At 40.6% G+C, this 135,360-nt stretch overlaps 2 protein-coding genes and 1 non-coding gene across 3 annotated transcripts; 1 reads left to right on the top strand and 2 right to left on the bottom strand.

Moving 5' to 3' along the window:
• The first annotated feature begins 17,842 nt into the window (after positions 1-17,842).
• On the top strand, positions 17,843-32,142 carry LOC110561765 (zinc finger protein 280B). Its single transcript, XM_021658279.2, has 3 exons — positions 17,843-17,954; positions 18,320-18,433; positions 27,705-32,142. Exon 3 carries the CDS (start codon positions 27,768-27,770, stop codon positions 29,316-29,318), a length of 1,551 nt encoding a protein of 516 aa, XP_021513954.2. The 5' UTR covers positions 17,843-17,954; positions 18,320-18,433; positions 27,705-27,767; the 3' UTR covers positions 29,319-32,142.
• Positions 32,143-44,985: 12,843 nt separating this feature from the next.
• Positions 44,986-122,352, bottom strand: LOC110561761 (solute carrier family 5 member 4-like). The gene is made up of 15 exons (XM_060369345.1): positions 122,189-122,352; positions 121,501-121,572; positions 118,562-118,666; positions 117,286-117,345; positions 105,633-105,737; positions 98,144-98,249; positions 96,867-96,947; positions 71,747-71,967; positions 59,430-59,565; positions 57,533-57,640; positions 55,677-55,827; positions 52,838-53,006; positions 50,352-50,567; positions 47,080-47,179; positions 44,986-45,918 (listed from the first exon to the last, which is right to left on the bottom strand). The coding sequence occupies exons 1-15, from the start codon at positions 122,321-122,323 to the stop codon at positions 45,704-45,706; spliced, it is 1,980 nt and encodes a 659-aa protein (XP_060225328.1). The 5' UTR covers positions 122,324-122,352; the 3' UTR covers positions 44,986-45,703.
• Positions 83,963-84,035, bottom strand: Trnas-uga (transfer RNA serine (anticodon UGA)). Its single transcript has one exon. It is a non-coding gene; the product is annotated as a tRNA-Ser (tRNA).
• Positions 122,353-135,360: the final 13,008 nt, after the last annotated feature.

Below are 135,360 nucleotides of genomic sequence, written 5' to 3'. Positions count from 1 at the left end.
AGCCCTCAGCAAAGATGGACTATTCTGGCCATACCAAATCTATAGGCCAGAAAGAAACAGCATCACATCATTTATATAGGAACTGGCAACCAGGCACATATTTCATATAATGGTTAACAATGACTTGAACATAACCCTGTATAACCCTGGGCTAACATGGTTAGCCTGCAGTCCTCTTCCCCCTTTAAGGAGCATAAGCAAACATTTTGCATTGAAGAATCACCAGCCTTTTAAATGAAGAACAACGTATTTTACAGTTCTTTCTCAAATCATTTGATGTATGAGAAACCAAAGCAAATACAGTTTATATGCCCTCAGGCTTTCTCTGACCTTCCATAACATTCTATATACCTTCAGGTTAGGTTTTTCCTAGCTCCGTTCTTCTGGTTTAACTAGCCATTTTTACTTTAGACAAATTACTCTCTTCTTTTCTTTACTATCTCAGTCTCTTGCTTTCTCTCTTGTTGCTTTTCAGACAACATGAAAATTTCCATCAAAATTCTTTTCTTTACTAAATCATTTACTAAATTTCTTTACTAAATCATTCCATGGGTTTTTACCATCTTCATATGATACACTGCAAGAACTGCAGTTTTCTTAATTGGCTCAAAAGTCTGGCTTGGTTTCATTTGGTAAAATTAATAAAATAAATACCAGGGGCTTTTGACCTCCCCCAAAGGGTTGAGAAACTGTTCCAAGTTCTTTGTTAGACTGCCCAAAGTCATTATTTTAAAATATCTGATAAATTTTAAAATGTTTTATAGCCTTAAACATTTAAACATTCTCCAAAACCTGTTTTTGCAGTATTAAAATGCTCAGAGTGAAATCATAGAGCATAACCATAATTTTTAGAAGTGAAAACCAAATTTTATCAGTCTAAACAATTCAGTGCCTCTAAAATCAATACCAAGTGTATTATTTTAATGTTATAAACTTTGGCTGCCAGCTGGAAAAGTTCTTGTATACAAACACATGGAGGTGCAGCTTTAATATCTCATATAAACAGAGTTTCAAACCTTATTTTTTTATAAACTTGGTTTTTAAGACAGGACAGAAATTATGTAAAATCTTAACATACCTAATAACCAATAATCTGTAACCAAGACATACAAAACACAGTAAACTTATATATTCAAAACATACAGACAAAACTTATTTTTACTTCTTTTAGCTGTAATTTCAAGGGAGGAACATCCAATTCTCATGACCATAGAGGCCTGTAGCTTTGCGACCTGAGAAGCTTCTGTTGCCCCTTTAAGAACTGCCTGCCAGCACAAAAGCCTCTCCATGGGTGGGCTGCATTCCCAAGCAACCCAACTCCACCAGAGACCTGCCAGACTAGAGTCTCCCTGGTCTGAGTTAAGTCTAGGGAGTTAAGACTAGGGAGTCAGAAGCAGTCTGTCCCATAGTGATTGTCATAGTCCAATACAAACAAAGACACATAAACACAAGGAACAAAACAGAAAGGTAACACGAACAAAGTAGTCACTCCATGACTGAAAACAGAAGTGAATCCAAAAACTCAGTCTTTCAGACTCCTTCAGAGGAAACCAAAAGCAGCACAGAGAGGAGAGTAATTAACAGTGGGATTCCACATTCACCAAAAATCTCTCCAACCAATGATGGGATTCCTTGTCCACCAAAACTGACTGGTGGGATTCCTCATCTACCTCAGGGCCAGGGAGATCTCCCTGGCCCTCACTGCTGTGACTGTCCATTGTGTCATCTCTTAGCCATGTCTTGCTGCTTATACAGACACCTCAAGGCTTTTCAGAACCAAGACTAAACAGAAACACAGACATTGCACAGAGACACTTACATACTTACTGGCCAGCACAAGACCGATTGGAGTCTTGGAGGTCTGGGGGATCCCAGACGAGCCCCCAAAAGTTATGCCTAGATCATGAGACCCCCCCCCAAGAAGCCACCAGGAACACGAGTCCAATGCAAAACACAAAAGGGTCTTTATTCAAGCTCGAGCTTGTGTTGCAATCCTTTCTGACACAGCAGGTTGGGAGAATGACAGCCAGCTCTAAGGGAACAGGATTTTTAAAGGGAAAAACTGCAAGCAGGGGCTTCCAAACCTTAGCGTTACGTGATTGGACAAAGGGTAAAGGAATGAAATACACTTGGACCTAGTTGGTTAACAGCACCTGGCCATACCAGAGAGAGGAAACAGCTTGCCAAGAGGACCACTATGACCCTGGGAACAACTTATGTTTTCTTAACTGACCTCATCTTTATTGGTCTGCCTCAGTTGCTTGTCTAGCTGCAAGCTGCTGAGAACATTCTGTGTTTTGTTTTGTTTTGTTTTCTCAGAACTTAAGGTACTCCAGGGACAAGCTAACCTGAGATGGAGTCTGAGAAACAACACAGAGTTAGTTCTGTTAATTTAACCCTTTCATAACAAAGTATATATTGTTTGAGAAATGAAACCATAGAGGCATAATCAAAATGGAGATTTGGAGGCAAAATGGAGTCTTATATGTTAAAGGCTACGGCAAGTGTTAACGGAGGAGCCACAGTTACGCTAAGAACCAAAGTAAGTTAAGCAGGTTACAACAATCTGAGTAGCTACCAGATTTTGGGGGCCAATATTTAGCATTTGAATACACAGCACCACCAGGCCAATCTCTAATAGTTTGTTTGTTTAAAATTGTGAGTTAAGACCCACCAAATTGCCTGTGGTGGGCATTTAATTTTTCACTTCAACAGGCCTGAATTTTTAATCCTCTTACCTCAACCTCCTGAGCAGCTTGTGTTTTTAAGGGTGTTTTACAGAATTTCTTGCCTTCTGCCCACTGGTTGACTAGTGTGGCAAACGACAAGATAATCAAAATTGCCTCCAGACATTTCTAATGTCTCCCTGACCGCACCTCCCCTCCTCTTGGGAGGGCAAAATTGAGACCAATAAGACAAATTTCAGACTCAGTCCCATTCATGGTCTCATTTGTTCTGAATGAAAATGCTGAGAAACATAAAAGTCCCTGAGAGCAGAGTTTTGTTAGCTTAATGCGGTTTGAGTCCAGTAAGCCATGCGACAGGAGTAGTGGATCTGAGGCAAGAGTAAGGTGGAGATGTGTCCAAACCCCAAAAATCTTGTCCTGACTCCAGCAGGAGTAGAACTGCCTCCTTCGCGCTCTGGGCCTGCATGTCCCAGTGCACATAGGCTTTACAAACCCCACCCCTGCCGCCCTTGGGGTAGTCACACAGCCTGCTGGCCAGACTTCAGGTTAAATTTCCTCTCTCCTTATAAGGGCATGTTCAGCCGGCATCTGGAATTCCTCTCCTGCAAGTCAAGCATTCCCAGCACCTCAGTCCCAGCCAGGGATGCACACTCTCCCCCCAACCCCCAATAAAGAGCTGTTTCACTGAAACCTGCCTCTGGAAAAGGCTGTTTCTCCTGCACTCAATACCTACTGAGATCCTGCCTAACCCACTACCAGCTAAGTTTTGTTCCCTCCAGTCCAGCCCAGGGCACAACAGTGCTTTGGATTCGCCAAAGGGAAAAGCAGACCCACGGCGGCAATGCGGCTCACTCTTTTGAATTCCTCTGAGACAGATGCCCAAAATGAGGTGGATTCCTGATTCCAGTACCCTTTTCAAATCGTCGCATTGCTTAGTGCCCCTGGAATATGGTTTAATCTGTGCCACACACTGTACAAAGATCCTGAAAACAATAAAAGGAAAGAGTTTCTCCTGTCAAAGGCTGGTGGGAGCCTGGGCTGTTCCAGGATGTGATTGGCAGTTGCCGGGTGAGAAATGAAAGTGAATGACCGGGGAGGAGGTGCAGAGGGGGGAGAGGATGAAGTTCCGGAGTCAAAGGAGGTCAGGGGTCCAGAACACAAGCCACGGGGCACCAACGGCCCAGCTTGACTTGAGCTCATCAGTGGCTGCTTCATGACCATTGGGTAATGGAGGTTCGCTTGGAGCTCTGAGACTGAGAGAGGCAGAGGTGGGAGCCCGGTTTTGTCCAAAATGGCTGCTTTGAGAACAGTCATCCCCCTGCTGCTGCAGATGGCCAGTGTGATGGGCAGAGCGCTACTAGAGACGTGCCAGTGAATGGCGGAAATTTGGAAACTCTCAGCAGCCAGCAGCCAAGCCCCAGGGATCCAGCAATGAGTTCTTTGGGGGAACCTGGGAGCCCTTCCTTCCCCAGAGTAAGTGATGAATCTCAGCCAGCCGTGGTGAAATAGCTGATGCTGGCCCTCTTTATTTCCTGTGAAACAGAGATTTATAAACCTTGGGCAGTGGGAGGGGTTTTGAGGGTGAATGTGTTTGATTTGCTAGAGGCTAGAGGCACCAGGGATACTTCATCCACATACAGCAAAACAGTCCAACTGTAAGAGGGGGAACACAGTAGTTAGTTATCCTATGGGTCAAGGAAGAACTCCAGGTAAGGTTAAAGGTCACTGAGCGCTAAGACACTAAGACATCTCATTAGCACAGGGTGGGTTTTACTGGAATCCCCAGGTGCTTGCTTGAATAGATTTCATCTCAGGAAAAGATCAGGCCTGTACTCTTCCCTGAGGGTCATGTGACTCTTCTTAGAGGATCTGGGGTTTCCCCAGATCAGGCAGAGAGGGAAGCGGCTGAGAAAGGGAGTCTGTCATCATATACCGAGCTCAGAGGCTATCTGGATTGATCCTTAATAGCAGGGTCCTACAGGAACCATCACCTTAACCACTAGACCATTATTAGGTGGAAGACATACTGTCATTTAGAATGTGTAAAGATGGAGTGAACTGGCTACTGGTGTCTCTGAAACTCCCAGGGTAATTTTAAAGTACAGCAGGACCAGAGCCACAGTCTAAAACCTGTTATATTAGAGGTTTTCCAAATACATTCTACAAAAATCACAAGCAGTTATCTTTGCTGGAACTGCAGGGAATCAGCTTTAGGTGTTCCTTGAGGACCTCAGAATCTGTTGATGCTTAAGTATCTTCTATAAAGTTACACAGTATTTGAATTCAATTCAACCCACATAATTCTTTAATATGTCTCGGGTTTCGCTAGATTACTTATGTCTAATTTATATTTCTTTGAAAATATTTCCTCTTATTTTGTACATGCCTGGTGCCCGAGGAAGCCCAAAGAAGGTGTCAGCCATCCTTGAACTAGAGTTACAGATGTTTTATAAGCCTCCATCCTGGGTACTCTTTAAGACAAACAAGCGTCTTGAAATGACTAAGCCGTCTTTCCAGCCCCCTCATTTAGATTTCTAGTTGCAAATGCACGTATTGAATGTGCAGAGATGTCTTCTTCACTGCCTTTATTCTCTAAACAGTGCATCACAACAACTACAGCATTTTCGTTGCATTGAGTACTGTAGACAGAGGAACCTGAGAAGCTTACTGGTCAGCGAGGTAGTCTCACTAGCTGGTGATAGGCCTTGTCTCAAAAAGTAAGGTTGAGGAATTGTTGCTTTTAAACAAAATCCCAAACATTCCATTTTACCAATACAGACTCAGGAGCCAGATACAGGGTTGAAAGCCTGCCAGCTCAAAGAGGCAGAGAAAGCACCCAGCTGACCTTCCTCCTCAGCCGACATTGTAACATTCTTCTCCTTGCTGTCTTAAAAACCCTTCAAACCAAATGTTCCTCCTTTCTACTTCCTGAGTGCCTGTCTGTCTTCTGGACTTCCTCTCACTCCCTATTGTTCACTCCCTGTCAACTGGTTGCTTGCTCTGATTCTTGACTTATGCTTAACGTTATTTAGCTCTTGTTTACAGAAAGCTCTTGGGTTAGAAGTATATGCTACGGCTGAGCCACACCACCACAAAAAACAGGTTTTTCCATTTCACAATCTCAGGGTTCATAATGTGATAAAAAATCCTGCAACAAGAAGCTGGTTATCCAATAGCAAATGGTTAGCTCTGACAACACACATATACAGACTGAGCTAGTTATATTTAGGAATATGTGTGTGTGTGAAATAGGTAAGAAGAGTTAATGGGGGAAAAGCCATGAATTAGAAAAACAGCAAGGAGGTGTGTGGAAAAGTTTAGAGGAGGAAAGGGAGAGGGAAATGTTTTAATTATATTATAATCTCAAAAATAAAATAAAAGAAAAAAACAAAAAAATAAAGAGGGCTGTTGATGATAAATCAAATTTATTATTGATTTATCTTTTAATGAAACAGTGGTTATTCCTAAACCAGCTATATACCCAAATTACCAAACATAGACTAGGATTTATTTAATGAACCTAGAGCACAATGCTGGGCAATAATTACTCCATCCTAAACTTCCAAGCCCACATAACTTCCTCCTATTCAGATTTCTCACATTATACTTGCTTTTTGGTCATATCTTAGGTCCAGTTCATCTCTCCTGGTGTTTCCAGGTCTTCTCCCTGATCTCTCCTCTCAACCCTCACCTACTCACTTCTTTCTCCTCCTCTCTGGAACAGGATGTCCCACCCTAGTCTCTCCATTGCTCAGCATTGGCTGGTTGTTTTACTGAAAATACAGAGAACAAATGGTGGCACGTTTACACAAACTTGAGACAGGTGATGCTTGGAATAAACACCACAATGCAAAGTCTGGATTGAAACCAGATAGTGGCATAGAGGTATCATTTGAATGAACAAGGGTAAATTGTATACATTCTACAAGAACATTATAGCAACATTTCCCCCTTTAAGTCCAATAAAAGGCTCCTTTTCTTTCAATACAATACTAATTATAAAACAGTTCATGTGCATTTGGCAACTTAGGAGAAAGTATTTGATCATCCTATCTTGACAAGTTTAGAGTTCTCTACCTAAATTAACTTTTATCCTTATGGTATTACCTATTTGAAAACATTTTCTTAAATTCTAAACAACTTAAGCTTGATTGTGGAACTATAACTATTTGGTCATCAATCCCATTAGAGACTTGAGAAGGAATAAATTTAGTTACTGGAGTAAATAGGAAGTGCATGCTAGCAGCTTCCAAAAAATAAAATTGACAAGAGACAGTTTGCTGCCTGAACAATCACCCGAAACTGTATAATGTTGGAGCATCATCTTCAGTCTTCTGGCTCAGTATATTTGACAGACATAAATGTGAAGCAGGAACCATTTAGAATTTGCTTACCCTGTCTTGGCAGAGTTCAGCAGTCAACTTGGCCTGCATGTAAGCTTGCCAATTTTAGGCAATGAGGACTTTTCCTTTTTGCCCAGGTGGCTCGTTTGCTATATTTGAAACCATCTCCATATGGAGTTTCTTTGATGCTCATCATCTTCTTTGAGGTAGGCTGGGTGCTGCCAGATGACCTGTCTCATTGTCAAAGAATCTTTAAAATAATGAAGACATTATTTTAAAATGCCATATTCTGTAGGTCTCTTAGGTTTTTGAAAACTTACCTATCTTTATATAATCAACCAGTCTACAGAATCATGTCTATTTGTTAAACCTACGATGTATAGTCCTGTGAAAAATTAGACTAGTGTCTGACATGATTATGAGTTGATTAACTAACAATTAACTTTCATTACTTAATATCCTAATCTTATTTTCTTTCTGAATGAGATTATTAACAACTTATAACCATCTCTCAATGACAATAAACATTCATAGTCCCAGAAAACAATCAAAAACCTACCCAATCCCCTTTAAAAGAAATTGGATGTCATTCTCATGAATTTTTTTATTTTTAGCTGATTTTTTTTTTTGGACATGCAGAAATCCTGATAGGGGGCCAAAAGAAATAGGGAGAAAATGGTTAATTAAGCAAGCATTAATATTTGTGGTCCAGTATTTGAATGTTGAGAACTTTGAGGCTAAATCAAAGTCCTGTTTGGAACAGTCTAAAATGCTGGACCAGTTGAGATTAGTAGCTTTCTTCAAAGCTCTTTTGGGAGCAGGCTTTGATGAGAAACAGCAATTGAAGCAGCTGAGGCAGGAACAAGCAGAATTCTGGAACATGCAAGATGCTGGAACAGATGTGTCAATGTCTGAGCATGCTGAAAGGATGAATTCTGTCAGGTTTGAGCCAGTGTCTCTAGTGTCCAGTCCTTTTGTTCTGCAAACATATAATTTTTCACAAGTATTATACAGTTCTAAAATTATAAATGTATGAGATGTGCAGGATGAAACTAAACTGTAAACCAATTTTATCAGTGCCAATTAAAAATGTGAAGTTATTATAGCCAAGGATTTATTAGCCCTGTATTGTTGAAGTTCTGGCTGGAGACATATTTTATGTCTCAGTCAGTTTCAGAGTTGTTCCCATGTGAAGGGATCATCAATTTATGTTACCTGTTTTGTTTCGTCTTCTTGATGTTTCTCTTTTTGTGTGTGGCCAAGGTCTTCAGGTGGTCTTCCTCTGTCATATCTGATTTTTATTAGTTTTGATGGAACCCATAATCTCTCTTCTCTTGTATGAACATATGCAAAACTTCTTCCCCAGTCTAACACATTCCCTGCTTTCCACTGTGAAGTTAGGGAATCTTTGAAATATATAGGCAGAATAATTCAGCAGTTTTTTTAGCAGTGTTTCTCCACAGCTGTTGTTATTTGTTCATTAATATTTAAGAAACTTAAGGTCAATAAAACATTATGTAATCTATCTCTGGGGGTCTTTGATATCTTTCTCTGTTTGTTAAGCATGTCCCTTATTGTATAATTGGATCTTTCAATGACTGCTTGACCAGTAGGATTGTGCAATATACCTGTGATATGTTTTATCTTATAATATGTAAAAAAATCATTCCATTTTATTAGAGACATACTCTGTAGTGTTATCAGCCTTAATTTCTTTAGATACACCCATAACTGCCATCACTTCTAATAAGTGCGTGAGAACTGAATCAACCTTTTCAGAACTTAAAGGCTGTTTCCCATTGAAACATTGTCCCATTGTCTATAGTATGGTGCACATATTTCAGTTTACCAAACTCTGTGAAATAAAACAAGTCCATTTGCCAAATTTCATTTCTTTGGTTACCTTTAGGGTTACTTCCTACAGGTAGTGAGTGGGGTTTGGTTATATAAAGAACAAGTGGGACATTTTCTCACAATTTCTTTGGCTTGTTGCCAAGTGATAGAAAACTCTCTTTTTAAACCTTTGCTGTTAACATAGTGTTTTTAAGGAAATTCTGAGGCCTCTAACACACTTCCTATTAATAGTTGATCAATTTCATCACTGCCTTGTGCTAGAGGGCCTGGTAGACCCAAACGAGATCTGATATGTGTTATATACAATGGATTATTTCTATTTCTGATTACTTGTAATTGAAGAAACAGTGAAGTTAAGTCTAAATTATCCTGAATTAGATGAGCAGTTTCTATATGCACAACTCTTTCTGCATATTGAGAGCCAGTGACTATATGAAGAGACTCTTGAAAATCTGATAACACCACGAGAATTGCATATAATTCTGATTTTTGAACTGAATTATAAGGACTCTTCACCACTTTACTCACATTTTCTGACTTATATCCACCCTTTTTGATTTATTGGTATCTGTATAAAATGTGGGAGCTCCAGAAGTTGGAGTTTCTTTTATTATACGAGGGAGAATCCAGTTGTTTCTTTTTTTTATTGTTTTTTTTAACATATTTTTTATTTTAATTTTTAGTAATTACACTTTATTCACTTTGTATCCCCCCATAAGCCCCTCCCTCATCCCGTCCCAATCCCACCTTCCCTCTTCCTTCTCTACGCATGCCCCTTCCCAAGTCCACCGATAGGGGAGGTCTTCCTCTCCTTCCTTCTGATCCTAGTCTATCAGGTCTCATCAGGAGTTGCTGCATTGTCTTCCTCTGTGGCCTGGTAAGGCTGCTCCCCCATCAGGGGGAGGTGATCAAAGAGCAGGCCAATCAGTTCATGTCAGAGGCAGTCCCTGTTCCCATTACTATGGAACTCACTTAGACACTGAACTGCCATGGGCTACATATGTGCAGGGGTTCTAGGTTATCTCCATGCATGGTACTTGGTTGGAGTATGAGTCTCAGGAAAGACCCCTGTGCTCAGATTTTTTTGGTTCTGTTGCTCTCCTTGTGGAGCTCCTGTCCTTTCCTGATCGTACTATTTCCCACTTCTTACATAAGATTCCATGCGCTCTGCCCAACAGTTGGCCATAAGTCTCAGCATCTGCTTTGATAGTCTACAGGGCAGAGCCTTTCAGAGGCCCTCTGTGTCAGGCTCCTAACTTGTTTCCTCAGTTGGTTCTTTTCATAAACTGAAGTTGCTTGCTTTTTGGATATCTGTTGTTGATTTCTCCCAAAATTTTACAGCAAGCTCTTTTTCTCCCAAAAATTTACAGGCAAGTATTCCTTGCCTGCCCATAATGATGCAATCTCAGTATTGGTAAAAGACACCATAATTTCAGCTAATTTATGAAGTTTCATTTTTCCTTTTAGGGTCAATTCAGAAAGCTTTTCTATATAGGTTTTCAGTTTTTAATTTTGTGTGCCAAAAACATCCATTCTAAGACATAATCTCCCCTCTGCATAAGAATTCCTATGGGATTAGGAGTGGAAGGCAAGATAACCAAAATACAGGCCATCTTTGGATCAATACAATCTATATATGCATCTTGTAATTTCCTTTCTACCATAGCCAATTCCTTTTCAGCTTCAGTTGATAACATTCTTGGACTATTTTAAGTCCTTATCACCTTGTAAGGTTTGAAATAAATTACTTAGCTCTTTGGTTATCTAAACCAATGGTAGGCCGTAGCCACTTAATTATCTCCTGGCAAATTTTGAAAATCATTAAGAGTTCTTAATTGGTTTCTTCTAATTTGTACCTTTTGTGGTCGAATTTTCTGTAGACCTATTTTGTGTCCTAGGTCATTAATAGAATGTCCTCTTTGTATTTTTTTGGGAGCAATTTGTAATCCCCAACAGGGCAATGTTCTATTTATTTTATCAAAATTTTTTTTAATGTTTTAGTATCTGAGTCAGCCAATATGAAATCACCCATATAGAGGTAAATTATTAATTGAGGAAATTGCTTACAAATTGTCTCCAATGGCTGTTGTACAAAATATTGGCACAAAGTAGGACTGTTTAACATCCTGTGTTAAGACCCTCCAGTGATATCTCTTTATTGGACAGCTTCTCTTCAAGGTGGGTACTGAGAAAGCAAACCTTTCCCTATCGTGTTCGTGTAAAGAATTATGAAAAAGCAATCCTTTAAATTAATCACAAAATAGGCCATTCTTTAGGTAACAAGGAAGGCAATGGGATTCTGGATTGTAATGATCCCATTGACTGAATAATTTTGTTAATTGCTCTGAGATCTACTAGCATCCTCCATTTGCCAGATTTCTTTTGATGACAAATACAGGAGAATTCCAAGGGCTGTTGGACTCTTCTATATGTTGAGCCTCCAGAAGTTCCAGCACTAGCTGTTCTAGTGCCAGTAATTTTTCTTTACTCATAGACTATTGTTCAATCCAAATAGGTTGGTCAGCCAACCACCTTAGTAGTAAGGCTGTGGGGGTTTTATTAGCAGTGGCTTCCCAACATGAAGTTGAAAAGACAGGCTCTGCTGTATTTTGTTTATGGACGGCCTGGACAATCTGTAACTGTTTTTGATGGAATTTTAAAGCAATTTTAACTTCTTTATCAGGAGTATTACCTGTTTTTTTGCTTGCCTCTGAAAATGGGGGGATGTTAATCTGGGTTTTCCATTGTACAAAATATTGGCACAAAGGATGTTAAGACCTGTGGTAAAACCTTTGTGGTAAGATCTGTGGTAGCAGATCTCTTCCCCATAAGTTTATGGCTATCTTAGCCACGGATGGCCTTGATTTTCCTATTTGACCTTCTGGTCTTGTACATTTAAGCCACCTGACAGTTTGTGTTACTTTAGATAAAAAGTTCCGACTCCTTGAAATTGGATATCCACCTCTAGAAGTGGCCAATCTGTGGGCCAGGATTTAGGAGGATAATTGTGACATCAGCCCCCGTATCTACCATGCCTTTAATTTCAATATTATTTAAAATTATCTTTAACTTTGGCCCTTGATTACTTATAGAGGTTTGCCAATGTGTTTGTTTTTTGTTCCCCTTTTAAAAAATTTTTATTTATTTATAGAATGTGCTCTGGCCTTACTGTCTAATTTTTTTAATGTTCATTCCCAGGCAGTGGTGTTTAATTTTCTTGTAAAGGAGTATCCCTGTCCTGTATTGGGGTCTGTGAGAGACCCCCTTGGGTGTTTTTTTGATAAAGGATTACCCCATTTATCTGTGACTGTTCTACCTTCACTAGGCCAATGTTGAACAAAGCATAGGCTCCCTTTTAAAAATTATTTTGGTTTTCCTTGTAACTCCCTTTGTAGCAACCTTGTCCATCACAATTAAGACATTTTTCAAGGTCTTTAGGGGTAGTGTCTCTTATCAAGGTCATACTGGGTAAATGAGGTCTGATGTCAATATTTCTTTTTTGTTAAATTTTTATTTATATTAATTAATTACAGTTTATTCACTTTGTATCCCATCTGTATCCCCCTTCCTCATTCCCTCCCAATACCACCCTCCCTCCCTCATCTCCTCCCAGCCCCTCTCCAAGTCCACTTATAGGGGAGGTCCTTCTCCCCTTCCATTTGACCCTAGATTATCAGGTCTCATCAGGACTGGCTGCATTGTCCTCCTCTGTGGCCTGGCAAGGGCTGCTCCCCTGCTCAGAGGGAGGTGATCAAAGAGCCACCACTGAGTTCATGTCAGAGACAGCCCCTGTTCCCCTTACTAGGTTGGACTATCAATCTCAGGAAAGACCCCTGTGCCCAGATATTTTGGTTCTGTTCCTCTCCTTGTAGAGCTCCTGTTCTCTCCAGGTCTTACTATCTTCCCCTTCTTTCATAAGACTCCCTGCACTCTGCCCAAATTTTGGTTATGACTCTCAGCATCTGCTTTGATACACTGTTGGGTAAAGTCTTTTAGAGGCCCTCTGTGGTAGGTTCCTGTCCTGTTTCCTCCTTCTTCCAATGTCCACCCCATCAATCATATTTCTAATCCATTCATCTATTGGTGCAGATCTTCCTCTTAATGGCCTTATTGCCCCTTTGTATTCAGTATTAGCATTATCAAAAGCTAAAGATTCTATTAGTGCTTTCTTGCTAGAGGATCTGATATACTTCTCTCCACAGCTGAGGTCAATCTTTGCAAAAAGTTAGTGAATGTTTCACTTGGACCTTGTATGACCTGAGAGAATGGCTCTAGCCTTTTTCCTGATTCCTCAACCTTGTTGCAGGCATTTAAGACTGCTAGGCAATATAATGCAAAGGTTTCTTCATCATATACAGCTTGTAAATCTGTGTCAGAATATTGGCCATCACCAAGCAGCTGTTCCTTAGAAACACCAACATCTTTGGCTCTATTTTTTGGTGCTATCTCTCTAACCTCTTCTCTCCACTATGAAAGCCATTGTAAATATGGCCCAGATTATAATATTATAATATTGCCTTTGCATATCCTCCCAGTCTTTTGGGATTACTCCACTTCTGATTGGCCAGGAAGTCAGCATCTGTTTTACAAACAGATGTGTTCCAAAATTAGTGACACTTTCCTTAAATCTCCTCAGATCTAGCACTTCCATAGGGCTCCATTCAGCTTCGTGATAATCCTGTGGAGGATCATCTGCTGGTCTCTGCTGTATACTGACTAGATAAGCCAACGTTTGTTTTCTAATCACCTTTGGTTGGTTTTCTGTATTTTTATCTTTCACCTCTGCCTGAGTATTTTCTTTACTTAGTATTCTAAACTCTCTCTTAAGGGCTGTACCCCACATTTGACACCTATCTCTCTGTTGTTTGTTTTGTTCAATACTCTCTTGAATCTCTTGTTTTATGCCTCACTTCCAACTTTTAATTTTTCCTTTATATTGTTCTAGTTGTTCTTTGTGCTGTTCTAGAATCTTTTCTAAAACCTCTGCTGTATCTTCCTGTTGTTTATCCTGTTCTGTAAGTTTTTGTATCTCTTGTTTTATTTACTGTTTCCAACCTTCATTTTTTCCTTTATATTGTTCTACTTGTTCTTTGTGTTTTTCCAGTATCTTTTCTAAACCCTCTGCCTTTGAGAAGACATAAACGGCTTATCCAATAATAATAATAATTGAGGACTATGAATGTAACCATAGTCATAATTTCTAAATTTTTCTTTATTTCTGTCTTAAAACCCTAGAAGAGATTATTAGCCAAGCTCCAAGAAGTCTGTTTTTATGGTCTCTCTCATCCTGTCTGCTTTGTTTACTTAAAATTTGTGTATAACATAAAAGTGTAATTATTAAACAATTTACCTGATCATAAGTTCTGTGCTCTTTTGTGCTGTGATGTGTTTCATAACACTGTTTATCAGCTCACAGAAAAGAGGCGTGGTTTTGCCTCCCACCTGTAACTTAGAATTACCGGATCCCTGCTCCTCCCCCAATTGGTTGAGTGCCTGTTTGACTTGGAAAAACACTTAGTTTGGACCTATTAAACTGGCCTTTTTCCTTTATGTTAAGTTTTTGTCCTGAGAAAGCAGTTTAAATAGCCTCCCAGCTTTTCTTCTAGACCTTAAGGATTCAGATGCTTAAGGCTTCTCTGTTTCTGTCTCCTGCTTCCAGGGAGAGGTGTTTTTTCTGCCTCTATCACTGAATTCTAACTCCTGCCTCACTCTGGAAAGTTATTGGGTCCACAAATGTTTCTTCCTCAGACCGGCAAGAACCCCTTCTCAAAGGGATTTTGCTTCCTGCCTTTTGAGAAACTTCCTCGTTAAAGAGCCACCTTTTGTCCTCTACCTTAAGACATTGCCTCTCTAGGGTTTGTATGTATCAATTTTTGTTTTTCTGCAGCCTGTTGGAGGCCTTGATGCTCTGCAAGGGCTCTGCCTAATCAGGAATCTGTGAATTCCTAGTTTAGGAACTGCCATTGTTTTGTTTTTAAGGAACAGAACTAAAAACTGCTCTCTAGTTTTACTTTCTAAGTAAGTTCTTGCTAGATTACTGTAAAATCTGCCACACATTGGTACGCCATTTTTTGTTGAAGGTTAAAGTTTAGTATTGATTTATCTTTTATTTAAACTGCGGTTATTCCTAAACCAGCTGTATACCCAAATCTGTATACCAAATATACATAGAGACTAGGATGTATTTAGCTAATCTAGAGCCCGATGCTGGGCAATGATTACTCCATCCTAAACCTCCAAGCCCGCATAGCTTCTTACCATTCAGATTTCACACTTTACACTTGCTTTTAATAATATCTTAGGTCCAGTTCATCTCTCCTTGTGGTTTCAAGTCCTCTCCTGCCAATCTCTTTTCTCCAACTTCCCCGCTTGCTTCCTTCTCCTCCCCTGGGGACCACAATATCCTCAGCAATGGCTGGTTGTTTTACTGAAAATACAGAGAACAAATGGTGGCATGTTTACACAAACTCGATAGAGGTGATGCTTAGAATAAACATCACAACGCAATGTCCGGATTGAAACCAGACAGTGTGGGTAATCAGCATTTGAATGAACAAGGGTAAATTGTATACATTCCACAAGAATACTATACCAACAATTATACTTGCTTTTTAGTCATATTGTTAGGCTTAAATCATGAGTCTGATACTGGAGAGGCAGTTGAAGAAAACCCAGAGGTGAACTGTTGCAACAGCAAGAGGTTTATTTTTTGGCCACCGCGCGATGGGGCCACCCTATAAATCAGCAAAGAGTGGCCCAAAGAAACAAAAGCCTTGGGTTTTCATAGGAAAAAATGCTGGGAAGCTCATGGGTTTTAGTCTTGGCAACTTGGGATTGGATGAAGAAGCTATAAGGTACCTGACTTCTAAGATAACTGGTTAGTATTAGGTGCTCAAATTTCAGTCCAGCTAAGAGTGAATGTGGCGGGCGGCAAGTAAAGATGGGGGTGGGGGATGATTAGCTCATCCTTGAAGATCGGGGCTTCGAGCTTTTGACCAGAGGTCAGGGGCTACTCAGAAGAAGGTGTGAGGCCATCTGGGTTGGTTGCTAAGAAACACTATCTCCCAGACAAGTCTGGTCATTCTTTTTGCTGGGCGAAGGTCGTTGCTTACTTGCTTTCTTATCTCTGTCCTCACAGATGGCCAGGGTCACATTCCTCTGTTCTCTGGAGAAGTACTAAGAGGCTTTAGCTTAACCTGGGCCTATAGATTTTAGAAGACATATAGGTTACAAAGTTAGTCTGATCCTTTCAACATCTTAGGTCTGGTTCATCTCTCTCAGGTCTGCACATACATGCATCTGTGCACACAGGTACAAACATGGATTCACATGCATTCCATACACAACACACACACATTAAAAGCTGCAAATAAACTGAGAGTGGGCAAATGTCTTAGGGTTTCTATTGTTGTGCGGACACACCATGAACATGGCAACTCTTATAAAGGAAACCATTTAATTGGGGCTGGGTTACAGGTTGAGAGGTTTAGCCCATCATCATCATGGCAGTAAGCCCGGCAGCACGCAAACAGACAAGGTGCTAGAGGAGGAGCTGAGAGTTCCACATCTAAATTCACAGGCAGAAGTGAAGACTGAGACCCTGGCCATACCTGAGCTTGTAAGACCTTAAAGGTCTCCCCCGGGACACAAAAAGGCCACACCTCCTAATAAGGCAAGCATTTCAACTCACGGGTCTATGGGGGTCATTTCTATTCAAATCAGCATAGCAAACTTTTTTTTTTGTAAAAAAAAAAAAACTTTACATATTATGGTATGTATTGTGTGCGTGTGTTCATGAATGCATGCATGTGTGGAGGTGAGAGAAAAATTTTTTCTCTTTTATTAAAACAATTTTTTTTTTTTGGCCAGGCATGATGATGCATGCCTTTGATCCCAGCACTTGGGAGGCAGAGGCAGATAGATTTCTGTAAGTTTGAGGCCAGCCTGATGTCTCACTGTGTAGCCTTGGCTGGCCTGGAGCTCTCTATGAAGAGCAGGCTGCCCTTGAACCTAGAGATCTGCCTGCTGTAGCCTCCTGAGTGCACCAGCACACCTGGCGGAGGACAAGTTTTCAGAGCTGGTTTCTGTTTCTGCTGTAAGATCGAGGGATAGAACTCAGGTCCTAGGACAATGTGCTTTTACCTACTGAGCCATCTCCGGCCCAACCTTTCAAAGGGCCACACAGTAAAAAGGTCTCTGGTAATTAATAATTTTTCTGTTGTAGTAAGAAAACAAGCCTAGGCAAGAAAAGAATGGACAAGTTATGTTCCAAAATTGAATAATGAAATATGAATTTCATACAACTTTTGCATGCTACAAAAAGACATTCATCTTTTGATTTTTTTTCCAGATCAGTTTAAAACAAAAACAAAACAGAACCAAAACCAAAAAAGCCGGGACGTTTGTTCTGAGTTTGCTTCCAGTTGGATAAAAACAGTGGGCGGATTGGTCCCCCGAGGCAGCTGTAGGCGGATGCCTTTCAAGGTGGGCAGCTTGGTCACTCTAAGTGTGCGAGCCGGCTGGCGTGTTTGAGCAGAAGGCACCCAGCTGAGGAGCTGCAGGTGGCCAAACTATTTCCCAAAGAGCCCCAGCTCTGGACCTAGCGAGCGGAGCTACAGTCTTGATGTCTTCATCCATCCTCCCCACCCCCCTTTCTATTTTAGGACAGGCTCTCACTGGGCAGCCGCGTCTAAGTCGCAATCCTCCTGCCTCAGCCCCCTGAGTGCCGCAAGGAAAGAAAGGCCCGGGCTGGGTCTCCAAACCTTCAGGGCCCAGACCTCAGGGTGCATCACCCGCCGCCCTGTCCATCCCCGCTTGGCCCCTCCGCCCGCCGCAGCCGCTAGGGGAGCCAGAGCGGGAGGACGCTCCCCGGGGCCTGGCGACCAATCGGGTCGGCGCTGCGCCCGGGGCCGAGCAGCTGACCGCGTCCGCCGCGGCAGCCAATCACAGGTGGCCGTGGGCCGGCGCGTGGCGGCCGGGGCTTTGCCGTTGGGGCGGCGGGGCCCGGGAGGCCGTGGTGCGGGGCTTCCCGCGCAGCGCCTCGCGGGCCGCGGAGGCCGGGGAGTCGCAGGTAGCGGCGGGAGGTGAGGGCTGGGGCGTGGCGCCGGGGACCTCTGAGCGGGCGGCCGGGCGGGGAGGGCCGTGGGCGCGGGCGGCCGGGCGGGGAGGGCCGTGGGCGTGGGCGGGCGAGCGCGGGCCCCGTCCTGGCCCGGGCCTGCTCCCCGCGATGCCGTCCCCTTCGCGGAGGCCCCTGGCGGCGCTCGGTGGCGCGGGCCTGCGATCCCTGCCCCTGGGGAGGAGGCGCCCGGCACCCGGTGAGGCTCGGGAACCAGCTCGGTCAACGCGCTGCGAGCCCGTGTGTAAGCTGGGAGTCCGCAGGCCCTTGGAGGCCTTTAAAGCATTTAAAAGCCGTTTATTTGCCTCTTTCCCGCACAGCAGCGTCGTGTTGGTGTGTTCGGGCGACTGTGTGCTTCCTCGATCACCCGTGCAGCTCTCCGGGCTCCTGAGACAGTCTCCTCGCTGGCTGGTTCTGGTTCGAGCAGCGCTCGGGTGAGTTTTGTGGTTTTGTTGGCCGAGGTATGTTGGACGGGAGCAAGTCAGACGGTGGGAATAACCCTCAGAGTTGTGGGAATAACCTGGTTGGAGGAGTGCTCGCCCCCGACTCTTTCCCAGGACTTCACACCGGATGTGATGGCCTCATACCCAGTTCCTGTCCGTGGAGACAGGAGGAGCAAACAGGTTTTGCATCAAAGCAAAGGAAACAAAAGAAGTCGGTAAATAACTGGTAGGGAGCGAAGTAAAATAACATGAACAGTGTAACGAAATCTTAGGGCTTCTCTCTCTCTCTCTCTCTCTCTCTCTCTCTCTCTCTCTCTCTCTCTCTCTCTCTCTGTTTACCGCGGATTTTTGTGAGTTCGAGGCCAGTCTGGTCTACAGAGTAAGTTCCAGACAGCCAAGGCTACACAGAGAAACCCTGTCTCCAAAAGCAAAACAAACAAACAAACAAAAAAAAAAAAAAAAAAAAAAAAAGAAAAAGACAAACAAAACTTCTGTTTGGCATTTCTTTTCTGAATGGCTCTGATCAATTCAGGCCAAGTATTGCTGTAATTCTGGAACCTTCCAAGTTGCTTCCTCAAGTGGTGGTTAAACCCTTCACCTGAAATCATGGAAAGAGAGAGGAAACAGTATGGCTGCTCTGTAAAGGTACTTCTCTGTTTTCTTTTATCAGTAGGAGGCACAGATGAGTTGATGCATACAGCCTGAGAACCAGCTACTGCAGTAAAATGTTAAGTTGGAGAAGTCCTCACCCCATTTGTTGAGGAAGGGTCTTGAATAGCCCCGGGTAGTTCATGTAGCTGAGAGTGACCTTGAACTCCTGATTGGACAACATTCCCTCCCAGGTGCTTTGGTTTCAGCCTGATTGCACAAGCCGGATTTCTGGCTTTTTGACCCCAAGAATTCTAAGGCGTTATTAATAGTACCTTAGGGTCAGCTTGATACATCAGGAAACAACAGTAGGGAGCAGTGTTCACCTTTAACTTTTGTGCAGTGTTTTAAAGGTTTTTTTTTTGTTGGTTTGTTTGTTTTTAATTACAATATAATTGTGTGGTTTCCTCTTTTCCTCGTCCTCCCCTGCTCTCTTACATAAATCGGACCTGCTAATTCTGTGTAATCTTGCTTGTGTATGTTTTCAGGTCTGACCAGTTGGTGTTCTTCCTGGGGTAGGGTTAAGGACTGAGGAGCTTTTCCTCTTCCACATTAGCATACTGTTGGTGTTGTCCTGGTTGAGATCATGTTGAGTTGGTGAGGGATCCATACTGGTGAGGCTTCATGGGTGTTTGAGTAATACTAGTGTTAATTCTTTGAAAGTCTGGAAGAATTCTGTGCTGAATCCATCTGGGCCTGGACTTTTTTGGTTGGGAGACTTTTAGTTTCTCGTTCTTAGCCATTTTTATTTTCTTCAAAATTCTCTGTTCAGGTCTGAAGTCCTTTTCTTGAATGGCGTTTTTATTTTTTAATTTTAATTTTAATTTTAATTTTGGATTTGATGTTTCCTTGAGTTCTGCATATATTCTAGAAATGAATCTTCTGTCAGATGAATAGCTGGCATAGATCATTGTGTGGGCTTTCTCTTCTTAATGGTTTCTTTATCAGTTTTAAGTCCCACTTGTCAGTTGTTGGCTTCATTCTTGGGAAAATGAGTCCTACTCAGAAGGTATTTTCCTACACCTAGACCATGCAGGGTACTGCCTGTTTTCTTGTGGTTGCAGTGTTTCACAGTTAGATCTTTGTACATTGGGAGTAAACTGGTGTTAGTTTTTATGAAAGGTTTAGATATTGGTCTAATTTCATTTTATGCTTATGGACATCCAGTTTTCCCAGCACCATGTGTTGAAAACCCTTTTTTTCTTCCGTTTTTGTTGGCATTTTTGTCAAATACTAAGTGGCTGAAGTTACATGTCCTCATGTTTGGATCTTTGATTTTGTTTCAATGGTCTGTGTCTGTTTTTGTGCCAGTACTGTTTTGTTTTCATTACGATGGCTTTTTGTTTTACTTTTTTAAGTTTTTTGTTTTGTTTTGTTTTGAGACAAGGTCTCTATCTATTCTTGCTTCTCTTGGAAGTCACCTCATAGACTAGAATGGGTTCACAGACCCTCTGCCTCCCACATGTTGGGATTAAAGGTGTGTGCTGATGTAAATATACCCTAAGATCACTTACAGTTTCCAGGCATGGTCGTGCACACCTTTTAGTGTGCAATAAAAGGGAGGCAGAGGCAGGTGGATCTCTGTGAGTTTCAGGCCTACCTGATCCACATAGCAAGTCCAGGACAGCCAAGACCACACAGAGAAACTTTAAAACAAAGCAAATCTGGTATAATAATTTCTCCAGCACTGTTCATTTTGTTCAGCATTATTTTGCCTATCTCGTGTCTTTTGTGGTTTTATTTAATTTTAGAATATATTTTTTTTCTCTATGTGAAGAATGAGAGGAATTTTGGGATTGCATTGAATCTGTAGATGACTTTTAATATCCTATAGAACAGGATATTAATCCTGAATAATCTGTGAGCATGAAATGTCTTTCCAACCCATTTTTTTTAAGTGTCTTTATTTCTTCTTTTTAGAGCCTTAAAATTTTCATTGTAGATGTCTTTAATTTTCTTATTTAGGTTTATTCCTGGATATTTTATTTTTTTGATGGTAGTGTGTTCATGATGATGTGATGACAAGACAGAACAGAGGTTCCTTCATCTTGTATTTTTGCTGAGGCCATTTTAGATTCGACTAGAATTAATCTTGATGGAGAGCTCTGTATAAAATTATCCAAATCTATTTTGGGAGCCCAAAGTCAAGATGTACCAGCTAACTTATCTTGGCTTCTGTTAAACAGTCTGCTTGTGTAAAACCTCTCCTTTCAGCTAACTGCTTATCTTAGCATCTGTTAAGCTGTTTGCTTGCACAAACCTCTCCCTGCAGCTGCTAAGAGATAACAGACCTGTGTTTTTTTGCCTTTAAAATCCCCTTAGTTTAAATGCTCAGCCCTTCACTTGGGTCCCAAATACATGAGTATAGTTCCAATTGGCTGAAAGAAATGAAGACTTTCAGTTGTGTGTAAACTGTGTCTGAGGTCCTGTGTGGTGGGCCCCTCTAACAGTCTCCTGTATATGTTGTTTGTTATTAAAAAAAAGCTATTGATTTTTGCCAGTTGATTCTGTGTCTTTTCACAGTGCTGAAATTGTTTATTGTGTCAAGAAGTTTTCTTGTAGAATTTTTGGGACCTGTTGTATTATAATCTGTCATCTACTAAGAGCAATTGTTTGATTTCCTCTTTTCCTATCTGTGTCCTTTCTGCTGCTTTCATTTCCTATATTGCTTCAGCTAGTGCTTCAAGCAAAGTATTGAGAAGGATGGGAAAGTGGTCATCCCTGTCTCATTCCCAACTTGAATGGAATTGCTTCAGCTTTTTCTCCATTTAGGACAATGCTGTCTGTGGGTCTCTCATATATGGCTTTTATTATGTTATGTCCCCTCTAGTCCTACTTTGCCTAGGACTTTTATCATGCAGGCATGCTGCTTACAGTCTGACCTGTCAAGGAAGTCATGGTGGCAGAAGAGAAGCCTCTGGTCACATTGTAAACACTGACAGGGAAGTAGTTAATTTTGCAGCCATTTTAAGACTTTTTCATTTCTTTTAAGTGTATAACTAGAAGTTAGACTGCTGGTTTATGTGATGGTTCTTTAAAACATTTTCCTCTCAGGAATGTCTTTGCTGTTTTCTATAACAGTTGTATCACTTTACAGTTCTACAGCATGAGTATTCTAGTTTGTCTATGTCCTTGCCAACAGTTACTTCCTGTTTTTAAATTTGCTTTTTAAAATAGCTGTTTTTAATAGCCATTCTAATTGATGTGAGGCGATATCTAATAATTTTAATTTTCATTTCTTTATTTGTGATGTTGAGCATACTTTCATATATTTCTTGACTACCTTCCATCATTGTTGGGGAAATGCTTATTAAAATATTTTGCCCAAGTTTTAATTCGTTGCTATATAGTTTTTGTTGCTGCTATGACGTACTACCTGGCAAAGCACCTTAAGGTTTGTTTAGGCTTATGGTTTGAGTGTGCAGTTATGAGTCTCTGCATCGACTACCTCCTACAAGAAGAAGCTCCGTGGACCAACACTGAATAACATTGATCTACAAGTATAAATACCAATATTTGGAAGGTGGAGCAACATATCTATTCAGTAAAACAACAGGAAGTTTCCTTCCTAGGGCCTGTGACCTTCCCAACCATGGTCTTTTGACCAGGTTCACAATTCAGGCATGAATTACATCTTGTGGAACAGGCCTCATTACACAGCCATCATTATTGAAGCAGTAGGCACAACTCTTCTGGCAGATTAGCACTGTAGCATGCAGAGCCCTCCAGTAGACAAATGCAGGAACGGCTTTTCTCTTCTGGTGGCCAGGTAACACCTTGCAGCGCTGAAAGCCATCAGAGGGGGAAGCTTCCAGGTCAGTCAGTTCAAGCGTGATTTTTTTTGTATACTGCTGCCAAACTGTGGGGTGTCTTCAGCAGTAGGTCTTAACATCTGGCTAAGGTAAACAGTGAGGCAATAACAGTAGCCTGTGTTGTTTGGGGAGCCTCTAAAGTTTTCTACACCAGTAACCCATGGATGGGTGTTCCTACTCCAAGGACTGATGTTTTTCATTTAATAAACCCTGTCTTCTATAGGAATTTTTGTTCACCCATGTATCAGGATGCTCCTGTTTAAACTTAAAACAAGAAACCCTATATTTCTAAATTAGCTTACAGAGATTTTTTTATGTTAATTTTATGCTCTGCCTTTTTGCTAAAAGTGCTTGTTAGTTCCAAAAGTTTTCTGGTGGAGTCGTTAGAACCTCTTCTGTGATAGAATCTTATTATCTAATCCCAGGAAACATGTTGTTTAGGGTCTGTGTAAACCTTCAAAATAATAAAAATTTTAGGGCTATAAAATTTGTTCTTACATAAGCCTGATACCCATATTAGTTCTGAAATTATCATCTGATATTTGTTACATTGGAAAGAATATCAGTCATTTGATTTAGATTTTTGTTTGTTTCTGCTGTGATGAGACTATGACCACCAACTATTTGTTTATGTGTGTTGGTATTTGGCCTTCGTGTAAGTCTGTGTGAGGGAGTTGGATCTCCTGGAACTGGAGTTACAGACAGTTGTGAGCTGCCATGTGGGTACTGGGAACAGTGTTGGATTTGGGCTGGTCTCTCCCACTGAACGGTTGCTAATGCTGAGAGCTATTTTTGGTTTTCACAGCTTGGGAGTTGCAGCTTGTATTTGATGGGCAGAAGTCAAGGATGCTGTCAGGCACCATCTAAAAACTCCCCATGTAAGAACTGCCTGGTTCCAGATGTCAGTAGTGCTTAGGTTGAGACAAACTGCCCAGCTGTATACAAAATGAATAAGCCTAGTTGACTGCAAAAAAAAGTGCTTTCAAATTCTTTCATTAGTGTGTGTGGGTATACGTGTGTATATACATACACATATATATGTTTATATATATATTTACAGGAATAAATGCTACAAAGTTAGATACTAATGTTCAGATACTGTGTCATGCATGGTCTGTATTAGGTGCTAGTTTAATTATTATAGATAAGGTTGTGTTGGGCCTATTGAGATGACTCAGCAGGTAAAGGCGCACAGTGCTGCCATGTGTGACACCTGGAGTTCAATCTCCAGAGCCTGTACAGTGGAAGGAGTTTCCCATAAGTTGTCCTGGGACGACCTCATGTGCCTACACATACACCCACAAAAATAAGCAAAGAAAAATGTAATTGACTAGAAGATAATGTTGGTTTGAAGGCCATATATTGCATTAAAATGTTTTTTTTTAAGAGATCTTCAGAATTTGCTAATTTTTGTAGCAGTTCTGTAGCAGTGTTTCAGAGTACCAGTAGTAATTTCTTGAACAGCCTGTTGTTGTTTTTTTTTTTTTTTATAAACTCTCCGAGACAGAGTCTCTTCATGTAGCTATGGCTGTTCTGGAATTCACCATGGCCTCAAACTCACAAGCAATCCACCTGCGTCTGCCTCCCAACTGCTAGGATTAAGGTGTGTACTGCTAAGCCTAGCCATTGAACAGATTAAAATATTGTGGCAGGATCTTGGATCTTGCTAGCTTGGAAGTCACTGTATACGGCAACCTATACTTGACCTCATGAAATTACATGCTGTGCCCAATCATTTATGTGTGCTTATGTGTAGAATTTACTTTAACAGGATTTTGGTTAAAACATTATAAAATTCCAGCTGCTGCAAATCCTTTATTAGCCTCCAGAATTTCTGATTTGGACAAAGTTCTTCAAGTTAAGTCTGTAGAAAACGTGGAATTACTGGACCGTAATCTGTTTCAGTAATCAGATGTTGTTAGTAGTGAGAGTTACTACCTAACTCTCATTGGCTTGTTTAACAAATTCTGTATTTGCTGCATCTGTGCTTTAGGCACTGCCATTTGCTTTGGTGATGCCACTGTCACCATCAAAAAGTCACAATCCCTGACTTTTGAGTTTTTTTTTTTTTCTCCCCTCCAACTGGATGGACAAGGGGAACAAATCAAGATAAATAAGTAAATTTTATAACATGGTAAATGGTGATAGAAATTGGAGGTGACCAAGGAAGGGAATGTGAGTTAGGTGGGTTGAAGTATTTGAGGACCTCACTGAGAAATGTGGTGAGGATCCAAAATGCAGGTGTCTGGATGAAGAGAGTTCATAAAGGAAGAGCACATAAAAGGATCCTAAGCAAGCCACAATGTTTATCACATTCAGGAAGTTGCAAGGAGAGGGCCAGTATGATAGTCTGTCTGTAATCTCTGTGCTTGGGACAAAGAGACAAGATGATTCTAAGGTTGGGCTAGCCAGAGTTATGTAGTGAGTGCCCATCTTAAAAAAAATAAACAAAACCCTACACACACACACACACACACACACACATCTACATACATGTAACCCCGGTTTTTTGCATGTGTGTTCATTTTATTTTTTAGTATTTTCACTTTTTAAATTATCTACCTCTGAGTGTGGGTTTGTATAAGGAAGTTAGTATCAATTTGGGTGATGAGGTAGGAAGTAGGTGGGGAAGAAAAGTATGAGGGAAACTGTAGGTTGTTTCAGGGGGTTGGAAATACAGTCTGGTAGGTGTTGGAAGGACTCAACCTTGTAGAGGAATTTTAATTCAGAACATGGCTGCTCTGGCAAGAGATCACACCCAAAGACCTTCTAGATCTTTGTGATCCAGATGGAATACACATTTGCCTTTAATCCAGGAGACAAGCAAGTAGATCTGAGTTCAAGGCCAGCCTGGTATAGAGCAAATTTCAGGTAGTGAAAAGCTTAGGTTCAAGTGTGGTGGTACATACCTTTAATTCGAAACAATGAAGGTAAAGTTAGTTTGTAGAAGGAAACACCCATGTTTGAAAGTGGTGTCTAATTGAGTTGCAGAAAAAGTGATGAATCAGAGAAGATTTGACAGAATAGGATATGCCTCACTCTCCTGAGAAGAGAGGAAAAAAAGCTACTGAAGGAGAGAGGAGCCAGTTTAACTAGGAGAGTTTGGCAGAGAGAGGTTGAATAAGAGAAAAGGCTAGACACAGGTGAAAACAGAATGAGCCAGAGAATGGGAAGGAACCAGAAGATTAGAAAAGATTGCTGGAGTTAGTTTGAGTCAAAAGAGCAATTCAGGGGCCGAGAGAGAAGCCAGATTGAATAAGTCAGCTGGGGGAAGAGTTTGAGCCAGAACAGCTGAGTTGAACCAGCCAGGTATGAGCTCAGTCTTACAAGAAAGGGTGAGCGTATTCAGCAGTAAGTCTCAGAGGCTGAAAACATTCTAGGCCTAGATTGAATTGTATGGAGGCCAGAAGCTTCCAGGACTAGGCCTAGGTTAGCAGCCAGAGGCAGTGAGCCTCTGAGACAGTTACCTCTGGCAAATAAAGGTTACTTTTTCATGACCTTCATCTGAATGAGTCAGAGTCAGTGGAGGGTTTTGAGTTGAGCAGTGGTAGAAGCTGATTTGGTTTCACTCTGCTTGCCACATGAAAAGGAGACTGAGATGGCTTGAAGGGAGATGTTCTAGAGAAGCAAGCTGGTAAGCAACATCCTTCATGGTCTGTGCTTCAACTCCTGTCCTATGTCCTTGTCTTGGATTCCCGAAGTGGTCAATTGTGACCTGGAAGTTGTGAGATGAAGGGAACTCCTGCTTTCTCTAAGCTGACTGTGGTCATGGTGTCTGTCTCAGCCACAGAGCAAAGTAGAATGCCACCATGTACTTGTGAGGAGGACTTGGAGAAATTGAGCCAGAACTGACCTGGAAGCCTTCTCCTGGAGGATAAGTTCTCTCTATCCCTTCCTTACTCTGCCCTCTTTACGTTTCTTGACGTGTTTGCCTGTAGCCTCTTTGGCTTCATCGAATTCTTTGATTGCTTATAATTGTTCTTTTAAGTTGTGTATTTAGTCTCGGCATTTCTCTAGGACTGGTGGTCTTCAAGGGACACATACTGTCTTAGTCTTCTATACTGTTTGTTTTCTAGATTGTCTGATGTTGAATAGAAGTTTGATGGTTTTGTTTTTGGTTTTTGTTTTTGTTTGTTTGTTTGTTTGTGCTGTTGTCTGAGCCTGGTTGATTTCAAGACAGGAATGAGCAGGTTAGTCATTGAGCTACTGAGTGTTGATTATGGACTGGAGAGACTGGGCTAGCTCCAGTTTGCTGGTAACTAATGTGCAGAGGTCTGAAGAGTAGGGTGAGATTGCTTGGGTGAAGGCCAAGAAAGTCCCCTAGAGTGGCTCCTGGCTGGGGCTGAGCTTGGAGGGCAGTCAGGTTCAGGGACATGGTCAGACTCAGGTGAAGAGCACACAGTGGGCCTTGGTGAGATAGCTTGGAGATGGAGCCGCACCTGGACCTGCTCAGACTCACTAACACAGAAGGAATATTTGGCTCTTAGCTGGGCCTGAGTCTGGGGACTGGGGACTGTGAGAGGAGGCAACTGGGGGTGAGAGGATCCATCTACAAGAGCTTGCTGATGCGGCTTCTGCCAGGGTCTGGAGGGCTGCTTGGCTAGGTGGTGCTGAGTGAGAGTCCCGGGTCACACTAGGCGGGAGAGACCATGGATGTGCCATCTGCCCAGGTCTGGGCCTGGAAGGTTGGGGTAGGATGGTGGTGGCACTGGCTGAGTGTCCATGATGTGTGTAACCACCTCAAAGTCTTTGGCGAGAAGTCCTTTTCTGTGCTCACTGATGTGTGCTGTGTTTGCACTCAGGTGGCAGAGTGTATAGAGGAAGCGCTGCAATTGTGGCCACACCTGCCAGGAACCACAGCAGAAATGGAGCGGTCATTCATGTTGTGCAGTGAAGAACAAGATCCAGAACCACAGCGGAGTTTACAAGCACCCAGTCAAGCCCACGATGAGGATGCGGAGCTCATCTTTGTAGGGGCGGAGCATGTAAATGAAGATGCTGAACTGATATTTGTAGGAATGACTTCAAATTCAAAACCAGCCAAATCAAACATTCTGAACAGAGTCACCCCAGATTCATGGTTAAAAAGAAAGCATGATGGGCTTAGAAAATGCACTACTCAAAGATTGCGGCCCTCAAGTCCTGCTGTACCCATATCGGAGACGGTGGTCGTGCTGCCGGCGTCTCCGGCTGAATCAAGATCATCAGATAGTCCTATTATTATTGAGCCTTTGTCCGAACCTGATTATAAAAGCGATTTGCCACAAGTTGTGCCTAGTAGCTCTTCAAAGTGTAGTTCGCCTTTGGCTACACTCTCAGGTTCGAAGCGTAGCCCAGCGAGGGCGGCCCTTTCAGGAGGAGAGCTGAATGAAAGTTTGTACGTATCGCCGTGCCATTCTACTTCTAAAGGAAATGTCGTAAGCCCTGGACGGAATGTTGACATTGTAGAACCTTCTTCAGCTTTGTCCCCTTCAGGTACTGTGCACCATACCTCAAATCCTCAGCAGAAGAGAACCACCTTTGATGTTCCCCACTCATCAAACCATTTTGTGAATGGAGCCCGTCTCTCAGAGGACTCTGTCCGTGCTCAGCCTCACCAGGAAAATGGATTGGCTGAAGCAGACTCTCCAAGTCTAGCAAGTCAAGAGGCCTTTGACCCCAAGAAAGGAAGTCTGACCCTCTTACTTAGTGACTTCTATTATGGACAGTATCAAGGAGATGGGCAGCCAGACCAGAAGAAGACTCACACAACCTTTAAATGCCCCAGCTGCTTGAACTCTCTAAAAAATATTAAATTTATGAGCCACACCAAACATCATTTGGAACTGGAGGGGCAGGGGAGTGGCGGCTGGGGGAGCCACACTGCCTGCCAGCACTGCCACCGGCAGTTCACCTCCCCTGTGCAGCTGGAGTGTCACGTGGCCTGTGTCCACACGGCTCCAGACCCTTCCAGGGTCTGCAGGATCTGTGAGTTGTCGTTTGAGACCGATCAAGTTCTTCTACAGCACATGAAGGACACTCATAAGCCCGGGGAGATGCCCTATGTGTGCCAGGTCTGTAAGTACAGATCGTCTGTCTTTGCGGATGTGGAGACACACTTCAGGAAGTGCCATGTAAACACTAAGAACTTACTCTGTCCATTTTGTCTTAAAGTTTTCAAAACTGGGATGCCATACCTAAGCCATTACAGGGGCCACTGGCAAAGGACTGGTCACCCGTGCTCCAAGTGTCGGCTGCGGTTCTTGACCTTCAAGGAGAAGATGGAGCACAAGACCCAGTGTCACCAGATGTTTAAGAAGCCTAAGCAGCTGGAAGGGCTGCCTCCCGAGACGGAGGTCGTGATTCGGGTGTCCCTGGAGCCTGTCCAGTCAGAGTCTGTGAAGGCTGCATCAGTTGTTGTGAGCATAACTGACTGAGAACCAGCTTCCCCCAGATCTCAAGGCAGACCTGCGAAACCATCCCATTGGTCCTATGCCGGAACCCAGAGCCCTTCGTAGAGACGAGAACACACCATACATTGTTGTTCCTTAGTGCAAAAAATGATGAACTGATGAATAATCGGTTTTTCTTCAATTCGGTGGTAATGGGGAGTTCTTGTTTTCATGTTGTGAGGGTTTGTTTTGTTCTCTTTTAGTGCTGGGGCTGCATCTAAACCTCACAATAAGCAAGTGCTCTGCCACCCCATTCCCCAGTCGACAGCATATTTGAATGAACTGTGAGCATTACTTAAAATCCATCTGCTTTTCTTGTTAAGTGTTTGGTTTAACACAAGGAAGGTGTGTGTATCTGTATCCACGTGAGTGGAAAACAGATTAAACTTAATTATTAGTATTTCATGTAATGTCTAAGATCGAGAGCTCTTCCACATCAGAGTTTGGAGTTTGATGGGGCTAACAAGGCCCCGCCTCTCCCTGAAGATCTATAGGCAGTTAATGTTCGCTACGGGAAGGAGAGAGACTTTTTTCTTTTCTGGTTTGAGAGACATCTTCATAAGTGGTATAACATGGGTAAGTGGACGGGCACACATTGATTCCAGCCTTGAAGCCAAAGAAGGAATCCTGGCCATGCGAATATCCAAGGAGGCCAAGCCATTCCTGTAAAGTGCCGGCATTTTGTGAAAGACCTCTACAGACATTAAGAGCACAGCTGTGTGTCCTCAGCGCTGAAGCAGCAACAGTAATTAGTAAGGTGGGAACTGTTGTCCACCGACTTCTATTGCTTGATGCCTAGGGTAGTTGGATCCATTCACTCTTTGTCCCATCTTGGCTAGCTGTGTTTGAAGAATGAACTGGCCATATTCTTCCTTTCCTGGGGAAAGAAGCGTTGGCTTTTATAGCTTGAAGTGTATTGATTCCAGTAGCAGTGGTTGCTATAGGAAGGAGAGAGACTTTTCCCCCCTGTTTTGAGAAACATTTTCTTAAGTGGTGTAGCATGGGTAAGTGGCTTGGGCTGAACTTAGTTCTACTTTCAAGCTGTAATAGGAACTTGCCCAATAGTACTGGACATAGCGCGCCACACACACACACACACACACACACACACACACACACACACAGCAAAAACAAAAAACCCAGGGTGACTAGAAATTAAGCCCTCTACGTAGTGTTTTCAGTACATTTTCAGTACGTGTGTTTTGTGGTAATTGAACATGTGAAGCTTGCGGTTTGGTGCCGTGGTGCTTTTTCCCCCTTGGTGCTAGGGATTAAGCCCAGAGCCTTACAGGTACCAGGTAAGGGCTCTGCCACTTAACTAGATCCCTAGTCACAATTTGAACCTTGCTTCGTATTTAAGTGACCACAGAGCAGTGTTCCCTTTGTTGTATGTGTAATTTCCCAATTGACCACACTAAAACTGCTTGGGTCTTACTTGAAGCACTTCAGTGTGCATGACATGTCCTAAATGAAGACTTGTCTTCTCCCATGTAGTATGTCGTACTGCTTAGACGGCCACTGTCTATGGAGGAACAGCCCTTCATAGAACTGTAGACACCCCCTGGAGACTGGCCTTCAGCAGCTTCAGTAGCATTGGCCATTTCTGTAAATTTCCAGGGCTGTCTCCTTGAGTCGGGCCCAGTGCCGCCTACTGTTCTGCTCCTCCATCTCCAGCCCGGACGACCAGTGGCTTCTGTCCATCCCTCAAGGAAGGAGTCTGGACGCCTGCTGGTTATAGTCACTGTCTGGGAAAATCTCTTGAGTTTCCTGTTCCTTTCTTTAAAGGTACCTTATCTTGCTGGTTGTGGTAGCACACACTGGTAATAACAGCTCTTGGGAGGCTGGGGCAGGTGGATCTGGAGTTCAGAGTCAGCTCTGGCCTCTTCAGTGAGTGTCTTTTTGGGACAAGGCACACTAACTTTTCATCTTGTACCTTTCCTTTAGGTGTAGAAAGTGTGTTTGTCCCATTTGTTCAGGTGGAGAACCGCGCTGTTTCTGAAAGGAATCTGCAGACTTCTGTACTGTCTTTGGTAAAAATAAGCCACCTTAGACCTGTGCTTAGTGTCGCCAGCACTGTTGCTGTAGTTGCTGTTTCAGTAAATCATGCTCCTGAGGAGCACAGGCCGTTGTTTACTGCTAAGGGAGGCCCAGCGCTCGGTCTCCTGCCCACCTGTCTCCCTGGGCTGCCATGCTCCTGCCGCTCTCCTCGCTGCTTCGCTGTTCTGATCTCTTGGCCTTGTCATTCCTCTAGTAAACTCCCGTTTCTTCTTCCTGATGCAAAGGCTGCACAGCTGCTCTCTCGTCACAGTGCTTTCCCCTAAGCCTGCATGGCTTGCTACCTCACATGTGCTCTGTTAGATTACGCTCGTCAGGATTTCGAGAGGGACTGGAAACTCCCCTGCTTGTGAAGTCCTGCTTATTCCTTCTCTCTGAAGGCAGTTTACCTCGTGTTGCACCTTTCTTCCTTCTGCTGTCTAGCTGAGTTTCCTAGTCACAGAACTTGAGGAAGAAATCACTTCGGTTCTGTCGTAGAAGTGAGCTAGCTTAAGTCCATTTCTGTGCCTATTACACAAAGAAGTATAGTGAGCTGAGTCTTTCAGAAGCTTTCTGTTTTATATTGATAGCTCTATTTTTAAAGCAATGTCACTTTGTTTTGTTTGTACGTGTATTAAATTTATCTGTCAAGATTACTATTTTGTTACTCAGAAGTTTGTTGCTTGTTCTTTCAAATAAAAGTCATTATTTTGTTAATGTTGCCAAAGTTATTTATAAGAAATAGCAACTAAGGAAATAAAACATTTTGTGAAAACCTTTGGCTTTATTGTTTTTTTTTTAACTGTATTTTAGCTTAATTTTTGTTTTGTATTTTCTGCATTAAGTTTATTTTTACTCTCATTGGTTAGAACTTCTAGATGATGTGTTCAGGGGAGCTAGTAGTCTTGAGTTTTAAATTTTTTATTTTACTTATTGTGTGTATGATTTGTGTTTGGGATGTGGAAATGTGTGCCGGTCCACATGTGTGGATGTCAGAGGGCAACTTTTGGGGTTGTCTCTTATCCAGAGATTGAACTCTGGGCTGTTAATCTTTTTTTAAAATCATCTTTTTATTGGTTCTTTGTGAATTTCACACAGGGTATTCCAGTCCCCCTCATCTCCCTTCCCTCCATATCCACTCTCTGCCCTTTCAACCTACCCCCAAAAGTAAACAGCGAACATCCCCCTCCCCCACCAAAAAATAAAACATCTTTCTGTGAAAGCTGTGGTGTGTCACACAGTTTACCCTTTTGTCCAAACAGCTTTACTTACAAATGTTCGTTGCACTGAGTCATTGGTCTGGTTTGAGGCCTCTGGCCTCTGCTACACCATCAATACTGGATCCTCACTGGGACTCCTCAAACATCACCATGGTTCCTGAACCGGGACATCTGTGTGGCCTTTGGTGGTCACATGGGTCCTGGACATGGAAGAGACTTGCTGCTTCAGGGATCAGGACATCACCACGGCCTCAGGTGGCAGCTCAGGCTACTCATCCGCTGTTCCTCACCTGCCTCTTCATAGTACACAAACCATTCAGCTTCTCTCCACCACATACTTGTTCATGGTCCCTGCTCTGTGGGTGGTTGGGCCTCTTGGGCCATTAAGCTTTTATCTACTGAGTCATCTCATTGACCCGTTGTTCAAAGTTTTCTGTTTTGTTTTTTGAGATAAGTATGGCTTTTTTTTTTTTTTTGAGGTTGCTCTGGCTGGCCTGGAACTCACTCCGTGGACCAGGCTGATGTTGAACTCAAAGATCTGCCTGCTGAGCGCTGGGATTGAAGGCAAGTGGCCACCACTGCCTGGCCTTGTTCTTGGCTTTAATGAGACTTGCTACCAAAGGTCCATGACCATGTTAAAGAATTTCAAAGAGAGTGGTTGTATTTTATTGGATAGTTTATAAAAGTCATGTATTTTTTTTTTTTTCTTTACTAAACCAAAGATTTGCTGGGTATACAGTGTTAATCCCAGTTCTTGGGAGGCAGAAGCTGATAGATACCTGTGAGTTCCTAGCCAGGAAGGGCTACAGGTGAGATCCTATCTAAACAAATCAACAAACAACCGAACTAAAATAAGGTTTTGCTTGGTTGTGTTCACAACTTTAATTTTACAAACCTTCAGTCAGCTGTCTTGAGGCTTGCCTGTAATAGCACTCTGGAGGCTGACTCAGGATTTTGAGTTCTGTGTCAGCCTGGGCTACTTAATTAGTGAGACTGCTTCATAACCTCAAGACACTGTCTTATTTTAAATATTATCACAGTTTTATCAGGATTTCTGGTTTACTTTACCTTTTATTTTTGTTTTATTCCCCAAATAGTTTATTTCTTGTCTCATTCAGTTATACTTCTACTTACTTTGGGATTATTCTTTTTCTGTGCTAACTTAAAAGCCTTATTCTTTGCTTTATTAAAGACAGAATTTGTCACTCTACAGGGAGTGGGACCTGGGAGAGTGGAGCCAATAAACGAGTTGGACTAAAGTCGCAATACAATAGCTGATTTTATTCAGAGCATCAGACAATTTATACTCTGAGAGTTAAGAAAAATACAAGTACACTGAACAATGATTTTCCATAGAGGCATATAAACAAATAACTAAGTGAACTCACTCCTACCCACTACAACTGGGCATGAAAGCACATTCCAAGAAAAATTTCATGTTTTTCAACAAATAATGGAACTCATTTTTTCTTGAAATTTTCTCACAAGCACCTGGAAGTTCCCTCTCAAAACTCCATTCTGGTGTGTATTCTAACAGACAAGTGTTGTGTCTTAATATTTATTAATATTTATTATTGATTTATCTTTTAGTTAAGCAGCAGTTGTTCCTAAACCAGCTGCCTACCCAAACCACCACACAGAGATTAGGATTTATTTAATTAACCTAGAACATAATGCTAATCAATAGTTATTCCATCCCAAACCTTCAAGCCTGCATAGATTCCTACCATTCAGATTACACCCATTATTTTTGCTTTTAGTCATATCTTAGGTCTGGTTCATTTCTCCTCATGGTTCAGAGTCCTCTCTGCAAATCCCTGCTCTCTTATTCCTCCCACTTGCTTCCTTCTCCCTTCCAGACCAGGATGTCCCATCCTATTCTCTCCATTGCTCAGTATTGGTTGGTCATTTAATTGAAAATACAGAAAACAAATGGTGGCATGTTTACACAAACTTGAGACAGGTGACCCTTAGAATAAACATCACAATGCAATGTCCAGATTGAAACCAGATAGTGAGGTAGACAAGTCAGCATTTGAATGAACAAGGGTAAATTGTATACATTCCACAAAAGCATTATAGCAACATTTCCCCCCTAAAAGAAAAGGCTCCTTTTCTTTTGATACAATAATAATATAAAAGTTATGAAAACTATTAGGTAAGATTTACATATGGAATATCCAGTCCATGTGTATTTGGCAGCTTAGGAGAAAGTGATTGATTATCTTATCTTGATAAGTTTACACCTAAATTAATTTTTAGCCTTATTGGTATTACCTATATGAAAACATTTTCTTAAATTCTAAACAACTTAAGCTTAATTGTGGAACTGTAACTATATGGTCTTTAACCCCACCAGAGACTTGAGAAGGAATAAAATTAATTACTGGAATTAATAGGAAGTGCATGTTAACAGCTTCCAAAAAAATAAAAATAAAAAATTGGCAGAGACATTTTGCTGCCTGAATAATCACCCAGAACTCTATAACTTTGGAGCTGTCTTTAGCCTTCTGGCTCAGTATATTTGACAGACATATATGTGAAGCAGGAACCATTTAGGACTTGCTTACCCTGTCGTGTCAGAATTCAGCAATCGACTTATCCTGAATTTAAGCTTTCCCATTTTGGGCAGAATTCTGTCTGTCATGAAACGAGGTCATTTTCTTTTTGCCTGCTTGGCTCCTTTTGAAGTCATCTCCATATGGAGGTTCTTCGATGCTAATAATCTTTGAGGTAGGCAGGGTGCTACCAGGAGATGTCCTGTCTCATTGTCAAAGAATCTTTAAAATAATACATTTATAAATGCCATATTTTGTAGGTCTCTGAAGTTTTTGAAGACTACCTGTCTTTATGTAATCAATCTGTCTACAAAATCTATCTGTTAATCTACAAAATCTGTTACACCTAGGATGTATACTCCTATGATGAATTAGACTAGTGTCTGACATGGCTATGAGTTGATTAACTAACAATTAACTTGCATTACCTAATACCCTAAACAGTTGGTAATAGTAGTTTAAAAATATTAGAAGTAAGCTTGAATTTCAATATACTAAAATTTACCAATGTATTAAAATAGACTTATTTTTGAGCAAATATACAAAATCCTATCCCAGAGTTAAAAATAACCTTATTTGAGAATAACAAATAAAACTTAAATTGAGTAGATTCAATAATCTACTTTTTTTTATTCCTATAAAATATCCCTGTATTCCCCTTTCTTTTCAACCCCTTTTCTCCTTATCTAAAAAAGAAAGATAGAGAAAAGAAAAAGGAAAAGAGAGTGTTGCAGCCTGTTTGGAGTTAATGGCAAAATTGGAGTGCCTGAACAGTGGAATTCGGCCTCTTGGCTCTGGCTCTAATCTAAAGCTTGGTGTCTCAGAGATTGACCCCAGCAGTTCCACAGCAGAGGGCTCTGACCCTGAGAACTAGACAATAAATTCTGTGCAAACATGGTAACCAGACATCGGGTTCTGTGTAACCTTGAGTGAGCCCTCGTATGTTTTGGCCAAGTAAAGTTGCCTCCGTGAGAAACTGCTTGTACTTTCCTGCTGTTTAAGTGTTAACCTGACATTCATAAATGACACCTTGATCAGAACCTAGACTTGGTGTCCTTCTTTGTGTCGCCCTACCCCTTTTCCCCAGCCTTCACTCAGGTGGTATTCAGGTGTCACTGCAGGCCGGTGGCAAGAGAGAAATCCCAGAGTCTAACCTTGTTTTCTCTCTGAATAAGACCATTAATAATTTATAACCATCTCCCAATGACAATAAATATTCATAGCCACAGAAAACAACCAAAAACCTATCCAAACCCCCTTAAGGAAAATTGGACGTTGTTCTTTTGGCTGACATTTTGGACACAGAAATCCTGATAGGGGGCTCTATATGCAAGTAGTGATACTTTGACTTCTTGCTTTCCAATTTTTATCCCCCTTGATCTCCTTTAGTTGTCTTGTTGCTCTAGCTAGGACTTCAAGTACTAAGTTGAAGAGAGACATAGTGAGTGGGCAGCCTTGTCCCTGATTTCAGTGGGATTGATTTAAGTTTCTCTCTGTTTAGTTTGATGTTGTCTATAGGCTTGCTGTATATTGTCTTTACTACGTTTAAGTATGTGCATTGAATCCCTGATCTCTCCAAGACTTTAAACATGAACGGGTGTTGGATTTTGTTAAATGTTTTTTTGGCATCTAAGGAGATGGTCATTGGTTTTCCTCCTTCAGTTTGTTTATATGGTGGATTACATTGATGGATTTTTGTATATTGAACCACCCCTGCATGCCTGGGGTGATGGTGGATATCTTTTATGGGTTCTTAGATTCGGTTTTCAAGTGCTTTTTTTTTTTTTTTGAGTATTTTTGCATCAATGTTCATAAGAGAGATAGGTCTGAAGTTCTCTTTTTTTGTTTGGGCCTTTGTGTGCTTTAGGTATCAAGGTGACTGGGGCTTTATAGAATGAATTTGGTACTGTTCCTTCTGTTTCTATTTTGTGGAATAGTTTGAAGAGAATTGGAGTTAGCTCTTCTTTGAAGGTCTTGTAGAATTCTGTGCTGAAACCATCTGGCCCTGGGCTTTTTTTGGCAGGGAGACTTTTGATGACTGCTTCTGTTTCCTTGATGGATGTAGGACTGTTTGTTTACCTGATCTTGATTTAATTTTGGTAAATGGAATCTATCAAGAAAATTGTCCATTTCATTTAGATTTTCAAATTTTGTGGCATATAGGCTTTTGCAGTAAGGCCTAATGATTGGATTTCCTCAATATATCATTATGTCAGTCTGTTTCCTTAGTGTATCATTATGTCCCCCTTTTTATTTCTGATTTTGCTGATTTGGATAGTTTCTCTCTGACTTTTTGTTAGTTTGACTAAGGGTTTGTCTATCTTGTTGATTTTCTCAAAGAACCAGCTCTTGGTTTCATTGATTCTTTGTATTGTTTTCTTTGTTTCAAATTCATTTCAGCTCTGAGTTTGATTATTTCCAATACTCTACTTCTCTTGGATGTGTCTGCTTCTTTTTTTTAGGTGTGATGGTAAGTTGCTTTCATGAGATGTCTCAAACTTCTTTCTGGAGGCCCTTAGTGCTATGAACTTTATTCTTTGCACTGCTTTCATTGTGTCCCATAAGTTTGGGTTAGTTGTGTCTTCATTTACATTAAATTTTAGGAAGTCTCTAATTTCTTTTTTTATTTCTTCCTTGATCATGCTGCCATTGATCATTGAGCCTTGTTTAGTCTCCATGTTTATGTAGGATTTTTATTATTTCTATTGTTGTTGAGGTCTAGTTTTAGGCCATGGTGGTCTGATAGGATACAAGGGATTATTTCAATCTTCTTGTAGCTGTTGAGCCTTGCGTTTTGCCTGACTATATGGTCAATTTTTGAGAAGGTTCCTTAAAGTGCTGAAAAGAAGGTATACTCTTGAGTTTGGGTGAAAAGTTCTGTAGACATCTATTAGGTCCATTTGATTTAGGGCCTCTGTATGTATTCCCAATTTAGCTTCTGTCTATATGATCTGTCCCTTGGTGAGAGTGGAATGTTGAAGTCTCCCACTATTAAGGTTTTGGGATTGATGTGTGATTTAAGCTTTAATAATGTTTCATTTACAAATGCAGATGATCTTGTATTGGGGGCATAAATGTTCAGGATTTTGATGTCTTCCTGGTGGATTTTTCCTTTGATGAGAATGAAGTGCACCCTTCTCCTTTTTTGTTTTTTTTTTGATTAGTTTTGGTTGAAAGTCTATTTTGTTTGATATTAGGATAGGTACCCCAGCTTGTTTTTTTGGTACGTTTTCTTGAAGAACATTTTTTCCAGCCCTTTACTCTGCCGTAGTGTTTATCCTTGTTGCAGAGCTATGTTTCTTGGATGCAGCAGAATGTTGGATCCTGTTTCTGCAACTGTTCTGTTAGTCTGTCTTTTCATTGGCGAGTTAAGTCCATTGATGTTGATAGATAATAGTGACTAATGAATGTTAGTTTCTTTTATTGTGGAGTTGGTGGTGTTACTGTGTTTCATTGCTTGTTTTCTTTTAGTTTTTTGTTGTATAGTTATCTACATCCTATGTTTTCTTGGGTGTAGCTGTTTTTTTGGATAGGAGTTTTCCTTCCAGTATCTTCTGTAGGGCTGGATTGCTGTGTAGATATTGTTTAAGTTTAGTTTTGGCACGGAATATTTTGTTCTCTCCACCTATGTTGATTGAAAGCTTTGCTGGGTATAGTAGTCTGTGTTGGCATCTGTGGTTTCTTAAAGTCTGCATGATATCTGCCCAGGCCCTTCTGGCTTTCATAGTTTCTCTTGAGAAGTCTGGTATGATTCTGATAGGTCTACATTTATATGTTGCTTGGCCTTTTTCCCTTGCTCCTTTTCATATTTTTCTTTGTTCTGTAGGATTAGTGTTTTGACTATGATGTGACTTGAGGAGTTTCTTTTCTGGTCTAGTCTATTTGGTGTTCTGTAGGCTTCTTGTATGTTTATGGACATTTCTCTTTTTAAGTTGGGAAAATCTTCTTTTATGATTTTCTTGAAAATATTTTCTGAACCTTGGAGCCTGGAATCTTCTTTTTCATCTATTCTTATTATTCTTAATTTAATTTTCATGGTGTCCTTGATTTCTTGGATGTTTTTGTTTGGAACGTTTCCAATTTTACTTTTTCTTTGAGAGTTGTATCATTTTCTGCAACTGTATCTTCAGCACCTGAGATTCTCTCTTCCATCTCTTGTATTCTGTTGGTGATGCTTACCTTTGTGGTTTCTGATTTTTTTCTCTAAGTTCTCCAGATCCAGAGTTTTCTCTGTTTGTGTTTTCTTTATTGATTCTAATTCTGTTTTCATGTCTTGCACCATTTCCTTTATCTGTTTGAATGTGGATTCCTGTCTTTCTATGATTGTCTGTATTTTTAATTGTTCGTTTCCTTGTGCCTCTGTTTGTTTGGCTGCATTTGCCTGTGTTTCTTTGAGAGCTTTGTTCTTTTCCTATTTATGTACCTCTAATAACTGAATAAGCATAGCTTTAAAATAATTTTCCTGTGATTCGATGAATTAGCATATCCATTGAGTTTTGGGTTTGTTAGTGGACTGTGATGTCCTGATTTTTGCTGGATTGTTCTTAAGCCGCCTTCTTGTCATCTGCTTATCTATATAAACTTTGCTGTTTGTTCCTGGCGTCTGTACTTCAGACTATGTCCGTCTATCTCTGGTGTCTGGAGTGTTCTTCAGGAAGAAGAGGAAGGTCCACTAGTTTGAGAGTGGATGTTGGTATTTCATCTGTAGCTAAGGGAGGAAGGTTGCAGGCATGTATGTACAAGCATGGGCATGTGTGTGGCATTGTGCCTAGACTATGTAGACGCCTGGAAGGTGCTTAAGTTCGGGAGAGGTTGTGGGTACTGTTGCTGTTTGTGGGTGCAACACACATGTGCAGGTGCCCTGAATACCTCAGTGGCCTACAGGCATGTTGTACTGTAGTCCTGGTATTCAGATCTCTCTGGGCTCCTGGTATTGTTTGCCTAGAATCCACTGGTGGACCCACAGAACAGGGGCTTCAATGTTGAGAATGCTGTCCCAAGGATCCCTATGTTGTCCACAGTGGGGATGTGGGTAGGAGGGATCTGTTGTCTGGCTACTGTTGTAGAGGGGCCCTGTATCTGGGGCTCTGCAAGCACTAACTTAAAGGCACAGTCACTTGCTTGCAGACCTAACCAGAAAGCACAGGGGTTCCCCCTGTTCTCTACTCTCAGATTTGGGCCCTCAGGGGCAATGAGATGTAGGAGATCCATCAGCTCAGTGATGTCTACTGTTTGGCTGCTGGGCAGGGATGCCTGTACTTGGGGTAGCTACCTCTGCAGCCTCAGTCAGGCACCTGCTTGGGCTACCCCTACCCAGGCACAGGTGCAGCCCCAGCAGGCCCACCTGTCCTGTTTCAGATACACAGCTCAGAGGCTTGTGCTTGGGGCATTCACTGCCTTAGCCAAGCAGAGAGGTCAGTGCTTGAGGCAGAGTCCACCGCCAGCTGACTGCTGAGCAGGGAGAACTATGCTTGTCTTTAGATTCTCTCTAATTGCAGGAAAAGCCTAGACCTTTGGTCCTGAGCTCAGAGTGATAAAGGAACAAAGGAGTGGGCCAGTTCCACTTTGTTACTTAAGTCAAGACAGGCAACATAGTTATGACTTGCACACCTTAGCTCAGTTAATAGATAATGGCAACTTCCTCCTTCACATTCTTTACTGGTTTTCAGGCAAACATGGAAACACCTGAAGAAGCAGGATAGGCATTGGCTACTGGGGCCTGAGAATATGAACTCAGTTTTGGCCTTGCCATTGCTGTACCGAGTTCATGAACCCCGAAAGACCAGGAGTAGACTCTGCTGTAAATACATGAGGTTTTTTAAAAATTGCATATGCCTTCAAACATGGGAAGCAAAGTTCCTGTGGAAACAGGAGAGGAATGTGGCCGCGAAATCTAGGGGAGGAAGTTTTTTTTTTTTGTTTTTGTTTTGTTTTTTTTTTTTTTTTTTTTTTTGGGAGCAAGGTTTTTATGTGGCAAAACCGCAAGCAGGGACTTACATGCTTTGGCGTTACTTGATCGGGTAAGGGAGATTGACTTTTGAAATGATTGGTCCATTTTAGGCGCCAAGACTACAAACAGTTCTGGCCTGGTCATATGGGCCTGTTTCCTAGCAACTGTATAACTATTGGGCGGAAAAGAGTGCAGGAAAGCTAGTTCTTCCCCTCAGTGCATTAAGGCCAGTTCTTCCCTAAAGGTGGCTGGACATATCTGTACTTGGCTGGCCTTGGTTCAGGCTTGTGCTTTAAACTTTAAAACAATACCCACTGGTTCTTAATCCTTTGTTTCTCTCACCAGCAAGATGGAACTTGTCCCTGAGATGGCTGGACTCAGGAATCTGCCTTCAAACAATCTGGAAGAGTCCAAAGCAAAGAGAGAGAGAAGTAGACTCAACATGACCAGCAGACTGGACATGAGCACGAGAGAGACAGGAGCAGAGCAGAGTGAGGGAGCAGCAGCATACCCCACATGGGCTCTGTCAAGCTCCACCAGACCAGAGGCCAGCGCAGTGGCAGAGGTGTCAAGCCTGGGGCTCCAGATACAGTAACCATCCCTTGGCACCTCCTCAACACTGCCACCACCAGTCTGTGCAGCATGGTTTGAGCTTCCCTGAAATGGGCAAGAATTAAGTCTAGGGGGTTAGAAGGAGTCTGTCTCATTTCATCAGTCTCAGTCACAAAAAAATTAGGCAGTGACAGACAAGACAGTCAACCAGAAAGACACACAGAGCCAGACAACAGATCCCACAGCTCGTGAGCAGAAAAACCAAAAGTAGGACAGTGGTGGGAGTGACCCTCTTTGTCCTTCTCCAGAGATTACAGAAATTAGGGGTCCTCCATCCCCTCCAACGAGGTCTGGAATGTCTTCCAGGCCCCTGTGGCCACAGTTGTCTAGTGCATCCGCCCTAGCCTGTCTGACCACACAAGATTACAGATTTTGCCTCGAGGCCCCAAACAGAAACTAGAGGAACACTGGGACAGGTAAGACGCTTACTGGTTGGTCCTCTACCCTTTGATTTGGGGGTTTGGGGTGGATCGTGGGAATTCCTGATGAGCCCCCAAGATGTTATGCCCAAGTCTCACAGACCCCAAAGACCAAAGGAGCCGATTCTGATGCAAATGCAGTAGGGTCTTTATTACAAGCTCCAGCTCAGGCCCACACTGTCATAGATGTAGCAGTTCTCAAGTGTAGAGCCCCAAGTAGGCATTTTACATCTATAAATTTCTCTCAAAGGACTGCTTTCAATGTGTCCGAGAGGCTTTTTTTTTTTTTCTTTTTTTGTCTTGTGTTTTCATTGTAATTTAGTTTCAGGAAGTTTAAATTTTCTATTTGAATTTTTCTTTGATCCATGTATCATTTAAAAATGAGGCGTTCAATCCCCATGATATTTGTTTGCTGTTGATTTTAAGTTTTATTACAGTCAGATAGAAAACATGGAGTTATTTAAGTCTTCCTGAATGTGCTATGATTTGTTTTGTGTGCCAAGATATGGTCTATTTTAGAGGAGGCTACTGCAGGGAATCAAGGGGTCAACCTGGTCTAGCTGCTTTGAGAAGCATGCATCATAGGTCTGTCATGTCAGAGTTCATGGCATCTGGGATACTCAATTTTTCAGTTCCTGAGAAACAGAGGCACTCCCTCAGGCAATGAAGCGTTCAGGCTGCCTCTGTGTTTCTTAATGTCCCTTAGACGTCAATGAAGCATTTAGAAACTTGACAGGACAATTGCTCTTAGACATTAATCCTGTGTATCCTGTATAGCTTGCAAATGTCATTGTACCTTGGCAACTGCAACCACCTTCATCCTGACAATTGCCACTGTATTCTGTTTCTGATCAGGGTATAAAATGGGATTGCTCTCAATAAAATTGTCACAGCTGAGGTCTTGCTGTTGGCCCTCCCCACTGATCCTGGTTTAATTCCTCCACCAGCCATATCAGGAACCTTGGCCCAGTAATTAAGGGTGGATATTTGTGGGCTACCACTCCAGGAGCTGCTGAGTAGACTGTGTATCCTTTGGCATTTGGGTGGAATATTCTGTAGCTATCTCTGTTCTGTAGTGTCTTATATACATTTGATGTGGAAGACCATTCATTTCTAATGTTTCAGTCTAGATACATGATCTGTCTTTTGGAAGAAGTAGAGAACTGAAATCCCATACTCCTAATGGATTGATGTAATTTTGTGTCTTTAAATTCAGTAGTACAGTTCTGATGAAGCTTGGTGCATATATGGCTAGGATTTGAATGTCATCTTGATTAATTATTCTCTTGATTAGAATCAAGTATAACGCTTTTATCTTTTTTGATTGGTTTTAGTTGGAAGTCTGTTCTATCAGACACTAGAATAGCAGCATCTGATTGCTTTGATTGGAACAATTTTTTTCATGTTTTCATTTCAAGGTGGTGCCTTTTTTTCTTTTTTTAAAAAACCTGAGTATCTCGTAGAAAACATAAAGATTCATTTTGTTTCTTAATTCATTCAGCTAGTCTATGTTTTTTTTTTTCTTGGTGAATGGAGGCCACTGATATTTATAGTTATTTTTTAAAACTGTCTGTTGATTGCAGTCATTTTGTTGTTGCTTGTTTTTCATTTTTTGAGTTCTTCATTATACTTTGCTTTCCCCATTTATTTCCTTCTTACATGCTCTGGGCTATGTTCATTTCTTTCTTTACTCTGGAGTACTGTTTTCTGTGTTCTGTTTGAGACTAGTTTTCTGGATATAATATCTTTTTCTCTTTTTTTTTTTTCAAGACAGGGTTTTGCTTTTGCTGTGTAGCCCTGGCTGTCCTAGAACTCACTCTGTAGATCAGGCTACCTTCTAACTCACAGAGATCTGCCTGCCTCTACTTACTGAATGCTTGGATTAAAAGCATGTGCTATCACTGCTAGGTCCCCACCCCCTCCTTTTTGTAGAATTCAACCCCACTACAACCTCCCCTACCCAGAAGTCCCTTCCTTTCCTTTTCCCCAGATCCACTGCTCCTCAGTTTCCCTTTAAAAAAGAGCAGGTCTCCCAGTGGTATCACCTGAAAGTGGCCTAACAAGATGCAACAAGAGTAGACCTAAGGTGGGGATGTGGTGGCACACGCCTTTAATCCCAGCACTCTCAGAGGAAGAGGCAGGCGAATCTCTGTGATTGTCTTTCTTGGTTCACTCAGCCATACATTTGTATTTTCTTGGATGTCACTCAGATGGGAGAGGGGAAGTTGAACTTAATAGACAAGGCCAGTTTGTGAGCTGTGGGTCCTGAGTTAGGCCAGTCTGTGTGTTGATGGGTGAGGGATGGGAGAGAGGCTCCTATGTGTGTTTCAAGCATCCATAATGTTTTGAAAAAGTTGTTATGTTCTAGTATACATCAATTACATGGTAATGGTACAGACTGTCTTTTTTGTTGTTGTTGCTTTGTTTTTGTTTTTCATGACAGGGTTTCTCTGTGTAACAGCCTTGGCTGTTCTGGAGTTGATCTGTAGACCAGGCTGGCCTGGAACTCACATCAATCCAACTGCCTCTACCTTCCTGAGTACTGGGATCAAAGGTGTGTGCCACCATGCCTAGCTACAGACAGTTTTTTTGTTTTCAACCAAACTGTAATATATGTAGCCAAATCCATTTGTTTCTATTAGCATTAAATATTGAAACGCACACTAAAAATGAACCATGAGGTTTTGCATAAAGGCATGTAGAATTGGAAAATGTGGATTGATGACCATACTCTGCCCGGTAACAGGTTGTGTGAATATAAATGAGCCACATAACCTTTCTAGGACTGAGGCAAGAGAGAGAGGGAATGGGAGTGAGAGGGAGAAAGAGGGGAAAAAATAATGAATATGATGGTACAGATTTCCATTAAAGACAAGGTCAAGCTTTTTAATTCATTCACTGTTACGACATTTAAATTTCCTTTTCAGGGAAGTAGAATATACACATGCATTACAAATGTGTGTATGGGCACATAAGGAAGTCTGCCCCACAGAAACAATTGCTAAGGATAAATTGTTCTAGAAGATATGCCTAGAAGAAGGCAAGCTTGCTTTGCAACCATGGGATATTAATTAATTCATTAAGACTTCACATCATATCCAGTCAATAGTGAGTTTTCATAGTTATAAAGTTTGAAATAGTTAGATGTTGATCAAAGGGCATACAATTTTGGACACAAAAAGAATTCTGGGAATTTATGCAAATTATAGTGACTATACTTAAAAAAATGCTATTGTAAACTGAAGTTTACTAAGTGAGCACATCTTAAATATTGTCATCCTTAAGAACACAAAAGATGACCAAAGCAGATGATAGGTATATTAATTTGGTCATGATTATCATTTCAAAGTGTGTACATATCAAATCACCATGGTATGTATCTTAAATATATACGTTTTTATTTCCATCTAAATAGACCTGGAAAAAAGAATCTTTCAACTGATTAACACAAAGGCATGATAAAAGCAAGAAATCATATGTGTAGCAATCTAATTGCACAACATTTCCAATTGGTCATCTACTTTGTCACATGACAGACTTTATAAAAGAAAACTCAGTCCTTTGCTTCGTTCAGGGTTCAGGCAAAATAGGCATGGACAAAGACAGCCACAGCCAAGAGGATGATGGCATTGATATTCACTACATTTCTCCAAAAGGGCTTCTCAGATGTGTCTGAGAATTTTTTCCTCAGGGCTTCTTCCTCTTCTTTGGTTAGCTTAGGCCCTTTGTTCTGCAAACCACAGAATACGCTACATGCTCTCTTAAGACATCCACTGGATTGCTCAGATTCATCTGTAACAAGAAGAATCAATAAGTCATCACCAAAGACAGGATATGGAAAACGCTGTTGCTGCCCTACAAATGGCTGTGAGCAAACGTCAGGGGACTATATGGGAAAGTATGGTTAAATCTGATTATATAAAATAGAAAACTCTGCATGCTAAGAATCCAATAAACAGAAGAAAAATAAGTGGAAACTGAGGATGGGGAACTGACATGTCACAATAAGGTTTTAAAAATAGAAGATAAGGCCACCAACAACCTCATGTAAACATGCTAGAAGAAGGAAACAGTTAAAAGAACAGTGGCAGATGGTTCATGTATGGAGAATACTCTCAGCCTTCAGTCAGACTTTTAAAAATATGTACCAGTGGTACAGGGGATCATATACAAAAACATTTTGTGCAAAGCTGTTCATTGTGGCTCTGGAAAAATTAAGACATGTTTCTAAATGGTATGATCTATGAATAAATCATTAAAGACAAAGCAGAAATCTGTGAAATGTGTCAAAACTATTGGGGGGGTGTTAGAAGTATATGACCTTTGTATCTAAAAGAGGCTGAAAATTAATGAAATACCCAATTGTAATCTAACCTAATATAAAATTGTATTTAATAGAGTAATCCCAAATACTGTTAGTGGAAGGATATACCAATGAGAAAAGGTCATGAAAGAAGGTAGTAGGATAACAATGAAGAGAAACAAACCTGAAAGTTAGCTCATTGATAAAACAGGCTAGCTTAGTCTTTATCAGGACTATGAAGGAATCTGCCTTCCCTGAGTAGAATATGTGTTAGGGAGAATACTGAAGAACAAGGGTGGAGAGGAGATGATGTCAGACACTCAGGCATAACCAATTGAGACTGATTTGTTGAGTACAATATGTAATTAGAGACAGGCAGTCTGTAATTAATTGTTATTTTGGCAGCTGGCACTCAGTTTCATAATCACATGATGGATAGACAGGCAGAGAGACTGAAGATGAATAAATGGATTTCATATTTAATGATCAGTAGACCTAGATATTGAGCATATGTTTTAAAATTTTTAGTTTTTAAACACCTACACATGTAAATCTCAGAAGCTGAATTTAGTGGGTTTAAAAACAAACATAACCCATAAAAGCCCATATAGCCAAACTATACACAGTAAGAGATGTAAGCCAAATATTACGTTCTTCAGGAGCACTGTCATCTTCTAGAGGTTTCTCTTCTGCATCTAAGTCAATGCGTTCTTCTGTGTTGTTCCAAAGACTCCAGCACAGGCGGTATAGCTAGCCATAGACAACACACAAGTTTATTAGTGATGAAGACATTTACAAACATGTTCCAACAATACCTTGCTTAATGTATGGTTTTAAAAACATAACTGTGCCAGAACAGTATAGGTTAGAAGGAAAGGTCTCTTACAAACTCTCTCAGCAAAACACATCAACTATTTTGAATTGCTTGTTTTTAACTCTAGCATTTGTTCACAACTCCAAACAGTATTCTTAGACTCCTACTTCTGGGTTTGTGATGTCAGGAAAGGCACAGATGCAGCGATCCTACACAGAACCTCAGCTGCAATTGCTGTTCTGTCCTGTCTTGCCTTTGTCAGTGCTGCATCCTGATGACTTTGATTTGGTCTAATAGTTACTATAAAATGTTTGTATTAAGTTCGTTCTCAGGATCCATCATTCTTAGATAGTATCTGTGAATTGTTTTTGAATTTCACCTTTTCATGTGCCTTTCCTCACTCACCTACAAACTTCTATCAACAATTATTTTAACTGTTTGATATCATTTTGTTGGCTATCTGTGGTATAATTTATTTGTTCATGCTTGATCTTCATGTTTGTTAATTAATCCCAGCACTTGGGAGGCAGAGGCAGGCAGAGATCTGTCAATTCCAAATCAACCTATCTTTAATAGCAAAGTCCAGGCCACAAGGACTATACAGTGACACTCTGTCTCAAAAAATATTTTAAAAATTGAAAGTAAGCTGGGCATGGTGGCATACACCTTTAATCCCAGCACTGGGGAGGCAGAGGTAGGTGGATCTCTCTGAGTTCAAGGACTTTCTGATCTACAAAGTGAGTCCAGGACAGCTAGCAAGGTTACACTGAGAAGCCCTGTCTCAAAAACCAAAAGAACAACAACAACAAAAAGTAAATAACATATATGACATTCTTATAATTTTTTTTTTGCCACAGATTTAAATTGTATGCTTACCAGTCTTGGGCCATTCTAAGAAAATTGTTTTAAGGATCAATAGGCTTTAAATTTGTAATCATATTTTCAGCCATGTCAATTTTATCTATGGCTTTCTTGCATTAGTTGGTGAAGATTTACTTGCTTTATTGCTATTGACATAAAAATTATGTGCTTCTATGTTATACCGTAATAAACTCTTAAAAATAGCATTTCTCATACTAAATCTTTTTGTTGTTTGTAGCCAGACTTTTGGCTGCATTGTGGGTTTTTCTTTCTTCTACCCTTATGCCACCCTTTCAGCCCTCTAACATATATAGGAGAGAAAAAAGGATAGAGGGGAAAGAGGGCATTGTTATCCTTAGACTACTTCCTGCTGATTGGGTGTGTTGAATTCCTTGGGGCGAGTTTGAGCTTTGCTGTCAAAATATCTAATTTCTTCTCGTTTCTTCTTTGCACGTGACTACTTGAACAACTACAACCAATAGCCTTCTGGAGGCACTGGCATTTATATACCCTTGGAAGAGTCCCCAGAATGCCAGATGTTACACACTTGCAGAAACTATCTGGATCTGGCAAAATCACAGCCCCGCTAGAGCATGAGGGGTGTTTCATTACTCCTTTTCTACATGAGTTTGCAACAGTTTTCATGGTTATCTGTGAAATAGCTCTTGATGCTAATTAGTCTACATCAGAAGCTAAAAACTCATAATATATTTAAACACAATGATGATCTCATTGATCCTTGAGACAAGTTCTTAAAAATTAGTAATGTTATTATTCCTACTGCCATATAATTTCACATTACATTATTCTTTGTAATTACATGCTTTCTTATGTTATTTTTATTCAATTCCACTATCAAATGTAAGTATTTAGTAACAGATTCTGGTAACATGTCATTAATAATTTTTTTTTAATTTTTCCTTTTTTTTTTTTATTTTAGCAGCCAAATGTTTCAAGTTTCCAAAGTGGACATTTTGTACTGGCTACTCCTTCAGTATAGATGCATGTAAGAATGATATTAAAGAATGTGAATGATAAACACAAACTACATAGAAGTATTATTACGAGCTGGAAATAAACTGAAACAATGTCACTAAATAATGAGTATACATATTTTCAAAAGATTAACATTTTCCAGATTCCTACAGTTTGCTCCGTTCTACAGGTAATTTTGTTGAGAATTACAGGTTCATATATATATTTATTTATTTCTGAGACAGTTTTTTATTATGCAGTTCTGTCTGTCCTGGAACTCACAAAGATCAAAATGCCTCTGCCTCCTGAGTGCTGGTATTAAAGGTATGTACTACCATGCTCAGCTCAGATTCATGTTCAAATTTTTCCTTTTTATATGTATTTGTGTCTCTCTATATATCAAAAAATGATAGTACAACATGCTGTAATAGTCTGCGTGTCTTTTCCTGATTCAGTCACGCTATGAACATGATTAAATATGTATTAGTGCTTCCTCATTTACATACTTATTCTCTTAATGATAAAAAATCTTCTTTCCCCAGGGTCCGAGGATTGTTCAAGGTTCCTGAATAAACTGCATTGAAAAAAAAAAATCTGGATTGTCCTTTTTTCTATTAGAAACTTTCATGTAGAAAATAATCGTATTTTTCTACTTTTGTATATATTTTAAATAAACTACTAAAAGTGTAATATTTTACCCATACATAGAAGAATTTAAAAATTGGCAACTGCAAATTTCCCTCTTAGCAAGCTTCATGTATTTACTAAAAACTGTGGATTGTGGGAATTTACTACTTTCTTACCAACACAGAATATTATTTGTCTTTTTTATGGGCAATTTGAATGACAAAAAAATGAATATCACATGTTCTATGTTCTCATCCCTGTTGCTGTGTGCATTTTATCTCTGATCATATTGTGGATGTTTTTTGTTGTTTCTCCTAAGTTGACCCTGCCCAGGTGCCTCTTCTGCTCTGTGGTGTTTCCTGGTCTCTTAGGCAACACCAAGTGCTGTCATTCTGGTATACAGAAACAGTGGCATAGAGTTATGCCCCAGCTCTGTCAGGAAGATTTTTAATTTCCAGTTCATTTCCTAATCTCTTACATCTTCATTCTCTGGTGCTTTGCATATGCTAGCTGTGAAGCTGTTGCTTATTTGGATTCTAGCTCTAGTATTATAATGGTTCCATTGCCTTAGCCTGTATCATAACCAACAGTGTTAGGAAGAAAGGTTATTTTTAAATGAGCATGAAGTCATCATTCATTACTCACGTGAACATCAGGAATTGGCTTCGTTAGGAAGGAGACTCCCAGGATTACTACTATGGACACAAAAAACAGAATGATGGCAAAGTATGTATAGTGCACTCCACAGATAATCTTGGGACAGTTACTGGGAGCCAAGCAGCTGCCTGTTCCATATATAAACTCAGGAATCATACGGGCAAGGCCTATCACAAGTCCAACCATTAGCCCCCAGAATGCTCCCTGAAAGAAAGAAAGAAAGAAAAAAGTTACCATTCTGCTTGCTGGCTCCCTTAAGAAAAAGTCAAGAAGTTTTTCAGAGTAAGGAAAGCTCAAAATATGTCTTTAGCAATAAGCTATTGCTGTCTTTGTGTCTCAATACCAGAACAATTTAAAATTTATTTGTTGGCATAATGTTCTTGTGGACTGGGTACAGTTTACCTTTGTTTATTCAAATGTTGATTCCCTGCCCCACTATCTGGTTTCAATGTAAACATTGCATTTTGATGCTTATTCTAAGCAACTCCTGTCTCTAGTGTGTGTAAACATGGCACCATTTATTCTCTGCATTGTCAACAAAAGCCAACCAGCCAATGCTGAGCAATACAGAGGAGGGTGAGACATCGTAGGCCAGTGAAGGGTGAAGAAAGGACAAGGATAGGTGACAAGAATACTAGGAAACATATGGAAAAATTAATAGGGCCTAGGATATGATTAGAAAGCAAGTATAACATAGGAAATCTTAATGGGAAGAAACTATAATAGCTTCGGGATTTAGGCTGGAGTAATTATTGTGCAGCATTGTGTTCTAGGCTAACTAAATAAACCCTAGTCTCTCTGTGTGGTTAGTTGTGTATATAGCTGGTTAGGGAGTAACTGCTGCTTTACTATAAATGTAAATCAATATTAAATATTAATAACCTGTCAACATTTACTGATTTTTATTTACATATATGTGCGTATGTCTGCTTATTTGTATGTGTAACGTGTGTGAAGTACCTGCAGAGGCCAGAAGAGGGAGTTCGATTCCCTGAACCTGGAGTTACAGGTGGATGAGAGCTGCCAAGTGTGGGTGCTGGAAACCTACCTGGGTCCTCTGCAGGAGCAGCGAGTGCTCTTAACTCCTGATCTCTGTTGTGCATTTATTACTATTCCATTCTATTCATTATTGACAAGTGCCATTTGTATACACCTACAGGTGCAACTGGCTTACATTATGATGTACATATTTTGGAATGACTGCTCTTAATTTCTAAATCCTAGACATCACATTTTAATTTGTCTCAACTCCAGAACTCTGTCCTCTCTCACCAAAGATGAGATTTTCTTCACTTTAGTTTTCCAATCTATAGATTTAAACACTTGCTATTTATTTCACCAAATAAGCAGATCTATGGCTTACATGACTTTCAGGGCTGAAAATAGGTATGTTTGACAAGTCAAATCTTTTCTTTTCTCTCAGTGATAGATGGTAATGGAAACACAAGCTCTCAGTTCTGCTCTCAGGAAATAGCAAGGCATGGGGGTCAGGGATGTGAGCTTTAGACTGCAGGAGACTTGGGGAGACTGCATCTGAATCCCAGCACTTTAGTTAGTTAGACAGGGCAGGAAAAGCAGGCATCAGCTTCTCCATACTTGTTTCTCACCCAAAGACCCTGTTAATAGACAACTCTTCAGAAGAGGTAATGGATTAAGATAACGGTCTATACGAATCAATCACTTATAGAATAATAGCATTTAATATATTCAAGTTAGTACTAGCATGGTTGATTTTTTTTGGTAAACATTTTACATATCTTTTTGTACCATCTCAGCATTCAAATAAGGTAGGCACTGCAGCTCTTTTTGTATTACATAGTTGACTGATTTGTTTGCTGTCAGTATTGTTATATGGTAAAACTATGACTGGACCTTGGAAACCTGTCTTGAAAAATTGTGTGTGTGTGTGTTTAAAAACTTTACAATGAATGCACACAGTTTGTGAAAAATGCTAAGAGTTTAATATGAATGTACACTGCCTAGACATACACTTTTGTGAGCACTATACATTGTGGCTTACCACAATTGAGGTTGCAATGGGCCTGAAGTGATAGACCCGGGTTGGACTGAATGCATTACTTTTGAGATGGGGTGTCACCGTATTGTCCAGGTTGGTCTTGAACTTACAAATTCAAGATGTCTTCCTGGCACAAGTTTCTAAATTAAATTCTGGATCCATAGGCATGGACCACAGTGCTTGAGTAAAAGCATTTCTTTTCCAGATTGGTGTGGAACACTCAAGGTGGTAGAGGCAAGTGGATCTCTGTGAGTTTGAGGCCAGCATGAGTTCCAGGACAGCCAAGGCTTCATAGAGAAACCCTGTCTGAAAAATACAAAAAACCCACAAAACCCCCCAAAACAAACAACAACAACAACAACAAACAAGCAAACAAAAAAGAATCTTTTTCTATTCCAAAAGAAATTCTAATTTTTTTATCCCATTCTTGCAAATGTATTTCTTCATTTTCACTTACCTGTTCATTGACTCTTTTGCAGAAGATGGCAAGCATGAAGACAGCACTAATTGGAGGCCCAATGTAGCTAGCAAATGATCCTATGTAATGAAATAGCTGTCCATTTTGTGATGCCTGTATAAAAGGGACCCACAGGATGCTGATGACGATTAGAACAATGCCAAATACCCTATCAGGAAAACACAGTGATTCAAAGATGAAGCAAAAGCATTGTGTAGGCGTCTGCCATTCCTGAAGTTAATCTTCTGCTCTTTCATTGGTTTTCCAAGGAAAGTCAAGCTGTTTGACCTTGCACTAACCCATATCATGCCTAAAAATTACCTTGTAGTAAAATGTGAACGAGTAAACTCAATAATTAGCTATAATGTTTATTTGTGCGATTATATATTTATTCATGAAATCAAATAAAATTTCAGCAATTCACTAATACTTTTCAATGTATAGCTCCATTAGAAATAACACTAGATTATTTCTATCCACCACTAATACTTTACATGATAAATAAAACAGATTCATCTTTTTCCTTTTCTGTAGGTTGAGGAAAACTGAGTCAATTTACACAGATTAGCATTCAAATATCAAACATCTCAGATGTTGTGTGGCGTGGCAAGAAATGGTAACGTATACTCATAACTTGAGTTTTTCAACAACTAAAATGAATTCGTTAAAATACTGTTAAGAGGTAAAAATGTATTATTACCATTGGAAATAAGTCACACACTCTGCCCCTTTGCTCCAGGGCCTTCTCTCTCACGTTGAATAAAATCAAATTCTTTGCTGTAGTTAAGCGAACCTGGTGCACTTCTCTCGGCGTCTGGGTAAACTTGTGTTGCGTTACTCTCATGTGCTCCTCTGTGCTAACACGACTATGTTGTTGACTAAGGCATCATGTCCTGTTCACTTACTCCTGTACAACAGGTGTCAAGTCGAAGATAGATGCAAACAGGGGCCTCACAGTATCTAGAAATTGATCCTAGGTAATGAAAATGCCGGGACAAGTAGCAAGATGACAAGTACAATCGTACAAAAACGATTTGAATACTAAATAAAAACATGGATTCATGAAGGCTAAGACTATCAGAAGAATGGATTCCTTATCGTTTCTTTCCCAGAGAGCCATGGGTCTCCATGCTGAATCTTCTTTAGTATACTTCAGATATCTATAGACATTGTTACTTTTTAAAATCCATCTCTGAATTTATTCCCAGAACTATGGCTGTATGGTAGAGAATGTGGTTAATTATTTATTTTTTCACAAGTCATAAGTCTCCTTAAGAAATTTTAAAAATATCTATGCTTTTCTCATATTTTTGTTATGTGAAATTGTAGGCTTTAGATATAATTTCCATTTTAGCGAAAACTCAGTAATTTATCTTTGAAATGTTAACAGGATTTGTGCCTATGATTTTTTACTGGAACTACTCCAGCTTGAGCCCCATGAAATCCAGGCCAGCACCTTCTCCATCAAGAAATTCAGAGGCCTTCTCTGTCTCTGTTTCTCTCTCTCTGCCTCTGTCTCTGTCTCTCTCTCTGACTCTCACTTCATTGGTAAAGAGTCAAGATCCAGGTCTGGTGAACTCTTTGCGTTTGCACCCCAAGTGGTTAATGTGTTAACATTATTGCTGCTAGTGCCACAAAAGCTCAATATTTTGAATGTGTAGTCTATCCTTACAGACAACGTGACTGTAAACTTGTTAAAGCTCTTCTACCGTAGCTTTCTGTAGATGCTGTACTGATTTGTTGTGTGGCGTGGCAAGAACTGGTAACACACACTTCCTAACTTGAGTATTTCAACAAATTAAAATGAATTTGTTAAAATACTGTTATGAGGTAAAAATGTATTATTATCATCGGAAATAAGTCACAACTCTACCCTGGAAGAACTGGGGCACCAACCCCCAGGTTTCCTCAGTGTGCAATCTACGGAGAACGAGCAATGTCAGTTTCCTAATGGATAAACTTCAGTTGCCAAGCCACACAGATGCACAATCCTTTTTCACCATAGGAAACACACATGGGTATATTGCTCAAACTGGATAGTGTAAAGGAAAAATGATGTGTCTGTTATTTTATCACTTAAATTTCATTTAGAGTTGTTCTTACCATTCACTTTTGCAAAATTTATATCTATTTTTTAAGATCACTTTCTACAATTCTTCTTAATTAAGACTACTGAATATTTAAAAGAAACATTAGTAGGTTGAGAATTAAAGACACACACACACACACACCCACACACTCACACACCAATCTCCCTGATAGAAGTACATGTTTACATACATTAATAGACATACACAGAAATACCGCAGTCAGATGGCCAGGAACAGTGAATTCTAATATATTACTATATTGGAAGCCTATACAGTGATTAAATGAATAAACTATTCATGCACAATGCTACATGACTGAAATCATGAGTGAATTAGAAAACCCACTGTATTATTCTAGTTAAATAGCTAAACCAGTTAAATAGCCAAACCTGGAAAGATTGAACAGTTTGTGACGTTACTAGTTGCGGTTGTTAGCTCTGGAAATGTGGGACCCAAGAAGAGGTTTGGTGTCCTGGTAATTTCTATTTCTTGACAAAAGTTTGGTTACAGGAGTATTCAGTTTTTAAAAATATACATATGGTGCAGGGATAATGAAGAGGGGGAAAGAATAAGTAAGTATGGCTATAATTTAGTGCATGTAAAGAGAAAGGCTGAATATTCCCTAATGATTCTTCCCCCTTCTAGGACCATATTTTTAGTTTTGCTGAATCCAAAGAGCAGGGATCTGTATTTCCTGTCTATATCTACCGTCCTCAGAGTAGTTTTATGCAGAGACCAGATTCCCTCACCGTCCAGCTATCATGAGCTCTCTCTCTGATGCCTTCTTCCTCATCTTGGTGTAGAGGTCCATGGTGAAGAGGGTGCTGGCACTATTGAAGATGGAGGTCAGGGTGCTCATAAGAGAAGCCAACATGACTGACAGCATCAGGCCTCGCAGTCCTGGGGTCAGGAGAGGGTGCAAGCTCTGGTTATACAGCATGTCATTCATGGCTTATGAGTGATTTGCTCAATCAAAGAGCCTCAAGGATAAAACAGTCACTTACAGAGTTATTAGCTAGTGTGATTATCAATGAACATTGTCTCTGAATTTTTCTTGGAGATTTAATCAGTCAACACACACAAATGTATTGAAACACAAAAGCTTCAATACGTGTTAGGTACTATGATTATTTATACAAAATGACTACATCATCACAGAATACTTAAAACAAATGTTAGTCAAATTAGCCATACTTGAATGTAAAAATAAAATGTGGTAGTGAAATCCTTGGTGTTTAAATGTGTGAGTTCAATTTTAAAAAGACAAAGTTATCATCTGGCTGGTTAGCTTCTGTGGTTTAAATTGGCTTATGAAATGTAAACATCTGGATTTATAATGCTCAGGTTATAATATTCATTGCTCAGGTTCAGCTTAGTATTAGTTTAGTGCTAAATGTTTACATAAAGGTCATGTGCTGGGAACCACTTTAGGTGATACTGCTGAAAAACCTTCATGGGCAAAGCTGATGGTCTTGAACCATTGCAGGAGCTTAATCCTTCACTTCCTTCCCTCCATCAGTTATGACTCCAGGCCTCCCAGTCCAGGGTAAGATGACATGCATTTGACCTTGAGTATATGGGTTATTGTTCCTTTAGTTTGAATAAGCTTTTGTATGTCAAGGAGGAAAAAAAATGGCACAAGTGTCAGACAAGACTCCAGGCCACTTAGGTCTATCAGCTCTGTACTTGCTCTGTTTATGTTTTCCACAGCAATGATCAGTTTCTGAAATTATAATAATCAGGATTTCATAGGTTATAACTTATTATCTAGACTGTAAATCTATAGTGAGTTCTAAGGTGTAGGGTGTTGGAAGGGTGTGTTTGTCACTGTGTATTCAAATGCTGATTTCTGTACCCACAGAGTTTACAGTCCAGACTTCGGCACTATAATTATTAGGAAGCATCTCCTGCCTTGGTATGTTGTAAACTTCGTTCATCACCTTCTGATTGGTTAAATAAAGAGCTGAACAGCCAATTTCTGGGCAGGAGAGAATAAGGTGGGACTTCCAAGCTTAGTAAGATGGCAGGTAATGAGCCACACGGCTGCGGAGTAGGCCAGGCCACTACTGACAGGTTAGAATAGCTGAATATCTGCCCATCTATAGGGAAGCTTTTAATAAAGATAAAGGTTTCTGTATCAGAATTCAGAACAGGGCAGGCAAAGCAGAAACCTTGCATTTTACAGAAAGGCAATCATATTTATTTTACTGATAAATTATGGTATCCAAAGCAACGAGAAATGGCATACACTTTGGTACAAAGCATGTGCACTGGGTGATATTGGTCTAAAGAAGTCTGGGTGAAGTTTTTATTTTCTGACTTTGCCCCTTTGTAGCGTTACAAGTTTTCCTTGGCTAATAAATCATGTAGATGTTAACTGATCTGGGAGACAGCCTTCATCCTGGGCAGCTGTTCTTCTAAGAGAAATTAGCTCCTGTCTGAAATCTGCAGACCCATCCAGGGTGTGACTGGTAGGCTGTGACTGAGTCTCAAGAACTATCTGATGAAAATAATGGAACTAACAGAAGGGTCAGCAGAGAGTCTGCTCCAGTGTGTTTCTCATGGGCCTTGTATCCCTCTAGACATGGTACGGGTGTTTACTAACCATCAGGCATCAGTTCCAGCACCAGGGTGGGGTAGGCATAGTTGGTGCAGCCAACTGGAGTTCCACACTGTTTCACACACTCAGAAGGCACGACACAGGCCACCTTATCTGAGAAGAGACACAGTTCATTGAGCAGGACCAGCTAGGTACAATCTGCAATGGGACAGAGGGAAGATGAAAGATCATAGATGGGAGAAGCTATCCTTGTCTAGAAATTGAATACTGAACCCTGAATTTGGTGCTAGGAGTCTAGTTACCCTTCATCAAAACCTTCTGCCGTGTCTCACACTGGCAGCAACCTTGGCACCGACCTGCAGGGCAAGCATCCCTTTTGGGTGTGGTCTAGCATTAGAGCAGACATGGGAGGTGATCCCATCCTCTGATAAGTGGTAGAAGACTGAAAACTGTCAGGCAAGATCCCAGATCACCCAGTCACTTCTGCTCTCTGTATCTTGCTCTGTTTATGGTCTCCAGAGCAATGATCACTCCCCAAATTCTAAAAATCAGAACCTCATACTAGTATAGCCTAGTATCTATACTGAAAAACTACAATGAGTTCCAAAGTGTTGGGCAATTATGCTTACTTTATTGATAAATTGTAGGCTCCAAACAATGCCTGAAAAATGGTATTTTTCATTTAGAATTAAAATATTTTCTACATCTAGTCAGGGTTAACCATCTCTAAGCATCTAAAGTGTGGCTCCTGAAGATCAGCTGGGTGACAATTCAATAAGTGATGACATTTGCCACTTTGAGAGTTGCACAATATCTTTATGAAAGCAGTTTAAGAATAATTTACTTATTTTTATTTTATGTGCATTGGTGTTTTGCCTGATTGTATGTCTGTGGCTGTCAGATCTTGGAGGTACAGACATTGTTAGCTGCCAGGTGGGTATTGCGAATTGAACCTGGGTCCTCTTGAAGAACAATCAGGGCTCTTAACTGCTGAGCCATCTCTCTAGCCCCCCCCAACCCCTTTAATGAAAATTTTACTTGGAGCATATTATCATGGTTGCTTAAAAAAAAACAAACAAATAACCTAATGAAGAACCACCTAGACCAATAATACTTTAACATTAACTTTTCAAAATTATTTTTGCTCATTTATAAATCTTGTTCAAGAAATAGTACGCATGTATACAGTTTATCCATGGTCATGTTATATGTGTCTGTGTGTACATGCATGCGTGTAGGCCAGAGGTCAATATTAAGCATCTTTCTCCATAACCCTCCACCTTATCTTTTGATTAGTATTACTCAGTGAACCAGATACTCACTATTTCAAAGCAATTAGTTGGATAGTAAGATACAGGATCCTGTCTCTGCCTTGTAGGATGGGGGCTACCTTTATACACTGCCATGCCTAGCTTTTTTTTTCTGGGTTCTGGATAACCATAGTCAGATTCTCACGCTTACACAGAATTTTTTTGAGGCAGGGTCTCCACCTCGCCCCTGAGCTTGGAGTCTAGTTTTGGGTAGGCTGGTGTCCAATGAGCTCTGGGGATCTGCCTATCTTTGTCTCTCTAGCACAGGAGCTGCAGACACTGCACGCAATACTGTCCCTGGCTCTTATGGGGTTGTTGGGTTTTTAAACTCGGGTTTTTTTGAATTTGTGGTAGGTATTTTACAGACTGAGCTACCTGGACTATCTCTTGGACTATCTCACATTACATCCACAAATGGAACACGATGCACAGTTTCCCATGTCTGCAAGGACACAGGCAGCATGTATGAAAGTGATCCTTTAAGAGTGCCATGTCTGTCAAATGTTCCACCTCTGATTCTTTTCCCAGAAGCTCCTCCCTCCATCTCTCATTCTAACCTATCGAAGTTTCTCTTATCTTAAAAACCACAGACATCAGCATAGAGAAGAGGAGTCACGTGTCCCATGGCTTGCCTGTGTACAGAATGCGGCTGATCATCCCTGGTATCACCATGAGGAACATGGGCAGCAGCTTCAGGTAGCCACACACTATGCAGGCAGCCTTCACATGAGACATGTTCTTGCCACACAAGCAGCGCTGTACAGTGACCTGCCGGGAAAAACCAATGTACTTTAGTGTAACAATCTGATAATGACTTTAAACAAGGTGAGAATACACTTTCAAGTTTATTTTCATAATAAAAAAAATCATACTGTTGGAACTGGAGAGATGGCTCAGCCACGAAGCACACTTACTGCTCTTAGATAGGCTCTAGATTCAGTTCTCAGCAGCCCTGCGGTGGCTCACCACCACCTATGGCTCAGTGGTTAAAGATGTTGGTTGCTCGTCCATAGGACCTGGCTTTGAGTGACGGTACCCACTTGGTAGATAGCTGCCATCTGTAACTTTCTGTTCCAGGGAATTTGATGCCCTCTACTGGCTTCTTTGGGCACCAGGCACACATGTCCAGACACACATACAGACTAAAACAACCACACACATAAAAATAAATATTTTTTAAATGCCATGAAGAAAATAGGGTCATCGGGGACCAATTTTTTTTGTCTTTTACTTTGTGTTTTGAGGTTATAATGTAATTACATTTCTCCTTTCCCTTTCCTTCCATCAAACACTTCTGTATACCCTTCCTTGCTGTCTTACAAATTCATGACCTCTTTTTTCATTGTTATTGCATGCATTATATATACATATATATGTTCCCAAATATACCTGATCAGTATATATGTCAGTAAATTTATCTGCATAAAGTTATTTGTATGTATGTTTTTGGGAGCTAACAATTTAGTAATAAATATCCAATTGGTATGCTCTTCACTGGGGAAGACTATTTCTCCTGCTGTCAGTATTTTGTAGTTGTAATTATTTGTGTAAGACTGAGGCCTCTCGGGCTTTTCTAGGAGACATATATTAACATAACTAAGGCAACATACAGGAAGCTCACAGCCAACATCTTCCTTAATAGAGGAAATTTCTAAGCTTCTCCATTAAAGTCAGTAATGTCAACTCTTCAGACTCCTCTTCAACATAGTGCTTCAAGTCCTCACTAGAGCAATAAAGGTGATAAAGAGGATATAAGTAGGAAAGGAAGAATTCAAAGTGTCTCTATTTGTAGGTGGTACTATTTATTATACATATAAAAGACCCTAAAATTTTATACAGGTGGCAAGTAATTCAGCAAACCAGCAAGATACAAAATTAACACCACCGTAGCCTTCTTGAATACAAATGATAAATATGCCGGGAAGAAAATCAATAAAACAATGTTATTCAAAATTGTTTCAAAATCTTGAAATAAATATAATTAAGGCTTGTACAACCAAAATTTTAAGACAATGAAAAAATACAATTGAAAATGATACCAGATAATAGAAAAGCATCCTGTGCTCATTGATTGGTAGGATTAATACTGTGAAAACGTCCATCTTACCAAAAGCAATCTACATATTCAGTGAAATCCCTATTCAAATTATAATAAAAATTCTTCATATAAATTGGAAAGATAATCTTAAACTTAATATGAAAATAAGAAAGACTCAGGGTAGAGAAAAAAATCCTGAAAAAGAAAACACTGCTGAAAGGTTTTGTTTTCATTTCAAGTTATACTTTAGAGTTATAGTAATGAAAACAGCATGGTATTGGCATAAAAACAAGTTCATTGACCAGTGGAATAGAATTGAGGGCCCAAATATAGACCCACACTCACACATCCATTTGATTTTTTTTATAGCTCATCCTGCACAAAACTGAACTTCACATGGATAAGGGATGTCAATAAAGGACCTGCTATTCTGCAGCCGACAGAGAAGAAAGTAGGCAATATGCTTGAGCTCATTGGCACATAAAAGACTTTCTGAACAGGATCCTGATAGTGCACACATTAAGACTCATATTTAACTAATGGGACCTCATGAAACCAAAGAGTTTCTGCATAAAAGACGTAAAGTAAAGGACACCATAGCCAGAATAAAAGAGCAGTCTAGAAAATTGGGAAATATGCTATACATCTGATAGAGGGTTAATATCTAGACTATATAAAGAACTCAAAAAATTAAACACTAAGAAACCTAGCAATCCAACTAAAAGTGGAGCATAGACCTAAACAGAGAGTTATCAAATGATGAAATTAAAGTAGCTGAGAAACACTTTAAAAGTGTTCAACATCCTTGCCAGACAGTGGTGGCACACACCCTTAATCCCAGCACTCAGGAGGCAGAGGCAGGCAGATTTCTGTGAGTTCAAGACCAGCCTGGTCTACAGAGCTAGTTCTAATACAGAAACTCTGTCTCTAAAAACAAAACAACAGCAACAAAAGTTCACTATCCTTCACCATCAATGCAGGGAGATCCAAATTAAAATTACTTTAAAAGTTCATCTTACCCCAATTAGAATGGCTAAGGTTAACAAGACAATCAGAAACAAATACTGGAGAGGATGTGGGGAAGAGGAACATTTATTCACTGAGAATTCAAACAGGGGCAACTGCTATGAAAATCAAAGTGGAGGTTTCTCAAAAAGCTAAAAATACATTTTCTATATGATCCAGCTCTCCCACTCTTCAGTTTATGCTCCAAGAAATTACTATCCCATTCTAGAGATACTTGCTTCTCCATCTGAATTCCCTTCAGTTGATGAATGAATGATAAAACATGGTATATTTATAAAAGTAAGTACAAATTAACTATTAAATCAATTATTAAAAATGAAATTGCCAGGTAAGTGGAGGGAGTTAGAAATAGTCATTCTGAATGAGGTACCCCAGGCCCAGAAAGACAAATGTCTCTCTTGCTCTCATCTATGAATAGTCACTTTGAATCGGAAGATATGTGTTTCAAGTGGAGTATCTATAGAGGTCAGGCTATATGAAGGGATTTTCATGGGGAATAAGGACACACTGGTATAAAGGGTAAAGGGGGAAATAATGGAATAAGAATGGTTAAACTGAGATGATAGGGTAGAAAAGAGACTATGGGAAGGGGTAAATAACACTAAGGATCTCTTGAAAAGACATAAGGAAACACACTAGTATAAAAGTTTACACACACACACACACACACACATTGTTAAAATGAAGTTACCTTATAACAGAGCAGGAGTGCCACTACTAGATTCCTGAAGCTAATACATACAATTTCCAGTGCTAGTTATGGGTTACTTCTTCTTTTTTTTTTTTTTTTCCAATGCAGTTTATTCAGGAACCTTGAACAATCATCTGACCCTGGGTAAAGCCAGCCCACTTTAAATAGCCTCTGGGTAGCCAACCTCAGCATGACACGTGGGCAATGCAGATAGGTCCACATACATGGAAGCAAGCCAGATCCTCAGCCTTAGCCAAATGTGGAGTTGTTTGTGACAGAGAGCACTCACCATCGGGAAGGTGGAAGGCGGAAACCAGCTCCATCGTTACTTCTTTAAGTAGGGATGGATAATGAGGTACCATAGGCGGCTCCCTTAAAATTACAGGTTATTGCCATTGCTCTTGGCTACCCTTGAGAACTTGACAATTAGATCCTAGTGCTGAAGACATCATGTAGTTGAGTGACAAAATATCAAGCTAATACAGACCTGGAAAGTTCATCCGTGCTGGACAGCTTTCATAGAGCTGGAAGGTGCTAAAAACAAGCTACAAGAGGAGAAGACTCATCATCAGCCATACTCAGCTGTTAGCCCTGCAAGCTATAATCATGACTGGTCTAGCAAGACGTGACCACTGGTGAAGCATGAATATGATTGGGAGTAACCAATGACTTTATCATTGGGATTAAAGTTCCACTCCACAACATGAAGCTCATACATGACAACATTATCACACCAAGAACCTGTAGCCAGTCAAGACATTGTCCCTAGAGAAGAACCTAATATTATGCTGCTAAATGGACATAATATTCAACTCACTCCTAATGGCTTACTCTCTACTCATAACTCAGTGCATCTCTGAACTCTCATCTGAGAATCTTGGATTTGCAGAAGATGATTATTAATACAGAAAACAAACAATTGGACAAGTAATAAAGTGCAGAATGACTAGCCTTAAAGAGGAACATATGTGCTGGGCAGTGGTGGTGTCTGCCTTTAATTCCAGCACTCATAAGGTAGAGGCAGGCAGATCGCTATGAGTTCTAGGCCAGCCTGGTGTACAGAGTGAGTTCCAAGAGAGCCAGGGCTACACAGAGAAACCCTGTCTCAAAAAAGAAAGAAAGAAAGAGAAAGAAAGAAAGAGAAAAATAATTAAATGAAAAAGAAGAGAAAGAAAAGAAAAGAAAAAGAAAAAGAATATATGTACTACCCATAACCCCATTCAAGGCTCAGGGATCAATGCAAAAGAGGAGCAGAAAAAGTGTAAGAACAAGAGGAAGTGGCTGACTACGAGGAAATATCTGGACACATAGGGCAACTACATACAGGAACTCACAATGATTGTGACACCATGCACAGAACCTGTTGAAGCTCAAGCCAGACCAGATCCCAGCACTAGAGAGGGGAATGGAGCTACTGACAATCATTAGCTGCTGGGAGAAGAAGAGAGTTTAGCCTCTAATATGTTGACCACACTCCAGTGGAAGGCCACACATCTAATAAGACTTGAGCAGCACAAATTGGCCTTGAAGAATTGAAAGGGGATACAAAGTTCGGCGGTTGGATCTGGGAGAGTTGAGAGGCTGATATGATTGAACAACACACTGAAGAAAACTTTCAAAGAACAATATTTAAATACATATTATATTTTCTATTTTAGAAAAAATATATCTGTATTAGTGGGGAGGATGGAACAACAGGAGATGGGTTGTGGGAACTGAAGAAGAAAAGTTGAGCGGGATCCAAGATGGCAGCGACCAGCACGCACAGTACCTGAGGGGAAGAGGATCTGAAACTCAGTAATTGGTGAGTGGAGTGGCAGCTGAAGCCAGAACATTGACACTGAGGCTTCCTGGGCACAAGGGGACAACCCATGACCTGGGACAGTTTGGATCCAGGTCACCTGCGGACTTTTCCAGGGACTGAGAGTGGCGAATATTCCATCCCCCTGAACTTCCCATTGTCAGGCCCCCTCTTCAGTGAAGGAGGCAGCCCACAGTTCCCACTGCTCCTAGCACAGAACTCCCTGCTCAGTGTCTGAGAAAGAGAAGGCAGGCCTCCAAGTCCCTCAGTGGCAGGCGGCTGAACAGGCCACCCAGGTTTGCTGGGCTACCCAGATCTGTGGACAGCTGACAGGCTTCCCAAGGCCTCCCAGCAGGCATCTGTGCCAGCAGCCTCCCAGTTTTGTGGCTGTGGCTGGACTCCCAGTGGGCCGCAATACCAGCCTCCAAGTTCTGCAGTTGCAGCACCACTGAGCTGACGGATCTCCTACACTTGCATTTGCCCTGGCAGGCCCAAATCTGAGAGTAGAGAACAGGGGGAATTAGGCCTGTGCTTTCCAATTAGGCCTGCTAGAGAGTGGCTGCACCTTCAAGTAAGTGCTTGCAGAGCCCCAGATCCAGGGACCCTCTACACTAGCAGCTAGACATTGGATCCCTCCCACCCACACCCCCACTGTGGGCCACATAAGGATTCTTGGGACAGCATTCTCAACATTGAAGCCCCTGTTTTGTGGATCTACCAGTGGAGTCCAGGTAAACAATTCCTGGAGCCCATGCAGATCTGAATACCAGAAGGACAGTATGACAGGCCTGTAGGCCACTGAGGAATTCAGGGAATCTGTGCATGTGCATTGCATCTGTGAATAGCACCAGCGCCCCACCCTCCTGGGCCTGCATACCCCCTGCCCCACATTTCAGGCATCTACACTCTCTACTACCCTGTCCTTCAAGGTACTCTTCCACACACACACCAGCGCTTGCTCTCGCACACTTGTGCACTCACGCAGGCGACCTTCCTCCTTTAGGTACAACTGAAACACCAATGCACACTATGCAACCAGTGGACCTCTCTCATATTCCTGAAGAATACTCCAGACACCAGAGAAAGACTATACTTCAGACCCAGGCTGAAATATAGAATCCATGAACACACAGCGAAGGTTATGGATAAGCAGATGGCCAGAGGTCGGAGAAAAGAACACATCCAACAAAAATCAGGACATCATGGCTTTACCAGCAAATCAGTGGACATTCCAATCCATCGGGAACATAGGAAAATTATTTTAAAGCTATACTTATCCAGTTATTAGAGGGACATAAAGAGGAAATGAACAAATCTCTCAAAGAAATAGCCACCCAAATGGAGGTAAATAAAGAGGAAACAAACAAAACTCTCAAAGAAATACAGGCAAATACAGCCAAACAAGTAGAGGCACAAGTAGAGACACAATTAGTGGCATATAGAGAGGAAACAAGCAAACAAAAAAATAGAGGCCATCATAGAAAGACAAGAATCCACATTTCAATAAATGAAAGAAATGGTGCAAGACATGAAAACAGAATTAGAATCAATAAAACACAGAGAAAGCCCTGGATCTGGAGAACTTAGAGAAAAGATCAGGAACCACAAAAATAAGAATCAACAATAGAATACAAGAGATGGAAGATAATCTCAGGTGCTGAAGATACAGTTGCAGAAAATGATACAACTCTCAAAGAAAAAGTAAAATTGGAAACGTTCCAAACAAAAACATCCAAGAAATCAAGGACACCATGAAAATTAAATTAAGAATAATAAGAATAGATGAAAAAGAAGATTCCAGGCTCCAAGGTCCAGAAAATATTTTCAAGAAAATCATAAAGAAGATTTTCCCAACTTAAAAAGAGAAATGTCCATAAACATACAAGAAGCCTACAGAACACCAAATAGACTAGACCAGAAAAGAAACTCCTCAAGTCACATCATAGTCAAAACACTAATCCTACAGAACAAAGAAAAATATGAAAAGGAGCAAGGGAAAAAGGCCAAGCAACATATAAATGTAGACCTATCAGAATCATACCAGACTTCTCAAGAGAAACTATGAAAGCCAGAAGGGTCTGGGCAGATGTCATGAAGACTTTAAGAAACCACAGATGCCAACGCAGACTACTATACCCAGCAAAGTTTTCAATCAACATAGGTGGAGAGAACAAAATATTCCGTGCCAAAACTAAACTTAAACAATATCTACACAGCAATCCAGCCCTACAGAAGATACTGGAAGGAAAACTCCTATCCAAAAAAACAGCTACACCCAAGAAAACATAGGATGTAGATAACTATACAACAAAAAACTAAAAGAAAACAAGCAATGAAACACAGTAACACCACCAACTCCACAATAAAAAAAACTAACATTCATTAGTCACTATTATCTATCAACATCAATGGACTTAACACGCCAATGAAAAGACAGACTAACAGAACAGTTGCAGAAACAGGATCCAACATTCTGCTGCATCTAAGAAACACACCTCTACAACAAAGATAAACACTACCTCAGAGTAAAGGGCTGAAAAAATGTTTTTCAAGCAAACAGACCCAGAAAACAAGCTGGGGTAGCTATCCTAATATCTAATAAAATAGACTCTCAGCCAAAGTTAATAACAAAAGATGAAAAGGGGCTCTTCATTCTCATCAAAGGAAAAATCCACCAGGAGGACAGCACAATTCTGAACATCTATGCCCCAAATACAAGAGCACCTACATTTGTAAATGAAACATTATTAAAGCTTAAATCACTCATCGATCCTAACACCTAAATCATGGGAGACTTCAACACTCCATTCTCACCAAGGTACAGATCATCTAGACAGAAGCTAAATAGGGAAATAATTTACAGAGGAAATGATTTACAGAGGTCCTAAATCAAATGGACCTACTAGATGTCTACAGAATTTTTCACCCAAATTCAAAAGAGTATACCTTTTTTCATCACCTCATGGAATAGTTGGTCACAAAGCAAGCCTCAACAGATACAAGAAGATTGAAATAATCCTTTCTATCCTATCTGATCACCATGGACTAAAGCTCGACATCAACAACAACAGAATTAGCAAAAAGCCTACACACACATGGAAACTGAACAACTTGCTACTCAATGACAGTTGGGTTAAGGAAGAAATAAAGAAAGAAATCAAAGACTTCCTAGAATTCAATGAAAATGAAGGCATAACATACCCATACTTATGGGACACAGTGAAAGCAGTGCTAAGAGGAAAATTCGTAGCACTAAGTGCCTTCAAGAAGAAATTCGAGACATCTAATTCAAGCAACTTAATGGCTCACCTAAAAGCCCCAGAAAAAAAAAGTAAGCAGACACACCAAAGAGGAGTAGACAGCTGTAAATAATCAGACTAAAATCAATAAATTAGAAACAAATAAAACAATTCAAAGAATCAATTAAACCAAGAGCTGGTTCTTTGAGAAAATCAACAAGATAGACAAACCCTTAGCCAAACTGACTAAAAGGCAGAGAAAAACTATCCAAATCAGCAAAATCAGAAATGAAAAGGGAGACATAAGAACAGACACTGAGGAAACCCTAACAATCATTAGGTCTTACTTCAAAAGCCTATATGCCACAAAATCTGAAAATCTAAATGAAATGGACAATTTCCAGGATATATTCCACTTACCAAAATTAAATCAAGATCAAGTAAATAAATTAAAGAGTCCTGCATTCCCCAAGGAAATAGAAGCAGTTATCAAAAGTCTCTCTGCCAAAAAAGCCCAGGGCCAGATGGTTTCAGCACAGAATTCTACAAGACCTTCAAAGAAAACATAACCCAAATTCTCTTCAAACTATTTCACAACACAGAAATAGAAGGTAGATTACCAAACTCATTCTATGATACCACAGTCACTTTGATGCCTAAACCACACAAAGACCCACCAACAAAAAAAAAAAAAAAAAAAAAAGAAAAGAAAAAAAAAAAAGAAAAAAGAAAACTTCAGACCTGTCTCTTTTGTGAATATTGGTGCAAAAATGCTCAATAAAATATTGGCAAACCAAATTCAAGAACACATAAAAGATATCATCCACCATCATCCCAGGCATGCAGGGGTGGTTCAATATACAAAAATCCATGAATATAATCTACCAAATAAACAAGCTAAAGAAGAAAAAACACATGATCATCTCCTTAGATGCTAAGAAAGCATTTGACAAAATCCAAAACCCATTCATGTTTAAAGTCTTGGAGACACCAGGGATAAAAGGCATATACCTAAACATAGGAAAGCCAATATACAACAAGCCTATAGCCAACATCAAACTAAACGGAGAAAAACTTAAATCAATCCCACTGAAATCAGGGACAAGACAAGGCTGCCCACTCTCTCCACATATCTTCAACATAGTACTTGAAGTCCTAGCAAGAGCAATAAGACAACTAAAGGAGACCAACCGGATACTAATCAGAAAGGAAGAAGTCGAAGTATCACTATTTGCAGATGATATAATAGTACACATGAGTGACCCCAAAAATTCAACCAGAGAATACTTTCTGCTAATAAACACCTTCAGCAAAGTGGCTGGATACAAAATTAACTCAAAAAAATCAGAAGCCCTCCTGTATACCAAAGACAAATGGCTGAGAAAGAAATGAGGGAAACAACACCCTTCACAATAGCCACTAATAACATAAAGTAGCTTGGTGTGACTCTATCCAAGCAAGTGAAAGACCTGTTTGAAAAAAACTTCAAGTCCCTGAAGAAAGAAATTGAAGAAGATATCAGGAGACAGAAATGTCTCCTGTGCTCATGGAACGGAACGGTAAGATGAACATAGTGAAAATGGCTATCTTGCCAAAAGCAATCTACAGATTCAATGCAGTTCCCATCAAAATACCAAGACAATTCTTTAACAGACCTAGAAAGAAAATTCTCAACTTCATTTGGAAAAAGAAAAAACCCCAGAATGTCCAAAATGATCCTGTACAACAACAGATCATCTGGAGGTATCGCTACCTCTGATCTCAAGCTGTATTACAGAGCAATAGCAATAAAAACTGCATGGTACTGGCATGGAAACAGAATGGTGGATCAATGGAATCAAATAGAAGACCCAGAAATAAAGCCACACACCTACGGATACTTGATTTTTGACAAAGAAGCCAAAACCATATAATAGAAAAAAAGACAGCATATTTAACAAATGGTGCTGGTCTAGCTGGATGTCTACATATAGAAAAAATACAAATAGATCCATGTTTACTGCCCTCCACAAAACTAAAGTCCAAGTGTATCAAAGATCTTAAGATAAAACCAGATACACTAAATCTGGTAGAAGAAAAAGTGGGAAGAGCCTAGAACTCATTAGCACAGGAGAGAACTTCTTGAACAGAACACCAACAGCACAGGCTCTAAGATCAACAAACAATAAATGGGACCTCATGAAACTGAAAAGCTTTTGTAAAGCAAATGACACCACTGTTATCAGACAAAAACGACAGCCTACAGACTGGGAAAGGATCTTCACCAACCCTATATCTGACAGAGGGCTGATATCCAGAATATATAAAGAACTAAAGAAGTTAAAAAGCAAAAAATCAAGTAATACAATTAAAAAATTGGGTACAGAGCTATACAGAGAATTATCAATTTAGAAATACTGAATTGCAGAGAAACACTTAAAGAAATGCCCAACATCCTTAGTCATCAGGGAAATGCAAATCAAAACAATCCTGAGATTTCACCTTACATCCATCAGCATGGCTAAGATAAAAAACTCACGTGACAATACATGCTGGAGAGGATGTGGAGAAAGGGGAACTCTCCTCCACGGCTGGTGGGAATGTAAACTTGTACAAACACTTTGGAAATCAATCTGGCATTTTCAGACAATTAGGAATAGCGCTTCTTCAAGATCCAGTTACACTACTCCTAGGCATATGTCCAAAATATGCTCAAGTATACAACAAGGACATTTGCTCAACCATGTTCATAGCAGGTTTATTTTTAATAGCCAGAACCTGGAAACAACCCAGATGTTCCTCAAACGAAGAATGGATACAGAAATTGTGGTTCATTTACACAATGGAATACTACTCAGCAATTAAAAACAAGGAAATCATGAAATTTGCAGGCAAATGGGGGGAACTAGAAAAGATCATTCTGAGTGAGGTATCCCAGAAGAAAGACACACATGGTATATACTCCCTTTATAAGTGGATATTAGACATATAATATAGGATAAACATACTAAAACCTGTACATCTAAAGAAGCTAATCATGAAGGAAGACCCTGGGTAAGATGATCAATCCTCACTCAGAAAGACCAACAGGATTGACATTGGAAGAAGAAGAAAACAGGAAATAGGACAGGAGCCTACCACAGAGAGACTCTGAAAGACTCTACCCAGCAGCATATCAAAGCAGATGCTGAGACTCATAACCAAACTTTGGGCAGAGTGCAGGGAATCTTATAAAAGAAGGGGGAGACAGTAAGAGCTAGAGAGGACAGGAACTCCACAAGGAGAGCAACAGAACCAAAAAATCTGGGCACAGGAGTCTTTTCTGAGACTGATACTCCAACCAAGGACCATGCATGAGATAACTTAGAACCCTTGCACAGATGTAGCCTATGGCAGCTCAGTGTCCAAGTGGGTTCCCTACTAATGGGAACAGGGACTGTCTCTGACATGAAGTCAGTGGCCTACTCTTTGACCACTTCCCCCCTGAGGGGGATGCAACCTTACCTGGCCACAGAGGAGAACAATGCACCACTCCTCGTAAGACCTGATAGTGTAGGGTCAGATGGAAGGGGAGGAAGACCCCCCCCATCAGTGGACTTCGGGAGGGGCATGGGTGCAAAGGAGGGAGGGAGGTTGTATTTGGGAGGGGATGAAGGAAGGGCCTACAGTTGGGATACAAAGTGCATAAACTGTAATTAATATAAAAAAACAAAAAAAAAAAAAACCAAAAAAAGAAAAGTTGAATTCTCAACTAACAGAAAGATCTGAAAACTAAAAAGCTTAAAAAGAGAGCTATAAGTATTTGAACCACTTCTGGGAATGTTATTGGTAAAATTCTGATTCAGTCTTTCACTGTACACTTGGAGAGTACTCATTTCTTCAAAAATGACAAGTCAACTGTGTCACAGAATATGCTAAATACAGTGATTTGGGAATGGAAATAAATACCGAAACACTTTAGTGAAAGATCTGAATGCATTTCTCTCTGATGGTGTTAACATGGTGCAGGGAGGAGGGACCAAAACATCTATTTTCTACAAAACACATAAAAGTGTTTGACAGTTTAAATATTATCACGAGTACAAAACAGGAAGTAGATGCTTTTTTTGAGTCAAGAAAAATACAAATATAAATAATATAAATAATAAGCCACACATGCAAATGTACATGCTCACCTGATCTGCACACCAGTACCATATAGCTAGAATGGTCATTCCGAATATCAGTCCTGGCCATGGGATGTCACCAGTGATGGGATCCCGGAAGATGTGGAAGGCATCCGGCTGAGGAGTGTAGCATTTGGGGTTGATGGTCAGGTTGTCCCCCTCAACCACAGAGGGAATGGCGTTCATGTACTTCTCTGTGAAGCTCTCATAACCACCGACTTCAGCAAACGCTAGAAAGGCAGCAGATCAAACACTGTGAATGTTTCAAACACCTCATGTTCACGAGTGCTCCACTGAGCGAAGGTACTTGAGTACTTCCTGTTAGCCTGGTCATGTCTTCAGCACTTTCCCCCAATGATCCATGGTGTCTTTATTTTTCTCCGCTGGGATTGTCCATGGTAGAATATTGACATTCACAGAGAACTCAAAGCAAGTAATTCTTTAACATTGTTTCTTTTTGAGAAGAAGGACACCCAAGCACCCACCCCAGCCCTGCGGCTGTGGGTGCCACTATGATGAGCGAATATGTGATGGAGAGATGGGAAAGACAGAGTATGTGGTGGAGAGTCGGAGAGAAAATGAAGCTGTGGACCAAGGCGGAGCTGGCGACTCAATGGCTTTGAGGAACAGGCTGATAGGAGAAGCCTGAGAAACCACTGGAGGCCACGGTGATGTTTTTTGGCCCAGGCTGCCACTGAGGACAACATCTGAGTCCATGGTCCTACTTCAGCTGGGGTCTGTGTCAATGCCTGTGACCCAAGTTACCATGAAATGCTATGGGATGTCCCTGGTCTGGGCTTCCACCTGAGACCTTGTGATTTCTGAGCGCTGTGCTGCTGCAGTGTGTGTGTGTGTGTGTGTGTGTGTGTGTGTGTGTGTTTGTGTGTGTGTGCATGTGTATGGGGCAACATGCTCATCTGAGTGGCTGCACTGCCCCTGACACTATGGTGACATATAGGCCCATACTGATGCCTGGTGGGGGTTTGGACTGGGCAGTGGTCCTGTGTTGATTTCTGAGGCCTATGTTACCACCAAAGGCCATGCAGATGTTCCTAGTCTGGGATGCCACCTGAGGTCATGTTGATGTCCAAGCACTGTGCTGAGCCTGCCCTCCCACTCACCTGTGGCAGGACAGCTGGCTCCACACCTCATTGGCTAACACATTAGGGAAGGCTGGCCACACCACTCACTGGCAGCAGCATTCTGGAGAGCTGACCCTGCCCCCTTGTCTACCATTCAGTGGTGTGGGCATGGGAGAGACACCCCCATACCCACTGCCTCCGGTGGCAGGCAGGTGAGCTGCTTTCAAGGGCATGAGAGTGGGAGGGCTGGCCCTGAGCCTCACTGGCAGCAGTGCTCAGGAGAGTGGGCCCTACAGCTTGCCTAGACAGCACAGTAGAACTTGCCTTGGTGGTGGTGGTGAGCTGTCCCTGAGGGTGAGAGCACAGGAGAGCTGTCCATACCCACCATCTGTTGTGCACTGTGGCATAGGTGCAGGAGAGATGGCCTCCTGATATTTCCTCACCACCTGTGGTAGGTGGGTGTGCTGGCCCAGAGTGCAGGAGAGCTGGCCATTCCCCTCACTGGCTGCAGTGCTCTGAAGACTGCCCTTCCTCCCTGCTGCCACTCTCCATCTAAGCTTTGGTGGTGTGGGCACAGGAGAGCTGGCAAGCTGACCAACTCGACTTCCACCGAGGCCCAGATCCAGAGCTCTGAGTTGACCTATCCTAACATCTACTTCATCTACAAACTGCTGGAGCTTGTGAAGGGGCCTCTCTTGCAGATCGGATGACACAGGACAACAATAGGATAGCTAAGAGGAGTCCTGGTGAGGATCAAATATTGATAGTGAGGCAGAGACCAGAGGCCTCGAACCAGACCAATGAATGACTCATTGCAAAGTGAACATCTGCAAGAAAAGTTGTTTGGGCAAAAGTGTTTACTGTGTGACACACTGTATGACACGCCATAGCTTCCATAGAGAGATGGGTTTTTGTTTTCTTTTGTTCTATTATTTTCAATTTATGTATTTATTTTTTAATTTATTTAATTTATTTTTATTTTTTGTTTTCTTTTGGGGGTGAGGTTGCAAGGGTAGAGGGTGGAAAGATGAGTGGGATCTGGATACATAATGTGAAATTCATAAAGAATCAATAAAAAGTTTTCTTTTCAAAAGCAGTTTTTTTTAAAAAAATGAAATCACTTTCTTTTAATGAATTCACAAGTAAAAATAAATCAGACAGCTCATTTAAGATGGCCACTGAAATAGTATTTTCCCAGTACCAAACTCTATACATATCAGTGAAATTTCTATAGTTATAATGGCCATTCTGAAGTGATGGAGCTATGCTTATTGTTTTACACTTTCACAATCAATTACATTTTTATGCATTTATCCATCATGTACACTGACTGACAGACAGACAGACAGACAGTGTCTAGGAGGGAGTTATTAAAATGGCTTATAGGCTTATGGCTAGCACAAGAAAAGATGACTCTTGATGGAAAGACCAAGAATCAGATAGCTGATCAGTCCACAAGGCTGGATGTCTCTGCTGGTCTTCAGTCTAAACTGAAATTCTGAAGAAGTAGGTTCTAACACAAGTGAAGGAATACCTCAGTAGCAGGACAGATAAACTTGCCAGTGAGAGTGAGAGCAAGTACCCACAGAGCAAAAGTCCCCTTCTTCCATGTCCTGGCCACATCTTCTGTGGACTGCCACCAGTAGGTGTGGCCTGGACTTAGGGTGTGTCTCCTCACTTCAAAAGATCCATTATAGGAGTGCCCAGCCACTTGGGTTTTAGGTGATTCCAAATGTAATCAAGTTGATGATGAAAATTAGCCATCACAAGTCTACCCACTGTCTAGTTGACACACCATCACATCTTTTTATGTCCTATTTACTTTCCAAGAAGGACAAACTGTTGCCCTTCCTACAAAGAAAGAGATTTGATGCAGTAATCTGCCACCAGGTCACTGGTTGGTCACCTGGGGAATGGTGACATATTGAGGTCACAGTATTGGAACTCAGCCTTGGTGAGTGGCAGTTCATGTTTAGCCCATGTATAACCTCGATTTCTGCCACCATGGGCCCATTGGGCAATGGCAAAGATGGCTGGATAAAGAGGTTAACTGTCCACAGAATATGTCATGGTATCTACTTCGTTACTGTTAAAGTTACCCTTTGGTGAACATTTATATGAGACATAAGTATCTTCACATCCTTTTCCCATTTGGAGAGATATCTATCCAAATACTTTGTCCCCTGATGTCTTTCTTGTTATTCATTCAATCATGCCCTTTCCACATACCTGGCCACCCAACCAGCCTATTGGCTACAACCCATGAGCCAGTAAACAATCACACATCTGGCCATTTCTCCTTCCAAGCAAAATGTATGGCCATGTGTACTGCCCGAAGCTCTGCCCAGTGTGAACATTTACCTTCACAGGTATCTTTCATGGTTGTCCCAGAAGAGGGTTGTAATACTGCAGCTGTTCACTTTGGCTGGTGCCTACACAATGTGCAGAACCATTAAAACTATGCCTTAGTTTTCTCATACCCCATGAGGCTATAGGCACGCATTTGAGAGCAGAAGGCATTGACAGGAGTAAAAGCCATAAGCATTTGGGTAACTTCTTTATGTAAGTTGCTTGTGCCTTTAGGACCTGCTTGGCCTGATTACAAATATGCCACTTTTATTTGGTAACGAAATTGGAATTGTGCACATGCTACTTCATAGCTTTGTGAGTCAGATAACACTTAGCTCATGGTAGGCAGCTCAGGTAGTATGGTTCAGTTTTCAATTGTTCTGTTTCCACTAAGACCCAGTAGCAGGCCATGAGATGTATTTCTGCAGATGATGGGACGCCCTTGCTCCAAAATTCCAAGGGTCTCCTTTGTGGTTCATCTATAGGGGCATGCTAAGGGCTCCAAACTGCATCCATATCTGTCACGGTCTTCTGGGTCACAGAGTCCATAGAGCCATCTTCACAGCAGCCTGGACCTGTTTAAAAGCCTTCCCCTGTTCCAAGCCCACTCAAAGCTAATAGCTTTCTGAGACATGTGGTATTTGGGCTGGACAACACACTCAAGTGAGGAATGTGATGTCTCCAGAGTCCAAATAGGCCCACTAAACTTGTGCTTCTTTCTTGGTGGTGGGAGGGACCAAGCGCAATAACTTATTTTCACCTTAGAAGGAATATCTCTGTATGCCCACTGCCACTGGACTCCTAGGAATTTCACTGAGGTAGAAGGCCCTTGAATTTTGGATGAATATTTTACCATCAAGTCCAAAGTGGCCACTACCTCTTGTTGACTTGGTATCCAAACTCCACCCTTGCAACCTCCCCTCCAAAGAAAACAGAAAACCCACTAAAGCAAACCAAACATAGAAAACTCATCTCATTGTGGAAGCTATAGTGTATCACAGTGTGCCACACACTATGCCCTTTTGTCTATACATCTTTCCTTGCAAATTTCTCTGCAATGCATCATTGGTCCGGTTCAAGGCCTCTGGCTTCTGCTCCACCATCAATACTGGATCCTTTCCAGGTCTCTTCCGGAATAACTTGTTGTTACCCTGTGTCATGGAGATCCTGTGGCTGTGGATCAGCAGGACTGGCTCTTTCATGTGTTCAGCAGTTCATAGATGAGGTAAATGTTGGGGTGGGCCAACTCAAAGCTTTGGATCTGGGCCCGGGTAGCAGCTGAGTGGTCAGCTTTCCCATACTCACACTAGCAGGGCAAGCTCTCCAGCACTTCCCCAGCTATCTCATCCAATGCTTCAGCTGGTGAGGAGCAGGGCCAGCTCTCCCACTTTCATTCCCCAGGGTTCAGCTAGCCTGTAGCCATGTCATCAGAGCCAGCTCTACTGCACTGCCCAGTTGAGGTGAGGGCCTGCTCCCCCAAGCATTGCAGCTGGTGAGGGGTGGGGCCGGATCTCCAGAGTGCCACAGCCAGTGATGGGCAGGGCCAACTCTGCACAGCCCTTGGCCATCAAGGTGGTCCCAGGTGGCAGCCTCAACCAGGAATGTTCCACATGGTCTAAACTGGTAATCTGAGCCACAGACTCATACTGCTGCACAGCCTTAGACCCTGATATGACCCTTAGCAGCAGCACTGGCTGGGATTTGACCATGCCACCTGCCCTCAGGTGGCAGGGCAGGCTACTTACAACAGTATACCTCTCCACCCTGAAGTTTCCAGCGCTACCTCTCTCCACGATGCTCAAACTGTTCTGCTTCTTTTTCTTTCCCATCTTTCCACCATATACCTGCACATTGTAGTGGTCCCTGAAGTGGCCAGACTATGTAGCAAGTGGATTTCTGGTGTCCTCCACCTGCCCACACCTCATAGCATGGCAGGTGGCTGGCCTTTGGGCACTTTCTGTTCACTCATACCATGTTGTGTGGAGTCAGGTGGGCCTCCGGATGTCCTCCCTTGCCCTACTCTTGATTGGGTTTTCTATTATCAACAGTCATTTCTCATGATCCGTCTGTCCTGCACTGGCCAGACTGGAAAGTTAAAGAGGGATATGGTGGGGAACATCTCCCCTGCATCTTTCAAGTCCTTGAGGGAGGCACTAATTTCTGTAGTTCCTCCGGGGATGTGATATTCTTTTGATCACTGTGTTCCCTGGCGGAAGCAACTCCAAAGGCTTCCACTTGAAGTTAAAGGCATAAGAATCCTCACTCTGCAGGCCAGGGAAACCAATGGGATAAATTCTGCCAACTTCTGTGTATATGTATCCTAGTCACACACTTTGGAACTGGGTGAATAACCACAGGATGAGTTTGTGGATCCACTGGACATACTCTGAGTCAGACTTCAGCCAAAACTCCATTAATTACCTGACTTCCATAAGCCCCTACTTTAATGTTTCTTGGGGTCTCCTGCAATCAGTGTCAACTCAGAACCAGTAAACAATAAAACCCCAGATAGCCTGACTGTTTCCTTTCTCCCAGTATACAGCGACCCTTGTAAAAGGCTATAGTTTCCTCTTGGGGGGAAGACTGGAGAAAGACTAACAGTAAAACTTTTAGGTGTTTTATCAAGGTCCTTCCTCAGAGAGACCTGGATATTCCTTCATTCATGGGCTTCTGGGTCTGAAACTGGTTTAAGTCTGCAAATGGGTTCACAGCCCAAGATTCGCTATTGTCAAACAAAAATGCAATTGGTTTCTTAACTGTTTCACGCTTAGAAACAGCATGACAGATTAGCCAGTACTGAAGGTCCATATGAGTCATGCCACTTTGCTGATGCTGACCATTATGAGTTAGCCCATTGTTGACACTGCTTTGTCTCTGTCGCCCCCTATGGTAACTATGATTGCCTTGCCTTTCAAGATTCGTTGCTGCCACTGGGCCCGTGCTACTTTGGGGGCCCAATTAAATCCATTGCATTTAGTTCATCCAACAGCAGCCTCTCCTACCCTAAGGTATGGCACAAGGAAAAGGGAGACAACCAAGATGTTCCAAAGTGCTGGTTCCCTTCTCACAGTTTTGTGTCTTAGAGTATTGGAATAGGGCGTATCTTCTGGGCCTTCCCATTGTGAAGGATTGGATTTTACACACCATACCCACTCTAGCATTGCAATTTCCATGAGCCTTAAAACCGCTTCATTAACTCTAAGCTAAGGGGTATCAGCTGACTCCAGCTCCTTTTCCATGGGCTACCTTTAGAAAGATGCTCCAGTCAACCAATCAAACTTTTGCTACCTTGTTTAACTGTAGGAACTTCCATATTAAACCTAGAGTCTCCCACTTAGTGAATTCACATTAAAAAAAATCATTCTGATCAAGTTTACACAATTACCCACATCCTTAAAAATTCATTTCCACAAATATTCTCCAGACTTTTACTTGAATGAATTATCAAATTCACTAAGTTGTTTGGTGATGGAGTGCACCTCCTCATGGACTACACTTTCTGTCTTCCCTCTAGGAGTTTGCTTAGCCTTACGTCTGGTTACAGGTCTAGAGGCAACTTTTGGTGAGCCCTGAGGGACACCAGTGTTGTCTGGCTTGGCATCCCTTCTAGGGAGTCACTGATGGTTCAGCAGGCAAAGAAGGATTGATTCCCTCAGGTAAAGCCAGAGAGATGCAGGGGTTAGGAGTAGAGATTCGATCTTTGCTAAGGATGGAGATATTACTTCCTTGGGTGAGAGGAACCCTTCAGAATCTGAAGGTTCAAAGTCCTTGGCCTCAGTAGGGTCCTCCCACACATCTCCATCCCAAATTGTAAGATCCTATTTCTTACTGAGCAGTGCTCTTACTTTAGCTGCCCAAACCCTCTGAGGCTGAAATTTGGAGTTTCATTCAGCCCATCTTTTTTTTTATACTTATTTACTTAAAACTTATTTACTTGTTTTAATTTTTTACAATTTATTCATTTTGTATCCCTGATGTAGCCCCCTTCCTCATCTCCTCCCAGCCCCACCCTTCATCCCTCTCCCCCACATCCCTTTCCCCTAGTCTACTTAAAGGGGAAGTGGACTCCCCTGCCATCTGACCCTAGCTTGTCAAGTCTCATCAGGATTTCCTGGATCCTCTTCCTCTTAGTTCTGGCAAAGATGCATTGCCAGGGGAAGTGATCAAAGAGCAGGCCCCTGCTCCCCTTACTTGGGAACCCACAAGAAAATTGAGCTGCCTATGGGCTACATCTGTACACAGGGAGTCTTACGGAAGAAGGGGAAGATAGAAGGACCCTGAGGGGACAGGAGCTCCACAAGGAGACCAACAAGGCCAAAAATCTGTACCCAGGGGAGCCTGCAGAGATTGATGCACTAACCCATGGACCATGCATGGAGAGGACCTAGACCCCTGTTCAGTTTATCTTATAATATGGACTTTGGACTAACTTTTCACTACTTGAGTTCTGTGGGTACTGGTGAGACTATCCTCTTCCTGGGGAAAACTTAAAATCCCATAGAATGTTTCTGTACATCTGGATCTGGTCAACTGCACCACTGAGTTCATTATTTTCCTTTGTCCGGAGAGAACTGAAGTTGGCTTCATTTTATCAGGGTGCTCATTCTTCTGCTTTGTTAATTTATCCAGAGGTGCTAGAAGCAACTAGCCAGCATCATATTGTCTCACAAATTGTTGAAAATTTAAAATATAATGTCACCAACTTCCTTGCTTCTCACAATAGGTGAATCAGGATCATCAAATGCATTTATCTCAGTAAGTTCTTTGAATAGTACACACCCTTTACTAGGAGAGGCTTCAGTAAATGCAGGAATAGGCAAATTGGAAAGCTTATTCTAGATGCTTTAAAAATTCATCCTTATGATGATTCTCTTTCTCTAGACCCCCATTCCTAATATCATAATCCGCATTAGTCAATATTCTCTAGGGGAACAGGGCTAATACATTGAATAAATATGGAATTTATTAGAGTGGCTTATAGGCTGTGTTCCAGCTAGTATAAGAATGACTATCTTCCAACAGAAAGGCCAAGAATCTGGTAGTTGTTCAGTCCACAACCTGGATGTCTCAGCTTGTCTACTGTCTAAACTGAAATCCTGAAGGAGCAGGTTCTAATGCCAGGGAAGGAATGACTCAGCAGCAGGACATATGAACTTGCCAATGATAGTGAGGGCAAGCAGGCAAAAAGCAAGAGCTTCCTTCTTTTGTGTTCTTTTTTTGTGGACTGCCACCAGAAGACATGTCTTAGATTTAGGGTGAGTCTTCTGACCTCAAATGGTCCATATTTATGGTGGGTCTTTCTCCAGCAAGTGATTAAGTCAAGAAAATCCCTCATAGTCTCACCCAGCTGAAACATAGAAACGTATTGCACCTGGAACTCATAGTGGCTACTCCTGGGAGGATCTCAGGGGTAGCCTGGCAACCCACCTACACCACATTCTCCTAAGAACTGAAGAGGGTAACAGAAAGCAAGAAACAGAATAACCACCCCAATAAAGACAAGACCAGATATCAGCACCTAGAATTACAATCATTTGAAACCCAGATGCCTAGATATCAGAGGTAAGCCACCATCAATAACAGCCAGGACAATAATTCTTTACTAAGCCAAACAAATCTACCACAGTGAGCCCTGAGAAATGCAATATAGCTGGAACACCAGACAAGAACTTCAAAATAGTCTTTATGATTGTTACAAGTCCTCAAAAAGGAAATGCTTGACTCAATTAAAGAAATTCATGAAGCAGGGCTGTGGTGATTCATGCCTTTAATCCCAGCACTTGAGAGGCAGAGGCAGGTAGGTCTCTGAATTTAAGGTCAGCCTGGTCTACAGATTGAGTTCCAGGACAGCCCAGGCTACACAGAGAAACCCTGTTTCAAAAAAACATAAAGGAAAAAAAAAAAGAGAAAGAAAGAAGGAAAGAAATCTATAAAAACTCAAAGAATGGAATGAAATAAAGAAAAATATTCAAAACATGAAAGTTCAAATAGAATCAATAAAGAACATAAAAACTGGGGGAAAAGTAGAATTGAAAAATTTAGGAACTTGAACAGGAACCTCACCAAAAAGATACAACATATGAAAAGGGGGAATCTTCTACCTTGAAGACAAGATTGAAGAAATGAATACCTGTCAACAACATATTAAATATAAAACAAAACAAGAATACAGGAATAAAGTGTAATGCCAGGTTCACAGGACCCTCAGAGACCACCAGGAGACAACTCGATGCAATTGCAAGAGAGCTTTATTATGAGAGCGATCAAACTCGGGACCCAAGACTCACTGATGCAGCAGTAGAGAAGTGGGACCCCAAGCTCTGAGTGAGCAGGATTTTTAAAGAAAAATTTTGTGAGCAGGGAGTTTCCATGGCAGCAAGCAGTGGGGCACAAGCCTTGGCATTACAGAATTGGGTGAAGTTTAGCAGGGTGGGTGACCTTTTCTGAGGCACATAATCACAATGGCTAAGGCATATAATCACAATGGCTATTTTTCTAAACTATATTTGAAACATTGGGGAGAATTTTCCCACCCGATTTCCAACTGATTCCCATTGATTATTGCCAGGAAGATTGTCTCTATTTTCTATGAAGCATTTATTCTGTATTATTTCCTGGAGGCTGTTGCTAGGAGAGTTAACTTTGTTCTCTGCCAGGTGCACATTTTGTGATATTTCCTGGTACTTGAATTCAGCTCTTTATTTCAAAATGGAGTTGTACTCAGGCTAACTTTAACTCTTCAAAAGCATGCAGGAAATCTTGTCACTATGAAAAGACTAAGTCTAAGAATAATAGGACTAGAAGAAGGAGAAGAAACCCAGGCTAAACGCACAGAAATTATTTCAACAAAATTATAGAAGAAAATTTCCCTAACCTAAAAAAGGAGGTTCCTATCAAGGTACAAGAAGCATGCAGAACACCAAATAGACTGGCCCCCAAAAAGTCCCATAATAATCAAAACATGAAATTTACAGAACAAAGATAGGATATTAAAAGCTCCAAGGGGAAAAGACCAAATAACATATAAATAAAATTAGAATTCTACCTGATTTCTCAATGGAGACTCTAAAACCAGAAGGGCCCAGACAAATCTTCTACAAACTTTTAAGAGACCACAGATACCAGCCCAGACTACTATACCCAGAAAAACTTTCAATCATAATAGATGGAAATAGAAATACATATCATGATAAAAAACAAATTTAAGTAGTATCTGTCTATAAACCCACCAGCCCTATCAAAGGTGCTAGAAGGAAAATTTAAACCACACTGAAGAAAACACAAGGAATAAATATCAGACTAGCAAATCAAAAACAAAAGAAAAAAAACCCCACAGCACCACAAGAAAATAAACAATGCTCATTGGTAACTCTTAACATCAATGGTGTAAAAAATCCATCTATCAAAAAAAAAAAAAGAGTCAAAGTTTTGTGCATTGTTTCATTACTGGGAACCTATAGAAAAGAGCTGGTACTAATTATACATTGCTGCCCTGGAGATCTGGTCTTGCTACAGGGGGAAAACTTTCAGAAAGCGAATTGGAGAACATAATGTGTGAGAGTTAGATACTTGTGAACTTGACAAGATCTAGAATTGCCTAGAAGACAAGTTTCTGGGCATTGATACAATAATGGACAATCCTTACCAGGTATTTTGCCAACATAGAATTAACATATTGAATATTTTAAAGGCATAAAACATTCCTAAACTAGAGAGGTTGAAGAATATCGTAACAATGATCTTGAGGCCAATGAGTTTCAGGCACCCAGATCTACAAAAGTTTGACTATGGTTAAAAAATAAACTCAAACATTTCAAATTCAAAAGAACAAATTTCTGCACTTGGTGGTATAAATGGACAATGGGACTGAACAGTTTTCAGATGAAGAATAACTGACCATTAAACATACAACAAAATGGCTCAACATCTTAAGCCATCAGTTAAATCCAAACCAAACTACATCAGGATTCCCTCTCACCTTGTTTAAATGCCGTTAAATGCCGTTAAATGCCGTTAAATGCTATAACAATAACAAATGCTGGCAAGGTTTTGGGAAAAGCTATAATTTTTATTCTTGATGTGAAGGTAAATTAATGCAGCTACTGTAAAAATGAATAAGGATGTTCTCCCCAAAGTTAAAAATCAAACTACCACCTGATATATCTATATTTAGGTACATACCCTAAAAATATCCCCAAAGTTAATAAATATCTGTCTACCCATGCCTATCATGGCACTAGTCAAAATTTTATCTAATCTGTCAGGGTGCCTGCTGTAGAATTCTCTTCTGTGGCATGACACAACCATTTCCATCTTGAAACCAGAGCAGCTGCGATTACACACACAATACACTAACAATGTACAGATCACCAGCATCCTCCAGTGGAGAACAAGGAAGGTTTAAGAGGCAGCACACTATATACATGAGGCACCTCCCATGCCTGAGAAAATAAGTAGGGATGGTTGCTGGGTGAAAGGTTACCAGTTGTGTAGCTCCTAGTCATGTGACTGCCCATGCATGCTTCTGGGTTGCCTAGCAACCTATGATGTCATCATGTGCCACAGGCCAGGTAGCCCTGGCTGGCATGGTTACATTGCTTCTTAAAAGGAACAACTCTTGGCTCTCTTGGCCTTTGGCCCTTGCCCTCTCCCCTTTCTCTGTCAGGGCACCCCCTCTTCCTTGTATCATGTCTCCTCCCTCCTTCTCCCTCTCTGTTCATCTCCATCTAATAAACCTCTTTCATATAAAATCTGCTGTGCTCATCATTATTATTTAATTTGGTCCTAACATTGTTGCATTGTCCCGGGAATCGAACCCAGGTCAACTGCTTTCAAGGCAGCCATGCTCACCACTATACCACCAATGCAGCTGCCATAGCACATGGTGAGCCACCATGTTGACTTTTAAATAGAGAAGCCGGGCCATGCATTCACCCCTCCCCCACTCCTGCAAAACTCCAAGCCATGCACATTCAAACACTGACTTTTATGGTGCTACTTGCAAGCTTTTAAAATCTTTTCTTAATGATTTTTGTATACTTTGCTCTTAATATATATATTAAGAACATATATATAACATATATATATATAACATGTATATATATGCTTTAATAATATCATAATATATATATATGCTTCAAATCTTATCTAATGATTTATATAATTTTCTTATTGGGTTTACATTTATAAGACTTCCTTAATCATAACTGTTTATTTTTTCTCCTTTTAGACTAAAAACAACAAGCCTCATTTTAAATTGGTATGGATTTTTATTAACTTTCAGAGTTAGGCATAGAAACAGAATGGAGGATCAATGGAACTGAATAGAAGACCCACAAATAAACCCACACACTTATGGATACCTAATTTTTGACTAAGATGCCAAAACCATATAATGGAAAACAGATAGCATCTTCAACAAATGGTGCTGGTCTAACTGGATGTCTACATGTAAAAAAAGGCAAATAGATCCATACTTATCACCCTGCACAAAACCAAAGCCCAAGTGGATCAAAGACCGCAATATAAAACCAGACACACTAAACCTGTTAGAAGAAAAAGTGAGGAAGAGCCTGGAACTCATTGCACAGGAGACAACTTCCTGAACAGAACACCAACAGCACAGGCTCTAAGAGCAACAATCAAAAAATGGGACCTCATGAAACTGAAAATCTTCTGTAAAACAAAGGACACTGTTGTCAGAACAAAACGACTGCCTACAGATTGGGAAAGGATCTTCACCAACCCTATATCTGACAGAGGGCTAATATCCAGTATATATGTATATATAAAGAACTAGAGAAGTTAAAAAGCAACAAAGTAAGTAATCCAATTAAAAAATGGGAAATAGAACTAAACAGAGAATTCTCGATAGAGGAATATCGAATGGCAGAGAAACACTTAAAGAAATGCTCAACGTCATTAGTCATCAGGAAAATACAAATCAAAATGATCCTGAGATTTCACCTTACAGCCATCAGAATGGCTAAGATCAAAAACTCAAGTGACAACACATGAGGGAAAGGTTGTGGAGGAAGGGGAACCCTCCTCCATTGATGGTGGGAATGTAAACTTGTACAACCACTCTGGAAATCAATCTGGTGCTTTCTCAGACAATTAGGAATAGCGATTCCTCAAGATCCAGCCATACCACTCCTAGGCATATATCCAAAAGAGGCTCAAATACACAATAAGGATATTTGCTCAACCATGTTTGTAGCAGCTTTATTTGTAATATCCAGAAGCTGGAAACAACCCAGATGCCCCTCAACTGAAGAATGGATACAGAAAGCATGGCACATCTACACAATGGAATACTACTCAGCAATAAAAAAAAAAAAAAAGGAAATTGTGAAATTTGCAGGTAAATGGTGGGGACTGGAAAGATCATCCTGAGTGAGCTATCCCAGAAGCAGAAAGACACACATGGTATATACTCACTCATATAGACTTATAATACAGGATAAACCTACTAAAATCTGTACACCTAAAGAAACTAATCAAGAGGGAGGACTCAGGCTAAAATGCTCAATCCCCATCCAGAAAGGCAAAGAGGATGGACATCAGAAGAAGGAGAAAATAGGGAACAAGTTAGGAGCCTGCCACAGAGGGCCTCTGAGAGCTCTGCCCTGCAGATTATCAAAGCAGATGCTGAGACTTATGGCCAACTGTTGGGCAGATTACAGGGAATCTTAAGATGTAGAGAGGACAAAAGCCCCACAAGGAGAGCAACAGAACCAAAAAATCTGAGCAAAGGGGTTTTCCTGAGACTCATACTCCAACTAAGTACCATGCATGGAGATAACCCCTGCAAAGATGTAGCCCATGGCAGTTCAGTATCTAAGTGGGTTCCATAGTAATGGGAACAGGGACTGTCTCTGACATGAACTGATTGGCCTGCTCTTTGATCACCTCCCCCTGAGGAGGAACAGCCTTACCAGGCCACAGAGGAAGACAATGCAGCCACTCCTCATGGGACCTAACAGACTAGGATCAGAAGGAAGGAAAAGAAGACCTCCCCTATCAGTGGACTTGGGGAGGGGCATGCGTAGAGAAGGACAAGGAAGAGAGGGATTGGGGGGATATACAGTAAATAAAGTGTAATTAATAAAAGTTTTTTAAAAAAGCTAATAAACGTTCAAAAAGTGTTTAGCTTAAAAAAATTCAAAGTTACATTTTCATATATATGTAATTCAACCATGATCAATCCTCAATTAGAAAGACAGATGGGATGTACAGTGAACGTATGACAGGAGTCTACTGAAGGAATCTAAAAGACTCTAACTAGCAGTGTTTTCAAAGCAGATACAAAGACTCATAACCAAACCTTTGGCAGAGTATAGGGAATCATATGAAAGAAGGGAGTTAGTATGATGGGGAAAGGATAGGAGCTCCACAAGGACCAAATATATCTGGGCACAGGGTCTTTTCTGAGACTGACATTCAACCAAGGACCATGTATGGATATAACCTAGAACCTCTGCTTGGATGTAGCCCGTGGTAGCTCAGTAACCAATTGGTTTCCCATAGTAAGGGGAACAGGGACTATTTCTGACAGGAACTCAATGGCAGGCTCTTTGACCTCCCCACCCCCCAAGGGAGGAGTAGTCCTATTAGGCCACAGAGGAGGACTTTGCAGCCAGTCCTGAAGATACCTGATAAAACAGGATCAGATGAATGGGGAGGAGGTCACCCCCTATCAGTGGACTTGGAAAGGGGCAGGGTGGAGAGGAGGGAGGGAGGGTGGGAGTGGGAGGGAATGAGGGAGTGGGATACAGCTGGGATACAGAGTTAATAAAATGTAACTGATAAGAAAAAAATAAAAATAAAAAAAATTCAAAGTTACATTTTAATATATATGTAATTCAACCATGGTTCAATAATGCCAAAATTTCAAAGTTCTAAATGTCTATTCAAATTAAGTTAATTTAAAATGTACATCTAACTGCATATGTCTTTATCAATTCCTAAATTAATAAATGCTGTTTCTCATGCCATGAGCTGCTTATGATCCAGTCACACTAGGCTTTCTGGCTAATAGGTTTGCTATAATAAATTCAAGTGTAATTTTAAAATTGCTTTATGCTGTTCTACCATATTGTTGGTTTTAAAACTCATAACTCGGGGGTTACTAAGTCAGGTTTTTACCAATATTCTAAATTAAGATCTATTAATTTTAGAGGTATTTATGTTAAAACTTGGTCTTTGTGCTATATCTGTACTATCAAAAGGTTAAAGTATGTTTGGTCTTGTTTTCTAAAAATGGTAATATTATTAATCTATAGTATAGCCTTAGACTTTTATAAGCCATGAACTTTTTATATACTAAATCATACAAAAACTGTTATGCTATCACTTTAATAGACTATATTTATGACTTTTAAGGCTCCAACTTAACAGGGACAAAACCTAAAGTCCTAATATTTAATGGTTAACAAATACAAGTTAATAGTTAGTCATCTCATAGATGATCAAGTCCTCTAACATGTTCAAAAATATATTTATAGTCCTACAGATGCAAACATGGTCTCACTGCCATCTTTAATAATAGCTGAGGATGGTCCTTGAGTAACCATACAGGAGTTGGTAAAAATAATAAGACAGGAGCCTTCCTGACAGGCTCATACAGCAAAAACTCTGCTCCAGATCTTGGCTGCTGCTCTGAGGCTGTTGGCATTACCACACAGAAAATAAGAGGTCTGCAATACCCCATCCCGCCAGGGTACAGCCAAAAGTCAATTCTGCCAGGTGACTGCTTCAAATGCAGCCAAAGGGACACTGGTCCCTCAGCTGCCTCAACAAGCCATGGCTGCCTGCCGGCAGACTGGCCTCTGGAAGTCAAAATGCTCCCATGTAGGCTTGTCCTCTGTGCCCAGCCATGGAGGCTCAACCAGAACAAGAGCCATAGACACTTCCGGGCTTCCAGCTTCTTGGCCTGGCAGAGGACAAATGGATCCTTGATTCAGTGACCTCCACCACCCTCACCCAGCCCAGGGTAACATTGCAGGTCTGTTTTGGCCTTACACTGGGGTCCTATGGACATACTGCCAACTTCCGTGTTGGGAGACTTCAGATGCCTTTTCAGTTCTCTTCATATCCAGGAGACCAGGCCTTAAGCCCTAGTCCTAGAGTTCGAGAGTTGTTACTGTCAGGCCTAGACACAGTATGCCTTGTTGCCAGACTCAAGAAACAGGTCTAAATAAAATCTTTTACCATCCCTTCAGCTAAAGGACCATAAATGTTCACAGCAGTCTCACCTATGTCTCATGGTAAATAACTAGATACAAAGGCCCCCTCAGAAATGTTTGAGGGTCTAAAAAAGTGTCTTAAGGTTGGTAAATGCCAGTTATACATGTTTGAGAATCTAAGAAAGTGTCTTAAGGTTGGTAAATGCAAGTTATCTTTCATAAGATTCCCTGCACTCTGCAAAAAGTTTGGCTATGAATCTCAGCATATGTTTTGATACCCTGCTGGGTAGTCTTGCAGAGGCCCTTTCTGGTAGGCCCCTGTCCTGTTCCCTGTTTTCTTCCTCTTCTGATGTCCATATCTTTTGCCTTTCTGAATGAAGATTGAGCATCTTACCAGGGTCCTTCTTGATTAGCTTCTTTAGGTGTACAGATTTTAGCATTATTATCCTGTATTATATGTCTAATATCCACTTATAAGTGAGTATATACCATGTGTGTCTTTCTGCTTCTGGGATATCTCACTCAGGATGATCATTTCTAGATCCCACCATTTGCCTGCAAATTTCATGATTCCTTTGTTTTTAATTGCTGAGTAGTATTCCATTGTGTAAATGTCACAATTTCTGTATTTATTCCTCAACTGAGGGACATCTGGGTTGTTTCCAGCTGCTGGCTATTATGAATAAAGCTGCTACAAACATGGTTGAGCTAATGTCCTTATTGTGTATTTGAGCATCTTTTGGATATATGCCTTGGCTGGATCTTGAGGAAGTGCTATTCCTTGTTGTCTGAGAAAGCACCAGATTGATTTCCAAAGTGGTTATACAAGTTTACATTCCCACAAGCATTGGAGTAGGGTTCCTCTTTCTCCACATCCTCTCCAGCATGTGTTGTCACTTGAGTTTTTGATCTTAGCCATTTTGATGGGTATAAGGTGAAATCTCAATGTCATTTTGTTTTGCATTTCTCTGATGACTAAGGATGTTGAGCATTTCCTTAAGTGTTTCTCTGCCATTCGATGTTCCTCTATTGAGAGTTCTTTGTTTAGCTCTGTACCCCATTTTTAAAATTGGGTTACTTGATTTGTTGCTTTTTAACTTCTATAGTTCTTTATATATACTGGATATTAGCCCTCTGTCAGATATAAGGTTGGTGAAGATCCTTTCCCAGTCTGTAGCCTGGCTTTTAGTTCTGACGACAGCGTCCTTTGCTTTACAGAAGCTTTTCAGTTCTGTGTGGTCCCATTTATTGATTGTTGCTCTTAGAGCCTGTGCTATTGATGTTCTGTTCAGGAAGTTGTCTTCTGTGCAATGAGTTCAAGGCTCTTCCGCACTTTTTCTTCTAATAGTTTTAGTGTGTCTGGTTTTATATTGAGGTATTTGATCCACTTGGATTTTAGTTTTGTTCAGGGTGATAAGTATGGATCTATTTGCATTTTTCTACATGTAGCCATCCAGTTAGACCAGCATCATTTGTTGAAGATGCTATCTTTTATCCATTGTATGGTTTTTGCATCTTAGTAAAAAAATCAGGTATCCATAAGTGTGTGGGTTTATTTTGGGTCTTCTATTCAGTTCCATTGATCCTCCATTCTGTTTCTGTGCCACTACCATGCAGTTTTTATTACTATTGCTCTATAGTACAGCTTGAGATCAGGGATGGAGATACCTCCAGAAGAGCTTTTATTGCAGAGGATTGTTTTTAACAATTCTGGGGTTCTTGTTATTCCATATAAAGTTGAGAATTTTTCTTTCAAGGTCTGTAAAGAATTGTGTTGGTAATTTGATGGGAATTGAATTGAATCTGTAGATTGCTTTTGGTAAGGTGGCCATGTGTACTATGTTAATCCTGCCAAGCCATGAGGATGGGAAATCTTTTCATCTTCTGATCTCTTCTTCTATTTCTTTCTTCAGAGACTGAAAGTTTTTTTCATACAAGGCTTTTTTGACCTGCTTGGTTAGAGTTACCCCAAGGTACTTTATGGCCTTTGTGGTTATTGTGAAGTGTGTTGTTTCCCTAATTTCTTTCTCAGCCCTTTTGTCTTTTGTATACATGAGGGCTGCTGTTTTTTTTTTTTTGTTGTTGTTGTTGTTTTTTTTTTTTTTTGTTTTGTATCCAGCCACCACTTTGCTGAAGGTGTTTATCAGCTGTCAGGGTTCCCTGGTAGAATTTTTGGGGGTGCTCATGAATACCATCATATCATCTGCAATAGTGATACTTTGACTTCTTCCTTTCTGAACTGAATCCCCTTGATCTCCTTTAGTTGTCTTATTGCTCTAGCAAGGACTTAAAGTACTATGTTAAAGAGGTATGTAGAGAGTGGGCAGCCTTGCCTTGTCCCTGATTTTAGTAGGATTGATTTAAGTTTCTCTCCATTTAGTTTGATGTTGGCTATAGGCTTGCTATATATTGTCTTTACCTTGTTTAGCTAAGTGCCTTGTATCCCTGATCTGTCCAAGACTTTAAACATAAATGAATGTTGGATTTTATCAAATTCTTTTTCAGCATCTAAGGAGATTATCTGAGGAGATGTGTTCTTGGATTCAGTTTGGAAGTATTTTATTGAGTATTTTTGCATCAATGTTCATAATAAGCGAGACTGGCCTGAAATTGTCTTTCTTTGTTGGGTCTTTGTGAGGTTTAGGTATCAAGGTGACTGTGGCTTCATAGAATGAGTTTAGTAATGTTCCTTCTGTTTCTATTTTGTGGAATATTTTGAAGAGTATTGGTGTTAGCTCTTCTTTGAAAGTCTGGTAGAATTCTGTGCTCAAACCATTTGGACCTGGGCTTTTTTTGGATGGGAGACTTTTGATGACAGCTTCTATTTCTTTAGGGAATATAGGACTATTTAATTGATTTACCTCTTCTTGATTCAGCTTTGGCAAGTGGAATCTATCAAGAAAACTGTCCATTACATTTAGATTTTCAAATTTTGTGGCATATAGGCTTTTGAAGTAAGACCTAATGATTGTTTGGGTTTCCTCAGTGTCTGTTCTTATGTCCCTCTTCTCATTTCTGATTTTGTTGATTTGGATGGTGTCTCTCTGCCTTTTAGTTAGTTTGGCTAAGGGTTTGTCTATCTTGTTGATTTTCTCAAAGAACCAGCTCTTGGTTTAATTGATTCTTTGAATTGTTTTATTTGTTTCTAATTTATTGATTTTAGCCCTGAGTCTGATTATTTACAGCTGTCTACTCCTCTTTGGTGTGTCTGCTTACTTTTTTTTTTCTGGGGCTTTTAGGTGAGCCATTAAGTTGCTTGAATTAGATGTCTCGAATTTCTTCTTGAAGGCACTTAGTGCTACGAATTTTCCTCTTAGCACTGCTTTCACTGTGTCCCATAAGTATGGGTATGTTGTGCCTTCATTTTCATTGAATTCTAGGAAGTCTTTGATTTCTTTCTTTATTTCTTCCTTAACCCAACTGTCATTGAGTAGCAAGTTGTTCAGTTTCCATGTGTGTGTGTAGGCTTTTTGCTAATTCTGTTGTTGTTGATGTCGAGCTTTAGTCCATGGTGATCAGATAGGATAGAAAGGATTATTTCAATCTTCTTGTATCTGTTGAGGCTTGCTTTGTGACCAACTATATGGTCTATTTTGGAGAAGGGTCCATGAGGCGCTGAGAAGAAGGTAAATTCTTTTGTGTTTGAGTGAAAGGTTCTGTAGATGTCTGTTAGGTCCATTTGATTCAAGACCTCTGTCAGAGTCATTGTTTCTTTGTTTAATTTCTGTTGACCTGTCCTTTGTTGAGAATGGGGTATTGAAGTCTCCCACTATTAATGTGTGGGGATCTATTTGTGGTTTCAATTTTATTAATGTTTCTTTTACAAATGTGGGTGCCCTTATTTGGGGCAAAAATGTTCAGAATTGTTATGTCTTCTTCGTGGAATTTTCCTTTGATGAGAATGAAATTACCTTCCCCATCTCTTTTGTTTAATTTTGGTTGAAAATCTATTTATTAGATATTAGAATGTCTACTCCTACTTGCTTCCTTGGTCCACTTGCTTGGAAAACTGTCTTCCAGCACTTTACTCTCAGGTAATGTCTATTTTTGTAACTTAGGTGTATTTCTTGTATGCAACACATTGTTGGATCTTGTTTACATATTCATTCTGTTAATCTGTGTCTTCTTTTAGGAGAGTTGAGTCCATTGATGTTGAGGGAGATTAATGACCAGTGGCTGTTAGATGCTTTGATTTTGCTTTTGGTTGTGGAAGTATGTTTGTGTGCTTGGCTACTTTTAGTTTTGTTGTAGTGAGGTTATTTGTTTCCTGCGTTTTCCTGAAAGTGTTAGTTTTCCTGGGTTGTATTTTTCCTTCTAGTGTCTTCTGTAATGCTGGATTTGTGGGTAGGTATTGTTTAAATTTGTTTTTGTCACTGAATATCTTGTTTTCTCCATCTATGATGACTGAGAGTTTTGCTGGATATAATAGCCTGGGCTGACATCTGTGTTCTCTTAGGGTCTGCATGATATCTGTCCAGGCCCTTCTGGCTTTCATAGTCTCTGTTGAAAAGTCAGGTGTGATCCTGATGGGTTTGCCATTATATGTTACTTGGCGGTTTTCTCTTGTAGCTTTTATTATTTTTTCTTTGTTCTGTATACTTACCGTTTTGATTATTATGTGGTGGGAGGATTTTCTTTTCCGGTGTAATTTATTAGGTGTTCTGTAGGCCTCTTGTAGTCTTATAGGCCTCTCCTTTAGGTTGGAGACATTTTCTTTTATGATTTTGTTGAAAATATTTTCTGGGCCTTGGAGGAGGGAATCTTCTTTTTCCTCTATTCTTATTATTCTTTGGTTTTGTCTTTTCATATTGTCTTGGATATATTGGACAGTCTGTGTCAGGGATTTTTTGGATTTAACATTTTCTTTGATGATGCATCGATTTCTTCCATTGCATCTTCCACACCTGAGATTCTTTCTTCCATCTCTTGTAGTCTATTGGTTATGCTTGCCTCTGTAGTTCCTGTTTTCTTCCCTAAGTTCTTCCTCTCCATTATTTCCTCCGTTTATGTTTTCTTTAAGTTTTCCAATTCTATCTTCAGATCTTGGGCTGTTTTGTTGATTTCCTTCACCTGTCTGACTGTATTTTACTTCAACTCAGCTGTTTGTTTGAACATTCCTCTGTTTCTTTTATTTCTTTCAGTGATTTAATTATTTCCTCTCTACAGGCCACAAACTGTTTGGCTGCATCTTCCTATATATCTTTATGGATGGCCATAATCTGTTTGTCTTTATCTTCCTCCATTTCTTTACAGATAACCATAATCTGTTTGACTTTATCTTCCTTTAATTGTTTACACATTTTGTTTGTTTCCTCTATTACCCTCTTCATAAGCATAGATGTAAGGTCATCTTCTTGAATTTCATTTATGCTGGGGTGTTCAGTGTTGCTTACCCCTGGATAACTGGGTTCTGGAGTTGCCATATTGCTCTGCCTTTTGTTGGTTGAGCTTTTATGCTAGCGCACCCATTGGGCTATTTTAGGTGTTGGCTGTTAGTTTCTGGTTACTGGTATCCTGGGGTGGGGATAATCCACTTGACAGGAAGACGATTTTTCTTGAAGGAGGCCTTCTCAGCTTTGGGTATGGTCACTGAAAGGCCAGGGTTGCTCAGGAATTGCCACAGCTCACCTCAGGTAACTGTGGTCTTTGTTAGTCAGGGGGCTCTCCTCTCACCCGTAGAAGTCCTGGAGACAGCTGCCCTGCTGCTGGGTTTCTTACTCTGAATTTAATGAGCTGCTGCTGCTGTTGTTAGTACACTGTTTTCCAGGCACAGCCCTCTTGAAGAACCTGGGAGCCCTGTGTTTTGGTCAGTTTAGTTATGGATAACTGGCTGCTCTTTGGAGCATTATCTGGGAGATGATCTCGGGGATCCCAGGCTTCTGTAGGTCTGAGGTTGGAGCTCTGTGCCCCAGTACCCAAGCGGTAATCAGTGGCAGGTGAGAGCAGCTCTCATGCGTGCAGCAGGAGGCTAGAGCCTGGAGCCTGTGGGAACCCAGAAACTTTTCTGGAGCTTGGTGTCCTGAGGTTGGACCAGATGTTTAACACCCACCCTCCCAACAGTGAGACCCTGTCTGTGGTGTTTTGGATCCACAGTTCTGTCTGGAGTGGAGCATAGAGCACGCAGGCAAGTGGTGGCTCTAAGCTGGCAACTGGTTCCTGCAGAAACCCAAGAACTTTTTCTAAGAACTTTTCTGTGTGTGTGTTGGGAGGGGGTCAGCTGAAAGCTCTAAGCTCGGACCTGCTGATTCCCTGTGGGGTTTTCTCCCGACAGGGAAACTCAGTCTCTGGTGCCCCTGGAGCCCACAGTTCTGTCTGGGACAGTGAGTCAGGTGCACAGCAGGTCTCTGGCTGGCCGCTGAGGGCCCCACTCAGGGCTGGTGGCTGTGCGCCTGCCAATCCCTGGGACCTTTTCCAGGGATTGACTGGGTGACCTGAGGTCAGTCCCGATTGATTTCCACACCGTGGGATTTCCTGTCACCTGGGAATCACAATCCCTGGTGTTTTAGGGCCCAGAGTTCAGTCTCCTCGTCGCTGTGCCAACACTGCTGTCCTGCTCTTCGGACACAGTGTCCTCCCAGCACCGCCATCTTGGATCTTCCTACTATGTTTTGAGACTGAGGGACCCCCAGCCATGGTCTTCACTGGCTGTGGTTGACCCTTTCTGCTGACCTCCATTTAGGACTTCTTTCTCTTGGGAGAATTTTTTCCCTCTATGTGCACAGTTTCTCCCCCTCACGCTCACCTACAGAAATCCCAGTGCTAAGTAAACTGTGCCTCTTTAGGCAGCTATGCCCTTGGTCTCTGGCCAAAGCTGACTAGCTGTTGGATCAGGTAGGACATTTTGTACTGGGTCAAACCTTGCTCTTGGGATGCCTTGACAGGTCATTGACTCCTACCCGTCCAATGGGAATAGTCCATTCATTTGTTCTAGATTCTTCTCTGGGATGTATCCTGGAGAATTTCAGGTTTCTACACCTAGTGCCCGCTTTAAGGGCCTCTAAGATTATACACTTCTGTAACCAAACTTGCCCTCAATTTCCTTAAATGACAGATCCAAAGCAAAAGCCTTTTAAATTACTGCCAATGATTGGGTAAATGGAGGTTCCCTCAGGTAAATGGAGGTTCCCGTGTTCAAGTCTCTTTGATCCAAACCTTCCACCTCTGTTCACTCTCCCAAAGCTTTAAATGTACACCTAAATTTTTTTCTCCATATAACCTACTTAACTTTATATTCTGCCTATATATATATGTATATGTTTCAGCATCCTGCCAGACCCAGGTGTTTCTTATATCCACAACAGTCCCAAAGCAGCTACCACAAGTATTCCAGTCTGATTTCACAGACTTCCATCAAGCTAGACCTGAACTTTCCCTCACAGCCATAGATTTTCTTACAGACCCTGGACAGCATCAGAACAGCCTGTTCTTCCTGGACTTGGCCAGCATTTCAGCCTTTTGACCTCCCTACAGCACCCCCAGTCAGCAGGAAGTAGCCAGAAGAGAATATACACCTATTATTCACTTAATACTAACAAAAGGCTGGAATGGTGTGCTTCAGGCCCAGGACAAGCAGCTCCAGGTTCTTCCTGCATCCCTCAGTTCCAACCTGCTGCCTTGTGTAGGTGGCAACTCTCTACAGGCAACCCTCTGCCCTGAACGTTCCAGGGCAGGGGCTTCCCCTCCTCCCCTTGACCATGTAATCTGGCCATTTTTTTGCTATTTTCTCTCTCAATCCCTTGCATGGCAACCAAAAGGTGCTTCCAATGTACCTAAATTTATACACTTTAACTTGTCTTATATGAGAAGCAGCCTAAGTTCCTCATTTTTTTTAATTATAGAAAAAGGGAAGAATATTAGTATTTAGGTATCTGCTTCTGGGTTGCCTAGCAACCTATGCTGTCATCATGTGTCGCCGGTCAAGTAGCCCTTGGCTCTCTTGACTCTTAGCTCTTGCCCTCTCCCCTTTCTCTGTCGGGCCACCTCCCCCTATTCCTCCTATCATGTCTTCTCTCTCCTTCTCCCTCTCTCTTCATCTCCATCTAATAAACCTCTTTCATATAAAATCTGCTGTGTGCATCATTATTATTTAATTTGGTCCTAACAGGTAACCCCTGGCCTATGTTCCTCTAATTAACTTAGTTAAACTCATTGGTTCATTAAGTTATACTTGGATGGAAACATTGGTGTATGGGGGTGGGGGTGCTATTTAGTGTCCTATCTGGGGCGAACAGATACTTGTTCACATCTGCTCAGGCAAAGCTCATGCAACAGTTCCTACCAAGAGATGAATTGGTCTGGCACTGCCAGAACTGAAGATATGTTCTTTTTCCACCCATATTTTCTATCCACTGGAGCTGAAGAACCCATCCAGCTGATTCTTAACATTCCCGTTAAGGGAACTATACCGTATGTAATTGTGACCCCGTAAAATTGGGAGGCAACATTATAGAACAGTCAGATACATCTCTCATAGCTTCCCAGCCCAAAGCAAGGCACCCTATCATCACTTACCAAACCCCATGAGAATGAAAGAGCCAACCAACATGATGAAAGTCTGGAAAGAATCTGTGTAGATCACTGAGGCCAGACCCCCTGTGGAGAGAAAAGAATAGGCCAGGATGTTTTATCCAGGAACACTGATTCCTCTGTCTTCAGGAATCAGTGGGCTTTTCTCTATTCCAAACATAGAAACGAGTCAATATAACATAGCTCCCATGTGAGCCACAGCCTCTCTTGACACCAGTTTCACCTCAGTGTTTATTGATGCACTGTGTTCATTTCCTCTTTCTCCTGTCTTACTGAGATGTAAAGTTCTGTGAATTATGGTGGCGTTCCATCTTGGTGAGTTTTTGAATACTAAATAAGGGAATAGTGAAGATTTTATGCCCTAAAAGTTTATCAGAATAATCTGCTCAATTACCCCTTTGGAGGTTAGTATGTCCTGTCTCAAACAAACCTTATTTATTTGGGACACATCACTGTTTTATTAGCATGAGTCCAGAGATAATTACTGACTTGTGTGTTGTACTAATGTTGTGTACAAGACAAATCCTCTTTAAATTCTAGACTCACTGGATTTTCCACCCAAACGTGTTTCCTTCTAGGGAGTATGATAAAGAAACAAGAATGATGTAAGGAATCAGAGGTCAGACCCCTATCACTTGTGAATCTGAAATTGTGTTCAATGCACAATAGTTACTTCAGATTATCTTAATTGTTCCACTATTTTTTTCCCAATTCACTGATTTAAAATATATGCAAATGAGTTTAATTTAGTATGCAAGAGATACTAGACCAACATCAAAGTTTCATGGGAGCCTGCTTAGATCGTTGGCACCCACCTTTCACAATCAACCCCTCCCTGCAGTTCCTCCATTTCAGTTGTGACACTCATGGCTCAGGTCAGTGAGTCAACATTTTATGTCAGTTTAGTGTCACATTATATTTCCCAGTCTTGTGTTGGAGCTGCCCCTTTGGTCAAGCCTTCTACATATTCCCTCAGTATAATTTAAAGTGGTGATTTGGGTACCAAACACAGAGCTTGAGTGAAGCCGTATCTTCCCCAATCCATGTTTTCTTGATCAATCCCTTTGAATCCAGTTATGATCACTCTGTTGTGTTTGTTCTCATTGCTGATCTGGCCCTGTGCTTCACTCCCATGGGGGCAACAGAATGGTATCTTGATTTGGCAATCACAAGGCTAATCCTGAGGTCACTAGTCAAGGGGTGGAGTGGGGGTTTGATAAACAGAACACATTACAAATGAATACGCCAAGCAGCAGACTCACCGGTAACTGTGTAAACTGCAGTGATAGCCAAGAGGATGAAGACTGCCAGGTAAATATCTAATCCTAAGGCCAACTGAATGAATATGGCTCCGGAAAATATGTTTGACTAAAAAAAGCAACAGTCAGGATAAGAAAGAAAATTATTTCAGGCATCTCCTTTTTGTATTCCAAAATCTACTTGTGCTTTCCTGATAGCTTTGTGTTATTATGTTGAGAGACCACTTATATGTTCCAACAACAGTATCCCTGCAAGCCATCCAAAGTTTCACTCACTCTTCTGCATGCTGAGAGTTCATACTCAATCAAAACATGAAATTAAGTAGTAGACCCTCCAAACTTTTTCCTGTGTTTTGAGGCTCAGCAATTGCTTATAGAAAGTCTCTTGAGCAGAGTTCTTCAAATAATATATTATTAACATTGGCAATGAAAAGTTTATAATTGTAAGATTTTTTTTTTCACATATACGGTTGGGTCTGCTTCAGAACAACTACTAGCAAGAATTTGTTTCTCTGCTATGGAAATATTTTAATTTCAGGGATATATTTCATTGTAGACTTCTTGAAAGAATTCACAACCACACTGTTCCTAAACTATCCAGGATGCAGGTGTTGTTCTTATGATCAGTTTGAAGCCAAGGAAACTGAAGCTCAGAATATTTGGCTTATGTTACCCAGACAGGCAGTTGTTAGCTATAGTTTTGAGCCTGTATGATGTTCCTCCAAATCCCAGACTACTCTTAGAACCTTCATGAATTACTGCATTAGACAGGAATAATTTAATGTCAAACCAACAAAAAAGATAATGCTATGAGTTAAAAATGCAAGACATGGGAACAAATTGACTTTGGCCCTAATAATGATAGAAAGATCTGGAAAGGAGAGAGAGATGGTGACCTTTATATGGAATGTGGGAATTAGACTGTTCACATTGCCAACATATATTAGCTGGGAAGCAATGAATCAATTTTAAATGTGTAGATAGAGCTAGTCAAAATTTCTTCTAATTTGTATGAGGGTGTTCCATCTTCAGTTCTGAACAAAGTCAAAATAACCTATGTAAAATTATCAAATTAAATCACAAAACTCATCTTGACAATAGGGTTTTCATTGAGGAAGTAGAATAAACTGTAATAAAATAATCAGCACTACATTTGATATGCACATAAGTCTTGTACATTTAAAAGAGAAAATTTATAAGAAATCTTGAGTTGGGGCTTAGTTTTTCTTACAATATGGTTGAGGCAATTATAAAAACATTTTTTTTGTGTATTATAAAAATGGTAAAACACATGATGATGTGGTTTGCCGTACTTCTCAGTTATGAAAAGAAGGAACAAACACACATGTATGAAGTTGGTGAAGGCAGAACCCTCTTCACAAACTGACTGTCATTAAAGGTGTTATTGTGACTTCCAGGTGAGGATATAGATGGCACACCTCCTCTATATGATCAGTTTAAAAGGAAGAGTCAGGATGAAAATGAACAGGTTATTCCCAAAGCCAGACAGAAAAGAGGGAAAAGTCACAGAGGGAGTGAATGGTAGGATAGTGAAAAACAGAGAAACAAACTGATTCATTGAGAAACAAGCCACACAGAGCTTGCTTTTCCCCAGGAGGGGAAGGATGAGCAAAAGCCAAATCCAAAAGGGATGTCAGGCAGCCTTGAAGAAAAGATGATGCTATTGCCCACAGGACAAGTCTCAGCTTTCACAGTGACTCCTGTGGTAGGATGTGTCAGTGTGGAGAAGAATTCTCTGTCACTTCCCATGACTAAAAGGAGTGTGACCATGTGCCTCCTGTAGAGGGAGCCAGTTGTCCAATATTGAGCTATCCTCAAGGCTTGAAAACAAGGAAGGAGCCTGAGTTCAACCTGTCTCAGCCCCAAATTCAGAAGTGGTCATGGGATGCAGTTGTGAAGAGTAAGTTGGGCTGACATGCACACACCCCAGACCAGAAGCAACAGGAGCCTCAGTCCAGGTAATGCTATACACCAGGGGAAAGCCCTGCCCTCAGTGAACAGGAGCAGACCCCATCAACTGATTATCATTTTGGAATACCCTTGAACCTAAGGTCAGCAGAGAGGCTACCCTCTGGAACCACCCAGTTTCCAGGAATCTCACTTCTGAGTAGACTGAGAACTCCGAAGCCTTGGTGAGCTGTCTGACATCCACATCTGAATCTCTCCAGCTAGGAAGTCAATGTTGAGCAGATTCCCAAAGTACAGAAACATGTACATATGTGTGTATCTTAGTGCTTGTTTGCTTTGTCACCCCAATAGACTTGTGGGACATACTCCACCTCAGCTAGAACATTGGCCACAGCGTATGTACAAACTTAGGGGGTCTCTGGAGGCTATGATGGCCTGCTCAGCCAGGAAACTGTGTGTCTAAGGGTGATAAAAAGAACTTCCTGGTATGACAGGAAGGAAAGTTACTAAAATGAAGACAGCTGTGAAAGAGCACAAACCACTATATAGAGTCATTATGGGAATCAAAGTGGAGTGTTCTCAAAATGCTGAAAATGGAGTTATCATACAATCCAGCTATATCATTCCTGGATATATACTGTGAATTCTACCACAGAATAAAGAAATACTTGCACGCTTGTGTTCATTTGCTACTTCTCTTCACAGTAGCTGGTGAGTAGAATCAGCCTTCCTTAGTCTGTCAACTAATGAAGAGATAATAAAAAATGGGCTACATAACACAGCACAATTTTATTCAGTTGTATATAAAATTGAGATTATGGCATTTCCAGGAAAATGGAACCATAAAAAAAGCAAGGCTAAGGATATATATATATAAGAAAGTTATATGGAGACCTGTTTCTAGGATAATCAAGAAGTTCAGAGGATCAAGTTAAAGAGAGAACATCAGGTCTTGAAGAGAAGGTAGAGATACTGGATCACTCAGTTAAAGAGGATGTTAAATTAAAAGAAAAAAGGAAATAATTGCTGCTGCCAGCTATTAAATGGTTCTGAATATATGAAGATTTATAATTTTAAAGATATAATCATACCAAGTTTGCAGACTAGATAGGTATCTCAGTGTTCATGAGAGAAGGCTTACCTTCACTGTTGCTTTTCTGCTGAGCTAAATCACCCTTTTTCTCTACCTTCATATCCTAGGTGTCTCCTCAAGCAGTCTAAGTTAAGGATACAAATCAAAAATTAAGAGAAAGGACATGTGACATTTGTCTTTCTGGACTTTGGTTACCCCATTCAGTGTATTTTAAGATTCCATTTTCCTGAACAAGAACAGAAAATATGTGAACTCTAGAACTCTATAAAAGACCATGCTCATGAATAATAAGTAAATAAAAAGGAGAAGAGACCCAGGTCAAAGACACAGAAGATATTTTCTACACATTACAGAACATTTTTTTTCAAATCTAAAGAAATCTAAAGATTTCTAAAAATCTAAAAATCTTAGATTTTTCAAATCTAAAGAAAGCGATATGTGTGAGGTCCAAAACTCGTACAGAACACCAAGTAGATGGGAGCAGAAAAGAAACTTCCCATGTCATATAATAGTCAAAAGACTAACTGTACAAGAGCAAAGAAAGGATAATGAGAGCAGCAAGAGAGAAAGACCAAATTGTGTATGCAGACACACACACACACACACACACACACACCCAAAACCAAACTGGAAAGGCATTATACCATGCCTAACTCCTCTGGTTATATAGTTTGTCTCCAACCTTATGAAGGCCACTGTCAAAAGAAAGATGGCCCTATGATGTTATGTAATATAAAACCCTAAAGCAAGATGGTGGTTTTTTGACCCTGGAGGGAAGGATCTGAGTATCAAATGGAGAGTGTGGTAATGGCTCTTCTAGAAAAAGAGAGAACATAATTTGGGTAAATCATATAAGTATAAATTCTTGTAGACTCAGGGCCATAGACCTACAGCCATAAGGGTACCCAATGAGAATGTACTTTGTCACATACGGGAGATAAAAGAGCTAAAAGCATACACAAGGCAAAGCCTTCTGTGCTCTGTGCTCAGCCTCTGGTTGTGAAACCACTGAACCAGGAGCACAAGCATAAGTTTTTCCAGACAGAAGGCCTAGAGGTCCTGTGTCTATGTCTGAGAATCCATTACACTACCCCTACAAGGCTGACTTAAAATTACATTCAGAACGAACCATCAGTAGGTACATGGAAACCTTCAGATTGAAAACTTATGTCTTAGTTGTAATAATGACTTGGCTCAGTAGAAAAGCAACAGTGAAGGTAAACCTTTCTCTCATGAACCTTGAGACACCTATCTGGTCTGTAAATTTGGTATAATTATATCTTTAGACACAAATACACACTAACAAATAAATGACTTTTTTCATATTTTCTACCCTTGATGTTGAAACTTTAATTTTTCCTCTATTAGTAGTTTCCAAGGCATGTAACTTTTTAAAACATCTTTTAACATTTTCAATTAAAAACATTTTTTTTCAACATTTAATTATCATATCTATTTTAAAGAGGTAGTTTTACAATCGTGTATAACAACAGATCATCTGGAGGTATCTCCATCCCTGACCTCAAGCTGTACTACAGAGCAATAGTAATAAAAAGTGCCTGGTATTGGCATAGAAACAGAAAGGAGGATCAATGGAACCGAATAGAAGACCCAGAAATAAATTCACACACCTATGAACACTTGATTTTTGACAAAGAAGCCAAAACCATTCAATGGAAAAAAGACAGCATCTTCAACAAATGGTACTGGTCCAACTAGATGTCTACATGCAGAAAAGTGAAAATAGATCCATATTTATCACCCTGCACAGAACTAAAGGCCAAGTGGATCAAAGACCTCAACATAAAACCAGATACTCTAAATCTGTTAGAAGAAAAAGTGGGGAAGAGTCTAGAACTCATTGGCACTTCCTGAACAGAACACCAACAGCACAGGCTCTAAGATCAACAGTCAATAAATGTGATCTCATGAAACTGAAAAGCTTCTGTAAAGCAAAAGACACTGTCATCAGAACAAAACAACAGCCTACAGACTGGGAAAGGATCTTCACCAACCCTATATCTGACAGAGGGCTGATATCCAGAATATATAAAGAACTAAAGAAGTTAAAAAGCAATAAATCAAAGAATCCAATTAAAAAATGGGGTACGGAGCTAAACAGAGAATTCTCTGTAGAGGAATATAGAATGGCAGAGAAACACTTAAAGAGAAGCTTAACATCCTTAGCCATCAGAGAGATGCAAATCCAAACAACCCTGAGATTTCATCTGACACCCATCAAAACGGCTACAATAAAAAACTGAAATGACAACACATGCTGGAGAGGATGTGGAGAAGGGAACCCTCCTCCATTGCTGGTGGGAATGTAAACCGGTACAACCACTTTGGAAATCAATCTGGTGCTTTCTCAGACAATTAGGAATAGCGCTTCCTTAAGACCCAGCTATACCACTTTTAGGCATATATCCAAAAGTTGCTCAAGTACACAACAAGGACATTAGCTCAACCATGTTTGTAGCAGCTTTATTTGTAATAGCCAGAACCTGGAAACAACCCAGATATCCATTAACGAAGGAATGGAATAAAAAATTGTGGTATTTTTACACAATGGAGTACTACTTAACAATTAAAAACGAGGAAATAATGAAATTTGCAGGCAAATGGTGGGATCTAGAAAAGATCATTCTGAGTGAGGTATCCCAGAAGGAGAAAGACACACATGGCATATACTCACTTATACAGATCTATAAGATATGATAAACATAATGAAATCTACACACCTAAAGAAGATAAACAAGAAAGAAGACCTGGGGTAAGATGACCAATCTTCACTTAGACAAATGGGATGTGCATTGGATGTAGGAGAAAACAAGTAACAGGACAGGAGCCTACCACAGAGGGCCTCTGAAAGACTCTACCTAACAGAGTATCAAAGCAGATACTAAGACTCATAACCAAACCTTAGCCAGAGTGCACGGAATCATATGAAAGAAGGGGAGTTAGTATGATGTGGAAAGGATAGGAGCTCCACAAGGACAAAATATATCAGGGCACAGGGGTCTTATATGAGACTGTTTCTTCAACCAAGGACCATGTATGGATATAACCTAGAACCTCTGCTCGGATGTAGCCCATGGTAGCTCAGTAACCAAGTGGGTTATCTTAGTAAGGGGAACAGGGACTACTTCTGACAGGAACTCAATGGCAGGCTCTTTGACCTCCCCACCCCCAATGGAGGAGCAGCCCTGCTAGGCCACAGAGGAGGACTTTGCAGCCAGTCCTGAAGATACCTGATAAAACAAGGTCAGATGAAAGGGGAGGAGATCCTTCCTTATCAGTGGACTTGGAAAGGGTCAGGGAGCAGATGAGGCAAGATGGGGTTGGGAGGGAATGAGGGAGCAGGATACATCTGGGATACAGAGTTAATAAAATGTAATTAATAATAAAAATAAAAATAAAAAAGGAAAAAATAAAGAGGTAGTTTTAAACAAAATAAAAGGCAATTAAAGAAAGTCAGTGTAATAATATAAAGTGCTTCCCTTCTGGTTCATGTGGATAGTAATCAAACTGATAATAAAAATATTAACCTGGACTAACTCTGAGAAAGAATGAAAGGGTGACTGTTGAAAAAATAAAGATCAAAATGGCTGCAGAATGGCTCAAGAGAATGAAAAAAAAAAAAGCCTGTGGATGCACTCGTTCCTTATTCACAAAGCACACAGAAACAGTTTTCAATACTTTATAAATATTCAGTTGGCCCCGAAAGATTCCAGAATTCTCAATCTTCCCCTGGCACAGGCATTTTGATAGATCTGCAAACTTTGTGACCACTCTGATTCCTGTCAGTTTTCCACAACCGCCACTCAGTCCTCACTTGTCTCCAAAGAATGATGAACCACACATTGCCTCTTGGTCTTCTTGTTAGTCAGCCATGCTCCCCTTCATAGAACATTTATTTAGTTCCAAACCAAAGTCATTTCTACTGATAAAACAGATTTGGTACTTAGTAAGATTGTCATTGCTTTTAATGTGTTTTGTAAGTTTTAGTTCACATTGTACAGGTGAAAGAGGAGGCCATGAGATGGGTGGGTCCTTTCTATTTCTGAATAGCTGTTACTTAAAGAGAAATTTTAATATGTACTTAAAATATAATATAATATATAAAATATACTATTATGCTTACATAATATTTAATTATATTGTTTAAACTTCTAGAGTATTAAATATAGTTAACATTGATTATATAATGTATTATAATTATGTATATTATAACTATACACATCCAATTTTTATATCCTTAATGAGAGAGCAGATTTGCACCCTGAAGGCTTGTAGGATTTGATGGTTTATAACTTTATGGATACATAATCTCTGAGTTCTCCTCTACCTCACTGATGCTGTGTAGAAAAATCTCAAGAAAGCTAAAGCTTCAGGCTGCTGAGGACCTTATCCCTCTAATCTTACCAAGCAGTAGTTGATAGCTAATATGTCAGGAGGTTCTGAACTCACAGAGATTTTGATGGCCAGCATGAGGAAGAGGGAGAGGATGGAGAAATAGATCTGGAGTCTCTTCCCACCAAACCGCTTCCTGAGATATTCTGGCATGGTCATCACCTGCAGAGAGAGACAGCAACAGGGATTCACCTCCAAGCCTGCATCTGCTAAACACCCATGAACAGTTAATTACTATGCATGGCATCTTGGAAATAACCAAGTGGGGAAGGCAAGGAAGGCTGGAATGATCATGGGGCCTTGAGGTAGATCAACTTAGGATTGATTTCTGACATTTACTAGATATTGTGACCTTTGGAAAATAGTTTTAAATCTCTTTTATTATCTGTGACTAGTGTGTGTGCGTGCGCGTGTGTGTGCGCGTGCGTGTGCACGCGCCCACGTGCTATCTTGATCTCTCTCATATCACAATGTATCCCAGAGTGGTCTTGATTTCACAATTTTTTTGCCTCCATTTTATGAAACCTGGTGTTTTAGGTATATACCACCATGGTTACCTGCAGTGTGGGTTTAAATGCATGTAGATATTAAGTACCTACAACACCAAATGCTGTATAGCTACAGAATGGACAATTTGTGTTATTTTCACTAGTGCTGCTGTGCATTTAAAAGCAATACTTCTTGTAAGCAATGAACCACAATTATGGGTAAACAAATTGTTGATTGAATGATTACAAATATTTATCTCTGTAAATATTCACACAATTACCTTTTTAAAGATGCATTTATTTTAATATGTGTATTGGTATTTTAACTGCATGTATGTCTGTGTGAGGGTGTTAGATCCTTTGGAACTGGAGTTATGCACAGTTGTGGGTTGTCATGTTGGTGCTGGGAATTGAATCCAGGTCCTCTGGAAGAACAACCAGTGCTCTTAGCCACTGAGTTCGCTCTCCAGCATTGATTATCTTTTTTAAAAGACAAGAATTGCACAAAATGTCTTCTTGAGGAAATGCTCATAGTGTTTATTACTGAAGTATGAGATTGAATATATCATCTTGTATCACATTAATAGCATGGGATAAAGATATAATCCAACATTAAAAGAAAAACAGAACCTAAAAATAAGAAAGATTTGCAAGCCCAACACAGAAAGAATGAGGAAAAGATCTGCATGGTGGTGTCACCATTGCTTGATGTAGAGATTTGCACAGATAAAACCAAGTCATGTGCTGTCCATGAGAATGAAAGGAAGATACAATATTACTGCAGAAATCCTTGAAGCCAGCTCTTCTGTCAGGCTCAGAAGCCTATGAGGACAGAGTGCTTTCAGGGGATGGACATTGGATGCTCACTAGAGGACAGATGCCAAAGGCCATTTTCAGCTTCTGATCCACACAGCGCTGTGCAGTGCTTGACAGTCTGAAAGTGCTTCAAGTGGAGCCAAGCATAGCTCATGTCTTTACTCTCAAGAGAGCAAGCAGTGTACCTAAATAACATCCACCTGACCCTAATTATGAAGCATAAAGAAGCAAAGGATAAGGGAATCATGAAAATTGACATCATAATTTCAAATGAGAGGCTGAGAGTATAGGCACAGGCTTGCCACCAGGTTGAAGGTGCCACAGCGTCAGCACTAGAACAGTGTGTGTTGGAACTGAGGAAGCTAAACTCTAGCCAGCATCCTAAAACAGAAAAAAAAAACAAAGGAATTGACACTATGTGCCTAAGCTGTAGGCACTTAGACCCTAAGACCTAAGAGATACATAAAAACCAAGCTCAGAAAAGCTGTAGAATGCACCACCAAGCCCACAATGCTAAACATGGAACTTCAAGATTTAATGTTTGCATTCCTTTGTGGCTCACCACCAACCACAGACCTACTGTCTTCCAACCCTCTCTTCTGCAGCCACCACACTTATTCAGACCCAGGCAGACTACATCTGCTCTCCCTTTTCTCTGCCATTCTGGTCTCTCTAGGGTACTCCCAGAGCAGCCACTGCTGCCCTCCTCATCTCCATACCTTGGGATCCTCTGCCCACACAGAATGAATCTGCTGCTCTTGTAGTTCTCTGTTACCCTGCTCTCCTCTACCATCCTCCCAGACCATCTCAATTTCTTTGCGACTCCCCTGTTTTGTTCCATGAAATCCATAGCCACCACACTTGGCAAGAGACCCAGACCCAGATAGGCTTCCTTTCTCTCTTCCACTCTAGTCTCTCCAGGATATTCCTAATCCTTCCAATTAATCTCCTCTGTCCAGACCATCTCCATCTTCTTGGGATTCACTGACATCTATTGCTGGACCCAGGGTACCTCTAGTTCTACCTCTGCTGCCCTTCATGGAGCCCTTTCCCTCCTCTTTCTTTTCTTTTATATTAAAATATTTATTTATTCACTTTACACCCCAATAGCCCTCTCCCTCCTCTTCTCCTGGTCCCACCCTCCCTCTCTGTTTCCCCTACTCCCCCTCCCCTACTCCTTGGAAAAAGGGAGTCTCCTGCACTCACCCACCCCAGCATATAAAGTCGCATCAGGACTGAGCCTATCTTCTTCCCCTGTGGCCTGGTAAGGTAGCCCCACCAGGGGAAAGTGATTGAAAAGCAGGCAACAGAGTCCATGTCAGAGTCAGCTCCCATTCACCTTACTAGGGAACCTATATGAAGAATGAGCTGCCCACTGGCTACATCTGTGCAAGGGGCCTAGGTCCAGTCCATGCATGGTTCTTGGTTGGTGCTTCAGTCTCCATAGCTCTCCCCACCTGGGCCCTGGTTAGTTGACTGTATTGGTCTTATTGTAGAGCTTCTATCTTCTCTGGGTGCTTCTATCCTTCTAAAAGACTCCTTGTGCTCCACCCAATGATTAGTTATGTTTCTCCGCATGTTTTCATCTCCTTCCCTTTCTTGCTTGACCTTCACATATACCACCCACTGCACTGATCTGTGACTGTTTAAACCCAACAACAACAACAACAACAAAACAAGTGACAGCTCATGCTGGTGAGAATGTGGGGTAAGGGGAACACATATTCATGGCTGGTGAGAGTGGGAACTTATACAGCCACTATGGAAATTGGTGTGATGGTTCCCAAGGAAGCTTGGAATAGGTCTATCTCAAGATCCAGCTATATCACTCTTGAGCATATACTCCAAAGATTCTACAACCTTACTCAGAGATTCTTGCTTATCAAGTTTACTGATGCTCTGTTCATAATAGCCAGAAATTGGAAACACCTTAGATATCCATCAAATGGTGAATGGATAATGAAAATGTGTTATATTTACACAATGGAAAATTATTGAGCTTTTAAGAAAAATGAAATTTGCAGATAAATGAATGCAGCTAGAAAAAAATCATTCTGATTGAGGTAATTCAGACCCCAAAACATGATTTTTTTAAAATATGGATGGTAGCTTTTCAAGCTTTTGAAACACGTGCTACAATCCAAATAATTACAGGGGTTAGGTACCTAGTAAAGAATTTGGGGAGGGAATATTTTTTTAAGGAAGGGGAAATAGAATGTATTGTTATGAAGAGAAAAGGGGGAAACTAGAATAGGATTAACTAGGGGGGGAAATGGTAAAGAAGGGAAAGGATGGAACATGGGGAGGAAAAACTAACACTAAAGGCCATGAACAATATGTGTAAACCTAACTACTGTAGAAATTTCACAAAATATGTACATATATGAATGCAATCTAAATAGAGTACCAAATAATAAGGAAGACAATGCCCCAACTAGATATGCCACCAAGTAAAACCTCCAGTGCCAGGAATTAATTATATCTTGTTGAGTCATTGACAAGGGGGTCCCATGTAAGCCCCCTAATACCATAAGCTATTGCCAAGGCCATTGGTTATTTTCCAAAACCTGATTGTATGCCTTATATCTGAAGACAACATTTATTTATGTCATTGAACACAGAAAAGTCAAGTTGGTGCTTAACCAGAAGCTCACCCCTACTGACTAATAACCATGGTATGGCAGGTACTCTGCATGTTGCTGGAGAAGAAAGATAATCACCAAAATTACCTAGCTACAAATCCTATTATTTACAACAGTGACCCACTTGCAACATATACTGGTATAATAGTGACACAAAGGTTATGGGAGTAACCAACCACATTGTGGTCAAATTTAAGGCTCACTCCATGAATTGGAGTCCATACCTACAGTGCTAAAGGGGTCAATAATCTGACTAGATAGGAAACAGGCCTAGGGGAAAACTCAATACTATTATTCTGCTAAAGGATATAGCAATAAAATGACTCCTAATGACATATGGCTATATACCCTTAGATCAGTACCTCACCCAACTCACATTAGAGAAGCTTTAAACTTATAAACTTTCCTCTTAGAACTGTTTTTATTGTCTACCAAAGTCCTAACTAGACATCATATCCTACCAAATTGTGGCGAGCCACTTGTTTGTTGGGATGCTTTGTTATAGAGCTCTTAGCAAAAACCATGTTTTCACCCTGGCCTTCACCTGGAGACAGGGATAGACAGGATGTTTTGCCAAATTCACTTTCTTTAGTTCGACTTTTTGATGAACTTCATTGTATCGAAGAGCTTTGCTCTGACTATAAAAAGGGACTATGGAATAAACCGGTGCCTAGTTTCTACTGGAAGCCCTCTTGAACAGATCCCATGTGTCGTGTCTTGGCTGTTTTTGTTTTTTTTAATTCTTTCAGTCCTCACTCCCCACTCAAGAACTGTTTGACTCTGCTGGCGGGCTCTGGCAGTTTGGGTGGGCTCCAGCAGCTTGGTGTCTGAACAGGGACCTTAAGATACAGGGAAGCAGTGGAAGACACTGGGGGTATTGGTGAGCTCGGATCATCAAGTAAAGAGAGAAGGGTATGGTGACTAAAATTTGAGAGTAAAAATGGGACAAGGCAGTAGACTTGTGTTTTTTGTATGGAATTTAGTTAGAAATAGTCTGTATATGCAGCACAGGACTGAGAAAGTAAAATTTTTGGGGTTAGAGAGAAAGAGAAAAAAAAAGATGAAGGATTTTGGGACAAAATGAGGTTAAACCATCAGCTTCTCCAGAAGAGTTATATATCCTTCCTTATGATAATAATTTCTTGTTAGAAGAAGGCTTTGAGGGTGACTTAGATCCTGATGAGGTTGCAGAGTTAGAGGAAGAGCAAACTAGGTAGAAAGAAGAAGATATAACTGAGTTTTATGGCTTTCCAATTATAGAGCAACCTGATGGACAGGGTAATATGGTGAGAGTCCATGTTCCTATACCTTTTAAACAATTAAAAGAATTGAAAACTGCATGCTTTCAATATGGTACTACAGCACCTTTTGCTCAAGCTCTGTTAGAGTCCTTGTCTACTGAGGCCCTCTGCCCAGGGGACTGGAAGCAATTAGCAAGAGAATGTTTGACAGGAGATCACTTATTATGGAACAGTGTCAAGCAACACCTAAAATCACTCAAGGTAGAAAAAGAAAAAAAAAAGGCAGCTTCTAATTTGTCTGTTAAGAAAGCTAATGGTTAATTCTGCTACAAAGCCTCTGTGGTCATAAAAATTGGATTCAACAAAAAGCACAGCGTTTTGTCTGTCTATTTTGAATGTGTAAGTTTAATGCTTTGTTGTTTGGAAATGTTAACATTTTTACACAAGATTCAAACTTCAATGTTTCTTGCCATCAATATAAACTACAGGTTCTGGTTGTTTGACAGCCTTTAATTTTGGTTCCTGTGAATGTTTCTCAGGCTTGGTAGTCTGATAAGGGGTCATCTTTTAAGCCACTTTTATGGAATGTGATAGGACTTGGCTTATTACTCTTATTAGGAGCATGTCTCCTACCAGTGATAATTAAATTCAAGGCCTTTTAGAATGTTAAAGCTGATCTGCATAAGATTAAACTCCAGTGTCTAGCCTAGTGAAGGTTTGTAGTCAAAGACAGGTAAGATCTCTCTGAAGAACATTCAACTTAAAACAGGGCATGAATGATGGAGTTCATGTACCAATGATGGGTAAGAATATATCTTTCAAGAGAGACAACCTAAGACAGGCACAATCTTCTGCTCCATAGCTCTTAAGTTATAGTCAATTTTAAAAATATAAAAAGAGAGACCAGTGGAGAGCCACTTGTTTGTCAGGATGCTTTGTTATTGAGCTCTCAGCACAAAACATGTTTTCATCCTGGCCTTTACCTGGAGACAGGGATAGACAGAATGTGTTGCCAAGTTCACTTCCTTTTGCTTGTGACAGTAGGCAGGATGTTTTTGCCAAGTTCACTTCCTTTTGTTTGTGAGAGGAACACACAGACAGGTGGTCGAGGTAAACAAGTTTGACTTCTCAATGAACTTCATTGTATCAAAGTGCTTTGCTCTGACTATAAAAAGGGATTGTGGAATAAATGAGTTCCTAGTTTCTACTGGAAGCCCTCTCGAACAGATCTCATGTGTAGTGTTTTTATTATTATTATTTTTTCTTTCAATCCTACTCCTCCCTCAAAAAACTATTCGACTCTGCTGGCGAGCGCTGACACCAAATAAAACCCCCAGTAACAGAAATAGGTTGTATCTTTTAAGTTATTAGTGGGGTCCCAAACCCCACTGCAAACATTATAGGCTATTGTCAATGCTACTAGCTACCTTCCACAACCTAATGGTAAGATCATATTATAGAAGTTACCACATACTTATGTTATTGAATAGAAAGAAAGAAAATTAATGCTCAACTACAAGTGTCACCCAAACTGAGTAGTAGTATTATTGTGCTTATAAAACAAAAAATAGTGGAGAAAAAATTAGTTACCAATCTCACTCACCTATAAACCCTGTGAGCTACAATACCAACCTTCCTGCAAGATATGCCCATTGATGAAATAATGACACAAATATGGGAGTAACTAACCACTGTTGGATTAGATTTAAAATCTTCTCCAAGGCATGGGACCCATATATGATACTTGTAATGATGCCAAGAATCTGAAACAAGATAGGTCATGGACCATAGGGGAAATCCTTCCACTATTAGTCTGCTGATTGAGCAAAGCAAAAGTCTTCTAATAACATATGCTATATCCATAGATTAGTGTACCACTCAGCCCTCATCACAGAAGCTTCTTTTTGCAGTAGATGGTAATTGGCACAGAGATTCACAGTTGATCCATGTTCAGAGAATAAGAGCTTTTGGAGCACTGAATACTAAATGAAAGGACTTTATCACATTGTTTCCCTCAAAGCTCAGAGACTGTGGTGGTTTTCATAAAAAAATGGCCCCCCATAAGGCTCTTATATTTGAATGGTTAGTTACCAGGGAGTGGCATTTCTTGAACGGATTAAATGGACTAGAAGGTGTGGCCTTGTTGGAATAAGTGCCACTGCAAGTGATCTTTAAAGTTTCAAAAGCTCATGCCAAACCCAGAATCTCTTTCAGCCTACAGGTCAGGATGTAGCTATTTTATTTTTAGATTTATTTTATTTATCTATTACATACACAATGTTCTGCCTGCATACCAGAAGAGGGGGCACTGATCTCATCATGGATGGTTATGAGCCATCATGTGGTTGCTGGGAATTGAACTCAGGACCTCTGGAAGAGCAGCCAGTGCTCTTAATCTCTGAGCCATCTCTCCAGCTCCAAGATGTAATTTTTAACTACTTCTCTAGCACCACATTTGTCTGCTGCCATGTTCTCTGCTTTCATGTTCTCCGCCATGATGATAACAGATTAAACCTCTGAAACTGTAAGCAAGGCTTCAATTAAATGCTTTCTTTTATGAGAATTATCTTGGTCATGCTGTCTCTTCACAGCAATAGAATACCAGCTAAGACAGTGATCTATGCAGATCTACACAGAAAGATTGTAAGAGCCGTAAATGGTGGACCACTCTAAAGAAACAGCATTTTCCACTCAAACATGGCTAAGGGACATATGTACTCACAGAGGTTGTGACACTGTGTATTTGACCTGTACCAGTCCAATCCAGACATCATCCTAGCACAGAGAAAGGGAAGAGAGCACAAAGTCTCTCCCCTAATCAAGAAAAATGATAAAACCCATTTTCTCCAACTGACTCTCACTGGGTATTCCAACCATACTCCAGGGCAGGCCTCATACTCAGATGTAGCTGGCAAACACAAAATGGATTCCATGGTTTTTGTTTGTTTGGATTTTGTTGTTTTGGTTTGTTTTAGTTTTTCTTTCTTTCTTTTTCTTTTTAGAGAAAGAAAACACATGAAGGTGTGTAGTAATAGAGAGAGAATGTGGGAGTAGTTAGCAGAGAGAAAAGAATAATACAGTGTGTGCAAATTTTAAATAAAAAATTAAAGAAATATACAATGAAATGAATAAAATGCACAAAAGTCTATTAATCTATCTAGAAAAGAAAGATTTAATGTTTTGACAGGATTTTTTTATATTGATGTGAAATGTCAACCTCTTTAGGAAAGTCTGTTTCTCCATCTAGAAATGTAAATGTTTATTTTTATACTTGTATCACAATTTTATCTTGACAGAAGATAAATTTTTTATTTGCCTTTTGTTTCTAAGTCTAGAGTCTCACAACTGAGTTTTTCCTGAGTATCAGATAATACTTCAGATTTGGACTTCTGAGCTGCTTCTAAAATGACCTCGAACTTTGGAACCATTATCATAGATTGTGTCTTATATTATTAGACCAGGAACAGAATTCTATGACTTGGATGATTTGTCTCTCAAAGATTTCATGAGGTTCAAATTTGTGATCCCACATAATGTGCTGGGATTGGGCAGTCTACAAGGTAGCGCTTAGTGGGAAGATTGTTAAGTGACAGTTCTACCATGACAGATGGATTATGCTACTCTCACAGACTGAATGTGTTCTTTAGAGACTGGTGTTTATAAAACAAGTACACAGCATGTGCTTGACTCCTTCACCAGGCAATCATTTTATTTTCCATTTCTTCACCATATTCTAATACAACAGCAGTCAAAGTGTTTCAGGCAACATCTGCTTTGACCTCTATGACTGAGCTGAATAAACTTAGTTATTTTATAAGGTACTCTTTCTGCCCTTTTGATAGATACACAAAATTAACTAAAACATACTCCAAAATGTACAAAATACCCAATGGTTCCAAAGTGAATCATTGCTTTTCCCGTTAACCGATTATCAACTCTCTACAATTTCTAGCTCCACTAATGGATGTTTCAGACCTCCAGACCATTAAGCTTTCCATCTCTAAGTTGTTCCTAGTGCCACTCACTGTAGCTGGTCTTTGCTACTTTGTGAGCTCTTCCTTTTTCCTCCCTTTATCCACCCTGTTTTCACAATATAACACTAGATAGAAGAGAGGGAAAAAAAGGATAGAGAGGAAAGAAAAGACATCTGTGAATAAGGTCATGGGATAAAAAGGGGTCAATGTTATCTTCCTGCTTCCTGATGAATAGGGGCATTGAGTTCCCTGGGGGAACTCAATGAAATTTGCTCTTCACCACCAAGATTAATTTCTTTTTCTTGTTGTTTCTTCTTTGCAAATGACTACTTAACAAATCATGACCAACACCTAACAAACAGAACTCCCTGGTCTCTCAGGGCCCTAGCATTTATATGCCCTCTGAAAAGCCAAATGTCACACCATCACAGAAACTATCTGCATTTGGCAAAATCACACCCCCACCAGAGCATGAAGAAATCATAGCCAGCTGCTGCAAAGCAGCTCCATATCCTTACACATGGGATTAAAACAAAAGCACATTCTTATAATCTCTCTGTGTTTTTTAAAGAAACCGGAATTTCAAAATTCTCACCACAACCTACAACTCTCATTTGCCATTAATCCTATTGTCTCTGTCTCAGGAAAACTCTCCTTTCAATTTATTTACTTCCTATGAAATTGTGATTTATTTTGTAATGTCTTTGTTAAATTGCCTTCCAGACAGGGGGAGGCCATGGAGGCCTAGGCAATGGGCTAGGAATGTGGGTTTAGGCTCCTCTCTCCCCTTAGCAAGAAGTTCCTGTGGGAGGAACTGGAGCTGGTGCGGGAGGAGGTGACTTTCATCTATCAGAAGCTTCAAGCCCAGGAGGATGAGATCTCAGAGAACCTCTTGCATATCCAGAAGATGCAGAAAACACAGGTAAAGTGCCTCAAGGTGCTGACCAAGATGAAGCAGCAGGTGTATGAGCTGTCTCCACGGCCAGAGAGTGAGGAGGTGCTGGCAGAAGGCAGTGGCTGCTGGAGGGATGAGCTACAGAAGGAGCTGAGGACATATGGTCTGCTATCCACAGTCTGCAGAACTCTATTGACAGTCTTGCCTTGTCCATGGGTACCAGCCCCAGAGCCTCCAGTGTCAGGGCTTGAGCAACTGGGACTGCTTGCCCTGAAGACCCCTCCAGAGAGAAAATAAACCAGCAGAGACCTTCCTCCACTCTGTACTTTTGCATCTGCTGGTTCAAGAGTCTGTAGTCTTCTCCACACTACCCCCAGATAACTCCTGGGTGTCTCAGAGGGCTCAGAGACTCAGCACTTTTGAGGATATGTGGGTCTAGATAGGACAGTGAGACAAGACTTAGGGTGTGTTAGTTGGGCATATAATCCCAGAACTTGGGAGGCAGGTGGGAATAGGCATGCCAGTTCAAAGTCAACAAAGCAAATATGAGACCAGCCTGAGCTTAGCTTCGGGAGACTTTTTCTCAGAAAAACAGTGGACCAACTAATTGGCTCAGTGGGTAATGGCATTTGCCACCAAGTCTAAAGACCTGAATCTGATGTCAGGAACCCTCATGGTGGTAAAGAACCAATTATGTAGGTTGTCCTCCAACCTATAAATGCATATAAAACATTGCAGACACCCCAATAAATGTAATTTTATTTTATTTTTTTTGACTTCTATTTCTTAAATTCATTTTTAGTTCTTTTTTTTTTAAATTTTTCATCAATTACACTTTATTCATTCTGCATCCCCCCATAAGCCCCTCCCTCCTCCCCTCCCAATCCCACCCTCCCTCCTCCCTCTGCTTGCATGCCACTCCCCAAGTCCACTGATAGGGGAGGTTCTCTTCTCCTTTCTGATCTTAGTCTATCAGTTCACATCAAAAGTGGCTGCATTGTCCTCTACTATGGCCTGGTAAGGCTGCTCCCCCCCAGGGGGAGGTGATCAAAGAGCAGGCCAATCAGATCATGTCAGAGGCAGTCCCTCTTCATGAACTTTGAGTTACTGGAAGTTGTCCCATTCCCAGAGGGCAAGAGGGTACATGTCTTTCAGAATTAAGCTTCATCCCTAAACGTGCAAACCCACCTCTATTTTCTACCTCGCTTCCTGCATATGCTCTCTATTTTTTTTAACTGACCTCCAAATAATTCAAGATCTCTCATGATGTTTAACTTCTATGTTTCTCTAACACTCTTGGGTCTGACTTTTCTTTCTTTCTTTTTCTCTTTTTGCCTACAAAGGTGATGCACTTTAGAATAATGCAGGTCATTTCTGATTCCTCCTGATGAACTTCCCTTAAACCACATGGGTGTTCCTAGATTCAGGTTTCTGTACCAGGTAAAGACAATCACAGTGGTCATTACAGAGTTCTCACTCATTTGTGGACACATTCTGCACCAACTCCTTTTAGGGAAAAATTGGAATTTTTATTGCCTGAACATTTTAGCAGTAGATCATGAGAAGGTTGTGTATTACTACGAAGATGTTAGTGAAGAAAAGCATACAGGAGTTTCCTTCTACAAGGCTTATTTGTAGGTCTGTGAATACTCACCCCTGCCTTGATGTAGATGGGAACAAAGATCCATCCAAGAAGTAGCACCATAAACACAGTCTGTAAGAAATCAAGGACAGAATGTAAAGTTAAAGAGGCATTGCTTGTGAGACAGAAACTATTGAGTAGAAAAACTGGAAAAAACCCCACCCATTTTATTAAATCTTGTCCCACTGAAACAGTTAAGATCTTTAGACAACTGTCACTTCCTTTCCTCTGTGTTTATGACTGAGAAGCCAACACTTTCTGAGACATAGGATGTGACCCAAGACATGAGGTGAAAGATGATCAGACAACATAGCTGAGTGGGACATATACTTGGGCCTCTGGAAAAGCATAAAATTTTTTTTATCACAAAGTATTACCCTTGGATGGCAGGTGGTAAGCATGATAGTCTTGAATGGATAAAGCAATCAGAAGGAAATTTCATGCTGTTTAAAGATTCTTGGTGCTGATCATATCTCCCCAAAGAAAACATTAGCAAAGACACAACCACTCATTAACATGTGGTGCTTGCATGTTCTTCACAGGTTTTCCTTCAAAAACCAAATGAGGCAACTACTTTAAACAACTTTCCTTGTCTTACAGAGGTGGAGACCACACCTCATAGAGATTAGGCAAGTACCATATCACAAGCTAAAGAAGGACAGCTGAGTTCTCTACAGCCTGAGAGTTACACCCAAGAGGCCCATCTGAACATGAAGTCCAGAGACAAGGTTTATGGTGCTATCAGACTCAAATCTGGCCAAAGGGCATATCTGGAGGCCAAGTGAATACTGGAGGCTCTCCTGCTACTAATGTAAAAATAAAAGAAACACGAAGCAAGGGAGGAGAATTTATGATGATTCTCACTCATTCCTAAGTCCACCCAGGGATGGGATAGTCTGCCTAAACTTTGACCATGATCTGACTTTCTTCTACACTAGTGTCTTCCTCTCACCAGTATGCATACACTACATGAAAACATTGTGGGAAAAAGATAAGATCAAGTTTCTGTAGCAGGTGCCAAGTTCTCTCCATTATCTATGAGGGATGTGATTCCAAAGGATTCCTCAGTGCACTATGCACAATTTTCTCCTGGTGTTTTCTGCACTACTGAGTTAATTTCTTTCTTCTATCAGACTATGAGCTCAAAAAGGGGAGCCATTACTTTTGCATTTCTTATAGTTGATTTCTAGAAATATAGGGTCTAGGAAGGAAAGAGAAATTTGAGAGTTCATTTTATTGATGGAAAAATGAAAGTGGATGTCATAGAAAAGCCATTAACAGAACTTACATTCCATTCTGTTGCTACAGTAATGATTCCTGAAGATGCTCCTGTTCCAGCCAAGCTCACAAAGTGGGTACTGCCAATGGTACTGGCAAAGAGAGAGGCTCCCATCTGAAACACAAGAGAAGGGAGCGTGGCTGAAGTTAAAAAATCCAAAGTAGAGTTATTGACAACAGAGATGATGTCATGTTTTACTCATTTCTTAGAACAAGATTCCACCAGCTGCTGCTCACGTTTTGAAATTGTGTGTGTGTGTATGTGTGTGTGTGTGATTTTGGAGGAGTTCTTTTGTTTTATTGCACAAAATATAAAATATCTGAGTCAGAAGAACCCAGAAGTTTACATAGGGTGTATCACTGAATTTCAATGAAAAATACCTTCTGACAGCTTCCTTTAAAAAAATGCCTTGAGGATTGGAAATAAGGCTCAGTCATTAAAGTGCTCTTGATGCAAAGGTAAGGGCCATTACTTAAGAACCAGAAAATCCCAGAACCCAGTAAATCCATACAGTTGTGTTAGCCACCTGCAATATCAGAACTTAAGGACAGAAACTGGGGCTTTCTGGATCATGCTGGGTCTAGCTAGAATTGGTGAGCTCCAGGCTCATGGAAAGACCTTGGAGGAGGAGAGTGATCCAGGAAAACACCAAATGTCAACTGTAGGCTCCCACGTGAGGGTATACCCATACACTTGCACAAATTTCATACATGCATACACCCACACACATGCACCCATGCACATACCCATGCCCCAGATATACACACGGTAAAACAGTTACCTTGCATGCTGGGGGTGTGGTGGCACACGTGTGAAAACTTAGAAGTTGGAGGCTGAAGTAAGAGCCTCTGCTGTACTCTCAAACTCTAGTTCACAAAAACCAAAACAACCGGCCGGTGGCTCTGCCAACTGTGGCAGTGCCAGCCTGTGATTCCAGCAATGGACTTGTGGAGGCAGGAGAACTGAGCTGAGGCCAGCCTAGGGGTTAGTTTCAGAGACCTCATCTCAAGTTAAAAAAAAAAACAATACATTGTTTTTAAACTAAGAAAACTCCACTCAATCTTTAATATATATATATATATATATATATATATATATATATATATTCTGCTTGACTAGTCCTGAAAACTTCATTAGTCCACAGACTGCTTGTTCTCATAGGATATGAATTTCTTTTCATACCAATTTAACATCTAACCTCAGCAATCTTATTTCTACTTAACTGATTTGCTTCCTCTTGTTTTAGCTTTTGTAGGGTGTATCGATCTAGAATTCATCCATTTCTTTTTAGATTTTTTTTCAGGTCGTGGAATCCCTATGTTTGAATCCCTAAGTGCTGTGGTAAGACTTGCTTATCTTTGTATGTGTGATCTGCTTTGGAGAAAGTCCCATGGGCTGCTCTTTGGTGAAATGTTCTGTAGAGCTTTCAGGTCCATTGAATTATGGTATCAATTAACTGTAGAGTTTCTCTGCTTAGTTTTTTCCAGTGACCTACCTATTGGTGAGGATGCATTGTATCCTGATAAAAAAAAATTAACCCCCATCTACACACCAGATTCAAGAATGCTACTTAAGAATTTTGAATGCCTAAATTGTTTTAAAACCCCAAGAATGATGATATTTGGGGCAAAATGAAAACAAATGTAATTTCTTTTCCAGAAACAGTTTTATTGAAACACAGCCAGGCTCACTGGTTTAAAATATTGACTATGGCACCTCTAAAATGGCAGGATTATGTTATTGAAGATTATACAGCCTTGTAAACCCTAACATGCTTACAATCTTGCCTCCCAGAAAAGCTTATTGAACACTGCCTTGAGGGTACTTTGGTGTTTCTGCAAATATACTGCCAGTCCCTTAAAAGATTTTTGTGACTTAAACCAATCTTAAGTAACTCAGACTCCAACCTCCCAGCTTAGGACATCCGTTTGGGTCACCTTTCTTTCTGTGCTGTTGTCTGTCACTCTTAAGCCTCAAATGCCAACAGGCCAAACACTTTTTTTTTTCAACAAAATTGGTGCTTGGGACCTTGCAGTGCTGTATCTACTTCCATACTCTCGGTCCTCCACAGTTTACTTTTTCTATTCATCTTACTGGATAAAATTTAGCTACACTGCAACTTTGGTGTTGGCTAATACTTGGGTATTTGGAGAAGGCAATGTCTGACTACATGTCAAAATCAAAAATCTGTTTTGCACTTGCAGCAAGCCGTTGGTCATTTCTCAGTCCCCATTCCCTTTCATATTATCTGAATCAGTCAGCAGGTTTTGATAAAGCAATTTTTTTAAGGACCCATTACACACAAAATCTGACTCTAACACTTTCCGGGGGCAGAGAGGAAGATGCAGCCTTTTGCAATGGAAATCTAGCCAAAATAGATACACATTAAAACAGAGAAAAATTCCCCCCAAAAGCCTGGGTTGAAGAGGATGTCATAAACATCACCACAGAGGCACCACACCCTCTCAGGGACTATGTACAACATAAGAGTTAACCAGGAATACCTGGCAGGGCTATAATGGTCAGGGACTTATTTGGACCTTAAATGAAAAGGAGAGTGGGACTAATCCAGACAAAGGGCAAACAAAGTTAGCTCAGGGCTGGGACAAAAAGAGGAGTGTGTAGAGCTTGTAAGAAGCCAAGGTAGACAATTCTTGATGATACTATTGTGGAAAGAACCTGAGTAAAGCTCAGCTGAGGACTCCTAAAGGCAAACCTGAACCTCTTAGTTGGTGACACTCCAATTTCTTTATTATAAGCCACAATCATAAAGTAGAGGATTTCAGAAAAGAGCTACCAGCACATCATTAATAGTTAATTTTCCTTATGCAGAGAGAGAGAGAGAGAGAGAGAGAGAGAGAGAGAGAGAGAGAGGATGAAAGAGAGAGAAAAAAATAAGTAGATGAAAAATGAATGAGTTTATCTCCAGAAACCTCTGGCCCACTTACCGGCCACCAGGCTACATCTCGACCAGCCAGGAAGAAGCCTCCAACAGTGCCTCTGTTGCTTTTCACCATTGCCTGAGGAGGAAGGAAGAGGAGAGAGGGTGACAGAGCAGCAGATGCATCACAGCACTATAGTCACACTGGACAGAATGCTGGCGGAAGTGAGTTTTCAGCACTCTTGCTGAGAGAGAGACACACTCCCTGGAGACTGTTGCACGGACTGGTTTTCAGTGGTGGTCAAGGACTAGGCGTATTTTTAAAAAGCAGCTGTCTGCTGTCACTTGTGGAAATGATGTGAGATGTGCTATGATGTGTTGGGTGAAAATCTGCAGCACAGAATTCAATATTGAAAATAATGAAAAGAACAAAATGTTGTAAGTGGCCAACCCACCAAGTCAGAAATTCAAACAGTAAAGGGAAATAAAGAAAATGAGATATTTTTCCCCCTTTGCTAGGTGCTGGAGATCCAAACAGAGTAATCCTGCCATTCTTGGTCCTCCTTCTATTCAAATAATTATGTTGCTTTAAAAATGAGCCTAAGTGGCACTATCACATATCCAAAAAAGGGATTTACACAGAAAGACAATGACATGAGTAATGATTTCTTGTCTCAGCTTATGGTGACATACCTCTTCCCCCACATGACACTGTACCCCAAGCCCACCCAAAAACCCGTTTGGTTTCCACGTACCCACAGCCCCACAGCTAGCACGACTATGAAGTAGATGACAATGACGGAGATGTCAGCAGCATTTTGAATGCGCTGTGACGGTACAGGAGGCTCCTCCGTCGGGGCCATAGAGCTAGGACTTAGAGTGCTAGCCATGGCTTCAGGTGGTTCAGCCTCCTTCCAAGAATGAGTCCTATCTTTATGTAGACACTACATTAATGATTAATCCTCAGCAAATGGAGCGAGACTTCAGGGATGACACATGGACCTTAAACCTCTCCTGTGTGTCCAAGCTTTGGGACCTTGGCCCTTCAGCAGTCAATGTTCTTGGTAGTGTGTAAGAGTGAGTGATAAAAGTCAGAAATGGGGTACAAATAAGAAGTGATGAGCAGAGCATTCACTGATGGAAAAGACAGCATATTCAAAACTGGACAGGTTCAGCTGCAGCTTAGGAAAAGAATAAGGGAGTCAAGTAGGGAAGAGGCAAAGAGATGACAGAGCAGAACAGAGAAAGAACTGAGGAAAGGCTCCTTATAAAACATATGATATTCTTTATGGCAAAAAAGGTTTCCAACACCCTGTATTTCTCTGGGACTTACAATTTGAATGCAATTTATGTGCCTGGTCAAGACCATTGGTGGTATGGGATTCTGATCACAGAGATGGGACTCAAAGCCTCCTTCAGGGAACAGCTTTTATTTATGCTAGTACGTTGGCCAGAGCCCATGCTCAAAAGGACCACAGGACAAGTATAATAGGGCTTTTAAAATGTGAATTTTGCTACTTCATCACCTATACCTGATAACTTACAATTTCATTAGTTATTTTAAAAGCTCAAGGTGTGAGTCTGAAGGTGGTCTGGATGTGGAGGAAGCAAGGCCTGTTGGGTAGTCCAGCAAGGCCTCACATGAGCATTCAGGCAGGACTATCCTGTCGGGGTGCATTGTGAGAAGGTGTGTGTCTGTATATTCGGTTGTTGATTGCTAAGCTGTCAGGGAGCTAAGTGCCAGCCTGGTATTCATATTGTTAGTTTATGTCCCATCACCAGTCTTATATTTTGTAAACATCCACACTTCCTCTCTTGTCTATTGGTTGAAATAAAGATCTGACAGCTGATATTTGGGCAGGAGGTGGAGGGCAGGACCCACTGGAGAGAGAAGGGCTCTGGGAGAAGAAAACAAGGGCTGGAGTTTCAGAGGCAGACATGAGAGGAAACAGATGGACAGGAACAAGAGCAGAGAGGTAATAGAGCTTGCCACATAACGGGATGAGGTATCAAGATTAGTTCAGTTAAGCTAGAGAGCGGGCTGGGAGGCTCCCTTAGCTAAAAGGCCCAAGCTTTAAAATAGAAAGCCTCTGTGTCCATGGTTGGCACATCGGTATCTGTAAGCCACCTCTGGACCCAGATTGGTCTCTGTTGCTCTTCTTGTAGAGTTTCTGTTCCTCCCATATCTTTCTGTCTTCCCTTCTTCCATAAGATTCCAACTCTTCCCAAAGTTTGGCTGAGTCTTAGCATCTGCTTTGATATCCTGCTGGGTATATTCTTTCAGAAGCCCTCTGTGGTAGGCTTCTGTCCTGTTGCCTGTCTTCTCCCACTTCTGATGTCTATACTGTTTGCCCTTCTGAATAATGATTAAGCATGTTTCCTAGGGTCCACATTGTTGTTTAGCTTCTTTAGAACTATAGATTTTAGTATGTTTATCTTATATTAAATGGCTAATATCCACTTACATGTGAGTATATACCATGTGTGTCTTTCTGCTTCTGGATTACCTCACTCAAGATGATTTGCCTGCATGGAGAGGACCTAGACTTACTCAGCTCAGTTTTCATGTGGGTATCCTAGTAAGGGGAGCAGAGGCTGGCTCTCACATGGACTCAGTGGCTGGCTCTTTGATCACCTCCCCCTGATGATCGGGGGGCAGCCTTGCTGGTCCACAGAGAAATAGGATGCAGCCAGTACTGATGAGACCTGATAAGCTAGGGTCAGATAGTAGGGGAGGAAGATCTCCCCTATCAGTGGACTAGGGAGTGGGCAGATGGGGAGAAGAGGGAGGGAGTAAGGGTGTGGCTGGAAAGCGATAAGGGAGGGTGCTACGGCTGTTATACAAAGTGAATAAATTTTAATAAATAATAAATCAATTAAAAAAGAAAGCCCTTTTGTCATTATTTATATTGCTGGTGGGTCTGAGAGTCCCACTATACTAAATCATATGGCAACTGTGTTTTCCTTCTTTCTGGGTCTCTGGAAAGGCTTACTAAACAAGGAAGGAAGGTTTACAGAAAAGTTGTAATCTAATTTATGGACCTTGTTCAGTCAGTGTGGCTGCTTTCTGTTTTTCCTTTCTTCGTTGTTTAAGAAGCCCCAGCACATTCCTTTCTTTGATGTCTGAAGACTATCATCCTGAATGTAGAGCCTTTTGTTTTCATAGCATCATAACATGGGTAGCTATTTTGTTTCAATCAAGGCCTCCATAAAGCTAGACACCGACCTCTAGACCAAGGGAATTATACAGTGAAGTGTGCGTATTCCTGGCAACAGGCCATTAGGGCCCACAGCCTGGGGCAGCTTCCACAGATGTGATTATGGAAGTAGTCAGGCAGAATGTACAGGACCTGACTTTGGAGAGTCTGTCCAGAGATGAACATACATTGGTTAGCACGGAGATGGTGTGGAGGAACCTGATTGGTTGCCCAAAGCCATATAACCAGCTGTTTCTTCCTGAGTAAATGTGTCTGCAGCACTAGCCCTCCGTTTGCTTTCACCCGATTCCCAGTGTCTGTATGGTGGCTGTACACTGCTCGCCCCCTTGGCCTGAACCCGTGCCCTCACCCATGAGGCGCACCTCAGGAGGAGGAGCAACAGTGAAGAATCAGATGAGTCCCTGATACTAAAAGCATGACACTTTTGAGAATCTTGAATCTTTCAAAAGTTGAAGACCATCCTCCAAATAATGCAGCTGACCTCTAGCCAATCCAAGTCTGAATGGAGGCATCAAAAACTTCTCAAATTTGGCCTACCGAGTGATATTAGTCATAGGTGTCATAGTAGAGAGAGAAGCTCACCAAGATGCTAAGCTTTCATTTTCCAGAAATACAAGAGGTATTCACCTTTCTTGGACAAGACTGACCTCCAGTTAGCTCACTTCAGTTTTTATTCACTCATTGCACAAGGTCAATTGGGGCTGGGAAAATTTCCAACTGCCAAATTATCATACCCAGGAGAGCAGGCAACCCACACAAATCTCAGTCCCTTTGACCATGGCTAGCCATAATCAAAAGTAAGAACTTCAGGCTTGTCAGGAGTGTCTTAGGACAAAGGTTTGTGCAACTGCAAGCTCTCACGAAGCACCAAGTGCAGACTTTCCAGGGAGACACTTTTTCAAGGTTCAGACAGTTTCAAAACAATTTCTCACCCTGTACCGATTAACCCAAACAGCAAAGACTTTGCTGAAACAGTTCATTCAAGGCCAGACACAAAGGTATTACTGTACATTTCACTTGAAGCCAGACATAATGGCTTTACAATACATATCACTACATTGGTCAGTGGCTTACTTTATAACCTTTTATATCATTTGCAAACAGCTGTTTCCGAAGTTTAATGTAAGGACATGCATGCATCAAAAGATGATATTGGTTTTTCCAGTTAATGATTTGGTCTGAGGAAATGAGAATCCTCTCCTATGAGACCTCAGGTCCTCTATTTATTTTCAAAACGGGTCTATTAGACTTCTATCTGTCTATCTGTCTGTCATTCTGTGTGCATGTGTGTGTGTTGAATATATGTAGTTGAATATACATTCAAAGCATATGTACATATAAAACATACATGTAAGTATATAACACACACACGTACATATATGCTTACACACATACATAGCATATATATGTTGGGAGCACAAATGTCCTTGCGCTCACAGATAAGCACTAGGAAAACACACAAGATTTTCTCTGCAATGAGAGAGATGTAGAACCTGCTTTTCCACCTGGAAGGCTGGGAACAGAGGTGGTTAATAGCCTGGTGATTTATGCTGTCTGTTAGGGCCAGGCCTTACCAAACTCCCATAAGAAGGACTGGAGACGGCTAATAGTCTAGATGACCTTTGCTTTATCTGCATGGCCAGGGGCTCTGCCAAGCTCCCACAACCAGTACAGGAAGTAGCCCAAAAGACTTCTCTACTATCAGTGTGACTGAGACCACACCAGATACTCTCCTAGGTCCTAAAGATAATGAATATAGCCTATCTCTAGAACCCATCTTTATGTAAGAAGTAACATGTATTTTGTGTTGGTATAATGTTCTTTTGAAATGTATACACCTTACCCGTGTTCATTCAAATGCTGATTCCCCCACCCCCGGTTTCAATCCGGATATTGCATTGTGATACTTATTCTAAGCATCCTGTCTCAACTGTGTGTAAACAGGCCAAAATAAAGCAACTTTAATGTTGTGCAATAGGAGGAGCCAGAGGACAGGAAGGAGGGGAGGAGTTGGAGGACAGGAAAAAGTAGGAGGAGAAAGGGCAAGAGGAGAGCTAGAAGAGAGAGCTGGAGGAGAGATCTTGGAACTACGTGGAGATGGACTGGACATAATATTTCACAGAAAGCAAGTATAATGGGAAATCTAAATGTTAGGAAACTATGAGGGCTTGGAGGTTTAGGAGAGAGTAACTATTGCTCAACATTGTGTTCTAGGTTAACTAAATAAACCCAGTCTCTGTGTGGTGATTTGGTTATACAGCTGTTTAGGATTAACAGCAAGTGTTACCAGAAGATGAATCAATAGCAAATTTTAATAGTCACCTACAACAATTTTGAGAAGATTTTCAATGAAATTATGCCTCCTTGTACACAAGGGATTGTGTTCCCAGCAGGAAACTGTTTTCAAATTGTACTGTACTTAAATATGTCTAAAACAAACTGCCCAGGATCAGACTCCAGAAGTTTGAATCAATACAGGCTACTGAATCGTATAGAACCAGGCTTTCTTCTTGCCTCAAATGGATCATTACTCTGTTGGCCATGGCACTTTCAGAGACATATAAATATAGATAAAGACATATAAATATAGATAAAGCAAATATATGATATATAGAAGCCTTTCTCTAGCAAAAGAAATGAGTATGGTGACATCCTGGCCTAACTGAGTGAAAGTATGCATCATAGCAAATAGCCTGTGAAATCACAAAAGGGAACCAATCAGTAACACACAAAAATAATACAGCCTATTCAAAAGAGAAAAAGCATGCTAACAGAAGCTCTTTATCACAAGTTCAAATACTGGGGATATTCTCTTGCCAATGCCATGGCTGTGGTTAGGGAAAGAGATGAAGACAAGGGGTGATGGTACATTGAAATGGGAGGATTGATAAGTTAAATAGTTCATTTACTCAAGAGGTGATTAAGTAATTGTTTATATATGATGCTACAGCCTGTATATTGGGTTCCAGAGTTATTAGGGCAAGGTTGTAAAAGTCCAAGGCCTCTGGCATGGAAATAAGTGACCTTCTTATCCACTTTAGATCCTCAAAGAGATCTAATGGGTTGACTTTTTCTTTTTTTTTAACCAGAGTTTGATACCTAGCCATCCCTAAGAAAGACTTAACATAGCCACAGGAGATTTAAAAACTCAACTCTGAGTTTCTCATCTTTCCCCAACTGGAACATGAACCTTGCCTCTCTTTCATGACTGCCCCACAGTACTGGATGTTAGTCTCTACTAACAGTAAGAAAACCATTAAAATTTATATATACATCCATATGATAGTTAGCCCAAGAAAAGCCTATCTTTCTCGAGCCTCCCCCACCCCCTTTATATCAATTAGTCAATAGTGTCAGATTGTGAAGTCAATCTCCCAGTGATGAATGGAGATACAGCCACCTAATCTACATCAGAGATAAAAGTAAAAGTCTGTCTTGGCTAAGCACATGACTTGCTTGGTATGGGTTCTGGGACATTTATTTGCAAAATGAAGTTGCCTTCTAAGTTATTTTCGCTTTGTTCATGTGTCCTTTTGTGTGCCACTGAGATTATTCTTTTCCCAAATGTTTAGGACCCATCTCAGATTTCAAATCTATTTAGAAGAGATTTTAGATTCCCTTCCTCAGGAGAGGTATGACCCACCTCACCTTGTGGGAGTCCCCTGGGTCTTCAGTGAACCACACTCATTCAGACTGATCAATGATCCCAGCATGGAAAGATTTTGACAGTGTGGAGAGGGCCCAAGGGAATAGCCAGGAAACCCTTGCCAGAAGAACAAAGCATGAAATGCAAAAAGTGACAAAATACTCCTTGGGGACTGGGTTATCCTGGAGGTTGTGTGAGAGAGAGTGAATTAGATGTGTAACTGATGTGAAGTGAGTGTGTAGTCTTGATCCATAGACACATGGGTGTCCTTGATGTGTGTGGTGGTTTTAATAGGACTCATGTGTTTGAATGCATGGCCCTTAGGGCGTGGCACTATTAGGAGTTGTGGCCTTATTGAATTGGGTGTGGTTGTTGAAAGAAGTGTGTCACTATGGGGGGTGGGCTCAAGATATGCTCAAGATAATCCAGGGTGGAACACAGTCTCCTTCTGCTGCCTGTAGATCCAGATGGAAAACTCTCAGCTTCTCCTCCAGCACCATGTCTGCCTGCACATGGATATGTTTCCTGCCATGATGATCATGGACTAAACCTCTGAAACTGTAATCCAGCCTCAATGAAATGTTTTTCTTTCTAAGAGTTGCCCTGGTCACCGTGTCTCTTCGCAGCAGTAAAATCCAAACTAAGACTATGAGTTCTGACTACTAAGAAGTACCTAACACAGAACAGTAATCCAAGAGGGAATCAGTCAGAGAAAGAGGAAGCATTCAGAACTCCTGAGATTAACTCTGCCCTCTGTTGTGGCTATAATAAATCGAGCTGAAGAATTCTTGGCACACAGTTTAAGGAAGTGCCAAGGAAAGAAATATCCTCCTAAATTAAGGTATATACAATTTTGATATATTTTGATTTAAAAAGTAGTGCAAAAATTCACTATTATCAAAATGTAACTATTGTCCTTTAATCCCCAGCACTAATGGAGGTAGAGGCAGGCAGATCACTGTAAGTTTGAGGCCAGCCTGATTGACAAAGTAAGTCCAAGACAGTCAAGGCTATAAAAAGAAATCCTATCTCAGGAAAAAAAAAGAAAAAAAATTAAAATAAAGCTAGAAATGAAAAAGTTAGGATGCCAAGCAAAACAAACAAACAAACAAACAAAAACACCAAAAAAAAAAAAACAACCAAAAAAAACCAAAAATAAAACTCAGGTTCAGATAATTGTTCAAGGTTCCTGAATAAACTGCATTGAAAAAAAAAAAACTCAGAGGTAAACCTCACAGACAGATTATAACATGAAAGAGAACTCTCAGATGTTAAAGACAAAATAGAAGAAATAGATAGCTCAGTCAAAGAAAAAATATATATATAAAACAGGTACAAAATATCCAGGAAATCTGGAACATTATGAAAATACCAGAAAGACCAGATCTACAACTATTAAAGATAGGGGAAAGAGAAGAACCCCAGATGAAAGACACAAAAAATATTTTAACAAAAAAATGATAGAAGAAAATTTCTCCACTATGACGAAGATGCTTATCAAGGTACTAGAAGTATGCAGAATACCAATTAGACAGAACGAAAAAGTCACCATGTAGTTAATCTACAACAATACATAACAATAAAAACACTGAATGTGTGGAGAAAGGGGAACCCTCCTCCACTGCTGGTGGGAATGTAAACTTGTACAACCACTCTGGAAATCAATTTGGCGCTTTCTCAGACAACTAGGAATAGTGCTTCCTCAAGAGCCAGCCATACCACTCCTAGGCATATATCCTAATATATCCTAAGATGCTCAAGTATACAACAAGGACATTTGCTCAACCATGTTTGGAGCAGCTTTATTTGTAATAGCCAGAAGCTGGAAACAACCCAGATGCCCCTCAACTGAAGAATGGATGCAGAAATTGTGGTATATCTACACAATGGATGGAGTATTACTCTGCAATGAAAACTAAGGAAATCATGACATTTGCAGGTAAATGGTGAGACCTGGAAAGGATCATCCTGAGTGAGCTGTCCCAGAAGCAGAAAGACACACACGGTATATACTCACTCATATAGACATATAACACAAGATAGACCTACTAAAATCTGTACATCTAAAGAAACTCATCAAGAGAGAGGACCCTGACTAAAACACTCAATCCCCATCCCAAAAGGCAAAGAGGATGGACATCAGAAGAAGAAGAAAACAGGAAACAACCTAGGAACCTGCCACAGAGGACCTCTGAAAGGCTCTGCCCTGCAGACTATCAAAGCAGACACTGAGACTTATGGCCAACTGTTGGGCAGAGTGCATGGAATCTTATGTAAGAAGTGGAAAATAGTAAGAGCTGGAGAGGACATGAACCCCACAAGGAGAGCAACAGAACCAAAAAATTTGAACACATGGGGTCTTCCCAGAGACTCATACTCCAACCAAGTACCAGGCATGGAGATAACCTAGAACCCCTGCACACATGTAGCCCATGACAGTTCAGTGTCCAAGTAGGTTCCATAGTAATGGGAAGAGGGACTGCCTCTGACATAATCTGATTGGCCTGCTCTTTGATCACCTCCCCCTGGGGGGGGAGCAGCCTTACCAGGCCACAGAAGATGACAATGCAGCCACTCCTGATGAGATCTAATAGACTAAGATCAGAAGGAAGGAGAGGAGGACCTCCCCTATCAGTGGACTTGGGGAGGGGCATGTGTAAAGAAGGGGAAGGGAGGGTGGGACTGGGAGGGGAAGAGGAAGGGGCTTATGGGGGGATACAAAGTGAATAAAGTGTAATTAATAAAAAAAACACTAAATGTTCAGAACAAGGAAAGAATATTAAAAGCTGTAAAGGAAAAATGACTGATAAGATCAAATAAGATCAGTCCCATTAGAACAACACAAGAATTCTGAATGAAAACTCTGAGAGGGCCTACAGACCACAAATGCCAGCCCAGACCATTATGTCCAGCAAAATTATCAATCACAATCAATGGAGAAAGAAAAAAATTTCACAACCAAATGTAAGCAATGTCTGTCTACCAATACAGCTGTACAGAAGGCAGTAGAAGAAAAATTTCAGTCTGAAGAGGTTAACCAAATCCAAGAAGACTCAAGAAATAAATAATCTCAAAACAGCAAATCAAAAAAGGGGCAAAACTCACACTATAACAACAAAACAATAGGAATATTTTTTTAAAGAACTGTTCATTGATAACTACAACGTCTATAGTTAGACACAGACTAACAGGTTGGATTGGAAAACAGCTTTTGCTCTGTTCGAGAAACACATCTTACTCATAAGGATAGATGTTACTGCAGGGGGGATAAGAGAGGGACAAGGTATTTCAAGCAAATATGCCCGACAAGAAAGAAGCTGTAGCCAACCTAATACTTGACAAAATAGACATTAAACCAAAACTAACAAGAAGAGATGAGGAAGGACGCTACATACTCATCAAAGGAAAAGTCCACATAAAGGATATTGTGATTCTAAACATACGTGCACCAAACAAGGGTGCTCAAGTTCATAAAGAAAAAAAAAAACACTCCTACAGCTAAATTCAAATATTGACCCTCACACTGTGATAATGGTGAGATCAATCCTCTACTTTCACAAATATTCAGGTCATCCAGTCAAAAACTAAATTATAGGGACACATTTTAAAAACTTTTATTTCACCAAATTGCAAAATCTGAAAAAAAGAAATATCTTTATACCAATTACCAACATTAAGAAATTATGTTGGTAAGACATTTAAACATACCTATAATACTTAGTGGAATAAAAGCAGAAAATAAGTCCCCCAACCAAGAAATAAGCCCAGGGCCAGACAGTTTTAGTAAAGATTTCTACCAGAATTTCAAAGAAGAGTTAACACCAAAATTCCTCAAATTATTTCACAAAATAGAAGCAGAAAGAACATTGCTCAATTCTTCTTTCAAGATTGTAATTATTCTGATACCTACACCACACAAAGACCCAACAAAGAAAATTATAGACCAATTACCCTTATGAAAATAGATACATAAATTCTCAATAAAATATTTGTAAACTGAATCCACCATGATCAAGGATACTTTATCCCAGAGATTCAGGAATGATTCAGCAATAGATGGATAGATAGGTAGATAGATAGATATATAGATAGATAATAGATAGACAATACATATTATATTAAGCTAGAAACTTAAACAAAATGGACAAATTTCTAGATTCAGCCAACACACCAAAACTAAACAAGAAGTCAGCAGCATAAACATACCCATAAGCATTGAGGAGACTGAAAAACAACAACAAGAACACAACAACAACAACAACAAAAAACAGGACCAGATGTATTAACAGCAAAATTCTTTTTTAAAAGATTTATTTATTTATTGTATAGATATGAGTGCTCTACCTGCATTTACATCTGCATGTCAGAAGAAGGAATTAAAGCCTTGTACAGACGGTTGTGAGCCATCATATGGTTGCTGGGAATTGAACTCAGTACCTCTGGAAGAACAAATAGTGCTCTCAACCTCTGAACCATCTATCCAGCCCTTCATAGTAGAATTCTACCAGATTACAATGCTAGATCTTATGATATACCAAAGAGAAAAATGTATTTATTTACATCTCCAGAAAGTTAGAATGAAATGATGTCATGTGTATTTAGGGTGAAATCATGTCCTTCTACTATCTTTAAAAAATTTTTTTTAAAGCTGAACAAATATTACAGAGCCATAGTAATAAAAACAACAAGCTACTGGCACAAAAAAGACTAATGGAACAAATTAAAGAGCCAAAAATAAGTACATGTAACTTCATTCATTTAATATTTGACAAAGATGCCAAAAACATAAGCTGGAGAAAAGAGAGCATCTTCAATACAGTGGTGCTGTGAGAACTGATGTCCACATCCAGAATAATGAGATCAGACTCATATCTATTACCTTGCACAAAACTAACTTCAAATGGATCAATGACCTAAACCTGAAACACTGAAACTGTTATAATAAAACACAGGCAGCATCCTACATGACATAGACGTACATGAAAGGACTTTCTGATTAGGACTCCATGTGCCCATGAAGGCCAACAATTGACCAGTGGGACCTCAGAACACTAAGATGCTTCTGCACAGGTAAAGAAGCAATGAACTGGGTGAAGAGAAAACCAACAGAAGAAGACAGAATCTTTGCCAATTATACATCTGACAGAAGATTAATATGCAGAATATATAAAGAACTCAAAAAAAAAACCCCAAACAAACAAAGAATAAAAAAGCTAATGACACTCTCAGAAAATGGATCTGGGACCTGATCAGAGGGTTCCCCCCAAAAAAATAAAAGTAAGAAGTATCTCAAAGAATGTCCATTGTCCCTAGCAATTAAGGAAATGTAAATCAAACAAACTTTGAGATTTTATCTTAGCCCAGTCAGAATGGCAAAAAAACAAAAACAAACAAACAAACAAAAAAAAACAAAACAAAAAAAACAAAACAAAAAAACAACAGGACAACTAAGAGCAAATGCTGGAGATGCGGGAATAGAGAATTTTCATTCACTGTTGGTAGGACTGAAAACTGGTACGGCCACTAAGCTACCCATGTTGAGAATCCTTGAAAAGTTAAACATGAATCTATCATATTACATAGCTATACCATTTCTTAGCCTATGCCCACAGGACTCAATCAATATCCTACCCTGGAGGTACTTGCTCAGCCCTGCTCATTGCTGCTTTATTTACAATATCTAGAAAATGGAAACAAACTAAATGTCGAACAACTGAAGGATGGATGGTGAAAATGTGGTACAAATGTACTTATGTAATACTCTTGAGCTCTAGAGAAAAACAAAATCGTGAACTTGTCAGGCAAATGATGGAATTAGAAAAGATCACACTGAGTGAGGTAACCCAGGTCCACACAAAGGACAAATGTCACATGTTCTATCTCATCAGAGGCTCCTAGCTTCAAATATTCAGATATAAGTACATGGTGTGTAATAATGGCAAAAAACTAGGAAAGTAAAATGGGACCACTTATGGGAGGGGGCATTGGAGAGCAATAGAAAGGGAGACTAACAGGGTAGAAGGATCTGATCAGGGAAATTGGAAAGGATGGGATTTTAGAGAGGAGGGAGGAAGGTAAATCCAGAAGAAGGTGGGAAACAGTTAAAATAACAATAAGGGTGTCTGAAAAGCACAAGGAACAACAGAGAAAGACAAGCACCAAGTAAAGTGGCAGTGTAGCCGTTTCACAATTTAAGCTCAGACTCACGGACCTTCAGATTTCCACTCTGATTTCCCTGCCACGGAAGCCCAGAGAAGGAGTTGGGTTCTACTGAACCACCTCCTGATGGTGGGACTCTACCTGAGTGTCTGCCAAAATACTGATGAAGCCGGGAATATCTCCCTGACTTGGGCAGCTGTAACCCCCTGGACATATCTTCTCTATAGTCAAATCTTGCTGCTCTTACAGACACCTCAAGGCTTTTCAGAACAGATTTTCAGAACAGAAAGTAGATGCAAACATGGACACTGAACAGAGACACTGAGACAAAGGACATTAACTGGCTGGTACTGGACCCTCAGGACCGAGGTTCTGGGGTCCTGGGAAATCTGAGAATCTTGGTGGGACCTCCAAAAAATGTGCCTAGATCAGGAGAACCCAAAAGACCACCAGGAGTTGAGTCTGTTGCAAAATAAATGAGGATCTTTTTATTACAAGCTATAGCTTGGGCTCATACACCCTCACCACCATAGCAATGGAGAGCAAAGAGCCTCGCGCTCAGGTTAGGTAGTTGATTTTAAAGAGTCCAGTCCCTCCCAGTGTGCCCAAAGCAGGGAATTTCTGCCTGGCAAGAATTGATTCATTGACACACAAAAGGGGATGTTGCATTTTGAATTGATTGGTTTTAGGAAGGTCCCCCGAACCATTAATAGCCTGGCTTCCCTTGTTTGGCCACCCTAGGGCAGAGCTGTGATCTGGGCCAGTTTCCTAGCAACTGTTTCTCTAGTAGGCAAGAAAAGAACGAAGTAAGGCTGGTTCCTCCCCACAGGTGGCTGGATATGTCTTCACCTATCTGGCCTTTGTTCAGGCGTGTGCTTTAAAGTTTGAAACAATACCTCAAAAA

This window comes from Meriones unguiculatus, chromosome 16, assembly GCF_030254825.1.
Source record: "Meriones unguiculatus strain TT.TT164.6M chromosome 16, Bangor_MerUng_6.1, whole genome shotgun sequence".
Lineage (NCBI taxonomy): Eukaryota > Metazoa > Chordata > Mammalia > Rodentia > Muridae > Meriones > Meriones unguiculatus.
Note: the sequence above shows the minus strand (reverse complement) of the source record. Positions and strands in the feature narration are given on the sequence as shown.

Excerpts from the sequence above, each read along its gene's own strand:
- LOC110561761 (XM_060369345.1), bottom strand. The coding sequence starts at position 122,323 with ATGGCTAGCACTCTAAGTCCTAGCTCTATGGCCCCGACGGAGGAGCCT. Across the intron at positions 118,667-121,500 it reads GAGATGTAGCCTGGTGGCCG|ATGGGAGCCTCTCTCTTTGC; the intron begins GTAAGTGGGCCA and ends CTTGTGTTTCAG. Across the intron at positions 105,738-117,285 it reads CCATCTACATCAAGGCAGGG|GTGATGACCATGCCAGAATA; the intron begins GTGAGTATTCAC and ends CTCTCTCTGCAG.
- LOC110561765 (XM_021658279.2), top strand. The coding sequence starts at position 27,768 with ATGGAGCGGTCATTCATGTTGTGCAGTGAAGAACAAGATCCAGAACCA.